Source organism: Salvelinus namaycush, chromosome 26 (assembly GCF_016432855.1).
Source record: "Salvelinus namaycush isolate Seneca chromosome 26, SaNama_1.0, whole genome shotgun sequence".
Classification (NCBI taxonomy): Eukaryota; Metazoa; Chordata; class Actinopteri; order Salmoniformes; family Salmonidae; genus Salvelinus; species Salvelinus namaycush.
This window is the reverse complement of record NC_052332.1, coordinates 44,597-165,979: the sequence shown is the minus strand read 5'-3', so window position 1 is coordinate 165,979 and position 121,383 is coordinate 44,597. Positions and strand designations below refer to the sequence as shown.

The following is a 121,383-nucleotide window of genomic DNA, read 5'->3' as shown; positions in this document are numbered from 1 at the left end:
TAATAAGGTTTCTTCAAATATTTAACAGTAGTTATATATATGGTTTTGCAGATATTTTAAAAGTGGATGACATCCAATTTTCAGGTAATTCATATTATTACTAAATGTTGTTTTTATGTCAATTGTATGTATTTTTTTAAGTAAACATGTATATATTTTGTATAAATGTATTTCTATATTAATTAAACGTCTATAGGATACCCTACATTTACCCAGCTGTTACCTGCAATAATTGATTTGGGTCATCAACCATCAGAAGTTATAGTTATAGAAGACGATGATTTTGAGGAACAACCGACCAACAGTGTATCTTTACTCGGTCCTACGCCCTGAAGATGATTTAGGTGTGAGTCAAAAAATAAAATGCGTAATAAGCTTTATACATTAAGCATTAAACAAATTGTGTACACTATTTTAAAAACTTAATCTTGTGTTTACAGCTGACAGCCCCCAGACAAGAATACCAGAGGCATTATGGGCTCTACCATTGAATGACTTTGAGGGTAATGAAAACGACAATATTCTACTGTTCTGTACGGCCGGCTTTGCCAAACTCAAAACAGCCCAAGAATCAAAGATTTAGCACACATATACACACCTCCAAGAAGCTCCAGCCCTTCAGTATATAATCCTGCGCCTACACCATATCCTAGTCCTGCACGGTTCCACAGAACAGCAGTTCAAATACACAGAACTGCATCACCTCTGCCCGGGAAGGCCGACTGGTCTGAATCGATTGGATTCAAGAGCATGCTCTCTATGGATATGGTATGAACAGTTTTTATTAGTTAGACATTTTTTGAAAGAATATGTTAAAACTATTTCAAATAATGTAATTTTTTTCAGACTCCAACGATACCTATACGAATCTTGCAGAGTCTATACATCAAGAGGACATCAAACGCATCATCAAGAATTCTTCAGAAAAACAGGCATCAAACAACCAAAGGTAATTTAACTAAAACCCAAGGCCTAACAGTGAGAAACAGAAACAGGGAGTTCGGTGATGTGTTAATATATTTGAAATGTACGGTTTAAAAAAACATTTTCTCTTTTAGTACTTTTATTGGTTATCTAATATAATGTATATTTTATTTCTAATACACTATTTTGTATGTATTTTTCTTTGACTCCTCCCAGGCCTATACAAACATAGAAGACCCAATACACCAAGAGGAAGAGGAGGAAGAGGATGCTGATGATATACAGAGTAAAACATCTAAACCGGTTGATACATTCAATTCTGTTAATGTCAAGGATGATTGATGTTGCTGATGAAGGGTTGAGCTATGATGAGGATGGCGTGTTGATGTATGATGCGGCTAAACAGCTTGATACAATCAATTCTGAGGTAGAGCCAATACTCATTGAAGATAGCATCAATGAGGACACTGATCCTGAAATAGAACTTCAAGATAGGTTTCTCACAGCCTTTTACAGGGCTCTAAAAGCCAGAGAGGTCAAGCTACACACACGTATGGTTGCTTTACTAAGACGTCAGTACAGCCAAGATCTATCCTTCTGGCATAAAACCATGCCACGCTTGTTAAGCATCGATCTGATTAAAAAACGCCCAAACAAACGATAAAAGCCATATGTAACATGGATACTTCTAGAATACCACCAGAACTGATCTCCGAAATTAACCAAATTAACGAGAGAGGTCCAACCCCCCCACATCAGCCCTCATCTCCTATAATCATTACACATGAACACCCATTACCACAGGTGAACTTATATCCTTAATTAACCAAGTGAATGAGAGCACACCGTCTTCAGCCCCCAACACACACACACCTCCTATAACTCCTATACATGATGACGATGAGCAACCACATGATGATTTTGAGGAATTTGAAAATAGTGTAATAAATCAGAGGGGGGACGGTATTGATAGAAGTGTCCGTGTTGTGTACCTCAATAAATGTAACAATACAGCGATTCGTCAGTTTTTTTTAATTCACATGTATCAATCAGAGCCATGATTATGCAGTTTTTCATGTGATGATTTTGGATACTCTAGGAGAACTTTTAGATATGGCTACAGATTTTGCCGAACCTCGTGATGTCTAACAGCTTGAAATATGTGGCGATAGTATGCAAAACACAGTATCTCTTGTTTTACCCAACGGCGAAGCAGATCTTGAACAATTTATAGCCCTGCTGTCTTGTTCAATCTAATTTATCCATCATAGCTGATAGGACCTTAGAACTTGTTGTACAAATAGTCTGCCAACCCCCTAGGCGGAGGGGGTCAAAGAAGGAAAATTGATAGTCTCATGCAATCCGAAATCATTTTTAAAAAGCAGGCCTATCTCATAAACGTTAACAATCCTGGTAATCAGTTATGCTTTGCAATAGGCCTATCACATTTACTCAACCTTGGATGTACTGATCTAGAAGCTTTACAAAAGGCTAGTGAGCTCCAAAAGGCTGTAGGTCTAGGTATACAGGAGGATGTGGCTTTCTCTGACATAGTAAAATTAGAACATTTGCTGAACATCGAGATTGTGGTTTTGTACCATATTAGAGCTAATTCAGCTCTCATGAAATTCCAGAACAACCCTCAATCTCATCCTCATATTCTGTACTTTTATGTGAAAAACAACTATTTTTATGGTATTACCAACATCAGAGCTTTCTTAGGAGCACAATATGTGTGTCCATCATGTCATTCAGGCTACAGCCAACAGGGGGGCACTCTTGTCGTTATAACTGTTCAGTGTGTCAAGATGAAAAATGTCCGATGCAGCCCTTACGCCTAACACCCTGTGAGGATTGTCATCATACATGTCGTTCTGCCTACTGTTACGAAAAACACAACATTGAAACATGGCAAGGCATGTAAATCTGTAAACAGTTGTGACATTAACAAGAAATGTCCAAAATGCCATTGCAATTACAACCTTTAAATAGACAACCCCCAAACTCATGTATGTGGTATTATACGCTGCCCAATCTGTAAAGGGCTTCGAAAAGCAGAGACACTGAAGTGATTCAAGAAGTGGAACATGAGTTCTATTTTCAGCCTTTGGCTGAAGATGAACATTAAGAGAAATATATGTTTTATGACTTTGAGAGTAATCAGGAATCAGGGATTAATTTGCCTATTTTTGTATCTACCATGACTTTCAAGGGTGAAAAGTGGTCGGGGCAGAGGGACCCAATTGTGCACTACTCTTTCACTACTCTTTCTATGATTCCTATCTTCTTTTGAACCCCTGGATACAACAAGGCGTTGCACCCAGGGTCATAGTCCAAGGTAGTAAAATATTGTGTTTTGTAGACCCCGCCTTCAACCAGAGATACATTGACAGTTTAAGTTTCTTACTCCATGACCCCTGGAGTTGTACAACTATTGCATCGGCATGCATGAAAACCTATCGCACACACTTTTTACCTCCAGTATCTGTAGCTATTCCATCGCCTGACAACTACCGCCGACAATTCAAGTCATACTCTAAGCGGCTCCATTCAATGGTTGGAGTACTTATCCCAGGCTAAAAACATTTTTATTCAACATAAAAAAAGGGTAAAAAAGATTGGACCCTACCATGTAGATGGTTACACACATTTTGACGCTGTTGAGACAGTGTATGAGTACAACGGTTGTTTCTTCCACGGTTGTAAATCTTGCTTTGTGCCCCAGGCCATGTGTGTCTTAACCCAAAAGAATTTTGGGGATATGTACCAGGAGTTCCAAGACAAATTGGAATCTTTACAGGCTGCTTATGGGGTGAGCGTTACGGTTATCTGGGAACCTGAGTGGACAGAACTCAAAAAGTCTGATCCTCATGTTTGAGCTTTCCTTTCCACCTTTGACATACCCGAACCCCTGGAACCCCACCAGGCCTTGTATGGAGGTCATACCAATGCTTTGACATTACGGTATATAGCGCAACCTGATGAGAAAATTGGATATGTAGATTTTACATCCCTTTATCCTCATGTAGTGAGTTCCTCTTGTTATCCCATGGGTCATCCTGAAATTATTCACCATGACTTTGACTTCCCACAAAACTATTTTGGTCTGATAAAAGCAACTGTTTACCCTCCCCGGGGCTTGTTTCTGCCACTGTTGCCTTACAAGGGACCTCAAGGAAAACGTTTCTTTCCCCTTTGTCGCACCTGCAGTGAAAACAACAACCAGGAAAAACCTTGTGATCATTCAGACCCATACACCCATAAACTGGTCCGAGCCCTGACCGGTGTATGCGCCACTGTTGAATTCTCTAAGGCTATAGAGAAGGGGTACCGTGTGGCCAAAATCTTTGAAGTGTGGAACTTTTCCAGGAAATCAGACACTCTTTTTAAAGAGTACATCAAGACCTTCTTGAGATGCAAGCAAATGGCTTCAGGGTATCCTGCCCCAGTCACAGATCAAGAGAGCAAAGACAGTTCATTTCAGGACCATCATGAAAAAGAAGGCATACGTCTTGACCCTGACAGAATAGAGGTCAACAAAACCAAAAGAAATCTGTTGAAAATGTATTTAAATTCGCTTTGGGGAAATTATCCCAGAGAAGTAATATGTTAACAATGTCGATTATTAAAGATCCCGAAGAATTTATGGAATTCGTTTTTTCAGACCAATATGAAATTTCACATTTTTCATTCTTGAGTCAAAACATTGCCCTGGTGCAATGGAGACGTAACAAGAAGTGGGTTCTACCCCCGGGTAATGTAAACGTGTTTCTTGCAGCATTTACCAAGGCCTATGGTCGACTTGAACTATACACCCTCGTCGAGCAGCTGCAGAGGAGGGTTCTTTACCATGACACAGACACTGTGGTCTATGTAAGAAAACCTGGTGATTGGAACCCCCCTCTTAGCAACTATCTGGGTGGGTTAACGAGTGAACTCGAAGATGGTGACCATATCATAGAGTGGTTATCCTGTGGCCCCCAAATCTATGCTTTTAGTACTAAAGACAATCATGTGGTGTTGAAAGCCAAAGGCGGGACTCAAAATTATGAAAATGCCTCCCGTGTAAACTTGGAATCAATCAGACACTTAGTCGAGGGGTTCATAAATGACCAGAATAGTGAATTAGAAATGTTTAACTCCTACAAAAAGATTGTTAGGGATAAAAGGGGTTCCATCTATGTAATGCCCCACTTACTAAAATATTCCTGGTAGTCTATGACAAGAGATTGCTTGTACCTGACGGGACCACCTTGCCCTTTGGTTACTGATTTATGTTACAAGTCCTGTGTGTCTTAACCCTTAAGATATAATGGCTGCTGTAGAAGGTTTTGATCCCAGGTTGCAACTACCATTTTCGGCCTTAATCGCAGGCCCATCCAATAGCGGTAAAACTTGTTTTGTAAAAAGTATTTGAGAGAATTCTGAACATGTATTATCTCAGAAACCTGACAATATTGTGTGGTGTTATTCATGTTATCAACCTTTGTTTGATGAGTTGTTGAAGAAAATAAAAATCAAGTTTGTTGAAGGAATACCCGCATCCCTGTCTGATGATGAACTTTTACCTCCTTATAAAACCAATCTGCTGGTTTTGGATGATATGCTTTTTGCCGGAGTGAACATCCTGAAATAGCACGAGCTTTTACTCAATATACTCATCATCAAAACATGTCCGTGTTTTACTTGGTACAAAATGTGTTTCACCAAGGTAAAAAAAAAAGCCGTAACATTAGTTTGAACGCCAATTACTTGGTTTTGTTCAAAAACCCTAGAGACAAACTACAAATAAACATTCTAGCTCAGCAGATGTGCCCTGGAAGGAAATCCTACTTTATGGAAAGGTATGAGGACGCTACCAAAGCACCATTTCCTTATTTAATTGTGGATTTAAAATCAAATACTCCAGAACACCTGAGGCTCCGAGCAGGATTGTTTCCGTGGGATTGGCCGAGTTTACATTCTGAAAAAATTTAAATATGTCTCTGTGTTTAAAAAGAAACCTACTGCTCTTGAGATCCCTAGTTGGGGCTACCCCTAAAGAACGCAAGGCCATCTTGGGTCATTGTTCTTCAGATCTCATATTATCACTATGTGAGATTGCTTTGAATCATCTCAAAGGCCGCATTCCACTCACCGTGACCCAATTTAAAAAATGAAAGAGACAAAAGACTGCGATCAAACTCTTTTCCAATAAAAGAGTCAGTCTTCAAAAGAAAAGACAGTCTGGGGGTTTTCTTCTACCTTTACTAAGTATAGCCGTGCCCTTCATCACCAGCCTTATTGCTGCTAACGTGGGGGTTGAACACAGAGTGTGATGGCCAATAAAATGTACTTAGTGCCTCAACAAGAGTTGGATAGACTTAAACAGCAATTCCAAGATCCTGAAAATATCAGATAAACAGCGGGAAATTATTTGGATATGGCCATGAAGGAAATTTTGAACAGAAAATATTTGAATCCCTATGATAAGGTCCAAAAATACACAAACCTCTTGCAAAGGTATTTGGCACTTCGTTAAACAAGATGAGAGAGAGACCAACCATTTATCGCTTTCCCTACCGGAACCCTTAAATTAAAGGATGAAGAGCATAGAGAGAGCCATGTAGAGAGAGTAATGCCTGGACCAGAGATCTTACCGGTTGAAGATAAAATGCATGTGTCGTGACGTTGTATTAGTTAATGTGGCGACTGTTGCTCATCGAATGATTACAAGTTTCTAATTACGTGATTAACTGAATCAAGCAATTATTAACTCATTAACCTGGGGCACCATGGGAAAACTAGTTTTTATTGAGTTTCTATTTCCCAAATTAACTCAAAGAATATCAGAATATCGATTTTACCACAGCCGCTAATTAACCAGTTGCCTCTAACAGTCCCGTTCTGAACGTCGTATAGCCCGGGATTCTGCACGGACCCGGGTCTCACTAATGAATTCGCACCACACCAATCTTAGTTGAATGTTTATTTACTAAAAAGCTAAAATGATAAAAGATACACATACACAAAAACACATTCTAGGCTATTGATTAGAACTTAGTATAACGGGCCAACACACTAGGGCGCGTGTTACCCAAAATGGGGATTTAAAAGAGAGAGAAAAAGAGAAAGTACACAAGAGGAATATACATTTGGGTGAAATTGTCAGCTATGCTCATTCTAACCCTAGCCTTGCCCCAAACTGCCGCTGTTATGAGTCAGAATATAATGATGTAATTACTTTTGGAGGTTCTCCGTGGATTTTCCCGCGTGGACCGTTCAAGCTGCTCAATGACGCACTTCTCCTGCGCACCTCTCTAGGTGTGCTCACGATGTCCGTGTCCTTTGGCTTTACTGGCCTGTTCCTTTGTCCTCGCTCTGGAAGGGGTCTTCGGAGGACAGATAGCTCTGTAGCTCAGAGCTCACAGCGTAAAGATGAAAGAGTGTAGATACCACGATTCGATGGGGAGTGGAGGCTAGGTGGTTCGGCTTGTATTCACCCGCTTAGACACCGCTACTCATCTGTAGCTTGGGTAGAAAAAGATTTCTTTGTCTTCAACTTGTTGCGTTTTGGATTCGTTGACCTTTTAGACCTTTGGCTGCAGCTCGGGTCACTTAGTCTACCCTGTTAATTCTGCACTCACAGGTTTTATACCCTCGGGTCAGAAGTGGGCGTAACCGCCTTCAGGGCAATTCTCTGGGCGTACCAAGTTTGAGGGGCAAGGTATAGATTTTACTCAAATCCAATTTTAGACAACTAACTTCACATTTCATCTCTACCGAAACATTCTCTTTGATTTGGACATATTCCACACAACGTACAATGTATAAACATCAAGCATATACGAGGAAAACTCTTAATGTTACAATGTTTTCATAATAACGTAATCTATTAACCTTTAATCACAAAACAAAAATGACATACATTTTCATATTCCATCTATCGTCATGACCACCATTGTAGTTGACGGAAACCATTGTTCCAAAGTCCCTTTATTGCATGTTTAAAGTTCTGAGACTGGTTCTCCATAGTGAGAGGGAATGTTTTCTGTGGCCTCAGAATTACCATGGGTGTGAGGGGTCATAAAACCCCCACATCTTCAGAACCCTAGATCTCTCCTCATCTGTTGGGGTTGAGAGATAATCTGTAGGGTTGTGGTCTCCTGTAACCTGACCTGATCAGGACAGTCATGACACATGTTGAAGATAATGTTATGCATGACATGTTGACACATGTTCCAGCACATAACAGGAAAAATGTTAGATACATTATGAACAAAATAAAAGACTCAAAGGGGGCCGCTACTTGGAATGACAAAGGAGAGTTTATCTTTCAGGGGGATGTTGTCAGTGGTTCTCATATGATGGACTTGCTTAAAAGTACCACAGCAACCCACAAGATTGCTGATGACAGAAGACCTCCTCGGTGGCGTCAGTTTCTTAAAGCCCTGGCAGTCCTCAACATTCCACTCTCAGGTGTACCAAACTATAAGCTTCGCCAACAGATTTAAACTTTAAAACAAAACACTTCAAAGAGCTACAGCACTCCTAAAAATGTTCTTGGAACCCCTCCCCCTTTTGAAAGGGCCAATAATAACTCATTTATGGATGAGTCCTCACCCCTGAATGCCTCTGGACCTTTTCCTAATCCTGATCTCTCAGGGTGGTTAGCCTTTTGAATGACTTTTGATTAAATTCAATAAAAAAAAAGTTTTTTAATTATACAATTTAACATTTGTGACATTTAAACATTTAATGTGAACATACACCTTGATTATAGAGTATTAAAGGACACATACTTAAACACCTTTGATATTTTCTAACAAAACAATCTACGGTGCTCTCATTACTTCTTAAATCATCATTATAAAGAGACATAACATCTTCAAAAGAAACTCCACAGGCTCTTTGGCATAGGTAGAATACACCACATGTAGTAGAAAGGTTATATTGTACTTGTTTGATGCTGTAGTAGTTCTTTGATCCATTTTTGTTCAAAAACTGTTTAATAGATGGGGGAAATGTGAAAATCCGGGGGAAAGCCGTAGGAATCCAAAAGTTGAGATTTGTCTACCTCCTTCTTCATCTTCTAATGTCACACACCTCTCTTATCATCACTCAGTGCCTGGGCTTACCTCCGCTGTACCCGCACCCCACCATACCCCTGTCTGCACATTATGCCCTGAATCTATTCTACGACTGTCACGTTCCTGACCTTATTTCCCTTGTTTTGTATTTATTTAGTATGGTCAGGGCGTGAGTTGGGGTGGGCAGTCTATGTTCTTTTTTTCTATGTTTAGGTTTGTTCGTTTGGCCTAATATGGTTCTCAATCAGAAACAGGTGTTTGTCATTGTCTCTGATTGGGAGCCATATTAAGGTAGGCTGTTTTCACTGGTTGTTTGTGGGTGATTGTTGCTGTGTCTTGTGTTTGTTCGCCACACGGTACTGTTTTGTTCGTTTGTTCCTGTTCATGTTTTATATGTTCTCAAGTTCAGGTCTGTTCACGTCGTTTATTGTTTTGTAGTTTGTTCAAGTGTTTTTCGTCTTCGTTTAATAAACGATAGTATGTATTCAAACCACGCTGCGCTTTGGTTCTATCCTTGCTCCTCCTCAGACGAGGAGGAAGACGAACGTGACAACGATGCCCAGAAATCTGCTCCTTTTATTCTTTGTCCCCAACGCTCTAGGCAACCAGTTTTGATAGCCTTTAGCCGTACCCTCATCCTACACCTCCTCTGTTCCTCGGGTGATGTGGAGGTAAACCCAGGCCCTGCGTGTCCCCAGGCACCCTCATTTGTTGACTTCTGTGATCGAAAAAGCCTTGGTTTCATGCATGTCAACATCAACATACAACAGAAGCCTCCTCCCTAAGTTTGTTTTACTCACTGCTTTAGCACACTCCGACAACCCTGATGTCCTGGCCATGTCTGAATCCTGGCTTAGGAAGGCCACCAACAATTCTGAGATTTCCATACCCAACTACAACATTTTCCATCAAGATAGAACTGCCAAAGGGGGAGGAGTTGCAATCTACTGCAGAGATAGCCTGCAAAGTTCCTTCATACTTTCCAGGTCTATACCGAAACAGTTTGAACTTCTAATTTAAAAAACTTACCTCTCCAGAAATAAGTCTCTCACTGTTGCCGCCTGCTATCGACCTCCCTCCGCTCCCAGCTGTGCCCTGGACACCATTTGTGAATTGATCGCCCCCCCCCATCTAGCTTCAGAGTTCGTTCTGTTAGGTGACCTAAACTGGGATATGCTTAACACTCAGGCAGTCCTAAAATTTAAGCTAGATGTCCTCAATCTCACACAAATCATCAAGGAGCCCACCAGGTACAACCCTAAATCTGTAAACATGGGCACCCTCATAGACATTATCCTGACCAACTTGCCCTCCAAATACACCTCTGCTGTTTTCAATCAGGATCTCAGCGATCACTGCCTCATTGCCTGTATCGGCTATGGGTCTGCGGTCAAACAACCACCCCTCATCACTGTCAAACGCTCCCTAAAAAATTTCTGCGAGCAGGCCATTCTAATCGACCTGGCCCGGGTATCTTGGAAGGATATTGACCTCATCCTGTCAGTCGAGGATGCCTGGTCATTCTTTAAAAGTAATTTCCTCACCATCTTAGATAAGCATGCCCCGTTCAAAAAATGCAGAACTAAGAACAGATATAGCCCTTGGTTCACTCCAGACCTGACTGCCCTTGACCAGCACAAAAACATCCTGTGGCAGACTGCAATAGCATCGAATAGTCCCCGCGATATGTAACTGTTCATAGAAGTCAGGAACCAATACAGTCAGTCAGGAAAGCAAAGGCTAGCTTTTTCAAGCAGAAATTCACATCCTGTAGCTCTAACTCTAAAAAGTTTTGGGACACTGTAAAGTCCATGGAGAACAAGAGCACCTCCTCCCAGCTGCCCACTGCACTGAGGCTAGGTAACACGGTCACCACTGATAAATCCATGATAATCGAAAATTTTAATAAGCATTTCTCAACGGCTGGCCATGCCTTCCTCCTGGCTACTCCAACCCCGACCAACAGCTCCGCCCCCCCCCCCCCGCAGCTACTCGCCCAAGCCTCCCCAGCTTCTCCTTTACCCAAATCCAGACAGCAGATGTTCTGAAAGAGCTGCAAAACCTGGACCCGTACAAATCAGCTGGGCTAGACAATCTGCACTCTCTCTTTCTAAAACTATCCGCCGCCATTGTTGCAACCCCTATTACCAGCCTGTTCAACCTCTCTTTCGTATCGTCCGAGATCCCTAAAGATTGGAAAGCTGCCGCGGTCATCCCTCTCTTCAAAGGGGGTGACACCCTAGACCCAAACTGTTACAGACCTACAGTGGGGAGAACAAGTATTTGATACACTGCCAATTTTGCAGGTTTTCCTACTTACAAAGCATGTAGAGGTCTGTAATTTTTATCATAGGTACACTTCAACTGTGAGAGACGGAATCTAAAACAAAAATCCAGATAATCACATTGTATGATTTTTAAGTAATTAATTTGCATTTTATTGTCTCTTTGAGGAACACCAGTTCAAAGAACACCAGTCCAAAGTGGTTGAAGAAGAAGTACTTGGGTGGGTCATATAAACAAGGATGTTGTCACTGGCTGGGGTGGTTGAAGAAGAAGTACTTTGGGTGGGTCATATAAACAAGGATGTTGTCACTGGCTGGGGTGATTGATCTCACAACCAGGGAGTTTTTCTCTTATATACTTTCCAATCACCACATCTAAAAGTGTGGCTACAGAGGCCTTGATGGTGTTCACAAAAATAGTACTGACCATCCCATCAAACACATCCTCATGATGTGTACATGTAGAGGGTGTCGGGGGCATGCCTGTGGGGAGTAGAAAGGAGGGCTGTGAGGCATAGAGTCCTTAGGGTCTGGTACCCATGACGTATTGGAGTCGTCATATGGTATATGAATTTCCAAGGTATATTGTTGAACCATTCCTTTGGTATCGGGGCGTGGTTAACATAACAGCCCCGTACTTAGTTTTCTTCAGGGGATGACCCTTCTGGGGGTTCCTTTGAATCAACATTCTTAGGATTCATACGTATAATGCACCTCCTTTGTTTAACAATACACTGCCGGCATTGGCTGGGCCAACTTGTCCTCCAAGAGAGCATCCACTAACTCTAACATTTTCAATTCCAATATATCCCAACTATTTAAAAGGAATAAGCATACGCAGCCTAAAATCCCAGGTCAGTCCACCATCACGGATGTTACCGTTGTGGATTTTCTCATTGCTGATATAGAACTCCACGCACCCACATGGAAGTCCGTTATTTTTTTGTATTTTCACCCTATGAAATATTATTCTTGAGGAATCAGGGGCACCTTCCCAATGGGCCTCGTAGCCCGTGAACAAGCTATACCCCTTGTGAAAACTTTCAGTTCAGGACGAACCACCTTGCGAAACACATGCCAGTCTTCAAGCCTGTAGTCCACTCCTATGGTCTGGTCTGTATATTCTTCTCCTTCGACTATGGTATAGATTTTCACTCTACAGGCCGGGTAATCAAACATATACCCGCATAGTTGTCCATTAGACATTAACACTTGATCCCTCAGCACAGTTGCGGGCGGTATTTGGGTTCTATACAAATTTAGAAAACGCTTTTTTGGCGCATTGTATATTGATGCTTTATACTCATCCCTTTCTCTGTTTAAACCCGGGGTCCTGCTTCCAATGTTAAGGTCGTTACGGGCGTGTCAGTAATAAAATGTCTTTCTTCTTTAGAGTCTTCCGTGGTTTAGCTCTCGAGGTTTTTTGGCGCTCGTTGTGTTCACAGATCTTACTTATACTCCGGCTGACCTACCCCGGAAATTACTGTTTCATATACAAGATCCCGAAACAGCAGAGCCATAAATTCACTACAACATTGCCCTACTCTTTCAAATGTTCAAACACATTCCACAGTTCAACAAGGTCACTACACATCAATCACCATGACAGCTTTAGTTCAAACACATGCTTTACTTCAAAGGAACAGCTGCACTATCAGGTTACATAAACACTCACTCGATAGTGTGAGAACATCCGGAAAGGATGTACATATATGGGCATAACCACGTGACACATAACATACGTCATCAATCACTTTTTGACACATGCCGAATACTGTATTCTCTCTGGGGACCATGGGGGGAATTACTGTTAAAAAAACAAAATAAAAAATAAATATCAATGCAATACAAAATTGGTTAAACTAATGTAAACGTTATGATAATGGAGAAAGATGAAGTCCATTCTTCTCATAGTCTGCTTGGCAAACTGGTCAATGGCCTTCTCACACCATTGAGAATTTTTCTGCAGTGATTTAAGAATTCTCCTCTATGGATAGGATTGCAAGGTTCCTCAGACTCTCTTGTCCCATAGTGTTCCGAGAGTAGCTCTTCAGCCTCTTGAGGCAGGAGAAGCTTAGCTCCACCACAGCTGATGTTGCCCTATAGTAGCAACTAGCCTGTACAGCTCAGGCATCGCTTCAAGTCCACTGCTCTTATAGTACAGGATTGTGTCACACAGCTTTGCAATGTTCCCTTGAATCTCCTCGTCACAGTAAACTACTTGCAGCGCTGTTTTCAGTGTTTCGTGATAAAAAAAATGGCCATATGTCTGCAATAGGTTTGTCAGAGCATCATCTGGGAATTTTCTACCATCAAACAACTCTGAGAATCGCATGCTGTCCAGGCTTTTGTACCTCTGTGCTATCTGAGACTTGATATTATAATGAATTGAGTCATACAGTGCCTTGTAGGTGTGCGTTACATCCTGTGTGCCCTACCGACACTTCCTCCTGTGCATGATCTCTGGATTCTCTGTCATGCTTGCTGCCTTCTCATTTATGGCACTAAATGCTACATCAGACTTGTGCTCCTCCATTCTGCTTGTCAGATTCGCTATGCTTCTCTTACAGTAGGCTACATCCATGGCTTTCTGCTGCACTATGCCAAACAAAACATCTGTGTGAGCAAATATCTCCTCAAATGTTAGAAGTATAAAAAAATAAAAAATAATCTTCCAGCTTTGCCTTGAACCCATCTGCACATGACACAGTATCATCGTCCATGGTAGGGTGCTCTATGATAGGTGAATGGGTCCCTCAGTTGCTCATAGTTTTTCAACACAGTGTTGACAATTCTAGAAGTGAAATTCCAATGTGTTGATGTGTTTTTCGGCAAGCGTGCACATCCAGCCTGTTCAAGCAACATCACCCTCTTGGTCGACTTGCAAAAAAAAGTGGTGAAGCAGCCAAGTGTCGCAAAGAAAACTTTGCAAATGATCTTCACGCTCTGACTGAGAACTAAATTGAACCGGTGTGCATAGCAATGAACAAAAGTGGCACTTGGAGCTACTTCAAAAGCCATTACAACAGCACGTTCATAGGTTTGGGCAACTTTCTCCATGAAGTTAACCTCTCTTGGGTAGGGGGCAGTATTTTGACATCCAGATGAAAAGCGTGCCCAAAGTAAACTGCCTGTTACTAAGGCCCAGAAGCTATGCATATAATTGGTAGATTTGGATAGAAAACACTCTAAAGTTTCTAAAACTGTTAAAATTATGTCTGTGAGTATAACAGAACTGATATGGCAGGCGAAGCCCCAAGGACAAACCCCCCCCCCTAAAAAATCAGCCTACCCCTATTTTAAATGGCTATCACTTTTATTATAAGGCCAAGTCCTCCCAGATTGCTTCCACTAGATGTCAACAGTCTTTAGAAAGTTTCAGGCTGGTTTTTGAAAAAATTAGCCAGAAATTGTAGTTTTTCTAAGTGGCTCCCATTTTGGCTGTAGTGTTTCCAAGCGCATGGAAGAGAGCGCGTTCTTTGGTATTTTTCTCTGGTAAAGACAATAACGATGCTCCGTCTTACATTTTATAGTTTATTTACGTATTAGGGTACCTAAGGTTTAATTATAAACGTTGTTTGACTTGTTTGGAAAAGTTTATTAGTAACATTTGGGATTCATCATCCATTTTGATGGAGGGAAACTGGGTGGATTATTGACTGAAGCGCGCCATATAAACTGAGTTTTTATGGATATAAAGAAGGACATTATCGAACAAAGGGACCATTTGTGATGTAACTGGGACGTTTTGGACTGCCAACAGAAGAAGATCATCAAAGGTAAGGCATTTTTTATATTGCTATTTCTGACTTTCGTGTCGCACCTGCCTGGTTGAAATATGTTTTTCATGTGTTTGTATGCGGGGCGCTGATTATCCTCAGATAATCAGATAATCGCATGGTTTGCTTTCGCCATAAAGTCTTTTTGAAATCTGACACAGCGGCTGGATTAACAATTACACTTGTGATTTTATGAAAGTTAAATATTTATAATACTGTCGTTTGAATTTCGTGCTCTGCAATTTCACCGGATGTTGGCCAGGTGGGACCATAAGAAGTTAACTTAAACTCAGACATCTCAGAATTCACAAAGTCAAACAGACTGTGCATCTCGCCCACTTGACACATCAAAGTAGCCTAAGAAATGTTCCTGAATAAAGCCCTGATCATCCACATAACAGATAACTTTATTCAGGAACCGGGTGTGACAGCTGATGTCTGTGGTTTCCTTCATTTGCCATGCGAAAAACGGTGCTGCTTCCACTTCTCTTTTAATCTCACTTTTAATGGATGATGCGATGGAGGCTATAAAAATCATTCTGAATTGATTTTGACATACCAGAAAAGACAGTAAAAAGTTCCATATGTTCAGCAAGTAATGCATCCTAACGTGTTATTAACTCTGCAAGCTCCTTGTAGTTGCCCTTGTTAGCAGAATTTTCCCTCTCGTTGTGTCCTCTAAAATTCAGAGTGTCTGTGTTCTTTTGCCCATCTTAATCTTTTCTTTTTATTGGCCAGTCTGAGATATTACTTTTTCTTTGCAACTCTGTCTAGAAGGCCAACATCCCGGAGTCGCCTCTTCACTGTTAACGTTGAGACTGGTGTTTTGCGGGTACTATTTAATGAATCTGCCAGTTGAGGACTTTTGAAGTGTCTGTTTCTCAAACTAGACACTCTAATGTGCTTGTCCTCTTGCTCAGTTGTGCAGCGGGGCCCCCCACTCCTCTTTCTATTCTGGTTAGGGCCAGTTTGTGCTGTTCTGTGAAGGGAGTAGTACACAGCGTTGTACGAGATCTTCAGTTTCTTGGCAATTTCTCGCATGGAATAGCCTTCATCTCTCAGAACAAGAATAGACTGACGAGGTTCAGAAGAAAGTGCTTTGTTTCTGGCCATTTTGAGCCTGTAATCGAACCCACAAATGCTGATGCTCCAAATACTCAACTAGTCTAAAGAAGGCCAGTTTTATTGCTTCTTTAATCAGGACAACAGTTGTCACCTGTGCTAACATAAATGCAAAAGGGTTTTCTAATGGGCCTCTGTATGCCTATGCAGATATTACATAAAAAATCAGCCGTTTCCAGCTACAATAGTCATTTAAAACATTAACAATGTCTACACTGTATTTCTGATCAATTTGATGTTATTTTAATGGACAAAAAAATGTGCTTTTCTTTCAAAAACAAGGACATTTCTAAGTGACCACAAACTTTTGAATGGTAGTGTATATATTTTTATTATTTTCGCATGTTATTTTGGCATTAATACGTGTCCCATATCAGTTTGCAAACAATGTAAAAAGTTAATAAAGCCACATACAAACATTGTCTCTTTTTCGCTTTCTTGAGTAAGGCAGCTCCAAAATGCAGGTGTTTCAGCCTAGCTCAGTGCTTTCTATGGTGGAGGGGCAGCTTGCGGAAAATACAGAGTGTAGGTGTAGGTAATCTTCTCTAGTTGCAACGTGATTGGCTCAGTGTTCTTTCACTCATGGGGACATTTCGGCACCGCAGAATCTACAGGAAGAGCTAGGCAATTAAAGCCCCCTTGGGTGCTACCATAGATTTACATTAGAAGTGCCCATCCAAGAAGGCTCAAGGTTATTGGCCACAGATAAAATGATGTCAAATCACGTTATATCTACCGTAGCTTTGATTGGAGTTATCATGTCAAAGTCAATGAAGATAAAGTATAGATAAAATGTATCGGTGCTCATCGGCCATTGGACAAAAATTACACAAGTTGGAAATCGCAAATTCAACTATGAGTGGTTTGGATGAATCAGTGGCTAACTGCAAGCGTTGCAAAGCAGTCACTATTTTGCTCCCTCTGCCTGCTATTTTGTGGAGAGGGTGTGTGGTCCAAGTCTGGGTTTAAGGGTCTCTTTTCCAAGCTGAAAAGTATAAACATTCACACGCATCACCATGGGCCAGAAAAGGTTGAATACATTGGCCGTGCTGTCAATCCATCATGATTTCTGACGCATTCGTAACAACTGGAAACTCGGAACTGGGAAATCTCAGACTTCAGTGAGTTCAAGACAACTGGGAAATAGGGGAAAAAACGAGCTCCGACTGGGAAAATACATTTTCAACGGTCATCCAACTCGGAATTCCAGTGAGTCCAAAAATGTCTTGTATGCTGCTGCATAAATGACATAATATGCCAGAGAGATATGTATACTGTATCTAAGAAAGTAATACTAAGTGTACAGTATGTTGTGTAGTAAGTTGTTAGTAGCCCATGTGCCTCACCCTAATAATTTGGTCCCTTTCCCCCTCATAACTTAAGACTACTGTTCTGACTTGATGGTGCACATGTAATCTATAGCCTGTTTTAGAGAAATCATTTAATATTGTAAGAGCTTTCATTGTCTGCGTATATGCCCCCTTAATTTATCCTACGGTTCTGACTTGGTGTACAGGGAGAATACTGTAAGAATGGCCCATGTCCTGAATTCTGTCGCTGTAAATTTCAAAAGTGCTGAACAAATAGTTATATTGACTACGTCCGTCTTCGCTTGCTCGTTAATCAAAATTACGGATTGCCTCTTATCCGCTCACCGTTGCCTTATACCAGGGTTTGAGATGTACAATTGTCAGTAAAAAACACAGTAGCTTAAGCTCAGTACACTCTTAGCAAAGAAGCAGAAAAGGGTATTATTCCCATCGATCAGGCCCTGGTTAAAATGGGGCTTTGATGCCATGCCCAAATTCTCCCTGTAACATCCTTATTTTACTTGTTATCAAATCAAATCAAATTGTATTAGTCACATGCGCCGAATACAACAGTGAAGACAGTGAAATGCTTACACTGTAGACAGTGAAATGCTTACTTACTAGCCCCTAACCAACAATGCCGTTTAAAAAAATACAGATAAGAATAAGAAATAAAAGTAACAAGTAATTAAAGAGCAGCAGTAAAATAACAATAGCGAGACTATATACAGGCGTGTACCGGTACAGAATCAATGTGCGAGGGCACTGGTTATTTGAGGTAATATGTACATGTAGGTAGAGTTATTAAAGTGACTATGCATAGATGATAACAACAGAGTAGCAGTGCTGTAAAAGAGAGGGAGGGTGGGGTATTCATTAGGTATTCAGGAGTCTTATGGCTTGGGGGTAGAAGCTGTTTAGAAGCCTCTTGGACCTAGACTTGGCACTCCGGTACCGCTTGCCGTGACTAGGGTGGCTGGAGTCTTTGACAAATTTTAGGGCCTTCCTCTGACACTGCCTGGTATAGAGGTCCTGGATAGGAGGAAGCTTGGCCCCAGTGATGTACTAGGCCATTCGCAAAACCCTCTGTAATGCCTTACGGAAGGAGGCCGAGCTGTTGCCATACTCGGCCCTTTTTTACATGTAGTAAACAATCATCTCCTTTGTCTTGATCACGTTGAGGGAGAGGTTGTGGTCCTGGCACCACATGGCCAGGTCTTTGACGTCCTCCCTATAGGCTGTCTCGTCATTGTCGGAGATCACTGTTGTGTCATTGGCAAATGTTATAATGGTGTTGGAGTCGTGCCTAGCCGTCCAGTCATGAGTGAGGAGGGGACTGAGCACACACCCCTGTGTTGAGGATCAGCGTGGCGGAAGTGTTGATACCTACTCTTACCACCTGGGGGCGGCCCGTCAGGAAGTCCAGGATCCAGTTGCAGAGGGAGGTGTTTAGTCCCAGGGTCCTTAGCTTATTGATGAGCTTTGAGGGCACTACGGTGTTGAGCGCTGAGCTGTAGTCAATGAATAGCATTCTCACATACTGTAGGTGTTCCTTTTATCCAGGTGGGAAAGGACAGTGTGGAGTGCAATAGAAATTGCATCATTGATAGAATAATTTGTATGGTTTGAGATAATGGCTATAGTGTTCCACTCTGATATTGTATAATGGTGTGAAATGTTTGAGAATCATAAGAAGATAATATGAAGATGTGTGTAGCTATGTTAGAATTATAATACTAGGGTATTATAGTAAGGATGTAAGCAGAGTGAAGTTGTAAAACAGATAATAGGATTAGGGATTAGGCAAAATATTGGAATTTGCTGTTAGCCTTCAAAATAAAAGTACCTCATTGAAAGTGATGCAGAAGGTTACAATTGGTGTAATCATGCCATATTTAGACTAGATAATGTTAAACAAGGCTGGAATGTGAAGCAATGAAATGGGGTATCCGTCTACTCGGTGACACCCAGAGGAGTACGCAAATATTAGCATTGTAGCTCTTATCGCAGAACTGTGAAATCACCTCCCCAGTCAGCCTATTGTGTGTGTTGACATTCATATTGCATTGTACAGCTTTACCCAAGGTTTGGGGATCAATGAAATGGGGTAACAGTCTACTCAATACCCAATATATTTTTCCCGCAACATCCTCCTCAGAGTTATCAGAATCCAACACACCCACGCAGTATTGTTTTTCCTCTGGAATAGTGTTCAATACACATAGGTTGACAATAAATGTGGCTCAATTCAGTTCTTTCAGTCCCACAATCAAAGCTACGACACTAATGTTCTCTGGGTGTCATTGACCCACAGGTAAGGCTGTACAGTGAATTAAGTATGCCCCTAATTAAATTCTAAAGTCCAATACATCCAGTGTGATTTCAGATTAACAAGTTCTTTTGGTTTTAACATTTCAAACTTGTTTAGCATGATCTATTCAATGTCATAATTCTACTATTTGTATTCATTCGCATCAATGATACTTTTATTTTGAAGGCTAACCGCAAAGTCCACTATTGTGGCTCGATTCACAGATGGGCTTGACCACCATTGATCAAATAAGAACCGTCTTATAAATTAGGGTTATTTTAGATGAGTTATCTAGCCATAGCTACTGAAAAAGGTTGTTTTGGGGAAGAACATTGTTGCATCCATGAGCTAGCTAGCTTTTTATGACCAGCACTAAGAGCGTGACAACTTTACCAGCATCATAGCATTACCAGCATCATAGCATACGTAATCGATGAATTGTGACATATGAAATACGAGTGGCAGTGTAATCAGTGTATTAACTGTGTAAAAAAATAAACGCTTTAAATTATTGTGCGACGTGCAGTCATATTCAGGTCCTGACTGGTCAACACGCTTATTTGACACGTCAGTGTTATTTGACGCATATTTTTTGACATGCAAAGACCCAAATGGTGTTCCATACTCACCTACTTCTTCCTATCATTCAAGGGAAGCGCTGCAGTAAGTTAACGGGCAAACTGCCATGCCACTCTCCCGCTGTATTTCCAGAGCGCGCGCTGATGCTGTAACTAGCACACTTGTCTCCTCTCTTCAGTCGTATGCTGCATTGTTATGTGAATGATTGGCTGAGACACTTGTTCACATACAGCCAGTAGTCAAGCTTTTCTCATCGGATCTACACAAATTGCGCAGCTCACATTCAAAACGGCAAATTGCGCTGGAAGGTGACTAGTTTGCATCCCTTCAATTGACTGATTTCCTTTTATGAACTCATTAAAATGGTTGATTTTATATTCTTTGTTCAGTATACACACAATCCAATCTGACAAAAGACCAGAAAAAACTGCATATTTCTTGGGACATTTATTTTGATAGCAAACAGCTTATCCGAGCTTGGTGGCCAGTTCCTTGGCCTTTGCCTTCTCCAACTTTGTGATGCGTGCTGTGGACTTGGGGCCCATGATACCACCTCCCCAGTGACGACGGATCTAGGAAAGGAAGCACATTGTCATGATTTAATTCAGTCTGGTAGGAATGGCATAATAAAGACATTTTAGAGAAAGGCGAAGACTGCAGCAATCTGGTGATTTGTGTGCCTCCAGATCCCCTCCAGTTATGTAGCAACAGGGGGGATATAGCAATATTTTTGGACAATTGATATTGACTCCAGTATCAGTTTGTAAAAAGGTAGCGTTAGCTAGAGCTAGCCTGCTGTACCTGTGCCAAAAGGTGGGTATTTTTAATCTTATAGCTTGTTCTCAATCCCACAAAAAACAGTTAGCCAACATGTTCAGCACTACCACTTCCCTAATTGATCAGAACTCGTTCTCATGCTCTCTGTCTCCCTGCAGCATACAGTGAGCAATACGTTTGGAACATAAAAATCACAATACATTTTGTATCGGCACGTAAGTATCGTGAAATTGTATTGTGAGGTTCCTGCCAATTCCCAGCCCTGAAGCCATATACAGAAATGAACACAGGTCTTTAAAAAACATTTCCTTCGTGATCCTAGTGGGTGTCAATATCCCTTTTAAGAGAGCAAATATTTCAAGTCATCTGCAAAACCAAAATGTGAACCCGCAAGATAATCCATTCCATCTTCAGGACACCAAAACATGCTGGCTTGACCACTTGTCAATATTAACAAACAGATGGTGGGCAGACCAGCCACTCACCTCCTCGTATCTGTCATTGTAGTTGGTCTTGATGGCTTCCACCAGCTTGGCAAGGGCACCTTTGTCCTCACTGAAAAGGTAGGAACATGTCATCAGTGCACCGTCACAAAGAACATTTGAGATCCAGTTAAAACTGCACACAATCCTTTGGTTCAGGGTTAAAAAGCTCACAAAGCCACATGTTCAGTTTAAGAAATTCATACATCATTGCCAAAGGATTTAATACATTTTATAAAGCACAAGCGCAACTTCCTAGAGGTTGGCCTCAGTGCATCAACACCACTTTCACAAATGTTTGGCTATGCCACCTGTTACTTACGGGTTTGTCTGTGTGAAGGCAACTGAAGTGCAGGTCTTTCTGTGCACCAGTCGTCCCAACCTGGCCTTGCCCTTGACAATGCAGTAAGGGACACCCATCTTACGACACAGAGCAGGCAGGAACACCACTAACTACAAAGGGGAAAAGAAAATGTCAAGTATCTATTCTTTATGGACCAAACACTTGACTGTGCTTTTGCGTCTCAACTACAATATTAGTCTTCGCTCAGAATTAAAAAGCTTGTATGTTTTGATCCACATTGAGGATTCAGGTGAAGAAATTCAAGCATCATTGCAAAGAACCAAATTAGCCCATGAATAATGATCAAGTCTGCAACAGCTCACCCATAATGAACAAAATAAGCATAGAATGGTGAAAGGAGTCCTACCTCAATAGGGTCCACATCGTGGGCAATGACCACCAGCTGGGCCTTCTTGCTTTCCACTAGAGTGGTGACTGTGTTCACACCTATGGGAGAATTCAACATGGATATCAAAAACATGTTCAACAACAAGTTCTGTTGAACTAGTCAAAAACAATTATTGTGGCTGATGCTCAGGGTTAAAAAGTTCAAACTACATGATTGTTTCAGGTGAAGAAATTCAAACATCATTGCATCAAGGCCAAAGTATGTAATCTAAAAATTACTTAAATCCCTCATGCCTCACCTGCACGGAGAACAGGAGGCCTCTTGGTTGGGGTATCTCCCTTTCCAGCAGCCTTCTGCTCAGCGCGGGCCAGAAGCCTCTGCTTCTTCTCCTGCTTGGTCTCCGGCCTGTACTTGTGGGCCAGTTTGAACAGCTGTGTGGCTGCGGGGAAATAGAGAATTAGTACATCCCACTGGATCTGAGGAATTGCAGAAAACATCTGTAACTCAAGTTGGCTGGATCCCTAACTTTTGACAAATAGCTTGAGGGTCTTTCAAGTACAGTAAGGTGCATCAGTGATCTTGGTGGGTGTCAACATTGCTGTTCAGTTAGCAAATATTCTTTCACATCATCTGCAAAACCCACAATATACCAGCCATCTTCAGAAACAATCCCCCCCCCCCCCCAATACACAACTCAGCAATATTGATAAGCCCATGTACAGACTTACCTGTCTGGCGGTCCAGTGCCTGGGTGAACTGGTTGATCGCAGGGGGGACCTTCAGACGCTTGTAAAGGATGGAGCGCTGCCTCTGCAGGCGGATGTAGCGGGGCCATTTCACAAAGCGTGTCAGATCACGCTTGGGCTGGATGTCCTGACCTATAAACACGGTGGGGGGGGTTGAATGCATCTAATCACTTTGGTATGATCAGAAAATAGCCTGAAGCCACTATAATCATGAAAGAAGTGCATCAGCGATCTTGGTGGGTTGTCTGCATTGTTGTTAAGATAGCAAATATTATTTTCATCATCTGCACATGCTGACATGGGAAAATGTCAAAACAGTTGGTGAAAATCTAATAGAAATCCCAGGTTCATTTTACACACCAATGCCATAGTTCTTTGGTCTCTTCTCGAACAGGGGATTGACCACTTTCTTGGCCTCATGCTTCTTGGCCACTGAAGGGGCTGGTGCCACCTTCTTCCCCTTAGACTTCTTGCCTTTAGGCTATCAAAAACAAGTAGACTGGTCAGCATAACGTTAAATGGTCAAATACATTTCACATAATATAACTTGACTGTGGCTTTAGCTCAGGGTTAAAAAGCTCGTGTTTTGAATCAACATAACAGATTCAGTTCAAGAAATTCAAAGCATCATTGCAAAAGCCATTAATAAAACGTCAGTGGGAACTGGATCATACGCTTGGCGTGAGTTTCCTCATCAACACTAGCGTATTTGGAGATAACGTTAGCTATGGCTACCTAGTTAGCACATTTAACTACCCAACTCTCAAAGGCATACAATGGTTTACTTGACAACTTCCAATTAATTGATTATTTGATATCCTTCACTACTACTGTTATGGACAATGAGTTAACCCAATCTGGGCGCATGGAACAGGCCGTGAGACCCGTAACCAAAACTGACGCGAAGTTAGGCCTTCGAGACAAGTTAGCCCACTTGCTAGCTACGTTACTAGATACCACTTTAGTCCCACATCAACTATACATTTCCCAAGATGCGTAAAAAGTGTAATGCATGATTTAACGTTTCCATAAACTGCATTTCAACAAGTTCCTAGACACGGATTGTGTTAAAATAAAGCACGCTGTATGGGTGGTGTTTCTGCGGACAACTTCTACAGGCAATATCAGTACCAAGTCATGGGAGATTTCGGATAAAACAGCAAAACATTATTACCATACCAATGTGAAATGGGCGCTTGGGTTATGTACGACAAGTAAGAGTAACTTTTATGACACATAAACATTTTAAAAAGAAGATGGTAAGGGATGAAAAGATGTATCTTTTCCCCACCAAACGAAATATCAATACACTCACCATGTTGGATCAGATAGAAAGGAAGACCTATGCATTGTGGGTAATTTAAATTCCGTGGTACCTTGATGTGACGTCATTAACAGTCGACGGCAGGGCTGTTTTTGAACGGGATGTTTCTGTTTTTATAAATAGTATTTTTCAACAATGAATTTGGAGGTAAGTGAGATTTCATGAATAATACTAGACTATATATAGGGTGCACAATCATAGGATATGTCTAAACATATTTGGTTGAGTTCATGCATTTCTATGTTAATTATTGCAAGTTGAGAAAGTCAATACACTTGTGATACACTACTAACGTTAGCCAGTGCCATGCACATGCCGTTTATATTTTTCTGGTTAACAACATAACTTTATGATCGTATTTTATGTTCTTTATATCCTTTATGTGCTTTTAGTGGGTTTGTTCACATTCCTGAATACTATGGCCAGCCAAAGAGCGCTACCTCAAAGCAAGGAGAGCCTTCTTCAGAACTACAACAAAAGACTGAAGGATGATATCAGGTCCATTCTAGACAACCTCACAGAAATCATCAAAACTGCAAAGGTAGCTGTAACATTACGATATTTGTGTGTGTGTGTGTGTGTGTGTGTGTGTGTGTGTGTGTGTGTGTGTGTGTGTGTGTGTGTGTGTGTGTGTGTGTGTGTGTGTGTGCGTGTGTATGTGTGCACCACGTGCACAGCATACAACCGGTGTAAAAAGTACAGTGAAACTCTTACATTTAGAGCTCTTTCCGCTCTTTCCCAACAATGCAGTGACAATAATAGTAATATTAATAATATAGATAATATAAAATAGAGTAGCAAATACAAGTAAGAATAAAAACCACATAAAAACTATGATGAGCGTTAAAGAACATGAAAATGCAAGTATGTACTGGTCAGTGCCAGTACCTTATTCAATGTGCAGGGGTACTGGAGTGGTTGAGGTGGGTTTATACATAAAAAGTGACTGGTAGTAGGATATACATGTGAACAGGCCTGAAAAGTTACTGGTAGCAGGTATATATAAATACTCATGGTAATATACTGTATAATGACCTGACTGGGTCGTTACAATACTAATGGTAATATATACATGTATTAGTGACCAGTAGCAGGATAAATAGATACAGTAAATACTATTGGTAATGGCAATCAATAATCATTGGACAGCTGCATAATGGAGTAATACATCTAATCAATAATACTTTTAGCAGCAGCGTAGGTTGTGTTTGAGTTTGTATAGACCTGTGGATGGTCTGTGGGAGAGGGAGAGCAGTAGTGGTTAGCAATTTTACCGTGTTATGGCCAGGGGATTAAAGCTATTTAGGAGTCTGTTTGTCTGAGCCATGATGCACTGGTAATGCCTGCCAGACTGGAGCATGGAGAACATGTCTCGGGTGGCTGGAATCTTTGTACGTCCTGGATAGCTGGGAACTCGCTCCCAGTGATGCCCTGGGCCGTCCGCACCACCCTCTTGTAGGGCCTTCCAGTCGCAGAGTGGTGAGACATAGTGTGTGTTTGTCTGTGTGAGAGAGAGAAACAGAAAAAGTGTTGTTTTTTTACTGAAAGAATGACGGTTCAACCCAAAGAGTCATCTCTATGGTCCAACCAAAATTTGTTGGTTTGTTTTGCTTCAGGTAGAGGATGAGACACAGGTCTCTCGGGCTACACAGGCTGAGCAGGACCATTATGAGATGCATGTCAGAGCAGCCAACATAGTAAGTACATTCATTATACTATACATACATACCACCCAGACTCCCTTGAAACTAAACACGCTTGTCATTAAACCCCAGAGTGTATATTCATGACACTAGTAAAGTAAATGATAAACATGGAATTTAATCCTGGCTCATGTTCATTGGGGCATGAAACAGAAAACATTTGAAAATCTTTTGCAACTAAAAACGTTGGTAGTCCTTCCCTGTTTCAGTCAGTGCTTTCCCCATTTGGTGCATAATGAACATGAGTGCATGTTACAAGGCAAAAGCACCAGTGATAATCCCAGTGCTTTGTTGTTGTGTCTAAAGGTGCGTGCGGGCGAGTCCCTGATGAAGCTGGTGTCGGACTTGAAGCAGTTCTTGATCCTCAACGACTTCCCGTCAGTCAATGAGGCCATCAGCCTGCAGAACCAGCAGCTGCGCTCGCTGCAGGAGGAGTGCGACAAGAAGCTCACCTCGCTCCGCGACGAGATCGCCATCGACCTGTACGAGCTAGAGGAAGAATATTACTCCTCCAGGTACAAGTAGGCTCATACTGTACAGTCGTTGTTCATTTGGCCTACTCCATCATGCCCTATAGCCCCAACCTGCCCCTAAATTATAGCACCTATTCCCCCTCACCGCCGTGCCTTATGAAGGGTTGATCTTACCCCACCACCTCAGTCATATCCATTAGTTCGTTACTGTCTTTGTATGTTGAGTCAACTTCATTAGAATATCCAAATGCCGGGTTCAATAGATGATTGATCTACCTATGGTCAAAAATCAATTGCATTACATTTAACGTGAGAATCTCATCTCATTTAGTTTAAAATTAAATGAAGTGCCTTGTTTGACATGCCTCTGGAAGTTTTTATCCTCATGTATGATAGGTTGTAGGTCTCTACATGGTAAATGTTACACTCAATCATAAGTGTGGAGTTTCTACTGTATCTGGTTGCTATATTCTTCCTCAGTTCTTTGTAATAGGCTCATGAAAGTGATGAATAAGAGAACATGCATAGAGAGGAGGAAAGGGAAATGTCAGAAAAATACATGTTAAATGCTTTGTAGCATATTTCTTGGACTCTTATGAAGAACAAAAACTATGATACAATCACAAAATCACTGGAAGATTACTTATATTCAGTATATTCAATTGTTGTAGTTTTTCCTCCATTAACATGTCTTTCTAACCCCAAATATAAATTATGGATGTATAGGTTGATTAACCATTGTATAATCACACCAGCCATTTGAAGCTTTCTATGTTATACATTTTCTATAGAATGTTTTTTTGACTGGAAAGTGCTAGACATGTCTCAAATCCAATCTCTATGAGGGTTCCATAAACTTGTTTGAACAGAATCCAGTATCTCTACCGATTCCATCCCTAGCTAGCCTACAAGTTACCAAGTCAGTAACCGTGCAAACTGTGTTCACAAAGCATACATTGTTGCACGAACATCAACTATGGCATTATGTATTAAGTCTATATCAGTCACCTACATAGGACCCACCCTTAAACCCTTTTAAACTTTGAAAAATAAACTAGAGACAAAACAATGTAGTTCGTTGTCTAGTTTGTTTAACTGTGAGAAATCTAGCTGTCTCTGGATGCTGCTTTTAGGCATGCAAGGTGTTGGGGCCACTCTTTTTCTCTGCCTTTGCATTTCCTGTTCTTACCCCTGCATCAGGACCTAATACACTTCTGGGACTATGGTTACAAAGTTAGGTGATTTAGGTGTTTTAAGCACTCAGTTCAAGATGACCCAAAGCTAGTTATTGACCCTTTGCTCCAGGTCATGTTCCATTGATTGTGTTGCATTTGGAAATGGAAAAAACAAGCTATGAACGTGTTCAGTTGACCATTTTGAGATCGCATTGCAGCTGTTAATAGCGAAGACGGACAGGAATGAAGACACACTTATATAGGGATATCATCACAGCACCAGATACTAAACCTACTAGCTAACATTTCTCTGTGATCCTTAGAGCTTAAGCTTGTCCTTTATACTGCTGTTTACTGATTTCTTGTGTGTATCATACCTGTCTGTCTCTTTTGTGCATGTGTGTGTGTGTGTGTGTGTGTGTCTGTACCAGATGTGAGTCAGACACGTCTGCCCCTTCTTCTCTGTGCTTTGCTGATTCTATGCCCCCCTATGGTTTTTGTTCTGGTAAAGCTACAGTCAGTGGGACAGTACGGACCTGCCCCTGTGTGAGGCCTACCGGCGCCGGGACAGTTGGGCGTCCCCGGACGGGGGTGACACATCTAGGTCAGCCCAGGAGGGCGTGGAGGACACAGACGGAACCACCTCACAGGAACCTACCCCCAAACACAACTTAAACGGTTATGGGACCACTGGCGCGGTAGATGAGCCCTAAAGCACTGGAGCAGACCATATGGATGGGCACATAGACGGGTTGGGTGACAACGTCAAAAAAATTATGCACACGCATCGATGTGGCCGGAAGGCATGCATTTTTATGATTCTAAATGGTCAGATAGCTAAAGTGACAAGAAGCTTCCAAGTGGGGAATCGTAGGTGACTCGTTTCATCTTGTTCACTAGCTACAGTTCAAGTCGGAAGTTTACATACACTTAGGTTGGATTCATTAAAACTTGTTTTTCAACAACTCCACAAATTTATTGTTAACAAACTATACTTTTGGCAAGTCGGTTAGGACATCTACCGTGTGCATGACACAAGTAATTTTTCCAACAATTGTTTATAGACAGATTAATTCACTCATAATTCACTGTATCACAATTCCAGTGGATCAGAAGTTTACATACACTAAGTTGACTGTGCCTTTAAACAGCTTGGAAAATTCCAGAAAATAATGTAATGGTTTTAGAAGCTTCTGATAGGCCAATTGATATCATTTGAGTCAATTGGAGGTGTACCTGTGGATGTATTTCAAGGCCTACCTTCAAACTCAGTGCCTCTTTGCTTGACATCATGGGAAAATCAAAAGAAATCAGCCAAGACCTCAGAAAACAATTGTAGACCTCCACAAGTCTGGTTCATGCTTGGGAGCAATTTCCAAACGCCTGAAGGTAACACGTTCATCTGTACAAACAATAATATGCAAGTATAAACACCATGGGACCACACAGCCGTCATACTGCTCAGGAAGGAGACGCGTTCTGTCTCCTAGAGACGAACGTACTTTGGTGGTAAAAGTGCAAATCAGTCCCAGAACAACAGCAAAGGAACTTGTGAAGATGCTGGAGGAAACAGGTACAAAAGTATCTATATCCACAGTAAAACGAGTCCTATATCGACATAACCTGAAAGGCCGCACAGCAAGGAAGAAGCCACTGCTCAAAAACTGCCATAAAAAAAGCCAGACTACGGTTTGCAACTGCACATGGGGACAAAGATCGTCATTTTTGGAGAAATGTCCTCTGGTCTGATGAAACAAAAATAGAACTGTTTGGCCATAATGGCCATCGTTATGTTTGGAGGAAAAAGGGGAAGCTTGCAAGCCGAAGGACACCATCCCAACCATGAAGCACGGGGGTGGCAGCATCAAACATGGGGATGCTTTGCTGCAGGATGGACTGGTGCACTTCACAAAATAGATGGCATCATGAGGTAGGAAAATGATGCGGATATATGAAAGCAACATCTTAAGACATTAGTCAGGAAGTTAAAGCTTGGTTGCAAATGGGTCTTCCAAATGGACAATGACCCCAAGCATACTTCCAAAGTTATGGCTTAAGGACAACAAAGTCAAGGTATTGGAGTGGTCATCATAAAGCCCTGACCCCAATCCTCTAGAACTTGTGGGCAGAACTGAAAAAGCGTGTGCGAGCAAGGAGGCCTACAAACATGACTCAGTTACACCAGCTCTGTCAGGAGGAATGGTTCAAAATTCACCCAACTTATTGTGGGAAGCTTGTGGAAGGCTACCTGAAACATTTGACCCAAGTTAAACAATTTAAAGGCAATGCTGCCAAATACTAATTGAGTGTATGTAAACTTCTGACCCACTGGGAATGTGAAGAAAGAAAGAAAAGCTGAAATAATTATTCTCTACTGTTATTCTGACATTTCACATTCTTAAAATAAAGTGGTGCTCCTAACTGACCTAAAACAGAGAATTTTGGCTAGGATTAAATGTCAGGAATTATGAAAAACTGAGTTTAAATGTATTTTGCTAAGGTGTATGAAAACTTCCGACTTCAACTGTATGTAACCAACAGCTGTAACGATGTATTTGAGAGAGATGTGCTCATTGTGCAAATGTATTTGTGTTTTCAATAAGCATTTGGAGACGAAATGTAGTTTACAACCCTGTGTGTTTTGCCCTATAGTTGCGCACAGGTCGGTTTGGTTGCTAAACAAATCAACCCTTCTATTGGAACAAGAGAATGGACCTCTTCCTCCATCACTGTGTATAACTATGGTTCTAACAACACTCCAAACATCACACATATTTTATGAAATCAATAATGGTAATCAACTGTAACAGTTCATAAATGCTGTAAGATCTGTAGCAACGTATTTGAAGTTTTAGTGTTGTTCATTCATGAATACTTGGGACAAGATTAGAAGTAATAACACAACTAGTTTGAAGACTTAATTAGCTGGCCTAAACAACTTAAAATGTGTCCCTGGAAATCTAAGATTATAAAGGTGTTGTATTTTGCTCTTTCTGGTGTTAATATGCCCATTATGTACATTGTTGTTGATATTTTGTTAGGTGAAACACATTTCAGTTAACTCAGTGGCAGAGATGTACAGTATTACTAGATGCCATTTTCTTTCGTTCTGTTAAAACATGTTTAAATGTATGACTATAGGACTGCAGGCCATGCAAGTGTATGGATGTTACGTTATTGGATTTTTTTTGCAGCATTATTTTAGTAATTTTGCAATTTAAGTTAGTAAACGTCTGTTAATTCCATGAAGGATTAGACAAGTCAATAAAACATAATTATAAACTCAAGCTTCGGCCTCTTATCTTTAAAAAAAATCCCAGATATTTCTGGAAAAATCTGAAAATTTATTCTGCTACAACAAAAGGACTTATATTCTAACTTTGACACAAAAATTCTAAAATAGCATGGGAAATGTATTGCAGAAACCAAGGATGGAATGACACCATCACATAATTCAGATTTATGACATTTCACATGCTATCTGCAATGGTAAAATACAAATATATACAATACATAACATTGATCACAGACAAAATATGCAAAAAATGCTGGAAACAAAAAGGAGAAGGGGCTATAAATACAAAGGTGTTCACGAGGAAAACAGGCAGATTTTTGTTTTCTGAAGAACATTTAGGGCTGGTTTCCAGGACACAGATTAAGCCTAGTCCTAGACTAAAAAGCATGTTTAGTAGAGATTTGACAATCTCCAGTCCTAGGGCCAATCTGTCCCCAGTATCTGCGATTCATCTTCTTGAACTTCTCGAAGTGGTAGTCATCAATGGCCTTCTCGTTGTTGGGCCTCTTGCGATGGTTGGGTGGTTCCACAGCTGGGACAGACGAGTGCAGATTGACAGTTAGCTTCTCTACTAGGTCAAAATATGTCAGCTAAAAATATAAACCTCTCTTCATCTCAGAAATACTGTGTTATGCTATCAGTATCAGCTGTTGATTCTCTTAAAACGGTGTGTGAATGTTTATATAGAGTACCAGTTAAAAGTTTGGAAAAACACCTAATCATTCCAGGGTTTTTCGTTATTTAAATGTTTTTTCTACATTGTAGAATAATAGTGAAGACATCAAAACTATGAAATAACACACATGGAATCATGTAGTAACCAAAAAAGTGTTAAACAAATCAAAATATATTTTATATATTTGAGATTCTTCAAAGTAGCCACCCTTTGCCTTGATGACAGCTTTGAACACTCTTGGCATTCTCTCAACCAGCTTCATGAGGTAGTCACCTGGAATGCATTTCAATTAACAGGTGTGCCTTGTTAAAAGTTAATTTGTGGAATTTCTTCCCTTAATGCGTTTGAGCCAATCAGTTGTGTTGTGACAAGGTAGGGGTGGTATACAGAAGATAGCCCTATTTGGTAAAAGACAAAGTCCATGTTAAGGCAAGAACAGCTCAAATAAGCAAAGAGAAACAACAGTCTATCATTACTTTAAGACGTGAAGGTCAGTCAATCTGGAAAATTACAAGAACTTTGAAAGTTTCTTCAAGTGCAGTCGCAAAAAACCATCAAGCGCTATAATGAAACTGGCTCTCATGAGGACCACCACAGGAAAGGAAGACCCAGAATTACCTCTGCTGCAGAGGATAAATTGCAGCCCAAATAAATGCTTCATGGAGTTCAAGTAACATACACATCTCAACATCAACTGTTCAGAGGAGACTGAATCAGGACTTCATGGTCGAATTTCTGCAAAGAAACCACTACTAAAGGACACCAATAATAAGAAGAGACTTGCTTGGGCCATGAGAAACATGAGCAATGGACATTAGACACAGTAGAGAGGGTAGTGCGTACGGCCCAGTACATCACTGGGGCTAAGCTGCCTGCCATCCAGGACCTCTACACCAGGCGGTGTCAGAGGAAGGTCCTAAAAATTGTCAAAGACCCCAGCCACCCCAGTCATAGACTGTTCTCTCTACTACCACATGGCAAGCGGTACCGGAGTGCCAAGTCTAAGACAAAAAGGCTTCTCAACAGTTTTTACCCCCAAGCCATAAGACTCCTGAACAGGTAATCAAATTGCTACCCAGACTATTTGCATTGTGTGCCCCCCCAACCCCTCTTTTACGCTGCTGCTGCTCTCTGTTTATCATATATGCATAGTCACTTTATATATACATTCATGTACATACTACCTCAATCAGCCTGACTAACCGGTGTCTGAATGTAGCCTCGCTACTTTTATAGCCTCGCTACTGTATATAGCCTTGCTACTGTTATTTTTCACTGTATTTTTACTGTTGTTTTTATTTCTTTACTTACCTATTGTTCAACTAATACCTTTTTTGCACTGTAAGGTCTACACCTGTTGTATTCGGCGCACGTGACAAATACACTTTGATTTGATACCGGTGGAAATCTGTTCTTTGGTCTGATGAGTCCAAATTTGAGGTTTTTGGTTCCAACCATCATATCTTTGTGAGACGCAGAGTAGGTGAACGGATGATCTCAGCATGTGTGGTTCGCACAATGAAGCATGGAGGAGGAGGTGTAATGGAGGAGGTGTAATAGTGTGGGGGTGCTTTGCTGGTGACATTGTCTGTGATTTATTTAGAATTCAAGGCGACCTTAACCAGCATGGCAACCACAGCATTCTGCAGCGATATGCCATCCCATCTGGTTTGCGCTTAGTGGGACTATCATTTGTTTTTCAACAGGACGATGAAGCAACACACACCTCCAGGCTTTCTAAGGGATATTTGATCAAGAAGGAGAGTGATGGAGTTCTGCATCATATGACCTGGCCTCCAGAATCACCCGACCTCAACCCAATTGAGATGGTTTGGGATGAGTTGGACCGCAGAGTGAAGGAAAAGTAGTCAACAAGTGCTCAGCAAATGTGGGAACACCTTTAAGAATGTTGAAAAAGCATTCCAGGTGAATAGCTCATGAGGACAAAGATCGTCATTTTTGGAGAAATGTCCTCTGGTCTGATGAAACAACAATAGAACTGTTTGGCCATAAGGCATCCCGGAAATTGGAGTAGCAGTGGTTGAGTGTTTTAGCAGCGCGAGTACTACAGTCAATGTGTTGATAGAACTTCGGCAGACTTTTTCACAAATTTGCTTTGTTAAAATCCCCAGCTACAATAAATAGGATATGTGGTTTCCAGTTTGCATAAAGTCCAGTGAAGTTCTTTGAGGGCCGTTGTGGTATCGGCTTGAGGGGGGCTATACACGGCTGTGACTATAACCAAAGACAATTATCTTGGGAGATAATACGTCGGCATTTGATTGTGAGTTATTCTAGGTCGGGTAAACAAAAGGACTTGAGTTCCTGTATGTTATCACAATCGCACCATGAGTCGTTAATCATGAAACATACAATCCCGCACTTCTTCCCGGAGAGATATTTATTACTGTCTGCACGATGACCTTAGAACCCAACTAGCTGGACGGACTCAGACAGTATATCCCGAGAGTGCCAAGGGCTATTTGACCGAGGCCTCCTCCATAAAGATGATGTTCTTTATCTTAGCACTGAGGAATAAGGGGGGTCTGTAACGGCTGTCGTCCTCCTCCTCGTCTGAGGAGGATAAGTTAGAAGGATCGGAGGACCAATGCGCAGCGTGGTAATTGTTCATCTTGTTTTAATAAAGGTGAACACTCAAAATACAAAACAACAAAAGTGACAACCGAAACAGTTCTATCTGGTGCAGACACACAAAGACTAAAAACAACCACCCACAAAACCCAACACAAAACAGGCTACCTAAATATGGTTCCCAATCAGAGACAACACAAAACAACTGCCTCTGATTGAGAACCATATCAGGCCAAACACAGAAATAGGAAAACCTAGAAATACAAACATAGACTGCCCACCCCAACTCACGCCCTGACCATACTAAATAAAGACAAAACAAAGGAAATAAAGGTCAGAACGTGACAGGGTCAAACAAGATGTGCTTAAAGATAGTAATAGAAATAAACAAACACCAAAGCTGTTGTGCAAGGTTTTCAGTCACTGGATTTGTTGCGGTAAGATTATTGCCGACATTAATACAGTTTCAACAACTGCAAAATGCAAAAAAAACGAACTACCCCAAGCTCCAAAACCTGGGCACTACCACAGCCGCAGAAGCATTTTGAGACAACTCACTAAATGCCCAGGTCAACCTCGGGGTTCCCATTAAGCATTTTATTGGACAACATCTCCTCTGTCTTCTTGGTCCGGATGTTCTCTGGCAACTCGTACAGGAGGTCTTCTGTGTTCCTTCACCTTCAACTTTCTGTTCCTCCACTACCACCAAGCCCTTCTTCGGCTCTGTCTCAATGTACTTCATCCTAGCCAGGAGGACAGGGGGAGAGAAAATGCAAAAATATATAGCTTCAAGATATAGAACTTCAAAATTGTGACCAGTAGAGAAAATAGAAAAATACAGAACTTCGAATATATGTAACCTTACAATTGTGACAGGGAGAGAACATGATAAAAATGTATAGCTTCAAAGTATTTAACTTCAAGATTGACAGGGAGAGAAAATGAGTCAGATCCAAGACATCGGTGAGATCTCAATGGACAGTAGTTGTGCTCTCTGAAGACATTGTTTAATTTGGTGCTTTCCCGATAATGTACATGTCAGCGTCCTTTAGCCAGCTGTAGCCCAAAGGCCGGCAGATCATGGAGATTGTCACGTCCTGACCATAGAGAGCCTTTATTTTCTATGTGGGGTTCTAGGTTTAATTTTCTGTGTTGGTGATTTGTATGATTCCCAATTAGAGGCAGCTGGTAATCATTGTCTCTAATATTGGATCATATTTAAGTAGTGTTTGTTCCCACCTGTGTTTGTGGGATATTGAATTTTTGTATTTTGAGTTAGTGTATGTAGCACTTCTGTAGTCACGGTTCGTTGTTTGTTTCTTGTTTTGTTGTTTTTGCTAAGTTTCACTATTAATAAATTATGTGGAACTCAACATTCGTTGCGCCTTGGTCCGCCTCAACAAACGATCGTGACAGCGATATTGAGACGTTTCATCTTACTATCCAAAGGTAACGTATGCAGCTGGCTATACACTCGTATCCCCTGTGGACCGGTTCATACATAAAACGTTCTCCCTTCAGGCTGCAAAGGCGTCGATTTCCTCCTTAACTCGATTTAAACGCGAGAAGGCAGAAAAAAACAGGGGAAATATGCATACTTTATTTATGAAACACTACTTTCCACAACCATATTGTGGCTAATGTTACTTCCTAACATTGCATACAGGGATCACTGTAGACTATAAAATTAGGAATTAGAATAGTAGAATGGACATGATGAACCTTCTTATGATGGTATAATAGACAGCCATTTTGGTCAGGGAGTTGGTCAACCATGGTTTGCCAGTGTTGTGATAAGATATTGTGTAAAATAATGATTTTGAAGAATTTATCTGCACTGTTTGTTTGTTAGCTAGCTAGCCAGTTTTAGAGGAATGATGCTATAAATGTTTCAAATTAACTGCCAATATGCCAACATTCCATTCAAACAATGCAGTCAATCCACAGCCACACACTGGCTGAAATCAGTTGAAGATTGGATTTACACAAGTTGTAAATGTAACAAGTACCACTATTGTATCATATAACAGCACTCCAATAGCACTTTCCAAGAAAATAACAATTTAGATATTTATGGTATGTTTACATATATTATAGAGGATATTTATACAGAAAATGGGTATGAAACCTATATAAACGATATTTATAATTATATGACAATTTTAGGTTGACAATAATTCCATTACACAATTTCTGATATCACATGCCTTACTTTCATTTTCAGCATTAAGTCAAATCAGGATTATGCCTTTACTACCATTCATTCCAATTAGACTGGTTTGGATTTCTTCCTGACCAATACGGCTTCCATTTTCATCCCATTCTGGAACTTCGAGAGTTTATGACATAGCCCCTCTAGTAATTTATCCTAATATTGGGCGTATTTGAGTGGCTAAAGCAACCGACTAGACCAAAGTCGAGGAGTGAAGTCGGAAGTAAATCTGAGATTGCCAAAAGTCAGACACAAATGCCTTTTTCCAACAGAAAAGCTCGGATCAACATGGCAGTGTTACAATTGTTTATAATAGGTTTTCTTTATAATGTCTAAAAAACATTTATCTAACACCCATTCACAAACTGAAATTATATGTGTGTACATTATACAATCAATTAGTGAGAGAGAGCCTCAATCTCATGTATTTATTCACTGTAAGCTACACATGGTTCTCGTTTCAATCCAGGGACGGTGTTATGGACGGGCCAGGCTACCGTATCTCCTTGCCCGTCCAAATAAGATATTGAAATATTAATCATTTATTTGACTGAGACGCACATGGACAGAAAGAAGCATCAATCTCAGTTAAAACATCTGAGCGAGCGAAAACAGCGCCCCACTGTCTCATTATGTGTAGCCCATGTATCTGATGCTGTCTGGACCAAAAGAGTATGACATGTCATACTATTTCTGGCCAGACCGCACCTGATACATGGGCTACATATTGAGGGGCGCTGTTTCACTCACTCGGATGCTTTCTCCAGTGACATAGTTTCAGCAGAGAGGAAGAGGCGAAGTGAGAGGGCTCACTCTCGCCAACATCTGTCCAGAATAAGACAATGCGTTTTTATGGGCATAATATGCTAACCTAAGCTTGTAGCCGGCCTTTGGGACAAAAACTCTCATTGTTAGTGTAGAGACATGAGCATCTTGTCATTATATACAGATCTCTGGTTTCACCCTTTTGCGAATTGAAGAGGAAAGTTGGCAGGTGCACAGTTAGGATGCTGGATTGCCATAAATTAAATTGATGTTTCGCCAAAATTATATAATTACTCCTTTCTAAATAAAATAATAAAAAATAGTTCACCAGGGAGCATGACTTAGCCACAGAGGATCATTAGCCTATGCCTATTTGGGAAGCACGCAATTTGGGTAGTGCGCGTGGCAATAGGTCTAGCTGACTGAGTTGCGTCTGTCAGTGAAAAGCGTCTAAAATATGTGTGAAGATAATATGTGTCTTGAGTATAATATAAAGTTGCATCAAGAAGAAGAGGGCGATATGCTGCGTCTTAAGAAGAAGAGAGGGGGGGTTATGGTACGTAATGTATGATTTCTGATTGTCTTAACTCACCACTAATAAAATTAGCTTCTCAGTCATTTTTTCTTCACTTCACACAAGTCAACGAAGTCTGTTTTTTTTTATCCATTGCGAATGGATGTATTTGAAAAATCTTTCCAACACTCCAGTTACGGTGACCACATTTAAAATACCCAAATGCGGGACAACAGGAGGATTTTGCACGACACTACATGCCGATTTTTTTTGGGCATCACTATAGCCTTCATGTATTTTGTTTCAATCCATGCACATTCTTTCGGTTGAGTTTTGGCCTAATATTTGTTTCTGTTATGCAGAATACTAATTAATCATTGTGATCTGCCAAGACATTGATTCAGCTTTGATCTATATTTGACTAAACAAGCATCATTGTGAGAAGTGGCGGAGCAACAGAGAGAATAAAGTAGACAGCACGGGTCAAAATTTTTATTTATGACCCTATGTCCGGATGACGCGTACATGCCCAAATATGGGCATCCGGCCAGGACATCCTGTTCCTGTTGTCACGTGTTAGAGGGTGTGTTATTTTATATCTATATTGCATCTATTCCTTTGAAGTTGTCATAATGATTGATGTGTAGGGACCTGGTTGAACTGGGGGGGATGTGTTTGAACATTTATTTATTGCCCTTAGGGTTGTTGTCTATGAAGTAGGAATGTCCGGGGGGGGGGTTGTATTTGCAGCAGACGTGCGGCTCCAGAACAAGACATGCGGCTCCAGAACACTAAACAAGATTTTTAAAATAAAACCCAGAACATTAAACAGAAAATTATGTCTCCTAGGCCAATTCTCGGGGTGCTATGCGTCTCATGTCATGAACCCAATGACAAAAGCATTGAAGAAGTTTTGGGTGAGGCCCCTGAATGTTTTAAAGGAGTTTTGGGTACGAGTGAGGGACATATGTCTTACATATTCCAACCTAAGGATTCTACGGTTAAGATATTCACAGACAGCGGCCCCAAACCCCTTTATCATGCAAAACCCGGGAGTTTTTCTCCTGCGCTGCAGATGAGAGAATGGCTTAAGATAAGGCTAGCGCTCTGTCAAATTGAACAGGCTCTGAGTGGTACAAGCCTGCCAGGATATGCAATGGAAGAACAGGTGTGCGGCCGCAGTGATCTGAAGGCCCTAAGAATCGCTTCAATGGCATATAGCCCCGACTCCAAAGAGACAATTTTAGCATGTGAACAATTTGATAGTACAAATGCGACGAAGTCTGTCAAATCATATGTATTTTCCAAAGCCTGCAAGGATGTGAACTTTTATATGCCAGTGTTTAGCTTTAAATGGATTGATTATCCCATATTCATAACCATGATGAATAAGCCGGACAGTCTTTTCCAAAATCGTGAACAATTACGGCGCTGGCCGCGTCTATCCTTAAGACATACCCAGGATCTACATGCCAGACGTTTGATCTATCCCTGGAGTCAAAACTTACGGAGCCTTGAAGGGGCATGCGTGGGATATCCTGCGAGCCAGAGAGCCTGTCTTGACAACCATGATGGTGTAGGAAATCAAAAGGAAATCCTGCCAGACGTCATCAGAAGTGTCCACTAAATTTGTGGGTTGAGGGGAGCCTAGGTCTCTAGTGGTGCATTCAAAACATCTCGAAAGTCGTCAATCTCTGACTTCCGACTTCAGTGAGTTGAAGACAACTGGGGAATCTAAAAAAAAAACGAGCTCAGACTGGGATTTTTATTTTGTTTTGAACAGTCATCCAACTCGTAATCTCTAGCATCTTTCTCTGACCTGAAAATCACTGATGTCATGATTTGATCTCTCTTCCCCCCCCCCAGTCTACTAGCCTATCGAAGGTCTTGCGCAGTCTAAACATTACAGGAAAATGCCGTTGGTTTATTACATTCTCTGCAATCTATGCCTAATGCAAAATACCAAAAAGTTAGAATCGGTATGAGTCTATGCATCGACCAAACAGTTTAACAGGTAAAAAAATATATTATTCTGGAGCATCCCATTGAATCAGGCTATTCATTTCAGTGCAGTTGCGTTCTTACGCATATCCTTAGACTAAACGGAACCGAAAACACTCCAGCCTGTTTTGATCACAGATCACATTTAAAATGTTTGTCATTGATTTAGCCAACAATTGCCTAGATTTGATACACATGAAGACCTATATTTAATCTGGAATTGACAAACAAAAGCCTGACTAGGATCCCGACTTTCCCCCACGTCATATTTATGACCAATTAGGCTAAATGTATTCCTATTCATTTGCATAGGCTAACCATTGCAATTAATGCTATTTACCACCTGCTTTTTATGAATAACGGGAATCAGGGTAAACATAATATAATTTCAATGCCCCCCACACACACATTGTTACTTACCTTACAGATCACATAGTGAGCTAATTTCCACTCCATGCATATGCAAATACATTTTATCCATACACTGGCTTGTCTGGCTGGCATGTTTTCATTTTAAACAGGCATTCCCTTAACTACACTGAAATCATTTTAGTCCCCAATTATGATTTAAAAAAAATCATAGCTCATTAGTGCACCCTTGTGGTTGAATATATATTAATTGTATGTCTCATACAATTAATAATGTTGAACTAACAAATATCATCAAGGGATACGTTACAATTTACAATAACAAACACCTTATGAAACATCTGTGAAAACCAATCTAGCAATATTTCAGATTTAAATACATAACCATTGTTTTGGTACTTGTGTCAATTTACTTTCAGATTTTTTTGTACACTCACATGGCATTCATAGGTAGTGGACTAGAAAGAGGGAAACTGCAAAGTCCAGGCACTGCTGCCCTCTTTGTTCTGAGTGTTTGCAGTGCTACTGTTTTTAGCTGATCTGTGCAGCTCACATTACGTGCCCAGTATGATAGTTTTCTTGCTTATTCTTAGCAGACAATGACAACATGACAATAACTGAGGTAATGAAAAGTTGGAAGGTGGTTGGTAATGGAGGACATCAGGTGGATCCATGTCTGGGTGTTAGGCAGAACACCTAGGTCCTGGAGAACAGGAGCAGAGTAAAGGGAACAGGGTATGAGACAGATGTAAACAAGCAAACACACATGTTAAATGATTATCAGGTATGGAAAAATACAGTTCTTGAATTATTTAATTTAAATGTTTGATTAGACATGCAATAATGTTAATGGCAGACAAAAGAAAGGATACCCGTCTAATCTTTGATGTCAGTGGGGTTGGTAAGGGGTGGTCCCTGGAAAAGATAGAGAGATGAGTTGGGAGAAACTCCAGGGTGGTGTCATGACCACTGGAGTCATACACCTTAACAGTACCTACCTGGAAGTGGCGGTAGCTTATCGTGACCCAGTGGTTAGCCTTGAGATGTACTATTTGGAGAAACCCCTGGGCCAGTGTTGGTACTGCTGACAGCATGGCGATGCCGCCCACCATGAGGCAGCAAATGCAAATAGTTATCTGAGATTTTTATATTCACCTTAACGGATGTTGACCCCAGCTAGAAGCGAAATAGCACCAAGCTTTCCCGGGTCTCTCCTTCCTTTCATCCTTCTTCCAAGCCAAGTCATTCGCCCAGTCAAAGCACTTGGTCCCCTTGATTCTTCTCAGGTGGATCTCCTCCTTCTCATGCGCCCTTTCCATGTTCAGTCTCACCTTGATTGAGAATAGAAATAAATGCAATTATACTTCAAATTATTACAAATACATCTCTTATATATATCTCTTGGAAGGCCAGAAAATTAATTAACAGCAGATAATAATTTTTACCTGGTCAAAAACCTCCACATCCTTCTCAGTCCGTGCCTGAAGGTGGTCTTCGAATGAGTTCTGATCTGGTTTGACAACTTCCACCACATCAGGTGGTGTACCAGTGACCTCAAAGTACGTTATACAAAAACAGCAAAAGAAAAACACTAAGTCAATCAAAAAAAATTATACTACAGTATATACAATAATGTTATATACAATTGCACTGTTTACGTCAGTTAACTGCTGTGGTTCCCCTCCATATAGCAGGCGATAGAGTGAATACTCTGGAGGCCTGGACACTGCCGTGTTGTGTGCAAAGATAATTACCTTCAGATTGTCCTCCCACCATTCCTGGTACCCGTCAAAGGACTTGCCTATGGCAGTCCCGTTGGTCCGTTCTTCCAAACGTGGAGTCACCATACATCTACACATTCACATTATATATAACTCACTATACTATCAGTGTCAATTTCGAAAAAAATCTAAATTACTGGACGCCTATGCAAAACAATGCTACAACCATTACATTAAGATGACAGACTAAAACCAACTAGGCTAGAGCTAACTACTACAGCGCTTAGCCAATCTAAATTTGGTTAGCATCAAGTTAGCGAACTGTTAAACGCTATTTTCGTACAAATATTAACACTAACACATTTTATCGTGACATCACGTTTACATATATTGCCTAAAGTAAACTGAGCCTTTGTTCATAGAAAATAAAACAAATTGGATCTAAAACGTTGAAGGAAAAAAAGTACAGAAAGTTTGGATGCCATGTTAATCCGTTCTCGTAAACCATTAGCAACAAAGCCTAACTCCATTAACTTACTTACAATGGGGAAAATACCAACCAGTTTTTCACTCAGTTAAAACTGCCTTCAAACATCATCAAACTCATGGACTATGTAATTCACCTGGTTACCTCAATATTTTGAGTCAAATTGCATTTTGCACATTACATACCTGAATTAATAGGGTAAAATGATGAGACGGAGAAACGTTCGTTTTCAGAACTAGTCATTCTCCATAATGAAGAATAAATGTTAAATATCTCACTAACTCACTTCATTGACGTCACAGCTCTCCTAGCGGAAGTAATTATATACACTGCTCAAAAAAATAAAAGGGAACACTTAAACAACACAATGTAACTCCAAGTCAATCACACTTCTGTGAAATCAAACTGTCCACTTAGGAAGCAACACTGATTGACAATAAATTTCACATGCTGTTGTGCAAATGGAATAGACAAAAGGTGGAAATTATGGGCAATTAGCAAGACACCCCCAATAAAGGAGTGGTTCTGCAGGTGGTGACCACAGACCACTTCTCAGTTCCTATGCTTCCTGGCTGATGTTTTGGTCACTTTTGAATGCTGGCGGTGCTTTCACTCTAGTGGTAGCATGAGACGGAGTCTACAACCCACACAAATGGCTCAGGTAGTGCAGCTCATCCAGGATGGCACATCAATGTGAGCTGTGGCAAGAAGGTTTGCTGTGTCTGTCAGCGTAGTGTCCAGAGCATGGAGGCGCTACCTGGAGACAGGCCAGTACATCAGGAGACGTGGAGGAGGCCGTAGGAGGGCAACAACCCAGCAGCAGGACCGCTACCTCCGCCTTTGTGCAAGGAGGAGCACTGCCAGAGCCCTGCAAAATGACCTCCAGCAGGCCACAAATGTGCATGTGTCTGCTCAAACGGTCAGAAACAGACTCCATGAGGGTGGTATGAGGGCCTGACGTCCACAGGTGGGGGTTGTGCTTACAGCCCAACACCGTGCAGGACGTTTGGCATTTGCCAGAGAACACCAAGATTGGCAAATTCGCCACTGGCGCCCTGTGCTCTTCACAGATGAAAGCAGGTTCACACGCACATGTGACAGACGTGACAGAGTCTGGAGACGCCGTGGAGAACGTTCCGCTGCCTGCAACATCCTCCAGCATGACCGGTTTGGCGGTGGGTCAGTCATGGTGTGGGGTGGCATTTCTTTGGGGGGCCGCACAGCCCTCCATGGGCTCGCCAGAGGTAGCCTGACTGCCATTAGGTACCGAGATGAGATCCTCAGACCCCTTGTAAGACCATATGCTGGTGCGGTTGGCCCTGGGTTCCTCCTAATGCAAGACAATGCTAGACCTCATGTGGCTGGAGTGTGTCAGCAGTTCCTGCAAGAGGAAGGCATTGATGCTATGGACTGGCCCGCCCGTTCCCCAGACCTGAATCCAATTGAGCACATCTGGGACATCATGTCTCGCTCCATCCACCAACGCCACGTTGCACCACAGACTGTCCAGGAGTTGGCGGATGCTTTAGTTCAGGTCTGGGAGGAGATCCCTCAGGAGACCATCCACCACCTCATCAGGAGCATGCCCAGGCGTTGTAGGGAGGTCATACAGGCACGTGGAGGCCACACACACTACTGAGCCTCATTTTGACTTGTTCTAAGGACATTACATCAAAGTTGGATCAGCCTGTAGTGTGGTTTTCCACTTTAATTTTGAGTGTGACTCCAAATCCAGACCTCCATGGGTTGATAAATTTGATTTCCATTGATAATTTTTGTGTGATTTTGTTGTCAGCACATTCAACTATGTAAAGAAAAAAGTATTTAATAAGAATATTTCATTCATTCAGATCTAGGATGTGTTATTTTAGTGTTCCCTTTATTTTTTTGAGCAGTGTACATTCATTACATGCAAATACTTGGGAGGAAAAATAAACAAAATAAAACATAAAAAATATGGCCATACATATGTGTGTCACATAAACATGGCATATGCTTGAGTTCCACCTTGACATCTCTGATCTGTTTACCTCAATACATTAATACTAGAACACTGGTAGCCAGGATTAGCTATTTCAAATCAAACTTTGTCACATGCACTGAATACAACAAGTGTAGACCTTACAGTGAAATGCTTACTTACAAGCCCTTAACAGTGCAGTTCAAGAAGAGTTTGAGAAAATATTTACCAAATAAAATACAAAAATAATAAACAGTAACAATAAACAATAACGAGGGTATATACAGGGGGTACCGGTACGGAGCCAGTGTGCGGGGGTACAGGTTAGTTGAGGTAATTTGTACATGTAGGTAGGGGTGAAGTGACTATGCATAGATAATAAACAGCGAGTAGCAGCAGTGTACAAAACAAATGGAGGGGGGTCAATGTAGCAGCAGTGTATCTAGTCTCCTAATAATTCCATAACGGTGCAAGTTAGACACGTCATCTTTTGTTTGCATGTTTTTTTAACAAAAAAATAGCATCTTGCTTACAATTATCACATTTTAGGCATCCAGCTGAGGCCTTGGATGGATCATGTTACACTGAGATGGCACAGGGGTATGTGTACAGTCATTTTTAGTATGGTGGCAAAGTAGTTGAACAGGAGAAGAGAATGTGGTTACTTGTGGAGGGAGAACAGTAAGGGTGGTGGGTTGAGCACCTGCAGTGAAGCTGATTGGTTGCTCTGGCTAATCACATCTTGACTAAAAGAAAGATATTTAGAAATTAGTTCGACATTGCCTTAGTTCAACAGCTGAAAAGCCGTCATTAACATACTCCCAGAGATAGCAATATATTTAGTATTCACTGAATGAAGTAGCCTGCCCATCCCCATTTACAATTGTATTCATCCATTAAATAAATGATACTTTAGCACATTCAATTACATTATTATTGAAGACTATAGAGTAATCCTGTATCTACCTTGTACAATAACGTAATCATTGAATGAAATAGCATACCCATTCACATTTAAATTGATCAATTAGATAAATAATACTAGCACATACAGTTTCATTGTTGTAGAATAGGCTACTACTGTATCCACACCATGGACCCCAGGAGTGCAAATGGGGATCCATTATAAATACAAATATTAGGATACCGTTGTGATATTGTTAGGCATGATTTTACATCTTCGATCGAAGTTACATGTTGTACCCAGTTTCCCTTCTTCAGTGAAAAGTAGTTATTTAATTTACAATTGAATGCATCCATTAAATAAATAATCCAACACATCAAAGTACGTTATTGTACACTAGCCTACTCCGCTATCGACAGTAAATAATATTGCCTACGTGCTTTCGACAATACGTTATCAACCACATTTTCCTTAACACTGTAGACCTACATATTTCCCAACGATATCGCAACTTAAATATAGCCTACTTACTCCTCAATTGCATCAAGGACATCTTGGTAATTATTTTCATCGTCTCTAAAAAGGAAACTATCTGGGGCAGATCCTCGAAAATCGCTTCTGCCACTTGTAAAAAAACAAAAAAAACAAATGAATGTCTATGTTGCCGCCTAGCTCTCAAATACCGTGCCAGTCTCTCTCTATGAACGGTCACTGCTATCCGGATTCCTTGGGACGTCCTCACCCTGACCCTAAACTTAACCATTTTACACTTGATAGAGATAGGGACATCCCAAGGATTCCGAATAGCACATATGAACTCCTCTGAAAGCCGTGGACACAACTCTTATTGGTTGTCTGCTGTGGACCAGGTAACAACACAGTCTGTGATTGGCTAACAACATTTAGATCTGTATACAGCAAGATAAGAGAACATACCCTGCCACGAGGTGTTGAGGGAAAGACAGATGATCTATAGATTGGGCATAATCTTTTCTAGGCCATTAGCGATAAACGGAGATTGGGCATCATCTTTTCTAGGCCATTAGCGATAAACGGAAATACACAAACCGTAGGCTACACTATAGTTCAAGGTGGCTACAACGGAATGTCTGCTTGCACGGAAAAATTTGTAAATTTCTAAAATTTATGGTTGAGATTGAATTAATATAACTATAAACTATGCACATTATGACTTTCATTAACACGCAGGCGTCACACAGGCGTTAGTAACGCTTTGAACACACCGACTGTGTATTTGGTTTTGGGACACCGGAAGTTATTTAATTTGGAATGCTGCGTTTGCCTTGCAGCATTGCGTAGCAGAGGCAGTTGCAGTGCTTAATCGAACATATGCATCAATTTGTATGCGTAGACTTCACAGAAAGTAACAAAATGTGAATGTTGAATTTTTGTTACACACATATCCAGTACATTTTTGGGGGGGATTACATAATAAAACAGTTTGAGTGCATAATTTCTTTACATATTTCATTCATTTATTTGCCAAGTAGCATACATAACAATTTATTGTGAGAGCCTATAATATAATTTCCCTCCAAAATGCATAGTTTTGGAGGGAAATGCAATAATAAATAGTCAAGAAAGCAGAGGCTCTTTCAACAATGAGACCAATGCTGAGGAAGGTGGTTTTGATCGCGTTGTTGGGCTGGGACCAGCCGTGTAACACGGAACCCAAACCGGTTGCGTGCATGTGCCATCGTGCATACATTTATTTTGTCCCCACACACCAAACGTGATCACGACACGCAGGTTAAAATATCAAAACAAACTCTGAACCAATTACATTAATTTGGGGACAGGTCAAAAAGCATTAAACAGTTATGTCAATTTAGCTAGCTAGCTTGCACTTGCTAGCTAATTTGTCCTATTTAGCTAGCTTGCTGTTACTAACTAATTTGTCCAGGGATATAAACATTGAGTTGTTATTTTATACTGAAATGCACAAGGTTCTCTACTACGACAATTAATCTAAACATAAAACGGTCAACCGAATCGTTTCTAGTCATCTCTCCTAGGCTTTTTCTTCTCTGGACTTTATATTGCAATTGGCAACTTTCATAAATTAGGTGCATTAATGCCACCAACCTCGTTCGTCTTTTAGTCACCCACATGGGTATAACCAATGAGGAGATGGCACGTGGGTACCTGCTTCTATAAACCAATGAGGAGACGGGAGAGGCAGGACTTGCAGCGCGATCTGCGTCACAAATAGAACTGACTTTTATTTTAGCGCTTGGCAACACAGACATTCATTGGCGTGCGCGAGCAGTGTGGGAGCAATAATTTACTAATATAGATTTCTAAATTTATTTTGCAACGAACGCAATGCGAGCGGTGTAGTCAGCCTGTAAGGCGTTGGTAACATGTCATGGCAGGTGGTGCCGTTGCTTAGGCTTATATATGTCCCTTATCACCCCCCATAGTTCCTGTTCTGCTGACATTGTGCATAACAACACTGACGTAAAACCAATCTGTACGACGGCAGCACCAGCAGCTAACAGTAATACAATCACTAGTTAGACGTTAACTTACTGTTTGCCTATCTTTAACGGAAGTTTTCCCGTAAATGAACTGTTCTGACATCGCCTGGTGTTGGTAAATATAATTCCGGCAAAGCATGTATTTGTTGTCGTCCTTAATGTCTGATGCTAGTCTGGAGAGGAAAACAGGGCCTTCAAGTTTGCAACAGAGCTGTTATTTCGGTGGCTCTGTGGCCAAACCAAAGTGCAGAAAAATGTTGTCTCGTCTTTGATTTCATTCTGAAACAATATGCCTATGTTGGCTGATATGCGGTAGCTAGATGATGAATTAATTGATCATCCATTTCTAGAATGCGTAAGGAATGTCAGGCAGTTAGCTACAGGGTTGACGTTCTATGACTTGAATCACTTTCTGACTTCACCCGTTTTGATTTGAACGAAATCTTTTTCATGCATGTTTGCCCGGCCATGGTAATAGTGGTCAGAAAGTGACTTTTTGGACCGGAATGCCAAAACATTCATGAGTTAGAGATGCTCAAAGTTGACCCATTTTGGTAGCTACAGATTGTACACTAGCCCAATAATGGACTAAAGGAGGCTGACTTTACTCCTTATAGTCCAAGGACCTTTCATAAAGCGAATTGGCTGGCAGTCAAATACTCCTCCGTGAATCGATTCTCAAGTGCTAATTACCGTACGGTTCTAGAAACATAATGGACACTATTTTCATATTACATCAAAATAATTTCACAAATGCAAAATATACACTTATTGTATACTGTTTTAACACAGTTGCTGCCAATAGTATTTTTTCAGCGACATCATTGTTGTGGCGTCCGTCTTCTGTTTACACACAGGTGTTCGGAGACGCAGATAACTAATTAGCACAGGCCAACTGTCTTCCGTCTGTTGTCGTAAACAACCGAGGTAATATGGCCATGTGGGAACCCTAAACATCTTTAGCAATATGAACGGGCAAATTGTATGCCAGATAATGTGACATAAACCAATTTTATAGATATATATATATACACACACACACACACACACACACTAGATGACTAATAGGGGGCGATGGGTTGAATCCACCGTGCCTTCAGCTTGGCACACCCTCACCGTCATAAAACAATATTTTGGAAGCTATAGCAATGCATTTATTAATGTCTACATCTGTTTTTTGCCAAATGTATTATATTACAGACACCTTAATACATACTTTTAAATTATATTATGTCAGTGTAACAGTTTAACTTTAGTCCGTCCCCTCGCCCCGACTCGAACCAGGGACCCTCTGCACACATCAACAACAGTCACCCACGAAGCATCGTTACCCATCGCTCCACAAAAGCCGCAGCCCTTGCAGAGCAAGGGGAACCACTACTTCAAGGTCTCAGAGCAAGTGACGTCACTGACTGAAAGGCTATTAGCGCGCACCACCGCCAACTTGATAGCCATTTCACATCGGTTACGCTCACCTCCCTTTCCGCAGCAACCAGTGATCCAGGTCACGGCACCAATGTAACAGTTTAACTTTAGTCCGTCCCCTCGCCCGACCCGGGCGCGAACCAGGGACCCTCTGCACACATCAACAACAGTCACCCACGAAGCATCGTTACCCATCGCTCCACAAAAGCCACGGCCCTTGCAGAGCAAGGGGAACCACTACTTCAAGGTCTCAGAGCAAGTGACGTCACTGACTGAAAGGCTATTAGCGCGCACCACCGCCAACTTGATAGCCATTTCACATCGGTTACGCTCACCTCCCTTTCCGCAGCAACCAGTGATCCAGGTCACGGCACCAATGTAACAGTTTAACTTTAGTCCGTCCCCTCGCCCGACCCGGGCGCGAACCAGGGACCCTCTGCACACATCAACAACAGTCACCCACGAAGCATCGTTACCCATCGCTCCACAAAAGCCACGGCCCTTGCAGAGCAAGGGGAACCACTACTTCAAGGTCTCAGAGCAAGTGACGTCACTGACTGAAAGGTTATTAGCGCGCACCACCGCTAACTTGATAGCCATTTCACATCAGTTACACTAGCTAAAAACTAAAAAAAATATATATAAACATTATCCTTACAAGTGTAATTTTTTTAGATTACTAATGTTACTTAAATACATGTAATTTTGTCCTAAACATTTAATTGAAATACTGTTCCATTAATTCCATTAATTTCTATGGAGGACTGCTCCTACTTGGAAGTGGCATAATGGACGACCGGTGGCTTCAAAGCCTCTCACTGGCCAATACATAGCATCTACAATCCCAGGGTTCATATACAGCATTGGATAAACAAAGATATTTGGTGTCCATTACAGGAAAGCCCCATACGAACCGCCGCCATAGATTTTTCATCTAACATGTTCTTGGCTATACTCGATTCGGTTAAAAAAAGTATCTTAGAAATGTCAGTTTCCAGTGGCAGGTGGTTCGACAAAAAACAAATTCAGAAAGATATTCAACCCATGTTTTGTGTTAAACGACTAATTCCTGCAAAGATAATGGGAAATGCTAGATGTACAGCAGCTAAGATGGCGAGAACCTCCTCGCTCGGAAACAAAACATGGATTTCATATCTTTCTGGTTGAGTTTTAGTTTAATATCAAACTGTTGAGTTTGATATCATTTGAAAGTGTACAAACTATTGTATGTTTTCTTGAAATATATATATATTTTTTTATTTAACCTTTGACATCAATTATCATTTTTTTTACTCACAAATGTTGTATTTTAGCCCTATTTTACATCAGCTCAGGTGTTTGTGTTGTGCACGTCATCAGACACAGGATACTCTTGAATACAGGGTGGGTGTTATTTCAATCATTGAAATGTTATTCATAGATTGGACCTATCCCTTCAGACCACTGCAATTTTGCTGGTGCACCATTAACATTTAAATTGAAATAAAACGTACAATTACTACGAGAAAGATAGCCACCCATCCACCCACCATTGAATGTAAACTTGAATGGTAATGTCTATTCAATTATCAATATTTCAATAGGTTACCTATGGAAGATTGTCAGTTTAATTTATAACAATGGATATTTAATTGCAAGTGAACATACTTCGATGTATGTACCTCCTATCTTTGTGGTACTATTTCAAAAATTAACGTTAAAAGTAAAAAAATATATAAAAAAATAATTACAATGTCAATCAGAAAATAGTTGGACAACCCTTAAGCTTTCAAATTATATGTTTGCCAGTGATTAATACTTTGAGCACCTCAATCTCTTGAATGTTTTAGTATTCAGGTCCAAAAAGTCACTTTCTGACCACTTCTACCATGGGCAAACATGTATGGAAGGTTTCTTGACTGAACGCTATGAAATCATATGGAACAACCCAACAGTGAGTTGTTGCATTGTTCCATATGATTTCAAGTTCAAAGCTTTGTTTGAGTGAGTAGAGTAGCCGGCTAGCTAAATCAAAGAGCTTCATTGTTAGCTGAATTCCCTCCAATCATGAATTCTCCATACATTTTGTAATAGCAGACACATACCTTGATTGAAGTGTAACTGCTTGTAGCCTTTAACTCTGTCAGCTTGCTTCCATTTCATGTTTTACCTGCCCATACAAAATGTCATGGATTAATACCTTTTTGTTTATTATTTGATCTTTAGAAGAAGTTTAATAAACATGAGTGACCAGGGGGACATTTGTCCCCACCTGAATTCCATAGGGGAGGTAACCAAGGAGGAGCTTCTGCAGAAATCCAAGGTGAGCATGAATGGTTTCAAGAGAGATTTGTTGCGTCAAGCTTCTGGAATATGTATGGAATGGATGCAATTTGTGACGAGTCATGCGTGTCTTTTAGTTTTGAGTCACATCTTCTAGATTTGCCTTCAATAATGTCAACATTTTTTGAAGACATTCTGGTGGTCTGACAGAATCACATAGGAGATGGTGCTGTACTGTTTGTTTTCTGTCCTGTTCTGAAGGGATCCTGCCAGTCATGTGGAGTGGGAGGTCCCAACCTCTGGGCCTGTCTGCAGGTAAACAACGGGTTATCTGTGGGTCTGTTTTTCCTCAAAATATTTTGAGATAGATTCAAAGGCCATGACATAATTCTCAGGATGTGTTATTATGACACTTTTATAACACTCTTTCAGATAGATTATATATATTTTGTTTTTACCCCATAGATGTTTATTTCTAATGTATTACTTTATTACTCTTGGTCAGAGCGAGTGTCAATATGTTGGCTGTGGAGAAACCTTTTCAGATCACAGCACCCTACATGCACAGGTGAGTTTTTCGCAGAGCTTTTTTTCTTTGGGTAGTGAGAGATGCCATTTCTAGAATGCATGCAACAACGTTTTCCAAAGCTTAGTGTGTGTGTGTGTGTGTGTGTGTGTGTGTGTGTGCTCATCCCCCAAGGCAAATAAACACAACCTGACGGTGAACCTGACCACTTTCAGGATCTGGTGCTATGTGTGTGAGAGGGAGGTGTTTCTGGAGCAGAGGCCTGCAGTCGTACCTGCAATGTCTGCCACACACATTCCCCACCACTGTAAAGCTAAGGAACACCAGGTACGCCATCGCACAAAGGTCAGCTGAATTATAGTCAACTATACTATGTTTACGTGCCATTTGGGCTCTGGTCAAAAGTACTCCCCTCTTTGGGAATAGGGCGCTATTTGGGATGGGCCCTATATCAAATATGGTTAACGCCTTCATATCTTTCATTAGTAAACATTAATAAACTATTCATGATTACTGTATTATGTGCTATGTATAAAGCATTTATTTAATATAACATTTTACTACACTATTCTGTTTAATTTTGATTAGCTCATAATTTACATTTGTGAGCTGAAATGCAGCCTTTGTTCTATTAATATATTGTGTAATTGGCTTTCCACAGGCAAAGACTGATGTCATTATTTGTTGTTTTTAACGATTACTTACTTTCGCAGGATGCAGTTCATCAACCAGTGAGTCACCACCACCCGTTGAAGGCAGTCCCTATCGCGGTAGCCGAAGAAGAGTGGTCAGAGTCGGAGGAGGATGCGCTCAAACCCAGAGGTAACCTCAAACCCCCTTCTCTCAACGTCATGGAATCTATTCAATAACAGTAAAAACCATAGTCCCACATATCCACAGTTAAACTGATGCCCTTAGCGTTACATCATTGTATTTTTATCTTTATGGATGACACAACCATAGCTATCAAATATGATCTGCAGCTTAAATTAACATATTATGTTACAAATGTAACATCAATCAGGCAAAGGCCACCCGTTAGAGGTCTAGAACTCTGTAGAATTGGTTCTTTCATCCTTTGACAGGCTTTGCAGGTCTATTCCTTAGTGAATTATGCCAAGCTGATTTGGATAGAGACTTCCAAAATGATCTGAGAGCCAGATGATCAGGGTTAGGAGAAATATAATTGTTTTTGAGCCTAAGAATAGGTACCAGACCAGGTACCAGATCCTTTTAAGTAACGGTAATAGACTGAAGTTCATCATTAACTGACAGGGTCTGTGTCATGCATGTTCTCCAAATGTTAGGTATAAACACAGTGGAGTGGCCTTACCATATAGTCCTAATGTTATAAATATACCTGTATGATGTTATTAGAGCTTTTTTAAACCTACATCTCATCCTCTCAAAGGTTTGACAGGGATGAAGAATATTGGTAACTCCTGCTACATGAATGCAGCGCTTCAAGCCCTGTCCAATTGGTGAGGTCACTTCCTGTCTTATTTCCTCATTAGTCTGGGGATTTATGGCAGATAGATTGACATGTTTCTGAGACCTGTCACTGAAATGTTTGAGTGTGAATGAGTGTGCGAGCGAGCATGTGTACCTTCATCTCAGCAGAAGGGATTGTATTCGTTTTCATAGATTTGAACATTGACTGATCAGTTCTTTCTTTCTTCTCCTCTAATCTCTCTCCTCTCCAGTCCTCCTCTCACTCAGTTCTTCCTGGACTGCAGTGGACTGGTGCGGACTGACAAAAAGCCTGCACTGTGCAAAAGCTACCAGAAACTGATCTCTGAGCTCTGGCACAAGAAACGGTACTATACACACATGACACTATATTTCTTATCTCTGTTGCAGTATTTTTCTCTCTGTAGAGTACCTCTCAGTGTGCACATTTTTGCAATAGAGATTCATAAGATGATATCCAAGAATGCAGCAAGATACTGTCTGACTTATGTAATAGAAGAAAAAACAGACTTTCTCTTTCCTCTCTCTCTATTCTCTCTGCTCCAGGCCCAGTTACGTAGTCCCCACCAGTCTGTCCCAGGGCATCAGGCTGGTCAACCCCATGTTCCGTGGCTACGCCCAGCAGGTAGGGGCAAGCTCCCAGCAGGTAGGGAACAAAACAATGCCCCGACCCCTCTCTCTGACCCCTGACCTAACCCACCTCTCCCTATGTCCCCTCTCATCCCCCCCAAATCACCCCTGTTACCTCAAATTAAATTTCCCTTTGGGGACAATGAAATTGGATTGGTTGATTGATTGTTGTGTAGCTGATTGGCATCTTGAAGTTTGGTGCCAAGACGATGAAATGGTGTCCCCCCCAAATGACACCCTAGTCTCTATGTAGTGCACTACTTTTGACCAAGGCCATAGCAGTGCAGTATATAGGGACTAGGGTGCCATTTGGGATGCAGTCATTATTTAACTAACCCACAGTAACCAGATGAAGTCCGTTCATCAATGTTGGATTGATTGGGATGTTGGAATGGGATTGTGTGTATTTCACTTGTTTGGTTTTGATTATGGAAAATCCATTTATCTCGATCTAAAAATGGTGTTGAGTTAAGCCTGTGTGTCTCAATGGCTGTCTCTGTCTGTCCCTAGGAGCTGCAGGGAACATTCATACAATACTGTCCGCACTATACACACACACACACACACACGTCTCAGTGTATAGGACTGCTCAGCACACTCTCCCTCTGTGTTTTCTACTGTAGGACACCCAGGAGTTCCTGCGCTGTCTGATGGACCAGCTCCACGAGGAGCTCAAAGAGCCACTGGCAGTGTGTGGCGGGGAGGGGGATGAGAGGAGGGATGGGGGTGACCGCTCCCCCTCCGAGGACGAGTTCCTCTCCTGCGACTCAGGCGCCAGCAGCGACCGGGGGGAGGGAGGGGGGCTGGGGGAGCCCGAGCTGCTCATTCAGGACGAGTGTGGGGTGGGGCCGAAAGTTGGAGGAGGGGGGACAGGCACGGGCGGAGGGGTAGGCACAGGGGGGCCCATCTCAGAGAAAGAGAGGCTGAAGGAGAAAAGGGTGTTGGGCTCGCCCCTCCACAGGGGCTCCCAGGAGATGGACGAGGACGCGGATGTGGATACGACAGCGGCCAAAGAGGGTGGTCTGGAGAGGGGAGCGGAGGAGGAGGAGGGGACCCCCCCTAGCCCTAGGCCACAGGGCCCGAGTCAGACACAGGGGCAGACGCAGAGCAACAGCACTCCAGGTAGGGGCCTGGTAATGGTGGAAGTAGAACATAAAAATATATATTTAAGTGTGTGCGCGAGCAACTATGTATACGCGTGTGTGTCTCTGTGTGTGTTTCTGTGTGTGGAGAGACATGTTATAGTGATGTGTGAGTAATCTCTAAAAGCCCCCTCTTCCTCTCCTACCCACCTCTACCTAGAGCCAGACAATGAGGCATCGATGCAGAAGCGCCCCCAGTCTCGCCCCTGCAGCCCCGTCCGTACTGTCCAGGAACTGCATCCTAAACTCTCCCCCAGCCCCACTCGCTCCAGCCCCTTCCGCTCTGCAGGGCCCGCATATTCTTTTAAGAAAGGTATGGGGGGTTCTGGTCAATTCACATACACGTACAGACACACATTCTGTCACGCAGTCTACCGACACACACAGATACACACTGTCACGTACGCTCATTCTCTCACACACACACACTCTACCCCCTCATACACAAACTATGTTTCCCATAATCCTCCACAGCCCAGCTGTTCCTGGGTGCCAGGAAGCAGAAGCAGTCTCGCTACCGCAGCGTCATCTCAGACATCTTCGACGGCTCAATCCTCAGCCTGGTCCAGTGTCTGACTTGTGACAGGGTGAGCTGTGTGTCATGTGTCGTAGCACAAGGGTGCGCCATTTACATAACTCAGCTCCACTTCTATTGAAACCTTACAAAACTGTCACATGCATATTGAACGTTGACATGTTGCAATTTGTAGACATTTTACAACATGTTCTTATGCCTAAACTTGATCCTACTTTATCCATGAATATGATGGATTCTGCTTGTTTGAATTATCACTGTTTAGATTGTTAAGGCCATCTCTCGCTCGCTCTGGCTGTCCCCTCCTCTCTTCTCCCTCCTCATCTCTCCTCTCCCCCTATAGGTGTCGACCACAGTGGAGACCTTCCAGGACCTGTCCCTGCCCATCCCAGGTAAGGAGGACCTGGCCAAGCTACACTCCTCCATCCACCAGAACCTCTCAGCCAAGACCGCGGTGTCTCTGGACGTCTACGGCTCCCAGGGCTGGATCACCTACATCATGGACTCCATACGCAGGTGAGGGAGCTGGGGGGTAGGGGGATGGGGCTGGAGGGTTGGGGGTGCTGGGGAAGGGGATAGACTGGGAGTGTGGTGTAGAACAGGTATGACGGTCTGTCATGTAGAACAAGGAATCATGTCAGCTCTATTCAATGAATTTCTATCTGCCACATCTGGATTATATTAACTTTATTTTTCCGTGAGGGAACTTCTTGTTTGGATCGGTTAAAAAACAAGAACAACATACAACATAAACAGTTTACACAGTAGACCCACTAGGCACAAATAGTAATAGTCTGTCACCAGACACTTCCTTCCTGCCTGGGGACGAGGATACACAAATAAACAGGACAATAACTTCATACACAACCGTGAGTGCGATAGAGCAGGACTTCCCCAGCAGAGTTGGGGGACTCCGATCATGCAGACTCGCCGCCCGCATTGATAGCAGTGGTTCATAACATCATAAAGTTCACACAGCAGCATTATGGAGAATCGAGCCTCTGCCTCACTTCTTCCTCCTCCCCTGCCGACTTGTAGTTGACTCTCAAAGAAGTAGCTAGTTAGCGCCGTCTCTCTCTGTCCGGCGGGCTATTCATAGTTCCAACGTCATCTATGTATTAATCTTGTAACAAGTATGAAAGTATATGTAACAGCCACATTGTGCTTACTATGTATTCACCCTCCCCCCATGTCTCCCCCCTCTGCAGGTTTGTGGTGTCCTGTATACCCAGCTGGTTTTGGGGTCCTATGGTCACACTGGAGGACTGCCTCGCCGCCTTCTTCGCCGCTGATGAGCTCAAAGGTAAACTAGTCACGATAAAGTTGTTGTCTAATAAGATGCCTAGATTTCAGCTGTATGATCCATTCATAATCAGAACATTAAATAAATGGTCAGTAATTTCTTCATTCATTGTTTTGCAGGGGACAACATGTACAGCTGTGAAAGGTGTAAAAAGTAAGTATTTGTGGAATTTGTAGATCATTTTAGCATTATAAGATCAATATGTCTAGTTGGTAAAACAGAGCCCATTACAACACAACACACATTTCTATTCTTTTTCACTTACCTTCCAGATTGAGAAATGGTGTAAAATATTGCAAAGTACTTCGGCTACCTGAGGTAACGGCTTCTATTATATCATACTTTGACATCCTGCATAGAAGATAAAACTACCTTATCAAAATGATTGAAGATGCCTAAGTTGTGACATTTCCTTGATTTTTATTATGAAGAATTTTCTTTCAGGAAATCTATAGGGTCGTTCCATTTTATTTCAATCACTTTCTGACTGCACCCCTTTTGATTTGAACAACACTTTCCATACATATTTGCCTATGGTAGAAGTGGTCAGAAAGTGACTTTAACCCTCAAGCTGCTGAGATATTTTACATACATCAATTATCAACATTTTGATCCCAGAAGAAACTATTGAAAAAAAGCAACAATCAAAGCAAAATATCTGCTTATTTCTTATCAAAGCTGCATTAGACATGTAGTTAATGTTGTCTAAAATAAGAAATAACCAAAACAGATTGTTATTTTAGTAAACTTACACTTCATTTGCATTTCCTGTAGAACTGAAATATTCATTTTCCCTTTATACAATGTGCAGCTTTTTTTCCAAAGTACAAACCACATTAGTGCTAAAAAGCTAGTTTACCATAATTTGATTCTGGTATCATTTTAATTAGCGGAATTTTTAAGTAAATATTCATTTTGTCATATTTATGTGGTTAAAACGACTGCCATTTAATTTACAGAGGCAGTACACCAAAATATGAAATGTACTTAATTTTATTGACAAAAAGTGATTTATTCATCCATTGATCCTGAGAGACTTTGACCAAAAATGTGACTTAGTTTTTAAACATTTATATACCCCACAGCCAGCAATTGGGAGTGGCAGGCAGTGTTGCCAACTAATTTTCAGGGGAAGTTGCTAGAGGCAGGTCGATTTGTTGCTAAAAGTTGCTAAATGACATTGTTTTTTATGATCAGATTTTTTAAAACACAACACATTGAACAATTACACATTACACATGATTGAACAATTGCATTTTATTTATTTTCTTTTTAACTAGTAAACCTACACATTCTGAACAATTATTGTTTTAAGCAGTGCATTGGTAGTTAACATGCTACCTAACTGATCAACAATTATAGGTACCAGCTAATAAGCTATATATGCTATCTTATTGAACAAGCAACTTAACTCAAATACTGATGTGTGCGCTAGGCATCTCTCTCCAGCTCTCTCCAGGTTGTTGTGCTGCTTGGCTGGCTAGCTGCACACTGGTTTCCTCCAGATATTGCCACTGTTCTCGCTCACACTGCAGTGCACACTGCCACCATCAGCTGTGTGTCTCTGCCAGTTCCAGAAAGTCCACTCCTTGCATACGTACTGTAAATATGATGAATCATAGATTGGCAAGGAAATCCACTTCATCTTCACTGTCCAACTGCATTGTCACGGAGCTGGAACCAGCAGAAGAGGATGGAGTGAACTTAAAGCTGTATGCTGCTGTGGTTCCAAACTGCTGCAAAACTTCACTTGGTAGTTTATGCTGGTAACAGGTATCACCAGCCAGCTTCAGCCCATACCGCACCAGGAGTATGGACTTGAGAGTGTGCAGTGACATTCTATTTCTTAACTTTGACTTGAACACATTCATTTGGCTGAACAGCCATTCAACCTCCGCATTTAAGTGTGGCAAGGAGAGGGCAGTGAGCGCAGCTTTGCACAGTTCTTCAAATGGATTTGACCCGGAAGAGTCCGTGTAGTTATTCACTTCACTCCAAAACTCGACTGTATTTTCAGTTGAGTCCCATCTAAGCAGATGGATGTTTCTTCATTGGGAAACAATTTGATCAATTGTTTGGGGCTGGTACCCCAGTAGCTCAGGTACTTTAATAATTTCGGTGGAGCCTTTATTGTGCTTCAGCGTTTCCTTAACACTGAACAAGGCCATGTTTTGCAAGGCTTCTAGGTTGTCTGGGAGCTTTGCTTGCAGCTCCTTGCTTAAAGCAACAATGTAGTTGATGCACCGTCTCCATATGGCCTATTTGTCCTCTGGCGTAAGACTGAGTTGGTACAACGTGCTCTCGAAAAGGTACCCAAGGAATAGTGATGGACAGAGATGTCCATCAATGGCATTCTTCAGGACATACATTTTTGCCTTAGGGTTGACTACTCTGCTGCAAATTGATATTAAGAGTTGTACCAGATTGTTCAAAAGCTTGACAGGATCTGTTTGCTCTCCCTCAAATGACTTCACTGCAACTTGTACGTCAGACAGGATTGATTTCAAGAATGTCAGGTAGACATAGTTAGTCTTGTCCATGTACATGGCGTGGAGCACATCCACCATGTAGCAATGCTCACTGGCCTTGGTCAACTCAAAGCGGAGTTTCAGTTCTTCCCGCAGGGTCAATCGATAGCCAACGTGTGGCACACACTTTGGTGATCTGCAGGGATTTCTGGACACAATTAATTGTGGCATACACTGCTTTGTACGCCTCGCACCGTTTTGGGGAAATCGAAAACCAGTTGTAGGTTTCCCTGATTAAGTACTCAACACTCCTAGGGATGGTTTCTTTGGATGCTGCACTGACAGCCAATTGTACAGAATGGCACACACGGGACATTTGGGCAATGCACATTTTTCCTTTAAAATCTTGTGCACCCAAGTCATCACGGACGCATTATCAGTACCAATACCCTGAAGATTCTCTTTTTTAAGGTTACACTTCTCAAGAAACTCAACTACCGCCTTTGCTATTGATCTGTCATCGTCCCCCTCCAATTCAACCAGCCGGAGAAATGTGGACACAACGGTTCTTTTTTAGCACTGAAATACCGAATCACCACACCCAGGTATTTCAAGACACTGACATAAGTGGACTCATCCAAAAGGAGACTGAATTTCTCATCCCCCGCATCTGATGTTACCCTTTTGATAAAATAAGGAGCCAGTACTCCCCTAATCATTTCTGTGCACTTAGAAGTTTGTTGCTGCCACAGAATCTGGAAAGGCAGCTTTGCAAGCCATACCTAAATGGTCGCATGCTAGCAGCGAACAATGCTCCTCAATGGCCATTGCCATAGTAGCTTCTGCGCTTTTGCAGTTATCCACATTCTTAACCAACTGTGGTAATGTAGACTGCGTTGTGGGGTTGTACGGTTTTGATTTATTTATATGCTTTGCTGTAGCACAATGTTTTTTGATGTCATACATTTTTGCAAGCATATCTGATTTGCAGTACGCACAGTATGCCCGACAATCATCCCCAATTACTGGCTTCAGCCACCCTTTAAATTCAGGTACAGACTCCCACTTTTTTGTACTCCTGGCTGTACAATTTTGATTGAGACATGTTGATTGATGTTGTAAGTTCTGTTCAAGATCAAACATTCGTGACCAACTATATTCATTGGGTTTGTCTCGTCGAACGCATACTACTGCTGCTGGAGTCAGCCAACAATAATTAGCAATTTGCTGAAATTGCTGCAGGCCTGCTGCTGCCTGTGCACGAGCTGAGCGCCTGCTGCTGACATCACTCACAATGCACTTTTGCAGCCAGGCACGTGTGTTGTGACTGAGTATGTGACAGAGAAAATCGTTTTTGTGTCATTTAGAGGGAAAATGCGTGCATTTTAGCATTTGAGTCACTTTTCAAAAGTTGCTAAAAGTTCCAAAGACATTTTTTTAAGTAGCTAAATTTGTTGCTAGGTGCTGTTTGAGAAAAAAGTTGCCAGGGTAGTCTGAAAAGTTGCTAAATCTAGCAACAAAATTGCTAAGTTGGCATCACTGGTGGCAGGGCCTATGGCAGGATGCTTCAAAAAGCCTGAATCCTCATTCACTTCAAACCAAATGTAATAGCACCCAAAATGTCATACGTTGCAAATATATCATATTATATGATTTTTCTTCTACATGTATACATTGAGGGTAGCTGGTTTCTGTATTACAGTTCTACCAATAATTCATACCACTGACACTTGTCAGCTGTTTTGACTGCAACTAAGCAGTGCATTCGGAAAGTATTCAGACCCCATGACTTTTTCAAAAACAAAATACGTTACAGCCTTATTCTAAAATTGATTAAATAGTTTTCCCCCTCATCAATCTACACACAATACCTCATAATGACAGAGTAAAAACCAGTTTGTTAATAAATGAAATCACATTTACATAAGTATTCAGACCCTTTACTCAGTACTTTGTTGAAGCACCTTTGGCAGCGATTACAGCATTGAGTCTTCTTGGGTATGAAGCTACAAGCTTGGCACACGTGTATTTGGGGAGTTCCTCCCATTCTTCTCTGCAGATTCTCTCAAGCTCTATCAGTTTGGATGGGGAGTGTCGCTGCACAGCTACTGGCTGTGCCACTCAAGGACATTCAGAGACTTGTCCCGAAGCCACTTCTGCTTAGTCTTGGCTGTGTGCTTAGGGTCGTTGTCTTGTTGGAAGGTGAACCTTCACCCCAGTCTGAGGTCCTGAGTGCTCTGGAGCAGGTTTTGATCAAGGATCTCTCTGTACTTTGCTCCGTTCATCCTTCCCTTGCAAAATTCAAGTGGGCTGTCATGTGCCTTTTACTGAAGAGTGGCTTCTGTCTGGCCACTCTACCATAAAGGCTTTATTGGTGGAGTGCTGCAGAGATGGTGGTTCTTCTGAAAAGTTCTCCCATCTCCACAGAGGAACTCTGGAGCTCCAATCAGAGTGACTATCGGGTTCTTGGTCACCTCCCTGACCAAGGCCCATCTCCCCCAATTGCTCAGTCTGTGTGCCTTTCCAAAATCATGTCCAATCAACTGAATTTACCACCGGTGGACACCAATACAGTTGTAGAAACATCTCAAGGATTATCAATGGAAATAGGATGCACCAGAGCTCAATTTCGAGTCTCATAACAAGGGTCTGAATACTGAATTTCTGTTTTTCGTTTTTTTATAAATTTGCACAAATTTCTAAAAACCTGTTTTTGCTTTGTCATTATCGCGTATTATGTGTAGATTGATGAGGAAATAACAATTTAATACATTTTAGAATAAGGCTGTAACGTAACAAAGTGGGAAAAAGTCAAGGGGTTGGAATACTTTCCGAATGCACTGTGTATGATGTGAAGTTTACCTATGATAAAAATTACAGACCTCTACATGCTTTGTAAGTAGGAAAACCTGCAAAATCGGCAGTGTATCAAACACTTGTTCTCCCCACTGTATAAGGTAATTCAGATTTTGTACACAGACATACTCATGCTGCAACAGGTCCCCTCTGATGATATGTATAAGTTAATATTGTCTCCAGAGAAACCTACATTCAAATAAATATTTTTTCATTGTCTCACATCAGATAGCGCAATGACCGTATGCACTGATCTGTCTGATAACTCGCAAACACTCATGAGACACACGCAAACACTCATGAGATAGATAAAAATAAGTTTGGCTACAATATGCTGTCCTTACATTCGAAAATGTTACCAAGGTGACATCATCCACTGAAATAACTGGAATAGTAAAAGGGCTTACATGTGTTACATATAAATATATATACTGTATGTTACAGGAGAAGGTCAATTTGGGAAATATATACGTTCCCCGTAACAAATTTGAAACAGGAAAGGAGCCAGCATATATTACAAGTTAAATCAGTTGACAGACAGTGAGCTGGTATGGGTCGTATCAGGACATCCTCAAAAGAGTAATTCTTACCTTAAAACTTCTTATGGCTGGGATCCCATTAACGCCAAATTCAAAACAACATAAATCTCATAATTAGAATTCCTCAAACATAGAAGTATTTTACACCATTTTAAAGATAAACGTGTTGTTAATCCCACCACAGTGTCCGATTTCAAAAAGGCTTTACGACGAAAGCACCCCAAACGATTATGTTAGGTCAGCACCTAGTCACAGAAAAACACAGCCATTTTTCCAGCCAGAGAGGATTCACAAAAAGCAGAAATATAGATAAAATTAATCACTAACCTTTGATGATCTTCATCAGATGACACTCGTAGGACTTCATGTTACGCAATCCATGTATGTTTTGTTCGATAAAGTTCATATTTATATCCAAAAATCTGAGTTTACATTGGCGCGTTACGTTCAGTAGTTCCAAAACATCCGGTGATTTTGCAGAGAGCCACATCAATTTACAGAAATACTCATAATAAACATTGATAAAAGATACAACTATTATGCATGGAATTATAGATAAACTTCTCCTTAATGGAACCGCTGTGTCAGATTTAAAAAAAGCTTTACCGAAAAAGCACACCATGCAATAAAATGAGTACAGCGCTCAGACAACAAATCAAGCCATACAGATATCCGCCATGTTGTGGAGTCAACAAAGTCAGAAATAGTACTATAAATATTCACTTACCTTTGATGATCTTCATCAGAATTCACTACCAGGAATCCCAGTTCCACAATAAATGTTTGCTTTGTTCGATAAAGTGCATAATTTATTTCCAAATACCTCCTTTTTGTTCACGCGCTTAGCCCAGTAATCCAAATTCATCACGCACGAGCAGACGAAACGTCAAAAAGTTCCGTTACAGTCCGTAGAAACATGTCAAACGATGTATAGAATCAATCTTTAGGATGTTTTTTTCATAAATCTTCAATAATGTTTCAACCGGAGAATTCCTTTGTCTGCAGAAACGCAATGGAACGCAAGCTAACTATCACGTGAACGCGCATGGTCAGCTCATTGTACTCTGCCAGACCCCTGACTCAAAGAGCCCTCATTCCCCCCTCCTTCACAGTAGAAGCATCAAAAAAGGTTCTAAAGACTGTTGACATCTAGTGGAAGCCTTAGGAAGTGCAATATGACCAATATCCCACTGTATATTCGATAGGCGATGAGTTGAAAAACTACAAACCTCAGATTTCCCACTTCCTGGTTAGATTTTTTCTCAGGTCATTTATACTCACAGACATCATTCAAACAGTTTTAGAAACTTCAGAGTGTTTTCTATCCAAATCTACTAATACTATGCATATCTTAGCTTCTGGGACCGAGTAGCAGGCAGTTTACTCTGGCCACCTTACTCATCCAAGCTACTCAATACTGCCCCCAGCCATAAGAAGTTATAAACATTTGTCATGAAAAAGTCTTCACTACCTAACTCTTCATCTAGCTAAGGTGTTTTGTGGTGGTGGAATCAATATTTATTAAATTCAAAATGTGCATGAAAATTTGCTTGCTAATGCTAGTGTCTTCTTGCTGGCTGAACCAGTCTCAAATCAATCCATGTGGAAGGAAAGGCAGGGATGCTAACAATGCCAGTTCACACACTCAATTCTGAATACTCCCTCTAGCTAGTTTAGTGAAGTTCTAGCTATGCATGAATTCGTTTTCATGATATCTGTTCTGCCGTGATAGTGCGCTGACTTCTACAGCACAGTTGACTGGTCTCTGCGACGTTATCGCATTGGCCAAATGTTACAAAGTAGCGAGGCACAGTGCCATATGTCTGTCAGATAGATGCTGATTTCTGAGAACAGTCCCATAACTTTGGTGCCGTACAACTTCATGATGAGTTCCACGTCCTACAAGATTGATCGGTTGAGTGACGAGCGTCATGTAGGAGTGACGCCATCTGACGTGAAACAATGGATTTTCCCTGAATAACTACTTATCGGGGAATACACACTGTTACAGCTCTCTGTGTAGAGTTCTGTATTGCAGTTCTGTTAAGTATTTATACCATTGGCAGACTTTCTATACCATTAGCAGATTTTTATACAGTATATCAAAATGACCCCAGTCTGTAGTGTGTCGGTTAATACAAATGATTTAATTTTTTAACCTTTAACATCAATTGTCAAAAAATGCATAAATTCTTTAATTTTTGCATATTTTGTAATTTAGACCCTAATTTACATCATCTGAAGTGTATGTCTTGTGCCCGCCATCGGTTGAGACACAGCATACTCTTGAATACAGGGTGGATGTCATTTCAATCATAGAAATATAATTCAGTAGGGTGGCGCGGTGGTCTAAGGCACTGCATCGCAGTTGCTAACTGTGCCACTAGAGATCCTGGTTCTAGTCCAGGCTCTGTCGTAGCCGGCTGCGACCGGGAGACCCATGGGGCGGCGCACAATTGGCCGAGCGTCGTTAGGGGAGGGTTTGACCGGCAGGGATGTTCGTGTCCCATCGCGCTCTAGCGATTCCTGTGGCGGGCCGGGCACATGCACACTGACACGGTCGCCAGGTGTATGGTGTTTCCTCTGCTTTTGGGTTAAGCAGGCAAGCAGTGCGGCTTGGTTGAGTCGTGTTTCGGGGGACGCATGGCTCTCGACCTTCGCCTCTCCTGAGTCCGTATGGGAGTTGCAGCAACGAGACAAGACTGTAGCTACCAATTGGATACCACAAAATTGGGGAGGAAAAAGGGGTAAAAAGTTTTTTTTTTTAATTGCTGGTACACAATTGACATTTTAAATAGAATTGAAATTTAAACTTCCAATTACTACCACAAAGATTGCTGCCGGTCCACCACTATTGAATATCAACTTAAAGAGATGCTGCCTTTAAAAAGCAACAAATCCCTTCATGGCATCGATATGAGTCAGGAACCGTTATTCTAGTGTCAAATTTTACTACAAAGCGTAAACAGAATCATTTTGGTCAGTCAGTCTGGTCTACAACGGAGTTTGGAACATCTGTGCGCCACAACGGGTAAAATAAGGTTGGGTTTTGATTTAACAATGTCCATTTGCCCACTAACATGAGGTGAACAGCTGCTGTGGTTGCTCTCGATCCAATACCATAGACAGTGAGACAGACCTGCCCAGCAGTTCCGACTTTGTTTACAAAGACAATACATTGCAATTTTTTTACTGGAGAAATACTGCACCAAACACCCTAGTTAAAGTAAAATTGCGCAATTAACATCCTCGGCCAAAACGTAAATTCAAGAAATCTGTAATTAATTTAATCTGCGATTCATTCTGGGGATTTTGAGAAAGTGAAATAGGCTTCCGTGTCTACAGTGTCTCATGGGGGATGAACATCTTTAACCAAACGCGGAATCAGTTAGAAAACACACCTACCAGACTGAAGTCTAGTTTTTCTTATGAGCAACAGAATAACACACGTGCCAATCGGCGTGTTCAGTGGCTCTTTAAATGGGAGTGTCTATTCTATTATCTATATATCTATGGTTTCAATAGGTTTCCTATAAAGTGTAATTTAAAACAACTGATATTCCCACTCAAGTCAACATTCTCTGATGTGTAAACCTCTAACCATCTTTGTGGTACCTTCCCAAAGTAGAAATTTCAATTTTAGTACATTTATCAGTTCCAAAAAGTCACTTTCTGACCAAATCTGAGCAAATATGTATGGAAGGTTTCATTCAAATCAAAAGGGGTGCAGTCAAAAAGTGATTGAAATCAAATGGAACCACCTTATAGATATCCTGAAAGAAAATTCTTCATTATGAAAATTCTGTTTTCAGATCCTGTGCATCCACCTGAAACGTTTTCGCCACGAGGTGATGTACTCCTTCAAGATCAACAGCCACGTGGCCTTCCCATTGGAGGGCCTCGAACTCCGACCTTTCCTGGCCAAGGACGGCCCCTCCCAGATCACCACCTATGACCTGCTGTCCGTCATCTGTCACCATGGCACCGCAGGCAGTGGGTGACCCTTGACTGAATTACCTAACATTAAAGACTCCCTCCAGCTATTTTTGAAATGTTTGTTTGGCTGATATTGGTTGTGATTCACCGCAGCATAGTCATAGTGTGTCGGGTGTTTTCTTCATAGCTTACTATCTACATTTCTGCAATTCCATTACTCAACCTCTTTTTCACTGCCTCCCCCCTCTCTCTTCTTTCTTCTTCTGTCTTTCTCCACCTATTCTCTCTCTCTCTCGCTCTCTTCCCCTCCCTCCTAGGTGGTCACTACATAGCATACTGTCAGAACGTGATTAACGGTCAGTGGTACGAGTTTGATGACCAGTATGTAACGGAGGTCCATGAGACGGTGGTGCAGAATGCTGAGGCCTATGTGCTTTTCTACAGGTGAGACTTCAACCTTCATTATGTAAAAACACTTTAAATGTTTTAATGTTTGGTTGAACTGAATAATGTATTTGATTTTGTGTATGTGTGTGTGTATACGTGTGCTTGTGTGGGCCTGTGTCTGTGCATACACGCAGGCAGATTGCGATTTGAGTCTTTTCCATCTTACCGTAGAAATGCATTGTAATGCAGCCATCAATACACTCCTATCCCCCGTGGACTGGTTCGTATCTAAAACATCCATTCAGGCTGCAAAGGTGTCGATTCGATTTCCTCAACTAGATTGAATGGTGAGAAGGTGGTAAAAAACAGGGAAAATATGCATACTTTCTTTTATGAAACACCATTTTCCACCACCATGCTAAAGTGGCTAATGCCTAGGAATGCTAGTCACGAATGTTGCGTATCGCGTTCAGCCAATCACGTTGCAGCATTCTGTTGTTTACACCTGTTTGAACGCAGGGCGCAACATCAGGAAGTAGCATTAGCCACTAGCATGGTGGTGGAAAATGGTGTTTCATAAAGAAAGTACACATACTTTCAGTTTTCTTTTCTGCCTTCTCGCTATTCGATCTAGTTAAAGAGGAAATTTCCTTCGCCTCCAACCCCTTTCGATGCGTGGAATGGATGTGGGTGTGGCTAGGTCTACATAAGGGTGCTAATTTAAAAAGCTCTGACGAAGGCCGTGAGGCCGATGCGTAAAGCTTAATAAAGATCAGTGATACGATCAAAAGCAGTATGCGGGTTCCTTCTTCTTTTTCTTCATTTTATCCGGCTGTTGCCATGCACCTGCAAAAAAGATAGCTCAGATTTGACTTTACAAACAACAAGAGGGCTTAATTGGAGTTTATTTCTTCGGAGCCTAGACCTATATAAAATAACTTAACTGGCTGAGGTAGGCTATGAAGCTTAACAGCCTAATAGAAGTACAATTTTTTTTATTAGGTCTACTTACAATTGCAACTGGTCAAAAATGTAGCATCCTACATAAAACAATCATTTGAAGAAAAAAAGTCTGCACTTTCGAACTAAAACAATGTAACTACCGTAATTTCCGGACTATAAGCCGCTACTTTTTCCCACGCTTTGAACCTCGCGGCTTATACAATGACGCAGCTAATTTATGGATTTTTCCCGCTTTCACAAATTCATGCCGCCAAAAAACTGAGCACCGTCACATAATGTGACGTAAATCGAGCGCGCTCAAACTTCCCATCATTCTGATTACGGTAGTCATTTTGTCACCCTCATCATGGCAATGACACGGAGAAATGCATATGATGCAGCTTTCAAGTTGAAGGCGATCGATCTGGCTGTTGGAAAAGGAAATAGAGCTGCTGCACGGGAGCTTGGCCTTAATGAGTCGATGATAAGACGTTGGAAACAGCAGCGTGAGGAACTGACTCGGTGCAGAAAGACAACAAAAGCTTTCAGAGAGAAGAAAAGCAGATGGCCCGAACTAGAAAATGAGCTTGAAGACTGGGTCAACACACAGAGCAGACGGCCGAGGTGTTTCAACTGTGCAGATCCGACTGAAAGCCAAAACAATCGCCACCGCAATGAAGTTTGAGGATTTTAGAGGTGGACCATCGTGGTGTCTAAGATTTATGAGACGTAAAGGCCTGTCCATCAGGGTACGAACGAGTCTGTGTCAGCAGCTCCCTCCCGACTACGAGGAAAAAGTTTCAAACTTCCGCAAATTCACTGGTGCAAAGATAGCGGAGCATTCCATCGGCCCGCACGACATCATAAATATGGATGAGGTTCCTCTGACGTTTGACCTGCCTCTCACTCGGACTGTCAACAGTAAAGGCGAATCATCCATCACGCTGAAAACAACTGGGCATGAAAAAACGCACTTCACCTGTGTTCTGAGCTGCACGGCATCGGGAGAAAAGCTTCCACCGATGTTGATTTTCAAACGCATGACGATGCCAAAAGAAAAATTCCCGAGAGGAATTGTTGTGAAAGTCAACAAGAAAGGATGGATGACGGAAAGCCTAATGCATGAATGGCATACGGAGTGTTACGGCAAGCGACCGGGAGGATTCTTTCACAAGAACAAGGCATTGCTCGCGTTGGACAGCATGAGGGCCCACATAACAGATTCTGTGAAAGAAGCCATCGAGGACAAACTCAATTCCAGTTGTGATTCCTGGGGGCACAACAAAGTATTTGCAGCCACTCGACATCAGTGTAAATCGTGCATTTAAGGTGGCGCTCCGTGTTCAGTGGGAGGCTTGGATGACAAGTGGGGAGAAATCCTTCACTAAAACGGGCCGCATGCGAAGAGCAACTTATGGTCAAGTCTGCCAGTGGGTCCTGACAGCGTGGAGCATTGTCAAAAGATCCACTATCATCAACGGGTTTCGAAAGGCTGGACTGCTGCGTGTTGAAGAGGGCAGCATGAGCTCAGCGGGGAATTTGCCTCCGGATGAAAGTGACGAGAGCGACAATGAAAACGATCCAACATCGGATGAAGCAATTCTGAGGCTATTCAACTCCGACACCGAAGGAGGTGACTTCAGTGGTTTCAGTGCACAGGAGGAGGAAGATAGTGACCAATGACTTTCTTGGTAGGCTACTGTTTACTGCTATTTTTTATTTTTTTGTTACAAGCCGTGTTTCGTTAAAGCCTATTTATTTTTGTTACAAGCCGTGTTTCGTTTAAAAGCCTATTTATTTTTGTTTAAAGGCTGTGTAAAGTTCATTTGTTTCAATGTACCGGTAGGCACCTGCGGCTTATAGACATGTGCGGCTTATTTATGTACAAAATACATATTTTTTTTAAATTCAGTGGGTGCGGCTTATATTCAGGTGCGCTTAATAGTCCAGAAATTACGGTAAAAAGAAAGCGCGCATTTGTAATTCCCAAGCTCTAAAAGTAATTGGAAAGGTAGATACAATATATGTATACAGTATACAGTATATGTAATACATTTCTTACCGAGTCGTGATGCCCGCAGATTTGCCTTTGCCGATCGCTCATCATCTTCATTCATCAGTGAGTCAATGGCTAGAATAGTCATTGACTCACTCGCGCGTTGAAAAGGAACGAGATGGCATCACAATCCATGCCAGGTACACCGGTGAGCTCTGGAACTCCACCTCCGACAGGCAGAGTCAACATACAGTACGTGATGGGTTCGTCAGGTTTTCGGTTCACCCTGACATTTCCATTCCTCTTCTGACAACAGAACTTGACCAACTGCTCACCAGGCACAGCAAGGGCCGCCCGGACAGTTATGCTGTTCTGCTATTCCAAGGATGTGTAACCGAAGAGAGAGAGGCACAGAATACATAGCCTTCCCGCTGTGGCCATCTATTTCAGCACCGTTTCGCGCTGCTCTGAGACAAGCAGAAACAAAAAATGTCAAATATTCCATGATATTCTTAAGATATGTGTTGACTGAATATAAGCAAGTGATGTCTGCTAAATAATCAAGTTAGGTTTCTCCAGAATTAAATCATTCTAAATAACTGGCTTGATTTACAAATTAGTGAGTGTCTCACCCCATGTTCAAGAATCCCCAAAATGCCGTTACTTTTTAAACAAAGCGATTATTCTTAATTAATTTAGAATTATATGAAGGCCCCTTAGATATTCTCACAGATCCTAATGGAAAATGCCCCTTAGATATTAATATATAGTCCTCCGATCCTCTAAATGTAATTATTGGCGGAGAGTTACATCATAATTTATTTTTCTTTTTAGATATACTGTTAAAAATTGTGTAGGTCTTATTTATTTAAAGAGCATGTTGAAGTTAGAAGCAAAAGCCTACAGAATTAGGCACTTCATTTTTTTAATCATTTAATTAAGGAAATGTGTTCATTTGTTTATTAGGCTACTGTGCAGTCTACAATACATACTGTAGTTAACATGGGACTCTTCAAATACCGATGTTGATTTAGTTATGGATCCTTAATGAATTACTATGGGAATAAATATCACTAATTTACAGAAATATTGGAACAAAGTTGTCTAATGAAGGCAAACCATTTAGAATCCTCCAATCCTGTAGCCTACTCCCAACCATCATGTTGAACAATCGCCATAATTTCCATTCCATCCTAACGGAAACCCCGAGGGTTTTGTTTTTTTGTTTTTCTCTGAATAGAAACACGAATCAAATTAATTAAGCCAAATTTCTTAAAATCAATCCCTTAAACTATGTCATTACAAAAAAGGTTTTAAATTCTCTGGTAATGCCAATACGGAGTACTATCTAATGTTTCTCAAAGATGCCATATCAAACTAGCAATAACTTGCAGTAACTGAAAAAATGGCTTAGAATGAAATGACGTGCCACAGAATGGTGTGCCGCAGCAAGGTGTGCCGCAGTATGACGCAACTTTTAAAGGAGGAACAACTGTCGGTAGAGTTATTAAAGTGAGTATGCGTAGATAATAAACAGAGTAGCAGCAGCATAAAAGGGGGGGGCAATGCAAATAGTCTGGGTAGCCATTTGATTAGCTGTTCAGCTGTTCAGGAGTCTTTTGGCTTCGGAGTAGAAGCTGTTGAGAAGCCTTTTGGACCTAGACTTGGCGCTCTGGTACCGCTTGCCGTGCGGTAGCAGAGAGAACAGTCTATGACTAGGGTGGCTGGAGACATTGACAATTTTTAGGGCTTTCCTCTGACACCGCATGGTATAGAGGTCCTGGATGCCAGGAAGCTTGGCCCCAGTGATGTACTTGGCCGTACGTACTACCCTCTGTAGTGCCTTGCGGTCAGCGGCCGAGCAGTTGCCATACCAGGTAGTGATGCAGCCAGTCAGGATGCTCTTATTGGTGCAGCTGTAGAACTTTTTGAGGATCTGAGGACCCATGCCAAATATTTTTCTCCTGGAGGGGAATAGGTTTTGTCGTGCCCTCTTCACATCTGTCTTGGCATGCTTGGACCATGTTAGTTTGTTGATGTGGACACCAAGGAACTTGAAGTTCTCAACCTGCTCCACTATAGCCCTGTCGATGGGAATGGGGGGAGTGCTCGGTCCTCCTTTTCCTGTAGTCCACAATCATATCCTTTGTTTTGATCACGTTGAGAGAGATAGGTTGTTGTCCTGGCACCACACGGCCAGGTCTCTGACCTCCTCCTTATAGGCTGTCTCATTGTTGTTGGTAATCAGACCTACCACTGTTGTCATCAGCAAACTTAATGATGGTGTTGGAGTCGTGACTGGCCATGCAGTCATGAGTGAACAGGGAGTACAGGAGGGGACTGAGAACGCACCCCTGAGGGGCCCCCATGTTTAGTAACAGCTTGGCGGATGTGTTGTTACCTACCCTTACCATCTGGGGCGGCCCGTCAGGAAGTCCAGGATCCAGTTGCAGAGGGAGGTTTTTAGTCCCAGGGTCCTAACCTTAGTGATGAGCTTTGAGCTCACTATGGTGTTGAACGCTGAGCTGTAGTCAATGAAAAGTATTCTCACATAGGTGTTCCTTTTGTCCAGGTGGGAAAGGGCAGTGTGGAGTGCAATAGAAATTGCATCATCTGTGGATCTGTTGGGGTGGTATGCACATTGGAGTGGGTCTAGGGTTTCTGGAATGATGGTGTTGATGTGGGCCATGACCAGCCTTTCAATGCACTTCATGGCTACACACGTGAGTGCTAGGGGTCGGTAGTCATTTAGGCAGGTTACCTTAGTGTTCTTGGGCACATTTTGGTATTACAGACTCAGACAGGGAGATGTTAAATGTCTGTGAAGACACTTGCCAGTTGGTCAGCACATGCTCGGAGTACACGTCCTGGTAATCCATCTGGCCCTGCGGCCTTGTGAATGTTGATCTGTTTAAAGGTCTTACCCACATCAGCTACGGAGACGGTGATCACACAGTCGTCCAGAACAGCTGATGCTCTCGTGCATGTTTCAGTGTAATTTTAGTAATTTAGCTCGCCTGATAGGCTTGTGTCACTGGGTAGCTCGCGGCTGTGCTTCCCTTTGTAGTCTAATGGTTTGCAAGCCCTGCCACATCCGACGAGTGTCAGAACCGGTGTAGTACGATTCGATCTTAGTCCTGTATTGACGCTTTGCCTGTTTGATGGTTCGTCGAAGGGCATAGCGGGATTTCTTATAAGATTCTGTATTAGAGTCTCGCTCCTTGAAAGTGGCAGCTCTGCCCCTTAGCTCAGTGCAGATGTTGCCTGTAATCCGTGTGTGTGTTTGTGTTTGTCCACAGGAAGAGCAGTGAGGAGTCGGTGAGGGAGAGGCAGAAGGTGGTGGATTTAGCTAGCATGAAGGAGCCAAGCCTGCTGCAGTTCTACATCTCAAGAGAGTGGCTGAACAAGTTCAACACGTTCACTGAGCCAGGGCCCATCAGCAACCACACCTTCCTCTGCCAGCACGGAGGTCAGTACTGTACTGGACCTACCACCACAACCCATCCTAAGCATCAACCACTCTCGATCCATATAAGACCTGGGCTCACTTCAAGTAGTACTTGTTTTCTTTCAAATACTTTAAGCTGCACTTGATTGAGCTTCCTGGCGCAGTGGAAGCAGTAGAGTACTGAGTAGTCCCAAAAGTGCAAACTCTGTCCATCTGGTCTGAGGGCCTTTCCTGTTCAAGGTATTCTATTTCTGTCCTCACTAACCCCACCTTTAGGACCCAAGCACAACCACTTTCAACCCCAATTGAACTAATCTCCTACTTGTGTTTTGTCCAGGGATCCCGCCCAATAAGTACCACTACATTGACGACCTGGTGGTGATCCTGCCCCAGAACGTGTGGGAGTACCTGTACAACAGGTAAGATGAGACTCGCTCCTCAGTCTGTCTGACTGGCTGTCAAACTTTTTATCTTCCTTCCTTTCTGTCTGACGGACTGACTGACTGACATGGTGAAGGAGTTCAATGGTCTATAAATTCTGTCTTTTCTGTCTGTCTTCCTGTCTTTTCTGTCCGACTGTCTTCCTGCCCACCTGTCTGTCTGGTTGTCTGTCTGTTCATCAGACTGTCTGTCTAACAGACTGTATATCTGTCTCCCAGTTTTGGAGGAGGTCCAGCAGTGAACCACTTGTACGTGTGTGCCATCTGCCAGGTGGAGTTAGAGGCTCTGGCCAAACGCAGGAAGGTGGAAATAGACACCTTTATCAGGGTAAGAGGTGTTGTGTGTCAGTGTTTTTCTGCATCAAAAAGGGGCTTAAGTGGTTGGCATGGCACGGTCAGTGTGGTTGAATTTTAGAGAACATTTTAGAGGCCCCCATCTTGCAGTGTATAAACATTTTTGAATTCCTTTTTTTTTGTTGCAGTTTTAAAGCACATTTCCTGCAATTTGGTACTGAACAAAAATATAAATGCAACATGCAACGATTTTACTGAGTTGCAGTACATATAAGGAATCAGTCAATTGAAATTAATTTATTAGGCTGTAGTCTTGGGATTTCATATGACTGGGCAGGGGTGCAGCCACGGGTGGGGTTGGGAGGGCATAAGCCCACCCACTGGGGAGCCAGCCCAGCCAATCAAAATGAGTTTTTCCTCACAACAGACAGAAATACTCCTCCGTTTCATCAGCTTTCAGGGTGGCTAGTTTCAGACAATCCAGCAGGTGGAGGTCCTGGGCTGGCGTGGTTACTCATGGTCTGTGGTTGTGAGGCCGGTTGGACGTACTGCCAAATTTTCTAAAATGACATTGGTAGAGAAATTAACATTACATTCTCTGGCAACAGCTCTGGTGGACATTCGTGCAGTCAGCATGCCAATTGCACACTCCCTCAACTTGAGACATCTGTGGCATTGTGTTGTGTGACAAAACTGCACATTTTAGTGGCCTTTTATTGTCCGCAATACAAGGTGCACTTGTGTAATGATCATGCTGTTTAATCAGCTTTTTGATATGCCACACCTGTCAGGTGGATGGATTATCTTGACAAAGGAGAACCGCTCACTAACGGGGATATAAACAGATTTGAGAGAAATAAGCTTTTTGTGAGTATAGAACATTTCTGGGATCTTTTATTTCAGCTCTTGAAACATGGGACCAACAATTACATGTTGCGTTTATATTTTGGTTCAGTGTACACATTCTGCCATGGACCTGAGAGAAAATGTTGCCGTTTTAAAGCTCATTTCCTGCAATTCTATGCATTTTGCCATGGCTAATGCTGTGTTCTTTTGCTCAAACATAATAACAACATCTGTACAGATAAGTTAATTGTTTTTGGAGTTTTCAATTCTCCCTGACTTTCTAGCTTTTATTTTGGTGATTGTTAGTTCTCGAAGATAATATTCTAAAAGAAAATATATAGATCCATTCATATTTTCTAAATACGTTATGTGGTTTAGTCGTTTAAAGTTTACACAAAGCATTTTTCCATTTCCTTTTTTAAAAACTGTTTAGTTATTAAGCGGCCCGCCCAAGGATTTCAATGGACGAAAAACCCCTGTGTGTTTGTGCCCTCTCTCGGTCTCTCCAGTTGAATAAAGCGTTCCAAGCGGAGGAGGCTCCTACAGTCATCCTGTGTATCAGTATGCAGTGGTTCAGAGAGTGGGAGAGCTTTGTCAAGGGCAAAGACAATGGTAGGGTTCTATGAGAATAGATACCAGGCATTATAGTACCAACAGAAGCTAAGAGCTTATTTACCTCAGTACCTCAGTACACCATCATTATCATATTGTATCCTCTGTGCAGACCAGATATGCAATAATAATATATGCTATTTAGCAGGTGCTTTTATCCAAAGCGACTTAGTCATGCGTGCATACACTTTACTTATGGGTTGGCCCGGGAATCAACCCACTATCCTGGCGTTACAAGCGCCATGCTCTACCAACTGAGCTACAGATGAATAAATACAGTCTGCAATGTTCCTCAGTAACAACACTAAAGCTTTTGTTGGTGTTTGTTTATGTTGGTCATTGTTTTCTCAGAGCCCCCTGGTCCTATTGACAACAGTAAGATTGGTGTCATGAAAGGGGGACACGTACAGCTCAAGCAAGGTAAGCAGTGTATGCTCATACATATTCACATTGTGTGGGTTGGTTGGTCGGTCTTTGGGTGCGTGCGCTCCTGTGTGTATTGGAATACACCGTGTGTGTGTGTGTGTGTGTGTGTGTGCGCGCGTCTGTACACATAGTGTACAAAACATTATGGACGCCTACTCTTTCCTTGACAGACTGACCAGGTGAATCCAGGCAAAAGCTACGATCTCTTATTGATGTCACTTGTTAAGTTAAATCCACTTCAATCAGTGTAGATGAATTGGAGGAGACAGGTTAAAGAAGGATTTTTAAGCCTCGAGACGGTTGAGACATGGATTGTGTGTGTGTCATTCAGAGGTGAATGGTGGGCACGACAAAAGATTTAAGTGCCTTTAAACAGGGTATGGTAGTAGGTGCCAGGCACACAGGTTTGTGTCAAGAACTGCAACGCTGCTGTTTTTTTTACGCTAAACAGTTTAATGTGTGTATCAAGAATGGTCCACCACCCAAAAGACATCCTGCCAACTTAACACAACTGTGGGAAGCACTGGAGTCGGCATGGGGCAGCATCCCTGTGGAATAGTTTTGACACCTTATAGAGGCCATGCCCTGATGAATTGAGGCTGTTCTGAGGGCAAAGGGGGAAGGTGTTCTTAATGTTGCCTTTTTCCACATGTTACGTCGCTCCACAGCTATTTTCAGGTCTCCAGAGTTTTTCGATCAGGTTCAAGTCTGGGCTCTGGCTGGGCCACTCAAGGACATTGAGACTTGTCCCGAAGCCCCTCCTGTTTTGTCTTGGCTGTGTGATTAGGGTTGTTGTTCTGTTGGAAGGTGAACCTTCGCCCCAGTCTGAGATCCTGAGCCATTTGGAGCAGGTTTTCATCAAGGATCTCACTGTACTTTGCTTCGTTCATCTTTCCCTCGATCCTGACTAGTCTCCCAGTCCCTGAAAAACATCCCTACAGTGTGATGCTGCCATCACCACCATGCTTCACCGTAGTGATAGTGCCAGGTTTCCTCCAAACGTGACACTTGGCATTCAGGCCAAAGAGTTCAATCTTGGTTTCATCAGACCAGAGAATCTTGTTTCTCATGGTCTGAGAGTCCTTTAGGTACCTTTTGGCAAACTCAATGCGAGCTGTCATGTGCCTTTCACTGAGGAGTGGCTTCCGTCTGGCCACTCTACCATAAAGGCCTGATTGGTGGAGTGCTGCAGAGATGGTTGTCCTTCTGGAAGGTTCTCCCATCTCCACAGAAGAACTCTAGAGCTCTGTCAAAGTGACCATCGGGTTCTTGGTCACCTCCCTGACCAAGGCCCTTCTCCCCCGATTGCTTAGTTTGGCCAAGCGGACAGCTCTAGGAAGAGTCTTGGTGGTTCCAAACTTCTTCCATTTAAGAATGATGGAGACCACTGTGTTCTTGGATTTTCAATGCTGTATAAATGTTTTGGTACCCTTCCCCATATCTGTTCCTCGACACAATCCTGTCTCGGTGCTGTACGGACAATTCCTTTGACCTCATCGCTTGGTTTTTGCTCTAACCATGCACTGTCAACTGTGGGAACTTATATAGACCTTTCCAAATCATGCCTTTCCAAATCATGTCCAGTCAATTGCATTTACCACAGGTGGACTCCAATCAAGTTGTAGAAACATCTTAAGAAAGATCAGTGGAATCAGGATGCACCAGAGTTAAATTTCGAGTCACATAGCAAGGATTTGAATATTTATGTAAATAAGGTATTTTCATACATTTGTTAATATATTTTTTTGCAAAAATTTCTAAACCTGTTTTCACTTCGTCGTTATGGAGTATTGTGTGTAGATTGAGGGGATACAACAATTTTTTATCCATTTTAGAATAAGGCTGTAACATAAAACAATTTGGGAAAAGTCAAGGGGTCTGAATACTTTCCGAATGCACTGTATATCAAATAGCTAAATGACCAAATGATCCTTGTGGGGTACTCCTAATGTTTGATATACTCTGTGTAGTGTATGTTAACACGCCTTGGTGTGTGCCCCTAGGGGCTGACTATGGTCAGATCTCAGAGGATACGTGGCAGTATCTCCTCGGTATCTATAGTGGAGGGCCTGAGATTGCAGTGAGACAGACAGTGCCGGCCACCAACACAGACAGCCTGCATGGAGAGAGGAAGATAGAGGCAGAGACCAGGGCACTCTGAGAAATGGTGAGTTACAGCACACACACACACACACATACAAGCACCCAATACACACGTTGTGTTTATAAACATATACAGGTAAGCACACATAGAAACAAGCACATTCAATCATACACATACAGTGCATTCAGAAAGTATTCACACTCCTTCACTACTTTCACATTTTTGTTGAAAGTGTTACAGCTTGAATTTAAAATTGATTCAATTTATTTATTTTTGGTCACTGGCCTACATACAAACAAGCACACTCAATCATACACATACACTACCCATAATGTCAAAGAGGAATTATATTTTTAGACATTTTGACAAATAAATTTAAAATTTAAAATGTCTTGAGTCAATAAGTATTCAACCTTTTTATGACAAGCCTAAATAAGTTCATGAGTAAAAATGTGCTTAGCAAGTCACATCGTAAGTTGCATGGCTTGACTGTTTGGAGTAATAGTATTTTAAAATGTTTTTTGAATGACTACCTCATCTCTGTACCCCACACATACAATTATCTGTAAGGTCCCTCAGTCGAGCAGTGAATTTCAAACACTGATTCAACCGCAAAGACCAGTGAGGTTATCCAATGCCTCGCAAAGAAGGGCAGCTATTGGTAGATGGATAAAAAATAAGTCAAAAAGCAGACATTGAATATCACTTTGAGCATGGTGAAGTTATTAATTACACTTTGAATGGTGTATCAATAAACCCAATCACTACAAAGATACAGGCGTCCTTTCTAACTCAGTTGCCGGAGAGGAAGGAAACTGCTATTGATTTAATGGCTGATTTAATGGCTGTGATAGGATAGAACTGAGGATGGATCAACCACATTGTAGTTACTTCAAAACATGTATCCTGTTTGCAACAAGGCACTAAAGTACTAGTGCAAAACATTTGGAAAAGCAATTCACTTTTTGTACTGAATAAAAAGTTTTATGTTTTGGACAAATACAAAACATTACTTAACAAGTCACATAATAAATTGCATGGACTCATTTATTTATTGACTCAGGGGTGTGAATACTTTTGTGTGTGAATACTTTTGTAAATGAGATATTTCTGTATTTAAATTTCAATGAACTTGCAAACATTTCTAAAAACATGTTTTCACTTTGTCATTATGGAGTATTGTGTGTAGATGTGAGATGTTTTATTTATTTTGAATTTCATTTTGAATTCAGGCTGTAACACAACAAAATGTGGAATAAGTAAAGGCCGAGCAATTGCCGTAACAGGCAGTGATGCAACCAATCAGGATGCTCTCGATGTTGCAGCTGTAGAACCTTTTGAGGATCTCAGGATCCATGCCAAATCTTTTTAGTTTCCTGAGGGGGAATAGGCTTTGTCGTGCCCTCTTCACGACTGTCTTGGTATGTTTGGACCATGTTAGTTTGTTGTTGATGTGAACACCTGCTCCACTACAGCCCCGTCGATGAGAATGTGGGCGTGCTCGGTCCTCCTTTTCCTGTAGTCCAGAATAATCTCCTTAGTCTTGGTTACGTTGAGGGATATGTTGTTATTCTGGCACCACCCGGCCAGGTCTCTGACTTCCTCCCTATAGGCTGTCTTGTCGTTGTCGGTGATCAGGCCTACCACTGTTGTGTTGTCTGCAAACTTAATGATGGTGTTGGAGTCATGCCTGGCCATGCAGTCGTGGGTGAACAGGGAGTGCAGGAGGGGACTAAGCACGCACCCCTGGGGAGCTCCAGTGTTGAGGATCAGCGTGGCAGATGTGTTGCTACCTACCCTCACCACCTGGGGGGCGGTCCGTCAGGAAGTCCGGGATCCAGTTGCAGAGGGAGGTGTTTAGTATCAGGATCCTTAGCTTAGTGATGAGCTTTGAGGGTACTATGGTGTTGAACGCTGAGAGTTAGTCAATGAATAGTATTCTCACATAAGTGTTCCTTTTGTCCAGGTGGGAAAGGGCAGTGTGGAGTGCAATAGAAATTGCATCATCTGTGTATCTGTTGGAGCGGTATGCAAATTGGAGTGGGTTCTAGGGTTTCTGGGATAATGGTGTTGAAAGTAAGCCGTTACCCACCTTTCAAAGCACTTCATGGCTACGGACGTGAGTGCTACGGGTCTGTAGTCATTTAGGCAGGTTGCCTTTGTTCTTGGGCACAGGGACTGAGGTGGTCTGCTGAAATATGTTGGTATTACAGACTTAATCAGGGACATGTTGAGAATGTCTGTGAAGACACCTGCCAGTTGGTCAGCACATGCCCGGAGCACACATCCTGGTAATCCGTCTGGCCCCTCAGCCTTGTGTACGTCCGGAACAGCTGATGCTCTCATGCATGCCTCAGTGATTTTTTGCCTCGAAGCAAGCATAGAAGTGATTTACCTCGTCTGGTAGGCTCGTGTCACTGGACAGCTCTCGGCTGTGCTTCCCTTTTGTAGTCTGTAATAGTTTGCAAGCCCTGCCACATAAGATGAGCGTCGAAGCCAATGTAGTATGATTCAAACTTAGCCCTGTATTGACGCTTTGCCTGTTTGATGGTTCGTCGGAGGGCATAGCAGGATTTCTTGTAAGCTTCCGGGTTAGAGTCCCGCACCTTGAAAGCGGAAGCTCTACCCTTTAGCTCACTGCGAAAGTTGCCTGTAATCCATGGCTTCTGGATTGGGTATGTACTAGAGGTCGACCGATTAATCGGAATTTCAAGTTTTCATAACAATCGGAAATCGGTATATTTGGGTGCCTATTTTTATTATTATTATTTTTTACACCTTTATTTAATCTTTATTTTACTAGGCAAGTCAGTTAAGAACACATTATTATTTTCAACGACGACCTTGGAGGCAGAACGACAGTTTTTTAACCTTGTCAGCTCGGGGGATCCAATCTTGCAACCTTACAGTTAACTAGTCCAATGCTCTAACACCTGATTACATTGCACTCCACGAGGAGCCTGCCTGTTACGCGAATGCAGTAAGTTAAGGTAAGTTGCTAGCTAGCATTAAACTTATCTTATAAAAAACAATCAATCAATGACTGTCATTGCTCCAATGTGTACTTAACCATAAACATCAATGCCTTTCTTAAAATCAATACACAAGTATATATTTTTAAACCTGCATATTTAGCTAAAAGAAATCCAGGTTAGCAGGCAATATTAACCAGGTGAAATTGTGTCATTTCTCTTGCCTTCATTGCACGCAGAGTCAGGGTATATGCAACAGTTTGGGCCGCCTGGCTCTTTGCGAACTAATTTGCCAGAATTTTACGTAATTATGACATAACATTGAAGGTTGTGCAATGTAACAGGAATATTTAGACTCATGGATGATAAAATACGGAACGGAATAAACATTTTGTTTTCGAGGTGATAGTTTCCGGATTAGTCAAAGGTATATGGTTTAGAGAGAAATAGTCGACGCGTTATAATTCCTGTAATAACTTGCGGCTGAACTTGAAAGGGGTTCCTTCGTTATTTTACGGTTCATGTCTTCCATAGAGAATGTCTTGATCTACTTCAAATAAGGTCTGTGTTTCGCGGAGGAGCAGACTGACAGGGGACCATGCAGACAAGCTCTGCTTTCTGCACTACAACCCAAAACTTCTTAACTGGGAATATTGAAGACCCATGAAAGCTGGTGGTTCGTTTTAACATATGTTCTCATGTTATTTGAGACTAAATTGATTTTATGTATTATATTAAGTTAAAATAAAAGTGTTCATTGTTCATTCAGTATTGTTGCAATTGTCATTATTACAAAAATGTGTGTGTGTGTATGATATATATATATATATATATATATATATATATATATATATATATATATATAAATAATCGGTATCGGCTTTTTTTTGTCCTCCAATAATCGGTATCGGCGTTGAAAAATCATAATCGGTCGACCTCTAGTATGTACGTACAGTCACTGTGGGGACGACGTCCTCGATGCACTTATTGATAAAGCCAGTGACTGATGTGATGTACTCCTCAATGCCATCGGAAGAATCCCGGAACATGTTCCAGTCTGTGCTAGCAAAACAGTCCTGTAGTTTAGCATCTTCTTCATCTGACCACTTTTTTTAAAGACCTAGTCACTGGTGTGCTTCCTGCTTTAATTTTTGCTTGTAAGCAGGAATCTGGAGGATAGAGTTGTGGTCGGAATTACCAAATGGAGGGCGAGGGAGAGCTTTGTACGCGTCTCTGTGTGTGGAGTACAGGTGATCGAGAATTCTTTTCCATCTGGTTGCACGTTTGATGGAAATTTGGTAGAACTGATTTAAGTTTCCCTGCATTAAAGTCTCCGGCCACTAGGAGCGCCGCCTCTGGGTGAGTGGTTTCCTGTTTGCTTATTTCCTTATACAGCTGACTGAGTGCGGTCTTAGTGCCATCATCTGTCTGTGGTGGTAAATAAACAGCCACGAAAAGTATAGCTGAGAACTCTCTAGGCAAGTAGTGTGGCCTGAATTTATCACAATATACTCTACTTCAGGCGAGCAAAATCTAGACTTCCTTAGATTTCGTGCACCAGCTGTTGTTTACAAATATGCACAGACCGCCCCCCCTCGTCTTACCGGAGTGTGCTGTTCTATCGCGCCGGTGCAGCGTGTATCCCACTAGCTGAATATCCATGTCGTCATTCAGCCACGATTCCGTGAAACATAGGATATTACAGTTTTTGATGTCCCGTTGGTAGGATATTCGTGATCGTACCTCGTCTAGTTTATTGTCCAATGATTGCACGTTGGCGAGTAGTATTGATGGTAACGGCAGCTTTCCCACTCGCCTTTTCCGGATTCTGACCAAGCACCCGGCTCTTTGTCCTCTGTACCTACGTCGCTTCCTCTTGCAAATAACAGGGATGTCGGCCCTGCCGGGTGTTTGGAGAATGTCTTGTGCGTCTTGTTTGTTGAAGAAAAAGTATTTGTCTAATCTGAGGTGAGTGATCGCTGTCCTGATATCCAGAAGCTCTTTTTTGCCGTAAGATACGGTTGCAGAAACATTATGTACAAAATAAGTTACAAATAACGCGAGAAAGCCACATGATAGCACAATTGCTTGGGCGCCCGTAAAACTGCTTCCATTTCTTCCTGCGCCATTTTAGAGTCCACCTGTGGTAAATTCAATTGATTGGACATGATTTGGAAAGGCAAATATCTGCAGCATTGAAGGTCCCCAAGAACACCGTGGCCTCCATCATTCTTAAATGGAAGAAGTTTGCAACCACCAAGAAATCTTCTTAGAGCTGGCCACCGGCCAAACTGCGCAATCAGGGGAGAAGGGCCTTGGTCAGGGAGATAACCTAGAACCCGATGGTCACTCTGACAGAGCTCCAGAGTTCCTCTGTGGAGATGGGAGAACCTTACAGAAGTACAACCATCTCTGCAGCACTCCACCAATTAGGGCTTTATGATGGAGTGGCCAGATGGAAGCTACTCCTCAGTAAAAGGCATATGACTCCCCACATTGAGTCTCAGATCATGAGAAACGATATTCTCTGGTCTGATGAAACCAAAATTGAACTCTTTGGCCTGAATTCCAAGTGTCATGTCTGGAGGAAACCTGGCACCATCCCTACGGTTAAGCTTGGTGGTGGCAGCATCATGCTGTGGGGATGTTTTTCACAGCAGGGACTGGGAGACTAGTCAGTATCAAGAGAAAGATGAATGGAAGAAAGTACATAGAGATCCTTGATGAAAACCTGCTCAGGACCTCAGACTGGGGCGAAAGTTCACCTTCCAGCAGGTAAACAACCCTAACCACACAGCCAAGACAACGCAGGAGTGGCTTCAGGGCAAGCCTCTGAATGTCCTTGAGTGGCCCATCCAGAGCCCGAACTTGAACACGATCAAACATCTCTGGAGAGACCTGAAAATAGCTGTGCAGCGACGCTCCCCGTCCAACCTGACAGTACTTGAGAGGATCTGCAGAGAAGAATAGGAGAAACTCCCCAAATTCAGGTGTGCCAAGCTTGTAGCGTAATACCCAAGAAGACTCAAGGCTGTAATCGCTGCCAAAGATGCTTTAACAAAGTACTGAGTAAAGTGTCTGAATACTTATGCAATATTTCAGTTTTTTAATTGCAAAAATTCTAAAAACCTGTTTTTGCTTTGTCATTATGGCGTATTGTGTGTAGATTGAGAAAAAACTAACAATTTCATCAATTTTGGAATAAAGCTGTAATTTAACAATGTGGAAAAAGTAAAGCGGTCTGAAAACTTTCCGAATGCACTGTATATACATATACACACACACACACACCACTCAGGTCTAAGGAGAAGGCAGCATAAACATGACCATTTTTCCTAAACACTTCAGTACTGGACCTCTTGGCTCCTTTAACGGTCTGGTACCATTGTTCTCACGTAGCTCAGGTCGTTCTCATGAGTTACTACATTCCTCCATTGTGGGATAGGGTGTGTGTGGTTAATGGGTGTGCCTGAATGTGAAAAGATCAAGGAAGGCAATGCACTCGATGTAGTTAATAAATATCTTGTAATTCTGGACAACTGTGTTTGCACAACCTGAGATTACAGATACTGTAACTAGATTGCACATTAAGACGGAGGGTAATTGGTCTTGCACATTAAAACATGCAATTCTACAAAGAAATACTTAATCCACCAGAATACACAAAATTCAAGTCCGTTTCCCTTTGCCCTTGATGTATTTTCCTCTTTTTCTAAGAATGTTTTCTTTCCTTCCCTTATAGGTTGACTGTGTTTGACTCCCCTGTACACGAGCCCTCACTGGAGCTGAGGGGGTTGATTTGCACCTGGGTGAAGAGAAGCCTTATTGTGAGCACTTTGTAAAATGTAGCAACGAGCCTTGTTCTATTACCTGTGCAGGAAGACATATTGGTCAATTATCATCATAGTGTAGTAGAAAAGGTGTTATTTATTGAACAAACTCTTAAGATGTTTTAGTAAGAAAATATACATTGCGTGACACCATGTCTTCGAAGCTGTTTTGGTAGTTGCAGTAGGTTGGTGACATCAAAAACTCAATTGCTGCTGTACTACTGTAGTAGGTGTGTCATATCGTTAATGGTGTCCTGCACTCGGACGAGAGGCAGAGGGGGGGAAGGGAATGGCGTGCCGAGGGGCGTGACATCATCAGTGTTAATTGCTACTTGACAACTCGGGTGAACTTGTACTAATCTTTTTTTGCTGCAGGCCCCAAACAACAAACATTCAATGACTACACGTTTGTCACTCTGAGACAATGGAAGAGGATGGATGTAAAAAAAAAAATTTTTTTTTTAAAAAGGCTGTTCAGAGCGTGTTGAATGCTGCGATCTTGTTGAACTGTTCCACTCCCTTTCCGAGGAGGACTGCAAAGTTTTCAGATTGTCGTGACTCGTGGCGTCTCTTCGCATAGTCGATTTATTTATTTAAGTCATACAGATCGAGGCTTATCCCATCAATAACCCTTAGTAGTGTAAATGTACATACCGTATGAACAAGCAGACTAGGTTATTGTCTCTCTCTCCATTCCTTAGTGTAGGAGAATAGACTGGTCCCAGGTCTATTTGTGCTGTCTTACCAACCCTCCGTTGCCGGCAGCCCCAGTTTAGGATAGGAGGAGAGGAAAGAGAGGGGGGAGATCCCGTCCACCTGGAGGGGTAGGTGTGGAAGAGGTGTAAAGAGGTGTGTCGGTCACCCGTCTAAAGTGAGTGTTGCTCAGATGTCCATGTCTCGTACTTCTCCTCAGCTCAGCAAAACTCCATATCCCAGAATTCACCACTCCCCCAGTTTACTAGCCTGCACCTGTCTGCACTCGTCTTTCTGCTTGGAAAATATGGGCGGCAGGTAGCCTAGCTGTTAAGAGCGTTGGGCGAGTAACCGAGAAGTCTCTGGTTCGAATCTCTGAGCTGACTAAGTGAAAAGTCTGTCAATGTGCCCTTGAGCAAGGCACTTAACCCTAATTGCTCCTGTGTGTTGCTCTGGATAAGTGTGTCTGCTAAATGACTTAAAATGTAAAATATCATAATCCCCCTCATCCCTCTCACCAGAAAGGTACAATTACCTTTACTGTGCATGTATATACTGCACGCTAAAACAGAGGTTCAAACTTGTTTTTTGTTTTTGGTAGGTAGGACGATGTTATGTACTTTGACAAGAGATGATGCAAGTGGTGATGTCATTATGAGCTTCCCCTGATTTCCCTGAGTATGCCAACTAACCGTTTAATGGTTAAATGACATGCGTTCAAGCGTGTCAATGGCAACTGTAGCAATGCTATGTAATGGATGCTGTCTAGTCGGTCCAAACAGTGTTTGAACCTAAAAGTAGAGGTTTGAAAAATATCTGAGTGATTCTGTGCTGCCGTGCTGGTAAGTGGTATGTCAGTGTCCAAAGAGTAATTATGTCATTTTTTAAAAAGATAACTTAATTTTTCCCCCCTTTTTTAAATATATATATATATATAATGTATATACTTTTTTTGTACTGTATTTTTGTAAATTCTGTACAGATGTGAAACCTCCATGTCTGTTTGTTTTTTTATGGAGAAGTGCAATGAAACATTTCTGGCTGTCTATCTGTGCTCAGACACCTTAGCGTTATTATTGTTGTTGTTATTAGTATTAAAGTCTGCTGATAGGTTGCTAAGCATTGTACATTTGTTATGACAGTGGACTACAGTGACGATCCTTGTGCTGCAGTATTATTCGAACGTTTTTATAACGCTATGTGATACTTATCTTAATTCACCTCACTTCTGAATTCCTGCTTGTGTTTATGTTGGGTTGTTTGCACACACACACACACACTCGCGTGTAAGAGTTTTATTTTCACTTGTTGATGATTTAACATTAAGACATTGCTGTGGTGGAATTGATTGCGTAGATAATGACTCGCCTCTGTCTTTATCCAAAAGAATAATAGTAATTAATCAACTTGTTTTTCAATGGCGATAGTGTCTGTCATGGTCACAGTAATGATGATCTATTGATGCTGTTTGTCTTCGGTGGTACATCCAAACTCAGATGAGTGTCTGTAAAACTGATGTAATGATTATATGATTAAAAGGCTTCTTTCATTTGCCTGTGTATTTTGGTGTGTAATCATATTTTCACACTTGTTTTCACACATAGCCGCAGTCCAGTGTTGAATTAGAACCAGGAGATATTTTTGCAAAAAAAATAATATATATTCATATTCCAGAGGTCTTACTGGCATCTAATTTAATAAATTGTCTCATTCTGAACTAGGACACAATATGATAAATGTCTCTCATTTTGAAATATTGTTGACTACTTATCTATCCCACTGCCACACCCCAAAGTATACACTAATTAGTGGTTTAATATATGGTTATAATGATCAGCGCTAACAGACTGCCATCTTTTAAGATATTTCATAATAATGAAAGAGAATGTTATGATTCATAATCTCGGTATTAAAATATCATTTTTAATGTTGGAATGATGGCCAGATCAATAGGTAATCTGGAAGACCAGACATTTAGGGGCATTTAGAGCCACTGATCCCTTATGCTGCATGCTGGGTAAAATAATCTAATTGGACACTCCCTTGATGCTTTGGTGACCTTTTATTGTCTGTGTGTGAGCGCCTGCACATGTTCGCGCACGTGTTTTGTGTATGTGTGTTGGCACGCATGTATGCTTTGTGAAACTTGTGTGTGAGAGAGCGAGACAGAACAGTGGTGTCTCACTGTGTGAGACTATGATGTCATAGTCTCATCCCCTATGCCTGGCTCTGGCTGTATCATGCTAATCCAGACCGAGGACTAAGGAGAGAAGGGAGGAGAGATAATAACAGGAGGAGAGAGGATAGAAGAGCACACTGATCATCCTTTGCAGAAAGGAGCAGTGAAACAACATACATGGTAAGTGGGAGGGGTAATGTATACCTCTCATTCTCTCTTTAACCAACCCAAATAAGACTGCTGCTGGATCGCTCTACTGTTTCAAAACATTGGCATGTGTGCCTCTGACTGCAGCCTCTGACTACTGCATGTGTGTGACTGTCTACACCAGCTGTCTGAGAGTAATGACATATGTTCCTGTACAGATAGTGTTTGGGCACAACAATTCGGTGTTCTGTGCATCTAACTGCAGAGGTGCAAATATTGTACGAACAGTGTGTTTATCATAGATGTTACTTCATTTTCTGACACAGTAAAGATTAGAGCTTCAGCTGTTACAGACATTGAATGACTCAGGAGAAACCAAACCTCATGAAATGAATGAGTGTTGATAGTTAAATAGCTGCTGTAGAGTTACTTTAAGCCTTTGGCTGTGATAGAGCAAAATGAAATCATGGAGGATCTGTAGTAATGACAGGGACGCTGTGCAGGCTACTGTACCAGTAGATCTGATGGGACCGGGGTGGGGCTGTCCCGTCCTCGCCCCAGTAACTGACATCATTGGCTCATTTGGATGTAATGGCTCTTTGTATGCAAACGAGTTGCCTTTGCATGATGCACACAGGCTGATCATGATGTGATGATAGACAGACAGAAGGTCACAGTCTACTGACAGTAGACATCATAATGCTCTTATCTGGTTAAATTGAATGGTAATGTCTGGGCTGTATGCTTAGGGTTGTTGTCCCAGTCTGGAGCAGGTTTTCATCAAGGATCTCTCTGTCCTTTGCTCCATTAATCTTTCCCTCGATCCTGACTAGTCTCCCAGTCTCTGCTGCTGAAAAACATCCCCACAGCATGATGCTGCCACCACCATGCTTCACCGTAGGGATGGTGCCAGTTTTCCTCTAGACGCTTTGCATTCAGGCCAAAGAGTTCAATCTTGGTTTCATCAGACCAAAGAATCTAGTTTCTCATGGTCTGAGAGTCCTTTAGGTGCCTTTTGACAAACTCTAAGCAGGCTGTCATGTGCCTTTTACTGAGGAGTGGCTTCCGTCTGGCTACTCTGCCATAAAGGCCTGATTGGTGGAGTGCTACAGAGATGGTTGTCCTTCTGTAAGGTTCTCCCATCTCCACAGAGGAACTCTAGAGCTCTGTCAGAGTGACCATCAGGTTTTTGGTCACCTCCCTGACCAAGGCCCTTCTCCCCCGATTGCTTAGTGCCCGACCTCACTAGTGCTCTTGTGGCTGAATGGAAGCAAGTCCTCACAGAAATGTTCCAATATCTAGTGGAAAGCCTTCCCAGAAGAGTGGAAGCTGTTATAGCAACAAAGGGGGGACAAACGCCATATTAATGCCCATGATTTTGGAAAGAGATGTTCGACAAGGTGTCCACATACTCTTGGTCATGTAGTGTACATGCTAAACAAAGATCAATCCTGAAAATGTAGCAGTGTCCCAGTGTATGTTCACCTAGTGTACAAGCATTACAAATCAACCGTACAGCAGTTTGTGTTAGGAGATACATGAGTAGTTAGTAATGTGAGTATCTGAGTCTTCTGTGTGGCAGAGGGGTTTGTTTGATGATTAACAACTAATGGTGTGATTGTGGTAACGTACAGGAACTCAAATCCTATTGTTCTCCCGATCTGGAATACCGCACGCTCATTGTCACTGCTGTGTATGACCTCCCTAAGCTGACACTGCGACGGCTCTCAAGGAACTACACCGGACTATGTGCAAACTGGAAACTGCAAACTGCATATCCTGAAGCCGCATTTATTGTAGCTGGGGACTTTTAATAAAGGAAATCTGAGGAAAATGCTGAAATGAAATTCTATCAACACATCTCCTGTGCTAAACATGCATCATGGACCCTGGATCATTGCTAATCTCCCTTCTGGGATGGCTACAAGGCCCTACCTTCGGCAAATCTCCATTCTGCTTTTCTCTACCTACAGGCAGAATCTTAAATAGGAAGCACCCGTGGTAAGGACATTTCAACATTGGTCTGACCAATCGGAATCTATGCTTCAAGATTGTTTTGATCAAGCCTTTGAGAATAGTATCGATGTATACACTGACTCGGTTCATCAGGAAGTGCATAGAGGATGTTGTTCCCACTGTGAAGATTAGAACTTATTCAAACCAAAAACTGGAAAGATGGCAGCATTCGCGCAAAACTGAAAGCGTGAACAACCGCATTTAATTATTTAAATTTTTTTACCTTTATTTAACTAGGCAAGTCAGTTAAGAACAAATTCTTATTTTCAATGACAGCCTAGGAACAGTGGGTTAACTGCCTGTTCAAGGGCAGAACAACAGATTTGTACCTTGTCAGCTCGGGGATTTGAACTTGCAACCTTTCGGTTACTCGTCCAACGCTCTAACCAGCCGCAATTTAACAATTGCAAGGTGACTGGGAACATGGACGTGGACAAACAGACAAGCTATGACCTCCGTAAAATAACAGTACAGGGACAAATTGGAGTTGCAATTCAACGGCTCAGACACCAGACGTATGTGGCAGGGACTCCAGACAATTAATTACGGATTATAAAGGGAAAGCCAGACACATCGCGGACACTGAGGAAAACCACATCGGGCCGACGACGCAAACCCCCGCCACTCATGAGGACTGTGAGCTCTCGTTCTTCTTGGCCGACGTGAGTAAGACATTTAAGTGTGTTAACCCTCGCAAGGCTGCCGGCCCAGAAGGCATCGCAAGCCGCGTCCTCAGAGCATGTGCAGACCAGCTGGCTGGAGTGTTTACAGACATATTCAATCTCTCCATATCCCCGTCTGTTGTTCCCACTTGCTTCAAGATGTCCACCATTGTTTCTCTACCCAAGAAAGCAAATGTTAACTGAACTAAATGACTATTTCCAAGTAGTACTCACTTCTTTCATCATGAAGTGCTTTGAGAGGCTAGTTAAGGATCTTATCACCTCCACCGTACAACGAAAGATGAGAGAGCCTACAGGGAGTAGGTGAGAGCCCTGGCGGAGTGATGCCAGGAAAATAACCTCTCCCTCAACGTCAACAAAATGAAGGTGCTGATCGTGGACTACAGGAGACCGCAGAGAGAGTATGTCCCCTTCCACATCGATGGGGCCGCAGTGGAGAGGGTCAAAAGCTTCAAGTTCCTCGGCATGCACATCACTGATGACCTGAAATTGTCCCTTCACACAGACCTTCTGGTGAAGAAGGCGCAGCAGTGCTTCTTCAATCTCAGGATGATGAAGAAATTCATCTCGACCCCTAAGACCCCCACAAACTTCTACATATGCACCATTGAGAGCATTCTGTCGGGCTATATTACCGCCTGGTACTGCAATCGCACTGTCCACAACTGCAGGGCTCGCCAGAGGGTGGTGCGTTCAGCCCAACGCATCATCGGAGGCACATTGCCTACCCTCCAGGACATCTACAGAACCTGGTGTCACAGGAAGGACCATCTATATCAGGGGTGGGCAACTCCAGTCCTCGGAGGCCTGATTGGTGTCACAGTATCTCCTTCCCTAGCAAACACAGCTGATTAATCAAATTGCATTAGAAACTGAAGATCATGATTTAGGTGATTATTGGAGTCAGGTGTGTTAGCTGGGGCTGGGGCAAAACTGTGATGCCAACTCAGTAAAATCTTTGAAATTGTTGCATGTTGCGTTTTATATTTTTGTTCAGTGTAGGAGGCGACAGTACAGGTGGGACCGAGAGCTGGGACCGAGAGTCTCCGGGCTATCAGACTGCTAAACAGTCACTGCTAGCCGGCCTCCTCCCAATACCCTGCCCTGAACCTTAGTCACTCTTACTAGCCAGTTACCACTCGATACTCTATCCTGCACCTTAGAGACTGCTTTGCCCTATCTACTGTACATAGTCATTTAACACTGGTCACTTTAATAATGTTTACACACTGTTTTACCCACGTTATATGTATATACTGTATTCTAGTGAAGGCTCATCCTATATAACTACTGCTGTACAAACCTTTTCTATTCATATACTGAGTCCATACCGTGCTTCTACACCTGCATTGCTTGTTGTTTGGGGTTTTAGAATGGGTTTCTGTACAGCACTTTGAGATATCAGCTGATGTAAGAAGGGCTATATAAATAAATTTGATTTGATATGCATACCTTAATACACTGAATATACCAAACATTAGGAACAAATCAAATCAAATTGTTATTAGTTACATGCGCCGAATACAACACCTTACAGTGAAATGAGCCCCTAACCGACAGTGCAGTTTCAAAAAATACAGATAAGAATAAGAGAAAAGTAATTAAACAGGAGCAGTAAAACATAATAATATATACACGGGGGTGCCGGTACAGAGTCTATGTGCGAGGGCACCAGTTTGTTGAGGTAGTATGTACATGTAGGTAGAGTCAATTAAAGTGACTATGCATAGATGGCAACAGAGAGTGGCAGTGGTGTGGAGGGGAGGGGGTGGGGCAATGTGAATAGTCTGGGTATCCATTTGACTAGATGTTCAGGAGTCTTATGGCTTGGGGGTAGAAGCTGTTTAGAAGCCTCTTGGACCTAGACTTGGCGCTCCGGTACCGCTTGCCATGTGATAGCTGAGAGAACAGTCTATGACTTGGGTGGCTGGAGTCTTTGACAATTTTCAGGGCCTTCCTCTGACACCGCCTGGTATAGAGGTCCTGGATGGCAGGATGCTTGGCCCCAGTGATGTACTTGGCTGTTCGCACTGCCCTTTGTAGTGCCTTGCGGTTGGAGGCCGAGCAGTTGCCATACCAGGCAGTGATGCAACCAGTCAGGATGCTCTCGATGGTGCAGCTGTAGAACCTTTTGAGGATCTGAGGACCCATGCCAAATCTTTTCAGTCTCCTGAGGGGGAAGAGGTTTTGTCATGCCCGCTTCACGACTGTCATTGTGTGCTTGGACCATGTTAGTTTGTTGGTGATGTGAACACCAAGGAACTTGAAGCTCTCAACCTTCTCCACTGCAGCCCCGTCGATGACAATGGGGGCGTGCTCGGTCCTCTTTTTCCTGTAGTCTACAATCATCTGTTTTGTCTTGATCAAATTGAGGGAGAGGTTGTCCTGGCACCACACGGCCAGGTCCCTGACATCCTCCCTGTAGGCTGTCTTGTTGTTGTCGGTGATCAGGCCTACCACTGTTGTCATCTGCAAATTTAATGATGGTGTTACGCACGCCTCTTGTAGGAGGGAACGCAACACCCTGCTACACTCAACTCCCCGTGGAGTGAAATAGGTATGTGACTGTAGGTGCGAGTAAGGATGACAGGCAGAGAATATTACTGTTTACATTAAATGTATTCTTCTTTCACACGGTAATTTGGGGAAAAGGGGCTGGACGGAACCAAAGCGAAGAAAATAAAAGTTAAAGAGCCCCCTCTCCTACCTTACCTACCTACCCACTACTTACTTATTCTTAACGCCACCTGGCGCGCTGACCTTTATACAGGGGGTGGTCTGCCCAGGTCTTACCTAGTTTGCATAGACAGAGTACATACTACGGGTATATGTATGCCCGCAAGCCTCTTGCCTAAGCACTCCCAAGGTGCCTTCTCCTTCCCCTTGGGAACAAAAACAGAATAATTACTAATGTAAAGTGAGCAATTTCCATAATCAAAAAAACAGTCCTTTTGACAAAAACATACCCCTGCAGGACCGGCTACAAAATACTTTACAACAAATTATACAGACCCACAACGAAACACGGGACACACAAAGAAGCTCTCTCCCCTAACAAAGGAATGCTGGCTTTTCAAGCTGCAGAAGGAGTTGGTAATTGCAGAAAGCTGTATCCCCTGACGAGAGGGCAGGGTCAGAGCTCCAATTTACAACAGGGGCCGTCCAATCAGCTGCTTGGGGGAATCCAGGAAGACATTTCCTGAAATACACATATGCATATACACAACACAGAATCTGGGGAACGTAACAGATGGTGTTGGAGTCGTGCGTGCCCGTGCAGTTATGAGTGAACAGGGAGTACAGGAGGGGCTGAGCATGCACCCCTGAGGGGCGTGCATGTTGAGGATCAGAGTGGCGGATGTGTTGTTACCACCTGGGGGCGGCCCATCAGGAAGTTCAGGATCCAGTTGCAGAGGGAGGTGCTTAGTCCCAGGTTCCTTAGCTTATTGATGAGCTTTGAGCGAACTATGGTGTTGAAACGCTGATCTGTAGTCAATGAATAGCATTCTCACATAGGTGTTCCTTTTGTTCAGGTGGGAAATGGCAGTGTGGAGTGCAATAGAGACTGTATCATCTGTGGATCTGTTGGGGCGGTATGCAAATTGTAGTGGGTTTAGGGTTTCTGGGATATGGTGTTGATGTGAGCCATGACCAGCCGTTCAAAGCACTTCATGGCTAATCGATAGTTGGTCAGCACATGCTCACAGTCCTGGTAATCCATCTGGCCCTGCGGCCTTGCGAATGTTGACCTGTCTAAAGGTCTTACTCACATCGGCTGCGGCTAGTGTGATCACACAGTCTTCCAGTACAGCTGATGCTTTCATGCATGTTTCAGTGTTATTTGCCTCGAAGCGAGCATAGAAGTAATTTAGCTCGTCTGGAAGGCTCGTGTCACTGAGCAGCTCTCGGCTGTGCTTCCCTTTGTAGTCTGTAATGGTTTGCAAGCCCTGCCACATCCGACGATAGTCAGAGCCGGTGTAGTATGACTCGATCTTAGTCCTGTATTGGCGCTTTTCCTGTTTGATGGATAGTCGGAGGGCATTGCAGGATTTCTTATAAGCTTCCGGGTTAGAGTCCAGCTCCTTGAAAGCGGCAGCTCTAGCCTTTAGCTCAGTGTGGATGCTGCCTGTAATCCATGGTTTCTGGTTGGGGTATGTAAGTACGGTCACTGTGGGGACGACGTCATCGATGCACTTATTGATGAAGCCAATGACAGATGTGGTGTACTCCTCAATGATATTGGGGGAATCCCGGAACATATTCCAGTCTGTGCTAGCAAAACAGTCCTGTAGCTTAGCATCTGCTTCATCTGATGACTTTTTTATTGATCTAGTCACTGGTGCTTCTTGCTTTAATTTTTGCTTGTTAGCAGGAATCGGGAGGATAGAATTATGGTCAGATTTGCCAAATGGAGGGCGAGGGAGAGATTTGTATGCATCTCTGTGTGTGGAGTAAAGGTGGTCTAGAGTCTTTTTCCCTTTGGTTGCACATTTAACATGTTGATAGAAATTAGGTAAAACTGATTTAAGTTTCCCTGCATTAAAGTCCCTACTGGGAGCACCGCCTCTGGGTGAGCGTTTTCTTGTTTGCTTATGGCGGAATACAGCTCATTCAATGCTATCTTGGTGCCAGCCTCTGACTGACTGTGGTGGTATGTAAAACCGCTACAAAGAATATAGATGAAAACTCTCTCGGTCGGTAATGTGGTCTGCAGCTTATCATGATAAACTCTACCTCAGGTGAGCAATGGCTCGAGACTGCCTTAGATATCGTGCAGCAGCTGTTGTTTACAAAAAGACATAGACCCCTTGTCTTACCAGACGCCGCTGTTCTATCCTGCCCGTGCATTGAATAACCAGTCAGCTGTATGTTGATATTGTCGATGTTCAGCCACGACTCCGTGATACATAAAATGTTGCAGTTTTTAATGTCCCGTTGGTAGTTTAATCTTCCCAATAACTCGTCCAAAGATTGCAAGTTTGCGAGCAGAATTGAGGGGAGTCAAGGTTTATTCGATCTCCTATTCCTCAGAAGGCAGCCTGCCCTCCGGACTCTCTTTCGCCGCCTCCTCTTCAAGCAGATCACTGGGGTCGGGGTCTGTTCCCGAGGGAACCGTATGTCCTCCACCTCGGGCTCGTCAGAGTCGTGAAAGAAGAAAAATTATTCTGCTAGTCCGTGGTGCGTAATCACAGTCCTGATGTCTAGAAGTTATTTTTGGTCGTAAGAGACGGTAGCGGTAACATTATGTACAAAAATAGTTACAAAAATAAGTTACAAACAACGCAGATAAACAAACAAAAAAACACGGTTGGGGGTACGTAAAACATCTGCCTTCTGCTCCGGCGACATTCCTAATATTGAGTAGCTGCCTCAATTCGTTGGGCAAGGACTCTACAAGGTGTCAAAAGTGTTCCACAGGGATGCTGGCCCATGTTGACTCCAATGCTTCCCAAAGTTGTGTCAAGTTGGCTGGATGTCCTTTGGGTGCTGGGCAACCCTTGATACACACACAGGAAATTTTTGAGTTTGAAAAGCCCAGCAGCGTTGTAGTTCTTGATACAAACCAGTGCGCCTGTCACCTACTACCATACTGTTCAAAGGCGCTTAAATAGTGACATCATTAAGGGATCATAGCTTTCACCTGGATTTACCTGGTCAGTCTATGTCATGTAAAGAGCAGGTGTCCTTAATGTTTTGTACACTTTGTGTGTATTTAAGTGATAATGCCAGAGAAGCCGGTGTTTGGAGGATATATTGGCACAGGTGTTGTCTCGGACCCGCAAACCGTGCCACTATATCCTCCAAACACCGGCTTTGAGGGCATTATCACTTTTATACAATGGATTATCAACATATTCAAATAATGATTAACATATTTTCATTAAAAACGTTGTTTTGATGAATTTATTCATACACCTTCATCCTTCTACAATATATAGTCCCGACACAAATCTAGGGTTGCTACCCAAGCCGGCTGGTCGTTCGTTCTATCAGTTCTGTTGCCAGAGACGCGACCCAGTCGTTCTCTCTTTTTGTTCTGTATCTATGGGCTGTATCTGTATTCGTTCTAAAATACTTGCTGGCAACGTTCTTATGCCTTGCTTGCTAGCTAGTGTGAGAGCAAAATTACAAGATTATGTTATAATACTGCTGACACACTGCTCAGCTCAGCCATAGAATGATGCAAACCATTCAGATGAAATCAGTCACAACCAATAGGTAGCACTTAAATACCAATATATGGACACATTTCATCTGAATAGATTGCAAACTCCATGTCCTTTTACAATGGATTTACAATTCTTCCAATGCACCTCACTCAGCCCGCGCAAACACACACATATTTTTAAGTGAAATATTATTACACACATATCGACAAAATGTCCATATCAACAATCAAAAAGACTGAAAAATGCAGTTCAAAACATCAAAAAAAGTGTCATCAAAATGAAAATCGAGCTTGATAAATCAAATGCATCAAATGAATGGTGTCTATTCTCATGTTCATTCAACAGTAGCCTAATCCTCAAATTGCAAAGTAAAATGCATTTAGACCTTCCTTTACTTGTGAATGAAGTCAATTCATCTGTCCTTCAGGGTAAACCTCTTGGTGACAGACAGCATTGTAGGGCCAAGGATGACAAAATGATCAAACCTGGCTTTCATTTGAACACTGATATTGTAAAACATTCCTCTCATCTCTGATCAGATGTCTGCTCCAGGTTCCTGTGTCTGTCGGGCAGTCTGGTGCATTCAAACAGATGCTTTTCTGCCTCTTTCTCTGATTTATGGTCAGGAAGCGCTAGTGTTGGTCTCCCTCTCTGAATTTATACCAAGGTTCTTCTTGGAAATCAAACTTTGTTTGAGGTGCAGCAGTTGTCAGGTTGTTTTTGCTACAGTAGCTAGCTAGCTTCGTTCAGTTCAAGGGACATGCTCAAACGTGCTGTGTTTACCCGAGGCTTACCCACACATGTTTATGCAATACGCATGTGCAAAATATGAAATAGGCTCAATGCAACAAATGAAGCTAGGCAAAGCAGCGAGTCCTATGCTGACCCTGTCCATTAAGTCACTGTAGTAAGGAATAGCTGCTCGCATCAATGGTTTGAATGAATGGATAGGAAGACGTGAATACCCTAGTGCCTTTCCTTTTGATGCAGTTTTGATGCAGTTTTAGCACATTTTGAGCATAACAATCAACAGAATCATTGAGAGAAAAAACAATTTTCATAACAGCTTTTTTCTTATATTATCACAGGGTAAGCATTGCCTATCCTGACTGCATGTCACTGGAATGTGTGTGTTCGACCCCAGCAGACAACTGTATTAGATAGCCTTGTTGTGTCTGTGTGACTGGACAGGAAGGACTGGGAGGCCAGACTTATTAACCCCTAGTTTTCCTTTTCTTCTCTCCTTCTTTTCAGGCTTGTCTCTGTTCGACAACCTGAGCTAAAACATTCACTGACCTGAGGACCTCACACCGAGGACAACCCTTGCATGACCAAAGACTGACCAGGACCACGTTTTTGGATTGAAAACACTAGTTGGAGCCAGAGTAAACCGTACTGCAGATTAACCATATCCTGGATTAAGGAGAGAGAGGGACAAATATCTAACACTTTTTCCATCACTCTCCCTCCCTACTGGCACTAGAGAAGGACTTTACAGAACACACTAATATCTGATGTAAATATTGACATTGTGTTGGATGCCTGTCCTCATCTGACTTGCACTAAGAGAAAGAGAAGAGAAAGTTATGGGAGCTCATCCATGACCCTTTGACTCCTCAACTGGCGGTGACCTCAGAGCTGCCCTAGGGGCTGGGTTCGATGTGAGGCAGCTGTCTGCTGCGGTCGACATGCAACCAACGTCTGACTTCTCTTTTTTTACTCCCTCTTTTTTTCTCGTTGTAGCTGCACCTCTTTCTCTCTCGGCCTGGGGCAAGGATTCAAATAGTCCTCCTGTAAATCCATTCCGAGGGAAGACACACACACTCGCTCACTCACTGGAGGTCTGAGTCAGACTACGCCACTGAGAGAGAGTTGTGTGTGTCAGTGAGTCTGTCATGTCTGTTTCACTTACTTACCTGTCACATCTGTCCACCTGTCTGTCTGTCCGTGTGAATAAGTGTGAGTGACATCACATACGTAACAGTTCGCGGTGTCTGTCTCGCTATCTGTCTGTGGGAATCAGTGACTTCATGTGACAAAACGTGTGTGTGTGTGTGTGTGTCTATCAGCATTCAACAATACGAGCCAATTCCACTGTGTGTGTATCGCTCTCCATAAACCCACAATGGGCTGTGCCATGTGCTCACAGTTGATTGATATGTGGAGTGTGTCAGTGAGGAGAACCAGCCGAAGGGCCATGGAACTGACTGCCCTTCCCGAGGCTCTCCAGGGGGGCTACCACAGAGTCACCGGCCTCCACTACATGTCCTCCTTCTCCGATGCAGAGGACTGCTGCGATGACAAGAACAGTCACAACAGCACCACCGGCAGCTCCTTCACTATGGACTGGCAAGAGACAGATGACTGACACTGGGGTGACAGGTAGCCTAAGCAGTGTTTCCCAACTCCAGTCCTCGGGTACTTGTCAACTAATCATCAAATAAAATAAATTTTTATTAGTCACATGCACCGAATATAACAGGTGTAGCCCTTACAGTGAAATGCTTACTTACGAGACCCTAACCAACAGTGCAGTTTCAAAAAATACGGATAAGAATAAGAGATAAAAGCAACAAGTAATTAAAGAGCAGCAGTAAAAAATAAAATAACAATATATACAAGGGGGTGCCGCTACAGAGTCAATGTGCGGGAGCACCAGTTAGTTGAGGTAGTATGTACAGTTGAAGTCGGAAGTTTACATACACTTAGGTTAGAGTCATTAAAACTCATTTTTCAACCACTCCGCAAATTTCTTGTTAACAAACTATAGTTTTGGCAAGTCGGTTAGGACATCTACTTTGTCACAAGTCATTTTTCCAACAATAGTTTACAGACAGATTATTTCACTTATAATTCACTGTATCACAATTCTAGTGGGTCAGAGGTTTAAATACACTAAGTTAACTGTGCCTTTTAAACAGCTTGGGAAATTCCAGAAAATTATGTCATGGCTTTAGAAGCTTCTGATAGGCTAATTGACATAATTTGAGTCAACTGGAGGTGTACTTGTGGATGTATTTCAAGGCCTACCTTCAAACTCAGTGCCTCTTTGCTTGACATCATGGGAAAATCAAAAGAAATCAGCCAAGACCTCAGAAAAAAATTGTAGACCAAGACTGGTTAATCCTTGGGAGCAATTTCCAAATGCCTGAAGGTACCACGTTCATCTGTACAAACAATAGTATGCAAGTAAAAACACCATGGGACCACGCAGCCGTCATACCGCTCAGGAAGGAGATGCGTTCTGTCTCCTAGAAATGAACGTGCTTTTGTGCGAAAAGTGCGAATCAATCCCAGAACAACCGCAAAGGACCTTGTGAAGATGCTGGAGGAAACGGGTACAAAAGTACCTATATTCACAGTAAAACAAGTCCCTATATCGACATAACCTGAAAGGCCGCTCAGCAAGGAAGAAGCCACTGCTCCAGAACCGCCATAAAAAAGCCAGACTATGGTTTGCAACGGCACACGGAGACAAAGATCGTCATTTTTGAAGAAATGTCCTCTGGTCTGATGAAACAAAAATAGAAATGTTTGGCCATAATGACCATTGTTATGTTTGGAGATAAAGTGGGAGGCTTGCAAGCCGAAGAACACCATCCCAACCGTGAAGCACGGGGGTGGCAGCATCATGTTGTGGGGGTGATTTGCTGCAGGAGGGACTGGTGCACTTCACAAAATAGATGGCATCATGAGGGAGGAACATTTAGTGGATATATTGAAGCAACATCTCAAGACATCAGTCAGGAAGTTAAATCTTGGTCGCAAATGGGTCTTCCAAATGGACAAGCATACTTCCAAAGTTATGGCGAAGTTAAGGACAACAAAGTCAAGGTATTGGAATGGCCTTCACAAAGCCCTGACACCAATCCTATTGAAAATGTGTGGCGTATGTGAGCATGGAGACCTACCAACCTGACTAAGTTACACCAGCTCTGTCAGGAGGAATGGGTCAAAATTCACCCTACTTATTCAGGGAAGCTTGAGGAAGGCTACCCGAAACGTTTGACCCAAGTTAAACAATTTAAATGCAATGCTACCAAATAGTAATTGAGTGTATGTAAACTTCTGACCCACTGGGAATGTGCTGAAAGAAATCAAAGCTGAAATAAATAATTCTCTGTACTATTATTCTGACATTTCACATTCTTAAAATAAAGTGGTGATCCTAACTGACCTAAGACAGGCAATTTTTACTCTGATTAAATGTCAGGAATTGTGAAAAACTGAGTTTAAATGTATTTGGCTAAAGTGTATGTAAACTTCCGACTTCAACTGTACATGTAGATAGAGTTAATTAAAGTGACTATGCATAGATGACAACAGAGAGTGGCGTTGGTGTGGAGAGGGGGAGGGCAATGTGAATAGTCTGGGTAGATGTTCAGGAGTCTTATGGCTTGGAGGTAGAAGCTGTATAGAAGCCGTTGATGAGTTGAATGAGGTGTTCTTGTCCGGGGCAACAACGAAAATGTGTACTGTTTGGGGTACTGGAGGTCAAAAGGTTAGAGAGGCGGCCCAGAACCAGAGGGTCGGCAGTTCAAATCTTGAGTCTGACAGGAAAATCTGGTCTGGACTAGAGTGAACTGGCAACCTGAGTCTAATTAGTACCAATATCCTATAGAGACCATATCCTGCCCTTGTTTAATTGATGCAAAAAATGCACTGAGTACAACCCAGGGAATAACACGTTAAAAGGGATTCCACTTATTTTCAACGTGGTCCCCGATGGAATACAGACAAAACAACATTAATCCCTATGCATCACATAGCATAGAATAAGTAAATAAATCAAATAAGATACAGGAAAATCTAATAAAATACAGTCAACTTATCCTGATCCCATCCTTTTGTCTTTCTGGACTCTATACACGTCCTTCATCAATAAATCTACATCTTTAGTGTGGCTTGTGAATGTGCCACTTATTTATACACTTCATTATTCTTTACAAGGCTACTCCTCTTACACCGTTTTAAGATAGAAATGCCATTCAAACTTTAAAACATGCAGACTGGTCTGAAATATTGTGCTTACATACACTTTTTGAAACCATTTATACTTTTTAAACTATTGAACTTTTATTAATCTTCATACACTTTAATGAGATTTCTTCAACATTCTAAACCTCCCATTATTAAAAAATACCATTCTGAAGCTGTGACTTCCAACATTTTATTCACTGTAAACACTAACTTTTGACGTAAATCAGCTACTTTCCAAACAACTTAGACAAACACGTAGAGGGTATGACATGTTGATATACTTCTCTGCTACTCAAATCTGAAATCAGAACAGAATTATCTTCTATCAATCAAAAACAGCTGTTTTAGTAACCGCATCAACTTTTAAAAACAGACATTTGACCACTTTCCCAACAAGTTAGACAAAAACTTGGAGTGTATGAAATCTTAGTCTACTTCTCTGCTTTTCAAATATAATATCAGAACACTTCTTCCACTACCACAAAAATACTTTTAAAGAGCTGAAGCAAGGCATACAATTTTACTTAATGTAAAATGACCATCTACTTATCAATAAAACTGTATTACAGCTAGGATGGTCTCGGGGCCAGACCTCTGCTTTCACATTACTGATGTAGCAGAGGCATAAATTCCTGTCTGACCACGTTTCCACTCTACAAAGATAATCGTGCAGGTACAATATCAGAAATGTTGACAGACAATTTGTTCGTTTTACATGGTGGAAGTTTTTGTGTCTGTAAAATGAATTATGTGACAAGTTGTGGTGGAAACGATTTCTTGCGCAATTGTTGATAGAATAACCATAATGTCGAGGTACAAAATGAAACATGAAAAAATATATAATTTTTACATAAAACTAAACTAAATGTATTGTCACCAAATAATTCATTGAAACACGGTTTTGCAATGAGGGTCTGTAGTAGCCTCAACAGCACTCTGTGCAATGAATAATTCATTAAAACGCGGTTTTGCAATGAGGGTCTATAGTAGCCTCAACAGCACTCTGTAAGGTAGCACCATGGTGTAGCCGGACGACAGCTATTTTCGGTCCTCCTCTGGATACATTGACTTCAATACAAAACCTAGGAGGTTCATGATTCTCACTCCCTTCAATAGACTTACACAGTAATTATGAAAGGTTGGAGGACGTCCTCCGGAAGTTATCAGAGCTCTTGCAGCATGAACTGACATGTTGTCCACCCAATCAAAGGATCAGAGAATGAATCTAGTTCTGAAAGCATAAGATACAGCTAGCTAGCACTGCAGTTCATAAAATGTGGTGAGTAGTTGACTCAAAGAAAGTGAAAGACGATGGTTTAACAGTTTTGAACAAATTCGTTTCGAGAGAGAACTATATTTCGTTATATTTTTTGTTAACTTTCACTTAGGAAGTGAATGCAGCTAGGTAATTGAGCCTACTCAAACAGAGAGGGATGCTATGTTAGCGAGCTGGCTATGGCTATCTAACACTGGAACTCTTCCAAGTCAAGCTTTTGGTTTAATTAATTTATTGCCATTGGGGCCTGCTGGTGTAACTGCTAAACTACTTGCTGCCTACACTGTACTGCATGATTGTAGTGGGTTTACTAACTTTTTGCCTGGTCAAAGACAGCTGATGTGTTGCTCACTGAAGTCCACAAAGGGAAAATGTGAGAGAAGGAGAGCATGTAGACGTGAGAAGGAGTTCTACAACGAGAAAGAATATCATGCTGTTTGTATGTGGCTGCTATGAAAATGAACTGTGTTTGCGTGTGATCAGGGGTCTATTCATTTCGCCAATTATGTTGAAAAATGTTTCTTGAACGGAATCAAATGGAATGAAATGGGCATAAACACACCTGAATTTGCCCAATAGAAACTCTCTTTTGCAACTCTTGACTGTGCCTGCAGCATACCAGCCTACATCCCACTGCTGGCTTGCCTCTGAAGTTAAGCAGGGTTGGTTCTGGTCAGTCCCTGGATGGGAGACCAGATGCTGCTGGAAGTGGTGTTGGAGGGCCAGTAGGAGGCACTCTTTCCTCTGGTCTAAAATACTGTAACTATCCCAGGGCAGTGATTGGGGACATTGCCCTGTGTAAGTTGCTGTCTTTCAGATGGGATGTTAAATGTGTGTCCTGACTCTCTCTGGTCACTAAAGATCCCATGGCACTTATTGCAAGAGTAGGGGTGTTAACCCTGGTGTCCTGGCTAAATTCCCCATCTGGCCCTCATACCATAATGGCCACCTAATCAACCCCAACTTCCAATAGGCTCATTCATCTCCCCTGTAACTATTCACCAGGTTGTTGCTTTAAATGAGAATGTGTTCTCAGTCAATTTACCTGGTAAAATAAGGGTTCATTATTTAAAAAATTTACACCCTAGATCAGCTAGATGCAGGCAAGTAGTCAAGACCCACTGGGCAAAAACTGGTTTAATCAACATTGTTTCTGCGTTATTTCAACCCAAAAAATCTATGTGATGACGATGAATCAACATGAAAACTGATTGGATTTGCAAAAAGTCATCAAAGTAAGGGCATTTTGTCAACAACAAAAAATGTACCCAACTTTTTTCACATTCAATTCATGTTAGTTGACAACTCAAAACTAGACCTTAAATTGATGTCTGTGCCCCGTGGGGATTATCAATAAACGGTTTGGTTTGTGAGACCACATTGAAATAAATCTTAATCACCAAAGTTTTATTGAAAGATCGCGTTTTGCAGCAGCAAAACAGTGAGCGGACCATCCCTTGGTCCATCCCTTGTAGGCTATTATATTATTTTAGCCAGCTCCTGCTATTATTTTGGATGTCTGTAAAACCCCTCCATGTAGGCTATATGCCCATCATGGAATGAGAGATGAGATCATCCGGTGACACTATTTTCCTGTAACAATTGCTTGTTTTCAGTTTCGTGTGATAAAAAATCAAACCCTTTGTAGCGTTAGGTTCTTATTTTTCAGAGTAAATAACTCACGGACACTAGAGAATCTTTAACCAAGTTTAATTATTCCCAAAGGTTCTGTATAGCTGTATTCAGACACCCAACATTTGTCCCATCCAGATATTTATATCCCACTTAAGACACTCCTTCTTTCTCTTCAATCCTTACATTTTATGGTCCTACAGGAAGAGAGTGAAGAGGGTAACAGGATACCAAACCTTTATTACTCCCTTAAGGGAATCTGTCCTCACCTCCTGACCTCAACACCTCCTTCATCTAATCCACAGATGTCCATCTGTCTTTCCTGTATCAACACGGTGCTCTGCTCACATCCCCCAACACATTCCAACACATTCCACAGCTATCTGTCTTTCTACTGAGGCCCAGTCTCTTTCTCCTTTGATTCTATGCTTCTTTCCTATCATTTATTTAATATCTCAATGTTCAAAATGTCGAATCCAACAGTAGGCTGCCCTCACCCTACCATAACCAAAGCTGGTTCAACAGCAATGCGACTGATGTCTTTCTTATCCTGGCCATGTATTAGCCAAGTAGTCTATCCATAAAAGGTTTCTAAATGGTATACTCGTGAGGCTTTTGCCGACATGCTTTTGCAATATTTTCAATTCACATAGGCGTACCTGTGCATACTCCATTCGACTTGTATCCATCCCATTTCCAAAGAGCACCTCTTGTCCGGTTACCAAAGATGATCTCCTCCAAGACCTATACTCGTTGAAACCAATTACAACATAATGTTGACTGTCAACACTCCAAAGATGATGAGCAAACACTGGATGTTTTTTTTTACTGTTACTGTCACTCGTTAATGTAGCCAATGCTATTTAATAAACTGCAGTATCAATCCACAATAGACTAAGGGTCAGAAGATAATATTCGTTCCCCCAGCCAAATGGGAGTTGATGACAACTCAAAGACCGTCAATAATCTACAGAATTTGAGACAAACACATGCAGTATTAAGCCATGGAACTGCTTGATTGGCCAGTGAGTGGGCCTCCTCACACCTATAACTTTATTCATCAAAACCGAACCCTTTCACGCCACCGCCAGCTCTTGCACTCATAATAAGGGCTGTGAAAATATTGAAAATACTTATGACACACCACCAGACCTATAGCGCTTCCGCCAACGCTTAGATTTAGAATTGCGTAAGTTTTATAAAAATTAGGTTGAAAGAAAAATACAGATTTCTGTAATCTGAAAAGAAACTGGACAATAAATAGTTCTTCATTCAGATGAACTTTCTTGCAACAGGATGGACAGTACTGCATGTAAACATGACAATGAGTAAACATAAACACAACTGTTGGCTAATACTCCTTGTGGGAATGTGAGTGAGATAAAGGGGGACTGTTTGGGTTTATGAACCATTAAAATTATCAACATTATATTCATTGTACAGTATTTACTTTTTCACATCTGTATCCTTTTGACTATTTGTTTATTTGTTTTGTCTTATAGAAGAGATTTGGAAAGACTTTCTTGGAACTCTCAAAACATTCCACAATGATGGGGCATTACCATCATGGCTCACACTGTGTCATAAACAAGCCAGTATTTTTTTCTGACTAAGTGATATGACAAGGAAAAGATACTAGAACCTGGAGTTCTGAATTACTCTTGGCCCTACTCAAGTGAATTACTCTGGGCCCTGATCATAATGTATCAGTCTACATTAAATCTAACATTGAAATACTGTCAGTGTCTTGGCTCAAAGATGCAGTGCAAGCTTATTGTAGATTTCTTACTAAAATAGCTTGTTTATACAGTTTCTCGTGTGTCAGTCAGTCTGAAAACACTGCTTATGATTCCCTTGACGTTGGTCTATTAAAAGATGGGTGCAGGAAAAATCTGTTCTGTATTATAAAACACCATCCCCTATTTTGGCAAAGACGTGGACACACACACAGCGTCAGACACTGTGGACCCACGCACATAACTCTGTTCTGTAGGAATCTCTCACCAGGGTGAGATCAAGTGGCCTGGATCTCACAACGCTGCGCTCACCATTGTTTTACTTCACTTGAGCACAGCATTCAGTCTGGTTTTGTCACGGCCGTTGTTCAAGGAAGACCAAGGTGCAGCGTGGTAAGCGTACATTTTCTTTTATTTGTTAAAATGTCGCCAACAAAACAATAAATAACAAAAACGACCGTGAAGCTTACAGGGCATAAGTGCCATTAACTTCTACTTGGTCACAATCCCGGATCCGGGAGCACCCCCATCAGTAAAAAAGCTGACTAGCATAGCCTAGCATAGCGTCACAAGTAAACACTAGCATCTAAATATCATTAAATCACAAGTCCAAGACACCAGATGAAAGATACACATCTTGTGAATCCAGCCATCATTTCTGATTTTTAAAATGTTTTACAGGGAAGACACAATATGTATTTCTATTAGCTAACCACCATAGCAAAAGACACAACTTTTTTTCCCCACCATTTTCTTCCTGCATAGGTAGCTATCACAATTTCGACCAAATAAAGATATAAATAGTCACTAACCAAGAAACAACTTCATCAGATGACAGTCTGATAACATATTTATTGTATAGCATATGTTTTGTTCGAAAAATGTGCATATTTCAGGTATAAATCATAGTTTTACATTGCAGCCACCATCACAACTCTCACCAAAGCAACTAGAATAACTTCAGAGACCAACGTGAATTACCTAAATACTCATCATAAAACATTTATGAAAAATACACAGCGTACAGCAAATGAAAGACAAAGATCTTGTGAATCCAGCCAATATTTCAGATTCTTTAAGTGTTTTACAGCGAAAACACAATATAGCATTATATTAGCTTACTACAATAGCCAACCACACAACAGCATTGATTCAAGCCAACAATAGCGATAACGAATAAACCAGCAAAAGATATAAATTTTTTTCACTAACCTTCTCAAACTTCTTCAGATGACAGTCCTATAACATCATATTACACAATACATATAGAGTTTGTTCGAAAATGTGCATATTTAGCGGCACAAATCGTGGTTATACAATATGAATAGTAGCCAAAATGCAAACAAAATGTCGGGAGAAATCTTGGGAGAGGCACCTAATCTAATCAGTAACTAATCATAAACTTGACTAAAAAATACAGGTTGGACAGCAAATGAAAGATACATTAGTTCTTAATGCAACCACTGTGTTAGATTTTTAAAATTAACGTTACTACGACATACAGCGTGCGTTAAAGCGAGACCGCACCGAAATGAATGGCGGAATAGTAGTTTCACATTTTTCAACAGAACAACGAATTAACATCATAAATACTTCTTACTTTTTGATGTGCTTCCATCAGAATCTTGGGCAAGTTGTCCTTTGTCCAGAAGAATCGTTGCTCCGGTTGTAGATTGTCGCCTTCAACTTTGGAATTAGCAGTAAACATTAGCCATGTGGCCCAGACGTGTCCAACTCACTATAACGCAGCACAAATAAATATCCGAAAATCGCAATATACTGATATAAACTGATATAACTCGGTTTAAAATAACAATATTATGATGTCGTTAACACCTATATCGAATAAAATCAGAGCCGGATATATCTAACTCCTATAATGAGAGCTTTCTAGAACGCCATCCTGAGGTCTGTCTTGTGTCATGGCGAAAGTTGAAAAGAGTGGACCCCACGTTCCAAAACCCTTTATATGGCCTCAGATCTGCCTAGCAACTCCATTCCAATTCTCCCTATTTGCTGACATCTAGGGGAAGGCGTATGCAGTGCATCTCGACCAATAGAAGACAAGCAAATTAATAAACTGACCTCAGAACAGCCTGCCTTATTTCAGATTTCTCACTTCCTCACAGGAAAATTGCTCCAACTCGAGTTCTGTTTTACTCACAGATATCATTCAAACGGTTTTAGAAACTAGAGAGTGTTTTCTATCCAATAGTAATAATAATATGCATATTGTACGAGCAAGAATTGAGTACGAGGCAGTTTAATTTGGGAACGAAATTTTTACAAAGTGAAAACAGCACCCTCTATTGAGAAAAGAGTAAACTACCCACACTAAAGGAGGGAAAAAGGGCTACCTAAGTATGGTTCCCAATCAGAGACAACGATAGACAGCTGTCCCTGATTGAGAACCATACCCGGCCAAAACATAGAAATAAAGAAACATAGAAAACAAAACATAGCATGCCCACCCCAAATCACACCCTGACCAAACCAAATAGAGACATAAACAGGTTCTCTAAGGTCAGGGCGTGACAGTACCCCCCCCCCCCCCCCCCCCCAAAGGTGCGGACTCCGGCCGCAAAACCTGAACCAATAGGGGAGGGTCTGGGTGGGCATCTATCCGCGGTGGCGGCTCAGGTGTGGGACGCAGACCCCGCTCCACCTCTGGCTCACCCCACTTTGGTGGCACCTCTGGTGCGGGGACCCTCGTCGCCGACCCCGGACTGGGGACCCTTGTTGCGGGCCCCGGACTGGGCACCCTCGCTGCGGGCCCCGGACTGGGCACCCTCGCTGCGGGCCCCGGACTGGGCACACTCGTTGCGGGCCCCGGACTGGGCACCCTCGTTGCGTGCCCCGGCCTGGGGACCATCGCTGGAGGCTCCGGACTGGAGACCGTCGCTGGAGGCTAATACCTAAGTATGGTTCTCAATCAGAGACAACGATAGACAGCTGCCTCTGATTGAGAACCACACCCGGCCAAACACAAAGAAATAGAAAACATATAAATAAAGAAACTAGAATGACCACCCTAGTCACACCCTGGCCTAACCAAAATAGAGAATAAAAGCATCTCTATGGCCAGGGCGTGATACACATGCCATTGAAACCAGTATCCTATTTCTCTCATGTTCTATTTAGTTTTCAACTTTTTTTCATTGTCCGGTAGCCAAATGAACATTCGCACTTAGCCTACTGCCTTGTGCGCATTGCTGCACTAATATTGTTAAAAAATTATTGTTTATCAACATTTTAAGCTAAACGTTCTGATCTGTTGCATTAGACTCATCAGACTGCTTTTTTACTTTTTTTGATGTAGCTTTGGCCTACTGGTTGTATGAATTTGGGATATATCTTCCCGCAACTGTTCAAATCAATGCGCCAAATACAAATACAAGTGTAGGCCTTACAGTGAATTACTTACTTACAAGCCCTTAACCAACAGTGCAGTTCAAGAGTAAAGAAAATATTTACCAAATAAACTAAAGTAAAAAATAATAAAAGTAACATTAAAATAACAATAACATACAATTAACAAGGCATTTCAGGTTAGTTGAGGTAATTTGAGGTAATATGTACATGTAGGTAGGGGTGAAGTGACTATGCATACAGTGGGGAGAAGAAGTATTTAATTCACTGCCGATTTTGCAGGTTTTCCTACGTACAAAGCATGTAGAGGTCTGTAATTTTTATCATAGGTACACTTCAACTGTGAGAGACGGAATCTAAAACAAAAATCCAGAAAATCACATTGTATGATTTTTAAGTAAATAATTTGCATTTTATTGCATGACATAAGTATTTGATACATCAGAAAAGCAGAACTTAATATTTGGTACAGAAACCTTTGTTTGCAATTACAGAGATCATACGTTTCCTGTAGTTCTTGACCAGGTTTGCACACACTGCAGCAGGGATTTTGGCCCACTCCTCCATACAGACCTTCTCCAGATCCTTCAGGTTTCGGGGCTGTCGCTGGGCAATACGGACTTTGAGCTCCCTCCAAAGATTTTCTATTGGGTTCAGGTCTGGAGACTGGCTAGGCCACTCCAGGACCTTGAGATGCTTCTTACGGAGCCACTCCTCAGTTGCCCTGGCTGTGTGTTTCGGGTCGTTGTCATGCTGGAAGACCCAGCCACGACCCATCTTCAATACTCTTACTGAGGGAAGGAGGTTGTTGGCCAAGATCTCGCGATACATGGCCCCATCCATCCTCCCCTCAATACGGTGCATTCGTCCTGTCCCCTTTGCAGAAAAGCATCCCCAAAGAATGATGTTGCCACCTCCATGCTTCACGGTTGGGATGGTGTTCTTGGGGTTGTACTCATCCTTCTTCTTCCTCCAAAACACGGCGAGTGGAGTTTAGACCAAAAAGCTCTATTTTTGTCTCATCAGACCACATGACCTTCTCCCATTCCTCCTCTGGATCATCCAGATGGTCATTGGCAAACTTCAGACGGGCCTGGATATGCGCTGGCTTGAGCAGGGGGACCTTGCGTGCGCTGCAGGATTTTAATCCATGACGGCGTAGTGTGTTACTAATGGTTTTCTTTGAGACTGTGGTCCCAGCTCTCTTCAGGTCATTGACCAGGTCCTGCCGTGTAGTTCTGGGCTGATCCCTCACCTTCCTCATGATCATTGATGCCCCTCGAGGTGAGATCTTGCATGGAGCCCCAGACCGAGGGTGATTGAATTGTCCAAGAAGATTGTCCAAGAATTGTCCAAGAATTTAACCCTGTGGCACCCCCATAGAGACTACCAGAGGCCCGGACAACAGACCCTCCGATTTGACACACTGAACTCTATCAGAGAAGTAGTTGTTGAACCAGACGAGGCAATCATTTGAGAAACCAAGGCTGTCGAGTCTGCCGATGAGGATGTGGTGATTGACAGAGTCGAAAGCCTTGGCCAGGTCAATGAATACGGCTGCACAGTATTGTTTCTTATCGATGGCGGTTAAGATATCGTTTAGGACCTTTAGCGTGGCTGAGGTGCACCCATGACCAGCTCTGAAACCAGATTGCATAGCGGAGAAGGTATGGTGGGATTCGAAGTGGTCGGTAATCTGTTTGTTGACTTGGCTTTCGAAGACCTTAGAAAGGCAGGGTAGGATAGATATAGGTCTGTAGCAGTTTGGGTCAAGAGTGTCCCCCCCTTTGAAGAGGGGGATGACCGCAGCTGCTTTCCAATCTTTGTGAATCTCAGACGACACGAAAGAGAGGTTGAACAGGCTAGTAATAGGGGTGGCAACAATTTCAGCAGATAATTTTAGAAAGAAAGGGTCCAGATTATCTAGCCCGGCTGATTTGTAGGGGTCCAGATTTTGCAGCTCTTTCAGAACATCAGCTGACTGGATTTGGGAGAAGGAGAAATGGGGAAGGCTTGTGCGAGTAGCTGTGGGGGGTGCAGTGCTGTTGACCGGGGTAGGGGTAGCCAGGTGGAAAGCATGGCCAGCCGTAGAAAAATGCTTATTGAAATTCTCAATCATAGTGGATTTATCGGTGGTGACAGTGTTTCCTATCTTCAGTGCAGTGGGCAGCTGGGAGGAGGTGTTCTTATTCTCCATGGACTTTACAGTGTCCCAGAACTTTTTTGAGTTTGTGTTGCAGGAAGCAAATGTCTGCTTGGAAATGCTAGCCTTGGCTTTTCTGTGTAAATTGGTTTCTAGCTTCCCTGAAAAGTTGCATATCACGGAGGCTGTTCGATGCTAATGCAGAACGCCATAGGATGTTTTTGTGTTGGTTATTAAGGGCAGTCAGGTCTGGAGAGAACCAAGGGCTATATCTGTTCCTGGTTCTAAATTTCTTGAATGGGTAATGCTTATTTAAGATGGTGAGGAAGGCATTTAAAAAAAATAACCAGGCATCCTCTACTGACGGGATGAGATCAATATCCTTCCAGGATACCCCGGCCAGGTCGATTAGAAAGGCCTGCTCGCTGAAGTGTTTCAGGGAGCGTTTGACAGTGATGAGTGGAGGTCGTTTGACCACTGACCCATTATGGATGCAGGCAGTGATCGCTGAGATCTTGGTTGAAAACAGCAGAGGTGTATTTAGAGGGCAAGTTGTTTAGGATGATATCTATGAGGGTGCCCGTGTTTACGGCTTTGGGGTGGTACCTGGTAGGTTCATTGATAATTTGTGTGAGATTGAGAGCATCAAGCTTATATTGTAGGATGGCTGGGGTGTTAAGCATGTTCCAGTTTAGGTCGCCTAGCAGCACGAGCTCTGAAGATAGATGGGGGCAATCAGTTCACATATGGTGTCCAGAGCACAGCTGGGGGCAGAGGGTGGTCTATAGCAGGCGGCAACGGTGAGAGACTTGTTTTTAGAGAGGTGGATTTTTAAAAGTAGAAGTTCAAATTGTTTGGGTACAGACCTGGATAGTAGGACAGAACTCTGCAGGCTATCTTTGCAGTAGATTGCAAAACCGCCCCCTTTGGCCGTTCAATCTTGTCTGAAAATGTTGTTGTTTGGGATGAAAATTTCAGAATTTTTGGTGGTCTTCCTAAGCCAGGATTCAGACACGGCTAGAACATCCGGGTTGGCAGAGTGTGCTAAAGCAGTGAATAAAACAAACTTAGGGAGGAGGCTTCTAATGTTAACCAAGGCTAATACGGTATACAGAAGTCATCAAAAGAGAGCGCCTGTCGTCTAGAACGTCTAGAACAGAGAGTAAAAGGACGTTTCTGGGGGCGATAAAATAGCTTCAAGGTATAATGTACAGACAAAGGTATGGTAGGATGTGAATACAGTGGAGGTAAACCTAGGTATTGAGTGATGATGAGAGAGATATTGTCTCTAGAAACATCATTGAAACCAGGTGATGTCATCGCATGTGTGGGTGGTGGAACTGAAAAGTTGGATAAGGTATAGTGAGCAGGGCTAGAGGCTCTACAGTGAAATAAGCCAATAAACACTAACCAGAACAGCAATGGACAAGGCATATTGACATTAAGGAGCGGCATGCTTAGTCGAGTGATTATAAGGGTCCAGTGAGTAGAGGTTGGTTGAGGTCACGGCGATTCAGACAGCTAGCCAGGCCATCGGTAGCACGCTAGCATAGGATGGAGGTCTGTTTTTAGCCACCTCGTGCGTTTCCGTCGGTAGATTAGTGTTCCGTGTGGTAGAGGGGATCAATCCAATTGGCAAAATAGATATAGTGACCCAAGAAAAATTGTCCGATAGACTTATTCAGATAGCAGCCGTTAAGACAGCTAACGATTAGCGGGCCGCAGATGGGCGTTCAGGTAACGTCGCGACGGATGTGCCAGTTGGATAACTCCCTCGGGCAGATAACGTCGGTAGTCCAGTCGTGAAGGCCCGGTGGGGCTCCGCATTGGCAGTAAAACGGGTCCGGATCGGTGATTGTAGCCCAGGAGTGGCTGATGGAACTCTTCAGCAGGCTAGCTCCTGAATAATTGATGTTTGCTCCGGGACGTAAGCCAATAGTCACACGGGTAGCAGCTAGCTAGCTGCGAAATCTAGGTGTAAATGTCCAGAGCTTGCGGTTGAAATCCGGGGATATGGAGAGAAAAATAGGTCCGGTATGTTCTGGTCTGAGTCGCGTTGTACAAAACTGGCGATAGATTTTCGAGCTAAAGGAATAGCTGATGACCACAAACCGTGGTTAGCTGAAATACTAACGTTAGCCAGTAAACTGGCTAGCTTTGGGTAGCTTCTGGCTAGCTTCTGGTTAGCTTCTGGCTAGCTTCTGGTTAGCTTCTGGCTAGCTTCTGGCTAGCTTCTATTGTGGATTTCAGATTTGAGGTAAATAATACTTTTTTTTAATTGGTGAGGCGGGTTGCAGGAGAGTGTTTTGAAGTTGAGTTTTTGGAAAAGAAAATATATGAAAGATATGCGAAGAAAGGTGTAAATATATATATATACGGGACACGACAAGACGAGGACAAAGGACGTCTGACTGCTATGCCATCTTGGTTACAACCAACAACCTCTTTGTCAATATGAATATTAAAATCACCCAACACAATGATTTTATCATAGCTCTCAAGGAAAATAGACAATAGTTCATATAAATCAGTAAAGAATGTGGGGCAGTGCTTTGGTGGCCTATACAGGGTTATGGCCAGCACTGGTGGCTGACATTTAAACAGTATAGCATGATGCTCAAAAGACCCAAAATCACCAAACGAAATGCCCTTACAGCTGAGAGCATTAGTAAAAATAGAGGCTGTCCCTTTATCCGTTTTCTGATAGACTGTGAAAAGCTGTAGGCCGAGGGGAAGCTTCAATAAGAGCGGCATTACAGTCTGATGACAGCCATGTTTCAATGAGAAACATGCAATCAACTTTTTGCTCAGTAATGAGGTCATTCACGTAAAAGGTTTTACTTGTGATTGCTCTAACATTTAAAAACTTGGTTGTAACATTAATAATTTGCTTGTTATTCTATTGGTTACCTTGAGTCAGAATCTATCAGAATGTTAGGAGATAACAGTTTGTATAAACTCACTAGAAGGTGGAGTTAAAATAACTTAAATTAGGTTACTCACAATAACCATAGTGCCATTTCTACAGGAGTTGATATGCTTTCCAAGTCATCTGTTGCTTATTCTGACACAGAGAACTGGAGCACTACCAGACCCTGCCCATCAGTCTCTAAAACAGTTTGCGATGTTGCTGGAAATAATCCTGGAACCCCTGCAAATAGGGTGAATCCTGTCTCTTTTAAAATGTGCTGGTTGCTCCCACAGCAATAAGTCGGTTGAAACTTTCTGAACCCCTTTGGTAGCAGGGGAGGGGGCCAGAAATAGTTATTCTCTTCCCTGTACTAGCGAGGGTGTTTAAATTGTTTTGTAGTTGTTCCTCAGATCGCCTAAAATGAGGGTCGTTAAAACCTAAGTGAGTGACGATGGTGTCAATATTGGAGTAATTGGCCAGAACCGTGGGTGAGTGACAGTGGACCTTGGTCGGGCCACAGATCACAGGCAGGCCAAAATCTTTCACCATCGAGCTGCCCACATGATGGTGGTCGTGATGGAATCCGATGGGGAAGTGACCTACTGAACTGCGGTGGCCATGGGGGAGGTGCCACTGGACGGCCACCGGTTGTTGGTATACACCCAGGATCCATGCTGATTTGCAGTGCTGGTACTGTAGGTCCATCTCATGCGGGGCAAAGCTGTTTGATAGCTGGATCGGATCTTCTCAGATAGATGAAGAGTGGCCAGACTGACTACCCAATCTCTTATGCTTTGCGAGTGTCCAGTCTCCCATGGGCTGCGGAGTTGAGCTTTACATCTGTCCTTTGGATTTGGACAGATCAACGCCGCCCGACTAATCGACAGCTTTGCTATAGGATGTATTTAAAACTGAGATTCGGTTTGCCTGCGTTACAGCAAGGTTGGTCTACTTAGAAGCAGGTTATCCTTTTCTCGCAACCGAGCTAACAGCCAGAGGATCTCTTCCCTAAGCTGGTTGAAGGGCAGGCAAATCCCTGTCCATTTTCCAGTTTCACGTTATCTTCATCTTGTGATTGTATGGAAAACATCTCACACCTGACGCATTTGTGCCCAGCCGTGGATAAAAACACAGGTGGGCTAGAACTGCTAGCGTTACCTTGCTCCGTTTGCATGATGGCTTGCAGCTAACTGCTACTTAACAGGAATCCGAAACACAAACTTGCGGTCCCAGCCGTAAAGGCTGACCACGTCTCAGAATCCATAGCAATACAAACTTTAGCTATGATTAAAAACTATTTAATTAAAACTATTTCATAAAAACAACAAACAATACACTGTTCTGTTGCTTGCGGATGTTGCCTGTAATCCAGGCAACATCCCCACCGTCACCGTGGGGACGACATCGTTGATGCACTTATTAATGCAGCCGGTAACTGAAGTGGGAAACTCTTCAATGCCATCGGATGCATCCCAGAACATATTCCAGTTTGTGCTAGCGAAACAGTCCTGTAGATTAGCATCCGCTTCATCGGACCACTTCTGTTTTGAACGTGTCACTGGTACTTCTTGTTTGAGTTTTTGCTTGTAAGCAGGAATCGGGAGAATAGAGTTATGGTCAGATTGAGGGCAAAGGAGAGCTTTGTATGCATTTCTGTGTGTGGAATATTGGTGATATAGAGTGCTTTGCCTCTAGTTGCACAGGTGACATGCTGGTAGAAATGAGGTAAAACCAATTTCAGTTTTCCTGCATTAAAGTCACCGACCACTAGGAGCATCGCCTCTTGATGAGCATTTTCTTGTTTACTTATGGCCCTATACAGTGTGGTCTTTGTGCCAGCATCAGTTTGTGGTGGTAAATAGACAGCTATGAAAAATATAGATATAAACTCTCTTGGTAAATAGTATGTCCTACAGCTTATCATGAGGTATTCTAATTCAGGCGAGCAGAACCTAGAGATTTCCTTAATATTAGAGATGGCGCACTGGTTGTTGTTGAACAAAGAGACACAAACCCCTGCCCTGGAGCTTCCCTGACGTCACCGTTCTGTCCTGCCAATATATAGAAAAAACAGCTAGATTTATATTTTCCATGTCCTTGTTCAGCCACTAAACATAGGATATTACAGTTCTTCAGATCCCATTGATAGAATAGTCTCAAACGGAGCTCATCCAGTTTATTCTCCAGTGATTGTACGGTCGTCAATAGAACGGAGAGTAGAGGCGAATTTATCCACTCTTCGACGTAGTCTCGTCAGGTATCCAGCACGCCAGCCTCTATAGCACCATCTCTTCCTTCTTCAAGTGTCGGGATTTGGGTCTGGTCTGGATAATGAATGTGTCTTTGGCCTCTGACCAATTGAAGTAGAAGTCCTCGTCCAACTCAAATCAAATGTTATTGGTCACATACACATACACATATTAAGTGTAGCGAAATGCTTGTGTTCCTAGCTCCAACAGTGCAGTAGTATCTAACAATTCACAACACACAAATCTAAAAATAAAAGAATGGAAATTAAAAATATATAAATATTAGGACGAGCAATGTCGGAGTGGCATTGACTAAATACAGTAGAATAGAATACAGTATATGCATATGAGATGAGTAAAGCAGTATGTAAACATTATTAAAGTGACTAGTGTTCCATTATTAAAGTGGCCAGTGATTCCATGTCTATGTATATAGGGCTGAGCAGGGTTGAGTAGCCGGGTGATAGCCGGTTAGTGATGGCTGTTTAACAGTCTGATGGCCTTGAGATATAAGCTGTTTTTCAGTCTCTCGGTCCCAGCTTTGATGCACCTGTACTGACCTTGCTTTCTGGATGATGGCGAGGTGAACAGGCTGTGGCTCGGGTGGTTGATGACCTTGATGATCTTTTTGGCCTTCCTGTGACATCGGGTGCTCTAGGTGTCCTGGAGGGCGGGCAGACCGCACCACCCTCGGCAGAGCCCTGCGATTGCTGGCTGTGCAGTTGCCGTACCAGGCAGTGTTACAACCCGACAGGATGCTCTCAATTGTGCATCTGTAAAAGTTTCTTAGGGGCCAAGCCGAATTTCTTCAGCCTCCTGTTGAAGAGGCACTGTTGCGCATTCTTCATCACACTGTCTGTGTGGGTGAACCATTTCAGATTGTCAGTGATGTGTACGCAGAGGAAATTTTTGCTTTCCACCTTCTCCACTGCGGCCCCATCGATGTCGATAGGGGCGGGGACCCTCTGCTGTTTCCAGAAGTCCACAATCAACTCCTTCGTTTTGTTGACGTTGAGAGTGAGGTTATTTTCCTGTCACCACTCTGCCAGGGCCCTCACCTCCTCCCTGTAGGCTGTCTTGTCATTGTTGGTAATCAGGCCTACAACTGTTGTGTCGTCTGCAAACTTAATGATTGAGAGGCCACGCAGTCATACACAAAATAGCACAATTGGTCAGGAGCCCATAAAATGTCTGCTATTCCCTCCAGCGTCAAACCTGTATTAGATAGTGATTGTATCATACTGATCAGATCACAAAACCTACATGTTAATACAAGGTGTAAACGAAGCTAGAGAGAGAGAGAGAGAGAGAGAGAGAGAGACACCACACCAGCCCCTCCAAAATGTGCGTCAGCGAAAGTGTTTAGACTGGGGATCCAGCCCACTCACACACACTTTCCCTTTAGGCACACAACAACAGCAGTACTTAATTTGGGAATGGGAAGATCATACCAAATAATCATGTTAGAGAACAAGGTTTTTTCCTGTTTTGTATTCTATAGTGTTCTCCTGGTAATCAAGATGTACATCATAGCAATCATCACTGGACAAGTAAGGCTGCGCAAAAAGGTAAGAGACTCTGTGCGTCCTAGCTGACAGTTTATTAGGCTAATTCGGTATTTGATGTATGCTTTGAATGTCTTAGTTCCTAAAGTCAAGTTCTGCGCTGTATAAACATTGGTCAGGGTATTCATTCTCTCTCTCATGTGAAGGCTTTTGCGAACCCAGAGGACGCGCAGAGACATGGTGGCCTCCAGCACTTCAGACAGGATCCAGATGTAGAGCGGTGCCAAAGGTGAGAGGAAAGATTACTGTTATCTGATTTGAATGTAGCCTTGCCTATTGAGATTGATGGTAGAAATATGATTACATTTTAAGTGGTCTGAAATTTAACAGTAATAGTAAACTTTTGTATTTTTCTCAAACATGTGAATGGAGAATTTTATCTGGATCTTGTTGAAATCTTTACAGATAATTTGTGGCATTTTTGTTTTAATTTCATGGATGTTTGTTCTCCAGCCTCGGGCTGGGGATATGGTTCAGTGTCTGTGTTGTTTGAACTTGTCGGGATATGATACATGACAGCAGAAAAAACATTTAAAAAAAACTTTTCTCCTTCACTTGGGGCCCTCTCTGACCAGAGCCATTTATGACAGGAAATATGTTGAGCTGAGCAGGCATTCATGCACTGATGCACAATAAAATGGAATGCTTCATGACTGGTATCATTTAGGTCCAATTAATTGTGCAGAGTTTTATTGAAAGGCTTCTAAAGTTTAATTTCCATGTACTTTAACATTTCAGACTTGATTTACCCAATGAAAAGTGTATCAACCCCTACAAAATGGAATTGTGTGGAGTTAAGTTTAATTCTTATCAGGGCAGGTCTCCTACAATAATATTAGTACAGGAGTGGCTTTGTAGCCAGAGTAAGCCATTGAATGGTGGTTTCAGTCTGCACTCCTATTCATCTTAAACTCCTAAGATTCTGGAGGGGTATATGCTTGTCCAGCTCTGCCAAAATAGTCAAACATTTAAAGGTCAAGAGTGAATTTTGTTTAGTCAAATCCATGGGAGGTCCTGGGTCCTTTTCCATATATTGATGTTGATTGGTTGGAGTGGTACTTTAATATTAAACAAAGTAAGATGAACAACACACTGCAATTCTCTGAGATTACATACAACCTTCCTCTTCCTTCCTTTTTCTGAGCAAATCTGATTTCATTGGAATGAAAATGTGTAGTATTGAGTCTACAACTGTTTAGGCTCTTGAGGGTAATTGAAATCCATAGTCTGTGTTTTACAACTGACTCAGCTAGCTGACGGTAAAGCCCATGCTTAAATAGAGACATTCTATATGTCCATTTAGAGACAGAGACTGGAATACCTGAGAGGAATGTTCCTCTTGTGTAAAAGTGTGTGTCAGTCAGAGGAGAGGAAGTGATTCACTTTTAGGAAGAGACCTGGATAAGCAGCTATACTCCCAGACTCTTGTAATGGAGGGTTTCTACGCTCAACCTGTGTGTGTGTGTGTGTGTGTGTGTGTGTGTGTGTGTGTGTGTGTGTGTGTGTGTGTGTGTGTCCTCTGTTATTCACTAGGCTAAACCCATCCCTAATGTTGGCTAATCGAAAAAGTGTGTGTGTCAGTGTGTGTGATGTTGAGTAATCATAGCGGAAGTGTTTTCACTGTTTGGGTCAGTGCCAGACTGCTGAGTCACACAACCGTATACCGTAAATTCCGGGAATTAACTTATGATTCAAAACAGATGTGTGAGCATGGAGAGCAGTTGTGTGTAGCCAGGCTACTTGTTGAGTGCAAATCACTTAGTTATTCGCTTAAAAACCCATACCTTCGTGATAATGAATATACCCAATCAATTAATATCTAAAAATATACATCTAATCTAATATTCTCTTTTGTGTGTTTCAGGGCTCACCGTAACGACATGGAGAATATCGTCCCCTTCCTGTTCCTGGGGGCCGTCTACTCCCTGATTGGCCCGTCGCTGGCCGTGGCCCGCGCTCACTTCCTGGTCTTCTTCCTATTCCGCATGCTCCATACGCTGGCCTACCTCTGTGTCCTGCGGGCACCCACGCGCTCCCTGGCCTACGTGATCGCCCAGGTGCCCTGCATCTCCATGGCCGTTCAGATTCTCGCGGCGGTGTCCTCGTATGCGTCTTCTGACTCTATTGGTGACCGCGTCAATCTGTGACCAATCTCAGTGGATGATTAGGGCCTGATAAGAGCAGTAGAGAATACTGCTTGTAAGAGGGACAGATGTTTTTCATATGAGGGAAATCCTAAAGACTGTATTGTCATCAGACTGCAATGCTACATTAGCAGTTTGTGCCTCTCAGCAATGCTCTATGAAGTGTACACTGTTGTGCTCCAGCTAGTACATCTTCATGTAGTACTGTATTCTTCTACATCTTAGTCACATAGCAGACGATCTTGTCCAGAGCAACTTGCAGACGCCTTGCTCAAGGGCACATAGACCGATTTTTCACCTAGTTGGCTCGGGGATTTAAACTAGCAACCTTTCAGTTTTAGCCCAATGCTCTT

General features: G+C 42.2%; 4 protein-coding genes, 1 long non-coding RNA gene and 6 other non-coding genes across 13 annotated transcripts in view; 3 read left to right on the top strand and 8 right to left on the bottom strand.

Annotated features, from left to right (window-relative positions):
• Nucleotides 1-20,811: 20,811 nt before the first annotated feature.
• Nucleotides 20,812-24,427, bottom strand: LOC120021648 (60S ribosomal protein L7a). The gene is made up of 8 exons (XM_038965458.1): nt 24,392-24,427; nt 23,437-23,557; nt 23,059-23,208; nt 22,629-22,769; nt 22,349-22,428; nt 21,961-22,091; nt 21,642-21,711; nt 20,812-20,951 (listed from the first exon to the last, which is right to left on the bottom strand). The coding sequence occupies exons 1-8, from the start codon at nt 24,392-24,394 to the stop codon at nt 20,847-20,849; spliced, it is 801 nt and encodes a 266-aa protein (XP_038821386.1). The 5' UTR covers nt 24,395-24,427; the 3' UTR covers nt 20,812-20,846.
• Nucleotides 21,789-21,854, bottom strand: LOC120021917. Its single transcript, XR_005472553.1, has one exon. It is a non-coding gene; the product is annotated as a small nucleolar RNA SNORD36 (small nucleolar RNA).
• LOC120021949 lies at nt 22,181-22,257 on the bottom strand. Its single transcript, XR_005472582.1, has one exon. It is a non-coding gene; the product is annotated as a small nucleolar RNA SNORD36 (small nucleolar RNA).
• Nucleotides 22,511-22,578, bottom strand: LOC120021916. The gene has a single exon (XR_005472552.1). It is a non-coding gene; the product is annotated as a small nucleolar RNA SNORD36 (small nucleolar RNA).
• Nucleotides 22,897-22,965, bottom strand: LOC120021920. Its single transcript, XR_005472556.1, has one exon. It is a non-coding gene; the product is annotated as a small nucleolar RNA SNORD24 (small nucleolar RNA).
• Nucleotides 23,297-23,365, bottom strand: LOC120021921. Its single transcript, XR_005472557.1, has one exon. It is a non-coding gene; the product is annotated as a small nucleolar RNA SNORD24 (small nucleolar RNA).
• On the bottom strand, nt 23,636-23,712 carry LOC120021948. The gene has a single exon (XR_005472581.1). It is a non-coding gene; the product is annotated as a small nucleolar RNA SNORD36 (small nucleolar RNA).
• A 26-nt stretch (nt 24,428-24,453) lies between the features above and the next one.
• LOC120021226 (mediator of RNA polymerase II transcription subunit 22) lies at nt 24,454-27,642 on the top strand. Its single transcript, XM_038964892.1, has 4 exons — nt 24,454-24,547; nt 24,793-24,941; nt 26,017-26,097; nt 26,410-27,642. The coding sequence occupies exons 2-4, from the start codon at nt 24,819-24,821 to the stop codon at nt 26,626-26,628; spliced, it is 423 nt and encodes a 140-aa protein (XP_038820820.1). The 5' UTR covers nt 24,454-24,547; nt 24,793-24,818; the 3' UTR covers nt 26,629-27,642.
• A 12,621-nt stretch (nt 27,643-40,263) lies between these two features.
• LOC120021614 lies at nt 40,264-42,798 on the bottom strand. The gene is made up of 4 exons (XR_005472538.1): nt 41,621-42,798; nt 41,331-41,506; nt 41,048-41,090; nt 40,264-40,878 (listed from the first exon to the last, which is right to left on the bottom strand). It is a non-coding gene; the product is annotated as an uncharacterized LOC120021614 (long non-coding RNA).
• Nucleotides 42,799-47,722: 4,924 nt separating this feature from the next.
• Nucleotides 47,723-87,389, top strand: LOC120021394 (ubiquitin carboxyl-terminal hydrolase 20-like). 3 transcript variants are annotated; one of them, XM_038965148.1, is made up of 25 exons: nt 47,723-47,863; nt 51,379-51,475; nt 51,697-51,750; nt 51,941-52,003; nt 52,136-52,288; nt 52,675-52,783; nt 53,373-53,442; nt 53,665-53,778; nt 53,978-54,056; nt 54,685-55,183; nt 55,364-55,516; nt 55,678-55,790; nt 56,082-56,254; nt 56,947-57,041; nt 57,161-57,194; nt 57,314-57,359; nt 66,717-66,897; nt 67,158-67,284; nt 73,465-73,634; nt 73,951-74,032; nt 74,273-74,381; nt 75,703-75,805; nt 76,157-76,225; nt 78,235-78,398; nt 85,050-87,389. In XM_038965148.1, exons 2-24 carry the CDS (start codon nt 51,395-51,397, stop codon nt 78,390-78,392), a joined length of 2,835 nt encoding a protein of 944 aa, XP_038821076.1. In that variant the 5' UTR covers nt 47,723-47,863; nt 51,379-51,394; the 3' UTR covers nt 78,393-78,398; nt 85,050-87,389. The 3 variants fall into 3 exon arrangements, with proteins under 3 accessions (XP_038821076.1, XP_038821078.1, XP_038821077.1); XM_038965150.1 differs by lacking the exons at nt 75,703-75,805; nt 78,235-78,398; XM_038965149.1 differs by lacking the exons at nt 75,703-75,805; nt 85,050-87,389 and having other exon boundaries at nt 78,235-78,347.
• Nucleotides 87,390-118,706: 31,317 nt separating this feature from the next.
• LOC120021686 (prostaglandin E synthase-like) overlaps nt 118,707-121,383 on the top strand; it is a 2,761-nt gene continuing 84 nt past the window's right edge. The window contains exons 1-3 of the mRNA XM_038965520.1: nt 118,707-118,889; nt 119,033-119,115; nt 120,751-121,383. The exon at nt 120,751-121,383 is cut by the window's right edge and continues 84 nt beyond it. Of these exons, the coding sequence (XP_038821448.1) occupies nt 118,758-118,889; nt 119,033-119,115; nt 120,751-121,033 (498 nt within the window). The 5' untranslated portion in view covers nt 118,707-118,757 and the 3' untranslated portion in view covers nt 121,034-121,383. The remainder of the gene's footprint in view (nt 118,890-119,032; nt 119,116-120,750) is intronic.

What these genes read in the sequence shown, in the direction of transcription:
- LOC120021648 (XM_038965458.1), bottom strand. An exon ending in GGCACTGGACCGCCAGACAG is followed by an intron (nt 22,770 to 23,058) that starts GTAAGTCTGTAC and finishes ATTTCCCCGCAG; the next exon opens with CCACACAGCTGTTCAAACTG. An exon ending in ACGATGTGGACCCTATTGAG is followed by an intron (nt 22,092 to 22,348) that starts GTAGGACTCCTT and finishes TCCCCTTTGTAG; the next exon opens with TTAGTGGTGTTCCTGCCTGC.
- LOC120021226 (XM_038964892.1), top strand. Translation starts at nt 24,819, where the DNA reads ATGGCCAGCCAAAGAGCGCTACCTCAAAGCAAGGAGAGCCTTCTTCAG. An exon ending in AAATCATCAAAACTGCAAAG is followed by an intron (nt 24,942 to 26,016) that starts GTAGCTGTAACA and finishes GTTTTGCTTCAG; the next exon opens with GTAGAGGATGAGACACAGGT. An exon ending in ATGTCAGAGCAGCCAACATA is followed by an intron (nt 26,098 to 26,409) that starts GTAAGTACATTC and finishes TTGTGTCTAAAG; the next exon opens with GTGCGTGCGGGCGAGTCCCT.
- LOC120021394 (XM_038965148.1), top strand. Translation starts at nt 51,395, where the DNA reads ATGAGTGACCAGGGGGACATTTGTCCCCACCTGAATTCCATAGGGGAG. An exon ending in GGATGCGCTCAAACCCAGAG is followed by an intron (nt 52,784 to 53,372) that starts GTAACCTCAAAC and finishes ATCCTCTCAAAG; the next exon opens with GTTTGACAGGGATGAAGAAT. An exon ending in TGTCAAGGGCAAAGACAATG is followed by an intron (nt 75,806 to 76,156) that starts GTAGGGTTCTAT and finishes TTGTTTTCTCAG; the next exon opens with AGCCCCCTGGTCCTATTGAC.